Source organism: Xenopus tropicalis, chromosome 8 (genome assembly GCF_000004195.4).
Source record: "Xenopus tropicalis strain Nigerian chromosome 8, UCB_Xtro_10.0, whole genome shotgun sequence".
NCBI lineage: Eukaryota > Metazoa > Chordata > Amphibia > Anura > Pipidae > Xenopus > Xenopus tropicalis.
In genome coordinates this window covers 123,983,506-124,127,684 of record NC_030684.2, presented here as the reverse complement: position 1 = coordinate 124,127,684, position 144,179 = coordinate 123,983,506, and the positions used below count along the sequence as shown (strand labels likewise).

The 144,179-nt window shown below is 39.1% G+C and overlaps 4 protein-coding genes across 4 annotated transcripts; 1 reads left to right on the top strand and 3 right to left on the bottom strand.

Moving 5' to 3' along the window:
* Positions 1-27,156: 27,156 nt before the first annotated feature.
* On the bottom strand, positions 27,157-47,137 carry LOC100486419 (extracellular calcium-sensing receptor). The gene is made up of 6 exons (XM_031891772.1): positions 47,083-47,137; positions 45,921-46,060; positions 34,813-35,640; positions 30,654-30,881; positions 28,833-28,956; positions 27,157-28,094 (listed from the first exon to the last, which is right to left on the bottom strand). The coding sequence occupies exons 1-6, from the start codon at positions 47,135-47,137 to the stop codon at positions 27,178-27,180; spliced, it is 2,292 nt and encodes a 763-aa protein (XP_031747632.1). The 3' UTR covers positions 27,157-27,177.
* A 206-nt stretch (positions 47,138-47,343) lies between these two features.
* On the bottom strand, positions 47,344-68,388 carry LOC100486273 (vomeronasal type-2 receptor 26). Its single transcript, XM_031891771.1, has 9 exons — positions 68,150-68,388; positions 64,074-64,365; positions 61,094-61,918; positions 59,401-59,628; positions 58,393-58,516; positions 56,982-56,987; positions 53,750-54,656; positions 48,545-48,723; positions 47,344-47,546 (listed from the first exon to the last, which is right to left on the bottom strand). The coding sequence occupies exons 1-9, from the start codon at positions 68,386-68,388 to the stop codon at positions 47,344-47,346; spliced, it is 3,003 nt and encodes a 1,000-aa protein (XP_031747631.1).
* A 7,842-nt stretch (positions 68,389-76,230) lies between these two features.
* On the bottom strand, positions 76,231-83,363 carry LOC100486128 (extracellular calcium-sensing receptor). Its single transcript, XM_012968872.3, has 5 exons — positions 83,078-83,363; positions 80,544-81,368; positions 79,168-79,395; positions 77,545-77,668; positions 76,231-77,141 (listed from the first exon to the last, which is right to left on the bottom strand). Exons 1-5 carry the CDS (start codon positions 83,333-83,335, stop codon positions 76,231-76,233), a joined length of 2,346 nt encoding a protein of 781 aa, XP_012824326.1. The 5' UTR covers positions 83,336-83,363.
* Positions 83,364-84,777: 1,414 nt separating this feature from the next.
* On the top strand, positions 84,778-137,834 carry LOC100485985 (extracellular calcium-sensing receptor). The gene is made up of 5 exons (XM_031891770.1): positions 84,778-84,849; positions 112,600-113,448; positions 116,203-116,430; positions 117,457-117,580; positions 136,927-137,834. Exons 1-5 carry the CDS (start codon positions 84,778-84,780, stop codon positions 137,832-137,834), a joined length of 2,181 nt encoding a protein of 726 aa, XP_031747630.1.
* Positions 137,835-144,179: the final 6,345 nt, after the last annotated feature.

Sequence of the window (144,179 nt, the reverse complement as noted above, 5' to 3'; positions counted from 1 at the left end):
GTTCCTGAGTAAAAGGAATTTTAGTAAAAAAAAAAGTATATATTATTTGCATTGTTTATACCTGAGGGTATCCATACAGCTGTGTGATTTCTGCAATGCTGTAAGTTGTAGATGATAAAGCATGTCCAACAAATGCCACCAATTTCTGATCAGGTTGACAGATATAGTTGAGAGCTGGAGTTTCTTCCTCAGATAATAAGCTAAAAGTGCTCATTAATGCAATTTCTTCACTGTTACATGCATCATAGATACGGTATCCTAGAGTGATGTTGGGTAAAAGCTCTGTGCTGTTGTTGATCTCCTCTATAGCATACATAAAGGCCAGGAGGTGGGTCAGATACTGAAATGTAGGTCTGAATAAAATAGAATAGAATAGAAGATTCTAATTATACAGTGATAAAGTTTGCAAAGGAGTATAAGTTGCTATGTTAGGGGGTGGCTAGTGACCTCAAGACATACTGGGAAGGATCATATTAACTAGTTTATGGCTCAGACTTACTAAAAAGGAAGGGATAGGCAAGTGTACAATAGAAATGGGGGGGCTGCAAAGGGTTAACTGTAAGGCAGCAGGAATAGGAAGGAGGGGACAATGAGGTATAGGGAATGCAGTAAAGGAAGTTCCTACCTCTTCCAGTGGAGCAGAGGATAAGCAATCTCACCCGCCCTTGTTTTGTGATAGGTTTCCGGGGGAGGGGCATTGGAATTCACTACAGGTGCATTAATTGTCACAGCTGCAGAAGAATGATTGCCAGGGGTGGGGGTGTATGCCCCAGTTTTAGGCACAAGTGTGCCAAGGTGGATGTGGTTTCCTCGGACAAGGGTCCCAGGAAGGTGTTTTTTTCTGGTTGGCTTCTCCCACTTACCCACCTATTGCTCTAGTGACTGGCGGCCGGCATGGCAGGTAGCCAAGTTGTTGGTGGTCTTCCGCCAAGCATTCCGTGTGGGGGAAATAATGTTGGTTGTTATTGTAAAATGTTTAACAGTAATTTGTTAATAAAGCTGTGGCCTGTTTTATCCCAACCTGGTTGTCCCTATTATCTTTGGGGGGGGCTTGAAAAAGTAGTTTTGGGAGTTCTTCAGGTTGTAACTTCAGTCAGGTAGTTGTAAGTACAGGTATAGGATTCCTTATCTGGAAACCCTTTATCCAGAAAGTTCCAAATTACGGAAAGACCATCTCCCATAGATTCTATTATAAGCAAATAATTAAAAGAAAATTATTTCCTTTTCTCTGTAATAATAAAACAGAACATTGTACTTGATCCCAACTAAGATATAATTACCCCTTATTGGGGGCAGAACAGCCCTATTGGGTTTATTTCATGGTTAAATGATTCCCTTTTCTCTGTAATAATAAAACAGTACCTGTACTTGATCCCAACTAAGATATAATTACCCCTTATTGGGGCAGAACAGCCCTATTGGGTTTATTTAATGGTTAAATGATTCCCTTTTCTCTGTAATAATAAAACAGTACCTGTACTTGATCCCAACTAAGATATAATTACCCCTTATTGGGGGCAGAACAGCCCTATTGGGTTTATTTCATGGTTAAATGATTCCCTTTTCTCTGTTATAATAAAACAGTACCTGTACTTGATCCCAACTAAGATATAATTACCCCTTATTGGGGGCAGAACAGCCCTATTGGGTTTATTTAATGGTTAAATGATTCCCTTTTCTCTGTAATAATAAAACAGTACCTGTACTTGATCCCAACTAAGATATAATTACCCCTTATTGGGGGCAGAACAGCCCTATTGGGTTTATTTAATGGTTAAATGATTCCCTTTTCTCTGTAATAATAAAACAGTACCTGTACTTGATCCCAACTAAGATATAATTACCCCTTATTGGGGGCAGAACAGTCCTATTGGGTTTATTTCATGGTTAAATGATTCCCTTTTCTCTGTAATAATAAAACAGAACATTGTACTTGGTCCCAACTAAGGTATAATAATCGGTACTGGAGGAAAAAAGAGCCTATTGGGTTTATCCAGTATTTAAATTTTTAGCAGACTTAAGGTAGGAGATCCAAATTACAGAAAGATCCCTTATCTGGAAAACCCCAGGTCCCGAGCATTCTGGATAACAGGTCCCATACCTGTACTTGTTCTTTGCAAGGTAGATATTTATTTTACAAAACAAGAATGTTTGTACCAAAATACAGTATATTTTGTTTGTTTTTGCTGAGCAGGCCAATATAATCTATATCTGCATATAAAGAGTTTTGATTTCTTTTGGTTTACCTTAGGAAATGAGACAAATATTCTTGAACAAATACACTGTTTCTGTAAGGCTAGAATAGGCAATATCTTAAATGTTCTTAAAAGCATTTCAACCTGAGTTTTAACTCATAAAAACATAAAAAAAGCTTTTTTGATGAGTTTGTACCATTCTTTTAAAGAAGTTTTCGTTCGAACGAAAATTTAGAGTTTACATTCCAAAATCCCGAATTTTTCGAGTTGAAAGTATTGTTACAACTTTAAAAATTCAAGTTTACATTTCTATGAATCCTCTTTATTTTTCCCAAACAGGAATTGCTCCAGCAGCCATTTTAGGAGCATTGACACTCTTGGAAAACAATAATGTGTTTAAGTTTCACTTTAAAGGGGGTGAAACTGAAAACTTAAACACCTTTAACTTCCCCTTGAAAGGTGTGAAATAGAAAACATTGAGGGGGTTAAGTTCCCCTTGAATTGGGTGAAACTGAAAACAATGATTAAGTTCCCCTTGAAAATATATCAAGAACAGAACAGGCTGTCCCTGGCTATTTTATTCCTTTGCTATTCTAAGCCTCCATAGGACTCAATGGTACTGACTGACCTGTCAAATTTTCATTTTACAAAAAAAAGTTAATTAAACATTAATAAATCACAAATTATGGGAGTTATTTTCAAAAAACTTTTCGGGAATAATAACAAAAAAAATTTAGTTCTGGTAGAAACCAAAAAAAGGCAGGTTAAAAAATTTAGTTGGATTGGGGACCGCATCGGCTCGTTGATGCGGTCCCTGAACCTACTGCGCCTATTACCGGTGTTCTTATTCGATCATTTGGCCCCAGGGCCAAACAACCAAATTAGCCTAAATTCACCCGATATCGCCCACCCTGTAGGTGGGGATATCGGGAAAAGATCTGCTTGCTTGGTGACCTCACCAAGCAAGTAAATCTTAACGTGTATGGGCACCTTTAGAAAACTAATGAAAAGATTTGATTGGTTTCTATGGAGTAGTTTCAGGCTATGATTATGAAAAAAAATGTCTTATTCTCGATTAGGGGGCAAATAAAAAATGAATTGCAGTAGAAACCAGTAGCTTCTAGTTATGTCACTGTACAGAGGGCTAGATGCATTCGTTTATGTAGGATGAAGTCCTTCACAAAATAAAAAAATTAGCTTGAATATATATATATAATTGTGTATGAATGTATTGACACATCTTTGCACTGTCATCTTAAATGGCATCTCAAAAATCCCTGGTAACATTAGTAGCAGTAATAGAAACGTAGTAGTATGAAATTCTATAATTTATCAGTATTACTTTGGAGCATTGCTTTTCTGAGCTGTCTAACACACCATCCATGCATAGGTAATTTACAAATAATATGAAGAAGCTAATATGACTATGAAGATTTTCATTCATCCAGGTCATGGTATATCTAGTATAAATAAATCTAAAGCAACCTGTGAGTTTCAGATGTCACCTCTCTGAAGAGTTACAAAGTGCCATTGTGATTGGGTTAGTGGAAGAGTTTATATGCTGAGGGCTTCCCATACCAGTCAGTTGAACTGAAGAAGCTGCTCGGATGAGTAGTGAAAAGTCTTCAATGATTACTTAACAAGTCCAGTTGCTTTAGATTTATTTATACTAGATATGAAGAAGCTAAGTAAACGTTTTCTTCTCCCTAACTGAAAACTCAGATAGATATGGCTGCCTTCCCCAGAAACAAAGGATAGAACATCATAGAAATGTGTCCCCCACCAATATCTACAGTCTAAAGTGTAGGACTTGCCAGAAGGGATGACTTTGATGTAGTTGGCCAGCTTGAAGTATATTGCAATATATGGACAAACAATCTCTGTTTTGCTTATAGGGGAGGGCATTGCTTGGTAGCTTAATGTACAGAATGTCTTAATGTCCAATATATATTGATAGTGGGTGAGTGCAGAGGATCTCTTGTCGCAATCTCAATACTTGTGTTACTTACCCTACACAGTCAACACCACCAGGGACATCTTGAAAATCATTAATTCCTGCAGAGGCAAGCAAAAAGATTTGTAAAATGCCTCCTATTATAATGTCTCCATCAACAGCATACATCAGTGGTTTAGTAGAAGAACTAAGTGCACATGTTTTATCTGATCTGGATGTTTGATATTTATCGGTGAATTTACCAGGAAATATAAGCAAGATCAAAATTAAAATGAGCAGGTTCCAACAATGTATTGTCAACTTCAGCAAGTATGGTTTCATGTTGCAGATGCATTTGCTAGTCCAGCTTTTAGATACAAATATTCCTGAATACACTTCTTATTATTTCAAAGTCAGGCCCAAAGATTCATAAGCCCTCCACGTTCTATCAGTCAACATTATAAAGTATTTCTTATCCATTGTATTGGAAAGGGAAACTGGTTTTATCTCTTAAATTCTCTTTTTTTTCTGCAATAATTATAGCTTTGGTATTTTTGCTTAGGAAGCAGCAGACTGATGACATGGTTGGTGTCATATAATTATCTAATATAAGATTTTTTTCAAAAATGATTTTATGACAAGAATATCTATCAAAATGTTAACAACTGGACATTTTGCACAATATCACAAAGCACAAAGCAAATATGCAACCGCGCCCGTTTCTACATGATCGCACCTATTTTGATGTGACAATGTCACAATAACAATAAAAAAATTGACCTTTTTCGTATAATAAATCCTTTTCCTGGTTCTTGCACCAAGTGCAAAGTCTACAGTCCATTTTCACATCATTTTCACATCATTCTTTGTAATAATAAGTCCAACTGTATGCCCGCACTATAAACCAGTGCAATAAATGGGTGGAATCCTGCTAGGTACAAATGAAGCCACTTGGATTTGTAAGTTAAATGTGTCATGACTTGAGATAAACTGAAGAAACTGTGTTTTCTTAAGTCATGTAAACTCATTTAGCACATTTAACCTTTCAAAGAGCACCATTGCTTACATAAGGCAACTCCTTAATTAGATGGGACTCTGTGATGCAAAGTTCTATGTTAAATGGGATAAGTAAGTTAAATGAGTTTAGTTATTCTGTGTTAAGGCTCTGGCACATGGGGAGATGAATTAATTTATCTCCCCGAACTACCATCCCTCCGGCGAAAATGTAAGTCGCCGGTGGGATGGCACACGCTACGCAGGCGATTTCGGCAAATCGCCGAAGTTGCCTCGCGAGACATTTTCGCCTGCACAGCGTGTGCCATCCCACCGGCGACTTACATTTGTCGCGGGCGACTAATCTCCCCGTGTGCTAGAGCCCTAAAACACATGAACCAAAGTGACTTATGGAGATGTTAAAAGGTACAGAAGACACTCACATGGGTGCAAACCATTTTGGCCATTCTTTGCCAGTACTGGTTTAATATTTTTTTTTATTGTTAGTCTTCCAAACAATAATGATCTTTGGATTTTGCCTTGGGTTTATGCAACACACTGGAATAATCAGGAGTTTGCTGTTGGTCCATCCGTTACTAGAAGTTTCACAAAAATAAGATATATGAAGAATCACAAATTTGTCTCCCCATCCTTAATTTAAATCTTGTTTTTTTTATTTAATTATGGCTTTTCAAATCCCTGGATGATGATGAAAAACACAAATACAAGAGTATTGTAGAAATGATACCTATATTGGCTAACAATAAAAAATACATTGCAAGCTTTCGGAGGTCTAAGGCCCCTTCATCAGGCTAATACCTAATATTTTGTCTAGTATATTGCCTGATGAAGAGACCTTAGAGCTCCGAAAGCTTGCAATGTATTTTTTATTGTCAGCCAATATAGGTATCATTTCTACAATACTCTTGTATTTGTGTTTTTTTTTAATTATATTTGACACTGGCTAACACGGTACTACAGTTTGTGTTGTATGATGATGTAAATTCCACATTTGGGATGTAAATGCATGCTTGGGTTCAATCTTAAAAATCTTCACCTAATCACAGTTTCTTTCTGAATAACAGTTTTTTTTAGGATAACAAGCCCCATAAAATTTAATGAACATAAATGCACTTTGTTGGCTTAATTGTAAAAGTAAACTTCCCTTTAACATTGAGCTCTGGTTTCAGCAAAATAATGTAGCATTTTGGAGTAAATATACACATTAACAGTCCTGCTGCAGAGGCCTGGATGGCAAATATCTCCAATGCAACCATGTGTTTGCCTTTGGTGCTCAGGTATGTTGGGATGAAGGAGGCCCAGACACTGCAGAACACCAGCATGCTGAAGGTGATGTGCTGCGCCTCATTGAAACGGTCTGGTAACTTGCGAGCAATGAAAGCGACAGCAAAGCTAATAAGGGATAATACACCAATGTATGAAACTGCCAGATAGAAACTTATGGTTGAACCTTCATTGCATTGCAAAATGATTGTTCCTGGTATAATTTTGATATCAACCTCTACATAAGGTGGGGACAATGTTAGCCATATTATGCATATTAAAAATTCCCCAAAGGAGAAAAGAAAGACTACATTCATAGAAAAGTAAATTTTTCCCCATCTCCTAATGTTGCTTGAAGTTTTTGTGGATTTAAATGCAACCAGAACTGTCACTGTTTTTCCTAAAATGGAAGAAATAGCAATGGATAAAACAAACATAACCGTAGTCTGTCTCAGCATGCAGGTAACCCCAGTAGGTTGTCCAATGAACATGAATGTGCAAAGGAAGGACATCAGAAGAGCCATAAGTAGGATGTAGCTGATGTTCTGATTATTGGCACGAACTATAGGAGTCCTTCTGTGTTTTATGAAGATCAAAAACACCACAGCAGTAAAAACAATAAAGACTGAAGCACAGCTAGATAGTATATATCCTAGGAGATCTTCATAGGAGAGATAGTCTATTGTTTTTTGAATGCACTGATCCCTAGTTGGATTCGACCATTGATCCTCAGGACATTTCACACAGGTTTCCATATCTAAAATTGAAACATTAAAATTAACTTTTCATTGAACCATGATAATGCCATTGATTGTATTTTACAAAGCATGATTCCTATTTTTACACATATTCATTTAAAATATTATTACCGCACCTTTATTTTTGAACCGTTCTTGTTTAAACTCTTCAGTATTAACAACTGGTAATGGTAAAAAACAATACCTTCCTCAATGAATATCCAATGTCAATCATAATATAGTAATTCTAATAATAATAATAATCTAATAAGTGCAGATTAAACTCCATGTCTAGTGTAAGAAGAGAGCTAAAAGTGCCTGACTTAATATCCAATAAATTAATATATTAATTCATTAATGAATTAACCACTGGGGTGCTGTCATTTGCTCTCAATGTGTAGCTTGGGTGCTGACCACCAGTCTATGTGCAATTTATTTTCTATCACATTATGCACCATGTGTTTCCTAGCTACCACTCTATCAACCACATACATAAAATAGTAGCGACTGGTGATTTTACAGTTATGAAGATGCTTCTTTGCAGAATGACAGGTAACATCTCCTACCAACTAAGTACACATTTTCATGTAGTTGAAAGGGGCTATTCAAAGTGACTTTCAACCTTGGGGATTTACGGCACTATAGAGCCATTATATATAGAGTAGTGATGAGTGAATTTTTTGACGCAAAATCACGCACAATGAAATGGTTGCACAGCACCCCGTGTTTCACAAATTTTTCTGGAATTTTTGGGTAGTTTTTTGGCTAAGCAAAACAGGACAAACTCACTCATCACTATATAAGAGAGCATACAGACAGAGGACATATAGCCATTTCTCTCTGTATCAGTACATATTAGATATTAAAGCTTTTGCATACATGGTGCATCTGCTGGAGGTCACATCCACATTAACAAATTTTCATAAATTCACAAGATTCTAATTTATTTGTTTACCATATTTTGAGTAAAGGTGGCCATACAAGAGCCGATTGTAGCTGACGATATTGGTCCCTTAGACCGATTTGGCAGCTAATCGGCCGTGTAGGGGCGCAAACATAGATTGTAAGATCTTTTGGGCAGGGCCCTCTTCACCTCTTCTATCGGTTATTGATTGCTTTATATGTTACTCTGTATGTCCAATGTATGAAACCCACTTATTGTACAGCGCTGCGGAATATGTTGGCACTTTATAAATAAATGTTAAATGTTAATAAACGATGGCCTGTCCGACCGATATCTGGCCTGAAATTGGCCAGATATCAATCAGGCAGGTTAAAAAATTTAGTCAGATGAACCGACTGCGCCTATTCCGGCGTTCTAAAATTCACCCGATATCCCCCACCCGTAGGTGGGCGATATCAGGAGAAGATCTGCTCGCTTGGCGACCTCACCAAGCGAGCAGATCGTAACGTGTGTGGCCACCTTAACTCCTTGCACTAGTAGGTTTTCTTTTTTTAATCTTTAAGAATCTCTTGGAATACTTTTTTTGAACTACATAAAAACCCAGTTGCATTTTTTAAAGCTAATAATAATCTAATTGGATTTGCCAAGCCTTATCAAGATGCTTCAGTGGGAAAGTATAATGGATGGTGTAGGATTCAAAATAAATTACAAGTGCTCTATCCAAAAATGACGATCTTTGCTTGTTGTATGTGTGACAATAAAGTAAGATATTATGCCATTTTTTAATATAGTGTTACATTCAGTAAAACATTATCATTTTAGATTTAACACCCATCTAGTTACCTTTTTAGATATTCAGAAAAGTGCTGATGTTTTGATACATTGGGAAAAAATCTAACTTCTGGGAATTGTTCTGGATTTCCCTGTTCTATCTGAGATTATTTAGGCACATTAAAAACAAAATTCTGAGTGGTTCCATCGTAACCACACACTTTTGATTAAGCTGGAACTAAATGCAGATGTGCCTAGGGTGCCTTGGGTGCAATGGATGGTGCATCCCCTCCTCCACTCGGTTAATTGCTTTAAAGTCTCCCATGTGTGCTCCTTGAAAATTTATTATTGTGGGGGGTGGCACCCTGCCCCCCCCCCCCAATAAAAAAAAGTGTCATATGAATGTCTCCATTCCTGCTGCCCTGAATCCACCCTGGCTTACTTTAAGTTTCTACGCAAGTAGGAGTGGCCTACAGGTGACTGGTGTGGCAAGTGGGCTGAGAAGCCTATTTATCTAGTATAAGTTGGAGCTTAGATATTTCTAACATTCTTGTTCTACAGCAGGGGTTTCCAACCTTATTCAAGTTCAATTTTAGATTAATATACATATTACTACTGTCATTATTTTCCCATACTTGAACTGCATCGATACATTGTCTGATCCTTAGAATATACCTAGACATCTTGAGTAATCTTTCTCTTTTTACACACCTGAAGAATTAGAAATCTCGCCTTCAGAGCATGGAAGACAGTCAAAACAGCATGATGGCCTCACAGTCTGATGAGCTTTTCGGTGGCCAGAAGAACACATACCAGTGCACATTGATATAGGAGTCTTGAAAAAAAAAAGCAGTTCCATGTATTTCATTAAAGGACAAGGCAAGTGGAATTCGAAGAGGGTGCCAGTTTGTTTTGAACACCCTAAGCATATAATTTCTTATTTTTACCCCAAACTTGGCACATTTGGGGGGTTTTAGTATCAGGTTTTGAGCAATAAATTCAGACCAAAACGTAGGTACTTGTACAGCTTCTTATCAGATGACAGTAACCAGGAAAATGGGACTGCCAGTAAGGATCTATTCCAGACCTCAGTTATTTTCACCATAGTAAAAACAAATAAATAAGGTTGAGGAGACTGCCTCATACAGACAAAAGCAAACAAAAGGAATTCTGGGAATGAATTCCAAACTCTTAAACAAATCCCATTTACATGGGTTTATCCTATAGGCTACAGCTCACCCACTGGGTTTGAAGCTGAAGCCAGGTGAGCTGTAGCCTATAGGATAAACCCATGTAAATGGGATTTTTTTTAAGAGTTTGGAATTCATTCCCAGAATTCCTTTTGTTTGCTTTTGTCTGTATGAGGCAGTCTCCTCAACCTTATTTATTTGTTTGTAGAACCACATGGTGACTACCTAAGCTGATCAGAAAACCCTGCACTACACTGATGAGTCCCAGAAATGGCAAAACCAGTCTGTAGTTGGGAATCTGATCAGCTATTATCCTGGCTTCAGCTTCAAACCCAGTGGGTGAGCTGTAGCCTATAGGATAAACCCATGGGTTTTTTTTAAGAGTTTGGAATTCATTCCCAGAATTCCTTTTGTTGCTTTCACCATAGTAGAAACTATTATTTTTTTTGTAAATATCTACAGCCTCTGTGGATTATATTGTACATGTATGGGACCCATTATCCAGAATGCTTGGAAGAAATTCACTGCGAACCCATGCCTGCCGAAAAAATGTGCTCATGACTATTTATAATTCCTTTCAGTCAGGTAATTAAGAGACAGCTGAGAGAGAGGAGCTGCCTATAAAGGTAAAAGGGGTCACTCAGAGCTAACAGTCTATCATAGCAGGGCACAGAGCAGGAAGGGAGCTGTGACCAAGTATATGAGAGCCAGAATGTTTTAGCGCAGTGATCCCCAACCAGTGGCTCAGGGGCAACATGTTGCTCCCCAACCCCTTGGGTGTTGCTCTCAGTGCCCCCAAACCAGGGAGTTATTTTTGAATTACTGACTTGGGGGGCAAGTTTTGGTTGAATAGAAGCAAGATTTCCTACCAAATAAAGCCCCCTGTAAGCTGATAGTGTGCATAGAGGCTGCCTAATAGCCAATCACAGCCCTTACTTGGCACCTCAATGAACTTTTATGGTGCTTGTGTTGCTCCCCAAGTCTTTTTACATTTGACTGTGGCTCACGAGTAAGAAAGGTTGGGGACCCCTGTTTTAGAGGCTGGTGAGCTGGTATCCCAGGAGGGAAGAGACAGCAGGGTGAAACTGGTAATGGTGAGAACCCCAAAAAGGTTCCAGAGTGTGAAAGTTACTGTAGAAGATGAGAGTCCCAGAGAGGTGACAAGTTTTGAATAGGTTTGCTGCTGATAACCTGTGTTCCTGTGATGCTTATGTTGGCAAGAGTTTGCCCAAATAAACGTGGTGTCCCTGTCTCTATGCGACAGATCTTCTGCTTACTTGTCTACCGTAGCTAATTTCAATCTAATTCAATCTTTCATCTGAGTAACTTCATTTATAATTGATCCGGAGAAGGGTAAAACACCATTTGAAGCTGTCTTCAGTTTGCCTCACGGAGGAAAAATACTTTCAGAACACAAAAAGGCATTTTGATCAGTTCCTGGATAGAGTTTGTACTAAGAATTTTAATCAAAATACCTTTGTATACGTACTGTTCTTGCTAAAAGAGAATTTAACAATTTCTTAAAATTATCTATGTGCCAATACAACCATTTCAGGGTATATAATAAAGAAATGTTTTCAAGTGTGAATGTAAATGTATGTCCAGGTCTTTTCTTATGTACTGTATATTGTTGTGTTTCCTGGTTGTAACTTGAAACACTTCTGGTCAATATTTAGGTCCTGTACAGATTAAGAACTATTTTATATTTATGAAATTGTCTATGTGGCTTGCCATGAAAAGAATAATTCCTATTCAGGTTTCATAAAATACATTTCTAAATACCAGACCTCAATAAACCCACTTTAAAGGAGAAGGAAATGTAAAAACTCAGTAAGCTTTATCAGAAAAGTCTATGTAAATACAGCCATAAGCACTCACAGAAACGCTGCACTGACTTCTCTGTCAAAAGATTAGTTGTGTCTGTTTTCCTCTGCCAGAGACATGCAGCTCTCTCCTTTCTCCCCTCTCTTTCTTCCCCCTCCCTCAAGAACGCTAAGAACTCCCCCCCCTTAGGAATGTGGATCTGAGCCAATCAGCAGGAAGCTTCCTCATAGTCTTACTAACTGGTCTGGGTCTCGGTACAAGGCAAGGCATTATGGGAACTCTCTTTACACAGCTCAGCGTTTTTTCTTCCTGTTTGGCTGCTGATCATCTGAACAGGAGAAATATGGGGAGACTTAAGGGCACTATTGAGAGAACTGAAGGTATGCCTGCAGCTTGAGATTAACTCTTTATTAGCCTTTCCTTCTCCTTTAATGCAGTCATAAATGGAACTATCTGCTAATACAACTTAAGGATAATAGGTCTTTTTTTTGCAAATTATTTTTTTTCTTAAAAAAAAAGTGAATGATAATTCAGTATTGACCCGTGCCCCAAAACTCTAGCATACCATGCTATGATCCTGAGCTTCACAGATAAGCTTACACCTTTCATACCTTTTGAAAATGAGGGCCCCAGGCAATTGCATTCTTCTTAATAATGAGGTGATCCGTATCTGGAAAGAATCTCCCCACGTGGATCTTCTTAATTGTTCCAGTTTTATAAATGACCCAGTTCATAATGTCAAACTTTCCTGGAATATTTCCATCCTCGGTGAAGTAAATGTTCTCTCCAGATGCCATTTTAAACGGAGTATTTTTTAGGTAGTAGTTAAGCTGCAATACAGTTATCATTTTCAAAGGTTTGTCTAGTGGTATCTAGTGGAGTGACATTGGACACACTTAATAAGGTTGATAAATGGATCTCCAGAGAGAGGGTATTGTAAATGAGCCTATTTGCCATTCAGTCTCTACGATGAACTTAATACAGGTATAGGATCTATATCCAGAATGCTTGGGACCTGGGGTTTTCCAGGTAAGGGATCTTTCCATAATTTACACCACCATATCTTAAGTCTGCTAAAAATAATTTAAACTTTAATAAACCCAACAGGATTGAATGATTAGTATGGACTCACACAACTAAGGTACCATTTAGTACAAGGTACTGCTTAATTATTACAAAAAAATTAGAAAATAATTTTGAAAAATTTGAATTTTTTTGTTTATACAGGTATTGGACACCTTATCCAGAAACCCATTATTCAGAAAGTTCCAAATTAAGGAAAGGCCATCTCCCATAGACTCCATTTTAATCAAATAATTCATATGTTTAAAAATTATTCCCTTTTCTCTGTAATAATAAAACAGTACCTGTACTTGATCCCAACTAAGATATAATTACCCCTTATTGGGGGCAGAACAGCCCTATTGGGTTTATTTAATGGTTAAATGATTTCCTTTTTTTCTATGTAATAATAAAACAGTACCTGTACTTGATCCCAACTAAGATATAATTACCCCTTATTGGGGGCAGAACAGTCCTATTGGGTTTATTTCATGGTTAAATGATTCCCTTTTCTCTGTAATAATAAAACAGTACCTTGTACTTGATCCCAATTAAGATATAATTACCCCTTATTGGGGGCAGAAAAGTCCTATTGGGTTTATTTCATGGTTAAATGATTCCCTTTTCTCTGTAATAATAAAACAGTACCTGTACTTGATCCCAACTAAGATATAATTACCCCTTATTGGGGGCAGAACAGCCCTATTGGGTTTATTTCATGGTTAAATGATTCCCTTTTCTCTGTAATAATAAAACAGTACCTGTACTTGATCCCAACTAAGATATAATTACCCCTTATTGGGGGCAGAATAATCCTATTGGGTTTTTTTAATGGTTAATTAATCCTTATTGGACCCAAAGCAATCCTATTGGGTTTAACTACTGTTTAAATATTTTTTTTAGTAGACTTAAGATAGGAGATCTGAATTATGGAAAGAACCCTTGTTCAGAAAACCCTAGGACCCGAGCATTCTGGATAATGGGTTCCATAACTGTAATGTTTTTTTTTTTATCATGATTCATGTTTTTTAGGACTAAAACTCACACAATTAGAATTAACCTCATTAAGGCCACACAATATGCCAATAATTAATAAAACAAGGGCCTTCATAAACCAGGCTCTTTTTGAATCCAGTGTTTCATCATTAAGCCTACTAGGATATGTTCCTGAATTCCCAAACCTGTCCCTTTTCCCATTTCTTCATTTGCTACCCCATAAGTCCTTAAAATGTCCTTTTTTCATCTTTATGTTCAGTACTATGCACTCTATCTATCTAAGATAGATAGATAAATAGATAGATAGATAGATAGATAGATAATAGATAGATAGATAGATAGATAGATAAATAAATAGATAGATAGATAGATAGATAGATAGATAGATAAATAGATAGATAGATAGATAGATAGATAGATGATTGATGGGTGGATAGATAGATAGATAGATAGATAGATAGATAGGTAGATGATAGATAGATAGATAGATAGATAGATAGATAGATATGTACCTACCTTTGACCTAATTTTGCTAATATTTATTTTGGATGACATCTCAACAAACTCTCTTAGTAAATATATTGTGTCTAAGGCATGGGCTAGAGCATACACAGCCAAGTATATTGTGTATTTAATACGGTGGTTTATTGTCTCTTCTTGCAGTAAATATTCTTCTATTTTGTGTTCATCTGGACATGTGAAATTCTGGACAGTATAACGGAAAACATCTGAACATCCTATAATTAGTCCCCAAAAGTATTTTACAAAAGTATTCTTAAAAACATCATTCGAAAAAACGTGAGAAAGAAAGTTATTGAATCCAGGGATGTCTCCCTTTGGAAGGGAAATGAGTAAAGATCCATTAATTGAATAAAGAAATGTCTTGAACTCATAGGCAGCAACAATATCCAGGCCCACTGAGCTAATCCAAACCCTTTCTGATATCAGGTTGTACGTGTCAGAATTTAGCATTACTAACAAAGTGCTTGTGCTTAAGTACAAAATAATCACTTTGACATCAGAATGTTTAATGATCTCAATAGCTTTAGAAGCACTTTCTCCTACTTTTTTAGGTGATTTTGATATAAGTTTTAAAAAATCCACACAGATTCCATTTCTCCCCATTTCCTTTCTCAGCTCCTCACTGGCTTGGCGATTGCTCTCATCATCTGATGCAATAATTCCCACCCAAGTCCAGCCAAAGTGCTTCAGTAATTTGATGATAACTCTAAACTGGGAATACTCATTGGGAACTGTACGATAAACAGATGGAAAGTGAATACGGTCATTAAACACGGGATCCAGAGCTCCGTAACTTATCTGAAATAAAGAGATTAGTAAAATAGTCATACATAGAGGGTTTACATCACATCTAGGATCATATAGGTATGGAATCCAGAAACCCATTATCCAAAGAGCTAGATAGATTAGATAATAGAGTTATTGGATAAGTGAGCCCCATAACCAGACAGCATTTTAATCTTCAAGATGGAAGGTAGAAAGATTACAAATGATAAAAACAATACAATAAATAAAGTATTGTAAAAACTTTAAAAAAAAAAACTAAAGTAGGAGAGCACCGTCACTTTATTATTCAAATGGTTGCCCAGGGGAGTGCATAATCAATCAGTCAAAAGAAAAGAAGAAAAAGTGATCTGGGGAATAAACACCTTTGCACCACCTTCTGGTATGTCAATTCTAAAACTTTATAAGTGATAGATTGAACTTAACCTTTATTAAGTAAAGTAAAAAAGTATGTCCCACTTTTCGGGACTTTTCTGTGATTTTTTTCCGTTCATGCTTTTTCAGTTTGGACCTTTTGATAAATGAATGACATTCATGGAAATTTGTCTATTTGGGATTTCTTAAAAATAAAAATCAGAATAAATCATGTTTTATTAAATCTCCCCCTCCCATAGGGGCAGATTCATCAAAGTATGAGCTCGAATCCCGAATTGGGTAAAATTTGGATTAGATACGATAATTTCTGATGATCGAAAATGTCACGAAAATGCTTAAGAAAAAAATCGTAAAAAAACTTTCTGACTTTGATCCTTCAGTGCATGATTTTGGAAGCCTCCCATAGGGCTCAATGGCACTCTGCAGCTCCAACCCGGCCCAAGGAAAGCCTCCCATAGGGCTCAATGGCACTCTGCAGCTCCAACCCGGCCCAAGGAAAGTCTCCCATAGGGCTCAATGGCACTCTGCAGCTCCAACCCGGCCCAAGGAAAGTCTCCCATAGGGCTCAATGGCACTCTGCAGCTCCAACCTGGCCCAAGGAAAGTCTCCCATAGGGCTCAATGGCACTCTGCAGCTCCAACCCGGCCCAAGGAAAGTCTCCCATAGGGCTCAATGGCACTCTGCAGCTCCAACCCGGCCCAAGGAAAGTCTCCCATAGGGCTCAATGGCACTCTGCAGCTCCAACCCGACCCAAGGAAAGTCTCCCATAGGGCTCAATGGCACTCTGCAGCTCCAACCCGGCCCAAGGAAAGTCTCCCATAGGGCTCAATGGCACTCTGCAGCTCCAACCCGACCCAAGGAAAGTCTCCCATAGGGCTCAATGGCACTCTGCAGCTCCAACCTGGCCCAAGGAAAGTCTCCCATAGGGCTCAATGGCACTCTGCACCTCCAACCTGGCCCAAGGAAAGTCTCCCATAGGGCTCAATGGCACTCTGCAGCTCCAACCCGGCCCAAGGAAAGTCTCCCATAGGGCTCAATGGCACTCTGCAGCTCCAACCCGGCCCAAGGAAAGTCTCCCATAGGGCTCAATGGCACTCTGCAGCTCCAACCCGGCCCAAGGAAAGTCTCCCATAGGGCTCAATGGCACTCTGCAGCTCCAACCCGGCCCAAGGGAAGTCTCCCATAGGGCTCAATGGCACTCTGCAGCTCCAACCCGGCCCAAGGAAAGTCTCCCATAGGGCTCAGTGGCACTCTGCAGCTCCAACCCGGCCCAAGGAAAGTCTCCCATAGGACTCAGTGGCACTCTGCAGCTCCAACCCGGCCCAAGGAAAGTCTCCCATAGGGCTCAATGGCACTCTGCAGCTCCAACCCGGCCCAAGGAAAGTCTCCCATAGGGCTCAATGGCACTCTGCAGCTCCAACCTGACCCAAGGAAAGCCTCCCATAGGACTCAATGGCACTCTGCAGCTCCAACACGGCCCAAGGAAAGTCACGATACCGAAGCTTGAATGAATCCGAAACTTTCATACTCGTTGCAACAAATACGATTTTATCGGGTAAAATTTGTCACAAAGTATGAAAAAGTTGCGCAAATTAATGAAAATATCATCGAAAATATGTACAGTTCTATAAATTAGAAAAAATACAATTATTTTATATTCGGAATCAATCATACTTAGATAAATGTTGCCCCATAGTGTTGATTTTTTTTATTATAATGTATTTCAGTATCACTAATCCCTTTCAGGCCAATTGTAATCATGTGGGAGAGGGATTCCCCTTTTATTCTTATGAATTCTTATGAGCAATTTGAAAATTGAAGTAATGAAAAATTAAGTAATGTGGTTTGGCAATCACAGAGCCGAGCTATTCTAGTACCCGATTGGCTTTTTAATGCTTTATTGGCCTCTCTGTACCTAATAAAAGTTTCAGATTTCCAAGCTAACTTGAATGCCTTCAATACTACTAAGCTTACTTCTAACCTTTTTATCAAACCATAATCATTTCTAGACTAACATGTTTTTGTTTATATTCCCTTGGCAATAGTAAAATGCTTATAAAATGTAATTTCAATTATGTTTACCTGAGGGTATCCATACAGCTGAGTGATTTCTGCAATGGTATAAGTTGTAGACGATAACAAGTGGCCAACAAATGCCACCAACTTCTGATCTGGTTGACAGATATAGTTTAGAAAAGGATTTTTATCCTCAGATAATAAGCTGAGAGTGCTCATTAATGCCATTACTTCACTGGTACATGCATCATAGATGTGATATCCTAGAGTAATGTTGGGTAAAAGTTCTGTGCTGTTGTTGATCTCCTCTATAGCATAAATAAAGGCCAGGAGGTGGGCCAGATACTGAAATGATGGCCTGTTAGAGTACAAGAACAATTCAGAAATAAAACATTAAAATGAAAGGGTTGCCATGGTATATTAGGTATCCAGTTTAATTATGACTTACTTATATTTCTTTTTTAGCTCCTAGTTCCTAGTTACATAGTGCAAAAGGCTGTTAAAGGAGCATCTGTCTCAATGTAAGGAAGCAGATTATGGACCCAAGACATGACTGAAGAGATTAAATGAATTAATTAACTAACTAACTAAGGTTGAGGGTAGAATGCAGAGAAAGAAGCTGAAAGAGATATCCAGGTTAATCAGCAGAAGTGAGAGAATGATCAATGAGAGACAAATCAGAATTGAGAATAATTTATAACCCCAATTATCAACTGATGGGGACACAACTATAACCCTTCACAAATTAGGAATAGTAATTTTTGTTATATCGATCAAGTGAAAACTAGAGTACCTATTTAAATGAAATAAAAATACTTAAAATACTGTATAGCCATTAACTAATTGCAAAGTTACATAGTACAAAGTTACACAGCAAGTCCAACCTTGTAAAAGCCAGATCTGTCTAGTTGACCGAGAGGAAAGCAGAAAATCCTGAGGCCATCTACTGATTTCTTGGTTTCCTCACTTGCCAATATGCATCCAACCTTTTTAAACTTTGACATGTACCCGACAGAACAGCCACTTGAACAAAGAACATCACAACTTCAAAGTTCTTATGGTAAAAAAAAACATTCCCACGGAAGAACCCTGGGGCAGCAAAATAAAAAAAAAAGTTGACAGAATTCTAATAAAAAGCCAGGGACCAGAGTTAAAAAGCCAGGGGTTTGAGATAAGTACTACGTTCAGAAAACAATACGTACTAGCAAACTTACTACTTCTGCTGAATCTTATATTACCGCTTATGATGTCTCGTAGCATTTTTTTTGTTTCTTTGTTTTTAACTGTTTTTCTGAGGTCCTTGATTTTTTATTTTAGGCCACTGACTTTTTATGTTAGGCCCCCAAATTTGGAAGCCAGGATGTTGTCCCTTTCTTTTTTGCTGGCTACTGAGCTCTTCAGAACAATGGCACAAGGAAACATGTTGCTCACCAACCCCTTGGATGTTGCTCTCAGTGCCCCCAAACCAGGGAGTTATTTTTGAATTCCTGACTTGGGGGCAAGTTATGGTTGAATAAACACAAGAGTTACTACCAAATAAAGCCCCCTGTAAGCTGATAGTGTGCATAGAGGCCCCTAATAGCCAATCTTAACCCTTATTTGGCTCCTCCATGAACTTTTATAGTGCTTGTGCATTTTGTGGGGACCTCAACAACATTTTATAAACATTCATTATATACTACTTTATTGGGAGTTTTAATTGATTAGGTTCTTTTCTTTCCATATTCTTAAGCCTTGTGTCATTACTAGCAGTAATTTTAGTGGAAAAGTAGCAATTAGAAATTATGGTAAATGGTATAAATGCAGCATTCTTTTTTTTAAAGTTGTATAAAACATCAAATGCATTTATACAAACTTCAGAAGACATGGGTAAGACTTGCCAGGTGAGAGACAGGAAGGACTATTGTACAATCTTTGAGCCTAAACTAATACCAGACAAGTCTAATTCTTGGCCTGTGGATAAATTCAGGGCAAGAATCAGCCCTTACATTGGCATTAACCTTTTCCTATGCCTGCACCTGAAGTCATTGCATCAGCCCAGGTTGAGGCATACAGAGTGGTTTTTAGCTCCATTTGCCTGCACCCAGGGCACCACAATGGCACCAGTCAGTGTCGGACTGAGGTGGCAGGGGCCCACCAGAAAACCCTGGACCATGGGCCCACTCTCAAAACTTTAATTCCTCCTCAGTACCCTCAAACTGTTTATTATCCTAGTCTCTTTTCTCTACATACTATATTCTATTCTTCTATCTATCAAGCTTCCTTGTTTCCAAACAGAAATAGGGAATGACAATGAAATAGGCCAAATAATTAGAAGCAAGAAGGCCCACTGACCCCTGGGCCCACCGGGAGTTTTCCAGGTATCCTGGTGGGCCAGTCCGACACTGTCTCCAGGTGCAGGCACAGGGAAAAGCTGATGCCAGTGAAAGGCAGATCAGCCCCATCTGGCCTTAGTCTAACTTAAGACAGGCTTACCTGGATTTGCATGCCTTCTTCAAAACCAGCTAGAAGCTCATTAGGAGTTATAAGAAGCAAAGAGTCAAGCTTACTAGAAATGCATTTCAAATCAATCTCGGTAACTATATTATTATGTTACTTACCCAACACAACATACTTCATCAGGGACATCATGAAAATCACAATACCCACCAGAAGCAAACAAAAAGATTTGTAAAATGCCACCAATTATAATGTCGCCATCAACTGCGTGTACTAGAAGTTCAGTAGAAGAATTGAGGGCATGTGGTTGTTTTGCTCCTGCTGTGCAATATTTACCTGTGTTACCGGGAAACATAAGGAGAATTAAAATTAAAGTAAGCAACTTCCAACAATGTTTTGCCATCTTTAGAAAATGCAGTTTCATTTTGCAGAGTCATTTGCTAATCAAGCTGCCAAATAGAAATGTTAAGAAACACAGTTTAAATGATAATAAAGCACTGTAATGAAAGAGAACCTGGTTTTATATCTTAAATCCTTTCTTTTTTTTAAACAAGCAATTATAGTGTTGGTATTTTCATTCAGCTCACTGAAGACATGTCTGGTGTCGTCTAATTATCTCAAAAAAGATTTTGTCAACAACCAAAAAAAAAATTCTTAAAAAAAAAATATCCAAACATAAATTGCATAGAGTGATTTTTTTTTTAAAGTTTGGTCTTTATTTAAAAAACATTTAGGGGCAGATTCATCAAAGTACAAGTTCAAATCCCAAAATGGGTAAAATTCTGATTAGATTGATAATTTCTGATGATTGAAAATGTCATGAAAATGCTTACGGAAAAATCATAATAGTCAGGATAATAACGTATTGGCGATCTGAAAGTCACAAAATTTTCGCATCCGAACAATCATAAACGGCCGGAAAACCTTTCTGCCTTTGAAACCTTCAATGTATGATTTTGGAAGCCTCCCATAGGAAAGTCACAATACCGAAGCTTGAATGAATCAGAAACTTTTGTACTCGGCGCGACAAATACGATTTTGTCGCACAAATTGTAGTAGCAAAGTACGAAAAAGTTGCAAAAAATATGCACAGTACTAAAACTTTGAAAAAGTACGATTTTTGGCATGCGAAAACAATTGTACTTTGATAAATGTGCCCCTAATTGTTTTTAGTTCTAACTTGTTATTCAGAATCTTTTTTATGCTACTTTTTTTTTCATAACTTCATATAATACCATGGTAGTACTATAGGTATGAGACTATGTTATCCAAAATGCTAGAGAGTTAGGGTTTTTCAAATAAAAAGTTTTTTGTATAAATTGCATCTCCTTAATAGTGATGGGTGAAATAATTTGGCAGGCATGGTTTTGCGGCAAATTTCCGTGTTTCGCCATTGGTGGATTATTTTGAAAAAACGGGGGGAAAATTTGGCGCACGGCGAAACATTTTTGCTTGTGTCAAAAAATACTGTCGCCTGCATCAAAAAAATTATGCTTGCATCAAAAAACATGCGCACATTCCAATTTTGTTTGATGCACAACATTTTTGCCATTTCGCAAATTTTTCACTGTTTCTTTTTCAGTGAAGCGAATTGGGAGAGATTCGCTCATCACTACTCCTTAATATCCATACTTTAATTCTACTTAAAAATAGTGATGAGCGAATCTGTCCTGTTTCACTTCGCCATAAAAAGAAAATTTTCAGAAAAATCCACGAAACACATTTGTCGCGCAACTTTTTTGTCACCTGTGTCTTATTTATGTCTCCCGAGTCTTATTTTTTGCTGCCTGCGTCTTTTTTTGATGCGACCACGCCCAATTTGCGCAACCACGCCAATTTTTTACGCAACCAAGCCTAATTTGACTCGACCACAACTTTTTTGGACGCATGAAGAATTTTTCTGCAGCAAATTTTCACTAAAGTTTTGTGAAACAATTCGCCAATGCCAAAAAAGTGGAAATTTTTCCATGCCTGGTGAAAAAATTAGCTCATTACTACTTAAAAATCATTTAAACATTATTTAAACCCAGTAGGCAGTTTTATAATGTACTAGACCTCATTTCACTATGGGGGTGATGCATCAACATTCAAGTTTGATTTTTTTTTTTTTATTGAAGTTTTTTTGTGTTAAAAAACTCAAATTCAAATTATGGTTCAAAAGCTCAAATGCCTGGTATATATTAAGTGCAAAGAACCCAGAAACTTGAATGTACAATCTTAATTTGAACGAGTTTATCACATTAATAAATAAGCAGGTTGCTTGTGCTTTTATAAGTGATCCCGCCTCTCATCTTTTTGTGGCTCCGAACACCCCAATTTTTCTATTGACTTTGACACAGAAGATTCTCACAGTATTAACACTAGGGCACCCAAACTCTTCACGGTTGGTCACTGGTGGACTGCAGGTCAAGGTTAGTAACAGTGGACAGAGCCACCAACAGCCAATCAGATTTCATCCATGAATTTCGTTGTTTTACATTTAAAACACTATTTATGCCAGGATTCCCAAACTTGACAGTTGGTCACTAGGGGACTGCAGTTTTAGGTTTGAAAAAGTGGACAGAGCCATCAACAGCCAATCAGATTTCACCTATTGAATTTTATTAGTCCAAATTTAAAATGCTGCTATTCTCATACTATTTATGCCAGGGTCTCCAAACTTTGCAAAGTTAGTCATTGAGTATTTGTTTATATATATATATATATATGTATGTGTATATCTCTTGCTTTTTAAAATAAATATCTGTGCTTTTTAAAGTTGTGAATTTAGTTGAGGTTAAAAAACCTCTAAAATGACACAAATTTAAATTTGTACCGTGATATTAAACATTTTTTTTTTCAAAACTTGAAAATTTGATATTTATTAAATCCAAAACAACTGAAAAACTTGAATGTACAAGTCATGTAGAAGTCAATGGCAGTTGCCTTGGCAAAATGTAAGCAATTTGTTCCATTTCAATAGGAATCTGTGCATTCTCTGGTGCAAGAATTTCGGAGAAAACATTGTGTTATAGGTAAAAAATGGCAATTTGTCTGAAAATTTTGCACTGCATTAGTAAATATGCTTACTATGTTATACAAAGAAATCTATAGTCTGTGAATGTATAAGGCACCATAAATATCCATAGCCCAGCCGTTGGGCCTCCACTGACCAAACTGTATTAAGGTTTAAAAACCACCCGTCAACAGTACAGGTACTGTTTTATTATTACAGAGAAAAGGGAATCATTTAACCATTAAATAAACCCAATAGGACTGTTCTGCCCCCAATAAGGGGTAATTATATCTTAGTTGGGATCAAGTACAGGTACTGTTTTATTATTACAGAGAAAGGGAAATCATTTAACCATTAAATAAACCCAATAGGACTGTTCTGCCCCCAATAAGGGGTAATTATATCTTAGTTGGGATCAAGTACAGGTACTGTTTTATTATTACAGAGAAAGGGAAATCATTTAACCATTAAATAAACCCAATAGGACTGTTCTGCCCCCAATAAGGGGTAATTATATCTTAGTTGGGATCAAGTACAGGTACTGTTTTATTATTACAGAGAAAGGGAAATCATTTAACCATTAAATAAACCCAATAGGGCTGTTCTGCCCCCAATAAGGGTTAATTATATCTTAGTTGGGATCAAGTACAGGTACTGTTTTATTATTACAGAGAAAAGGGAATCATTTAACCATGAAATAAACCCAATAGGGCTGTTCTGCCCCCAATAAGGATTATTTATACCTTAGTTGGGATCAAGTACAGGTACTGTTTTATTATTACAGAGAAAAGGGAATCATTTAACCATGAAATAAACCCAATAGGGCTGTTCTGCCCCCAATAAGGGGTAATTATATCTTAGTTGGGATCAAGTACAGGTACTGTTTTATTATTACAGAGAAAAGGGAATCATTTAACCATTAAATAAACCCAATAGGACTGTTCTGTCCCCAATAAGGGGTAATTATATCTTAGTTGGGATCAAGTACAGGTACTGTTTTATTATTACAGAGAAAAGGGAATCATTTAACCATGAAATAAACCCAATAGGGCTGTTCTGCCCCCAATAAGGATTATTTATACCTTAGTTGGGATCAAGTACAGGTACTGTTTTATTATTACAGAGAAAAGGGAATCATTTAACCATTAAATAAACCCAATAGGGCTGTTCTGCCCCCAATAAGGGGTAATTATATCTTAGTTGGGATCAAGTACAGGTACTGTTTTATTATTACAGAGAAAAGGGAATCATTTAACCATCAAATAAACCCAATAGGGCTGTTCTGCCCCCGATAAGGGGTAATTATATCTTAGTTGGGATCAAGTACAAGGAACTGGTTTATTAATACAGAGAAAAAGAAAATACATTTTAAAAATTAGAATTATTTGCTTATAATGGTGTCTATGGGAGATAGCCTGTCCTCAATACGGAACATTCTGGATAACGGGTTTCCAGATAAGGGATCCCATACCTGTGCTAAAATGTTAAGCAGCACTTTATAGCGATGATACACCATTCCCTGCCCTAGTGGAGCTTACACTCTAATATCCCTGTCACATTTACACTCTCTATGGTCAGTGTTACCAAGAGCCAATTCAATTGACAATATGCTTTTAAAACTGAAGTACCCCCCCCCCAAAAAAAACCCCACATAAGGGAAAATATACAAACACTAATTCTAGTGCCATGGTTGGAATAGGACCTAAGACCCTCTTGAGAGGTCTGCTGGTCTTTCCCGAACACAGTTTACCTTGAGACTTCAGTAATGCTCACTCAGAAAAGAAACCAGCCCTGGGTAAAAAGCGATTAAAACCTCTGGGGGTGCCTAACATTTGGCACTCACCTGTGATTTTTGCCTTTCCTTCTCCTTTAAAAAAAAAAGCCTGAAAGTCGATTTTACATCTCTACACCAGAAAAAATTAATAGTAGTACCCAAAAATAAGGAAAACCCGCACCAGACTGATCCTCTTCCTTCTCTCTTGGACCTTTGGAATCCCAGGGCCTGCACATACGTAGTAGGGTGAAAAAAGTTGTCTCTTTCCTTAGAGTCCGGCTTTTTACTATACTGCGCACTATATTACTGAGCATGCACAAGCATGAGAAAGAGGACAGCTGGCTCACAGCTACCCCAGGCTGGTGCAGTTTTATTCTAACAGGAGCGATTACAATCACTAGGGGGGGAGCCTATCATTTGGCACCGCCCAGTGATTTTTTTACTTTTATTCTCCTTTAAGCTTGCTGACTTTAGCAGAAAATCTATATCCTTTGTAGTCTAACATTAAAGCACTTTAGGTCCTAGGGTAGTGATCCCCAGATCTTTATGATTGTGAAAGATGTAAAATGTTGGTGAGCCACACAAGCATAAAACAGTTATTTGGGGATGAAAAATATAGACTATGATTGGCTATTTGGTAGCCCCATATAGACTGCTAGGAGTAGAACTCCAAAAATTGCCTCCTCTGTGCACTGGGAGCAACATCAAAGGGGGTGGTGATCAACAAGTTGCTCACGATACACTGGTTGGGGATCACTGTCTAGATTTTGATAGATTTTAAAGACTTGTTTCCTTCTATCTGTAATCTAGATATTGTGCAAAAGAAACACCTTCTTCTACTCTCCTATGTTAAAAGTGTCTATGTGGAATGTTAAGGAGACAGCTGTAGGTAGACCTCTCCCATGAAGCAAGAGAACCCCTGTCAGCACTGGTCTTCACCGACGCCCTTTTGGGGCCCCGGAACTTTCTGCTGCAGTTCTGACAGGGAACCTACAGGCTTCAGAGGTCACCTGGATAGGAAAGATATAGCCAATGGTGAGATGAATATCGAAGTCAGCAGCTGTATTGTCACTGTGGAAATGGTGTTTCTGTCCAATAGATAAAATAGTTCATTGCACAATTCTGGAATCTGTAGCTGGGTTATATTTCCTTAACTTTAGCTTTGTGCTCAGCAGTAACACTGGCATTTGATGCATCTAATGAAATTTTAGGTGACATAATTATCAGGCTTAGACTTATAGGAAACATTCAAAGTTACTGCCTTCTGGTAGGCAAAAATAAAACTCAACAGGGCACCACCCAGAGGGGTTTGTTGGGCTATTCATGGTGTTAGACTGTGTGCACTGTCCAGACTGTCATTTCCTACCAGAAGCAATGGTATTAGAATTTGTACTCATTTATTCAGCTTGAGTTGAATAGAGTATATATTTACTCCTCAGGCATTTATCTTTTTGAGCAGTACTGGAAATCCATCCCAATCTCCCATCCAACCTCCCATTCTATTTTTGAGCAGTACTGGAAATCCATCCCAATCTCCCATCCAACCTCCCATTTTGAATAATTTGCCTTACACTTATTTGTTACTGCTCATCTCAAGCATTGCATTATGGGTCTGAGTGGAATAGTAACATTATATGGAGAACAGATGTTAGTAGTGTTCATCCATCTTTTCTTTTGGTCTAGAATTGTGCTCATAAATGAAATACAGTGGTGAAAATTATATTTTTTATCCCTTGCTTTTCTCGTGCATTTCTTTAATGGTCGCTGCAAGTATAATTAATTTGATGGGGAATCATCTTTTTTGTCAGACTGTTCAGACCTGCTGAGATCATTTCTCTTCATTCCTTGTGCCCTTGCCCTTAATCTTGCCATTATTACTGATCTGGGTGGAAATTTATCATCTTCTTTGTCTTGTACATTTTGTGTGTCTGGCTTTCTCTCTAGGGCTTTGGGGCGTACCCTAGGTCCTTTGCCCAGTCTCAGCCTGAAACGCTTGGGGTTCCATAAAGCTACATCACCAGGGTTGGGGTGCAACTTTCTCTTCCTTGTTTCAGGAATTGGGATCCTAAATAGAGGGGAATCTTCATATGGGCACTGTCTGAGATGTTCCAACCACCAATCACAATTTCATCTATTGTTTTAAATTTAAACCAATCAGATTTCATTCAGTTCACATGTTTTTCAAACCAACATGAAGTTTGTTCTCAAAATTCCCTTACCAGTCTCTTTTATTATTTATTTAATTCCTTTGTTATTGTTTATTCTTATATTCAAACACATGTAATGGAAGACAAAAACACAATTTTTAAAAATCTTTTTTATTTGAAACAAAAACATCTCAAGGAGCTTGATATTTGGGAAAGTTTAGAGGCCCACAGTAATAGTCATGTGCCTCTATACCTAACATTCCTTCCTGTGATGTACTGTTTGCTGTTCATTTCTGGGTGCAGTAATATTATATAACATTTTGGGAAAAAAATGCAAACAAGAAGCCCAGCACTTGAAGAGAGAATGGCAAAGATTTCTACTGCCACCGTCTGTTTCCCCTTGGTACTGAGATAAGCAGGTATAAATGTCACCCAAACACTGGCAAATACCAACATACTGAATGTAATGAACTTGGTCTCATTAAATGTGTCAGGGAGCTTCCTAGCCAGAAAGGCAACTAGTAGACTAATAGCTGCTAAGACACCCATGTACCCCAAGACACATGAAAATAACACCTTAGAGCCTTCGTTGCACTCAATCACTATTTTCCCTAATTCTGCTGCCATATTGAACTCTGCAAATGGAGCTGCACTGGTCAACCAAATAATGCATAGAATTATCTGAACCATGGTACACACTGGGACAATATAAATGGGTATTCTCAGGCCCACCAATTTTTTCAGCTTACTGTCTGGATTTGTAGCACTAAATATCATTACGACAGTGATAGTCTTTGCTAGTATGACAGAAATGCAAACGGAAAATATAACAGCAAACATGACCTGGCGTATCATGCATGTTATCAAGTTGGGTCTGCCAATGAATGCCAAGGAACACAGGAAACCAAACATGAGGGAGATGAGAAGTAGGTAACTGAGCTCTCTGTTATTTGCCTTCACTATGGGGGTCTTTCGTTTTACTACAAACAAGCAGAACACTGAAAATGTAAACAAACAAAACAAGACTGAAATACAGGCAAGAGAGGAACCCAATATCTCATCATACGAAAGAAACTGAATGGGTTTTGGAAGGCATTTTTCTTTTGTGCTATCAGGCCATTTGTCTTCTGGGCACTTTATACACTCACTGTCATCTAGAACAACAGGAACAGATAACATTTAAATATTAATTTCAAATGAGAAACTAAAGCATTCATAAGTATAAGTACTAATAAAAAATAGTATGTAGCACCCTTAATATATTGAAATTGTATTACACATCATGGAAATGATAATGTAAGGATGTAGTTTATTCATTTTGATCAAGTTACAGCAGTGAGTTTCATATTGCACCCAATCTATTCCTTTGGGCTTCCTTATAGGACCAACTTAATAGTTTCAGCATCACTAAAGGGAATGTCCACCTTTTGCAAAGTCCTACCAGACTGGTTGGACTTTGCAAAAAAAAAAAAACATTACCCAATATAAAGACTTTGTTTTACCACTTTTCACATCCAGCAGGCCTATGCCATATAACAAATTTTCCCCTTTACAGAGAAGAGTGACCTTCCAAATTCCTCTGATAGCACCTTCCACCTCCACATCTTAGACGTAGGGCTTGCAGACTGTGCTGCCTTGAGAGCAGGGTACTGTATACTATATTTGCACACCTTTACCATTCACTATGGAGTAGCTGAAAATGTCCTGCATCTCAAAAGCAAAATGGGGCAGATTTGGTGCTGTAACTTAAATGGCTAAGTCTGCCAGGAAACAGCATATAAATATATTGCTAAAGCTAAACTTTCTAAATGGCTTTGTTTGACTTTTATTAAATATACATGCATTACTGAATCTGAGGCTCTGAAGTATAACAAAATGTGAATATTACTAACCACGTGGGTTGAGAATCTCCCCTTCAGAGCACGGCAGGCAATCAAAGCAGCAGATCTTTTCTCCTTGAAGTGTGGCTCTTCTGTGGCCTCTTGGGCAAGGGTCACTGCACACTGACACAGGCATCTGAAAAAGAGTCAGTTGGATATACATATGAAGAACAAATAAAAGAACAGAGTAAGGAGTTAGTACTGTAAGTACTTTATATACTCGAGTATAAGCCTAGTTTTTTAGCACCCAAAATGTGCTGAAAAAAGTCACCCTCGGCTTATACTCGAGTCAGGTGCCATGGGTCCCTCTAGACTAGCACCCTCTCTCCTTTGTGTGCGAATTAGGCCCCCCCGCAACCAGGACCTCCAGTGCCCTGGCCTAGGCTCCCACTAGCAATACTTATTTCCCCTTACATCCCTCCGGGACTGGGTCTGCTGCCAGTTTGCCAATGTGCAATGAGCGTGGGGTAGTACTCATATTGTTTTTGTTGACCCTCTTCTCCACTTACAGAGCTAGTTTACTGTTTTTCTTTGAAATAAATATTGAAAAACATATACCCCACTGATGCCTCAATTAATGTGATTTTATTGGTATTTATTTTGATTATTAAAACTTAGCAGTAGCTGCTGCATTTCCCACCCTAGGCTTATACTTGAGTCAATAAGTTTTCCAGTTTTCTTAAAAAATTAGGTACCTCGGCTTATATTCGGATCGGCTTATACTCGAGTATATACGGTAATTTAAAGATCATTAACTGATTACATATGGGTAAACATGACTTTATCTGATTACATATATCTTAATAAAAGAAGTTATCGCTATATTTTGTGTGAATACATGAAACCTAAGCTTTAAAAGTCAGCTTCTAGCAACCTCCCTTTAGCAATTCAATTGAGTTTACTCTGGAGTGCCACAAGTAATCACAAGTAACTACACGTTCTATTTTTTTTACAAGCTGTAACTTGCATGGTTAATTGATATGCTGAAGAAAAACCACAATAAATGACAGGCCATACAGTGCATGCTGCCTAATGGCAGGTATTTAAGTAAGGAAGTGCATAACTGTGCATAATGCAGTACAGAATACCTATCATGTAGGCACCACCACCCTCCCTAGAGACTTACATCTATTTATCATACTGTAGATGCTGAAGATGCCAAGTCCAAGGTAGGCTCTTTGATACACTTTTTTGAGTGGATACACTTTTTTGAGCTGCTTAAAAATCAGACTTTTCTGGAGTGAGTTAAATTTCTTGCCTAAATTGCGGTGTCCAATAAATACACGCGCAAAGCTCAATTTGAAACCCTGTGTACCTGTCTCTTATCTGTGTGAAAGTATCTGCTGCTACTACCTTAAGATTGATTCCCCTACAATATATATGTTCACATGGGAATACATTTTAGTTTTTGTAGCCAGTGTCGGACTGGTACCCCAGGAGCCCACCAGAAAAACCTTAGACTATAGACCCACTCTCCAAACTATTTTTCCTCCTTTCCTGACCCAACCCCTTTATTCTCCTAGTTTCTTTTATTTACATGCTAGCATCTATTCTTCCATCTATTTCTCCTATTTGTTCTCATTCAGAAATAAGGACTATGAAACAGGCCAAATGGTCAGGAGCAGGAGGGCCCACTGACACCTGGGCCGACCGGGAGTTTTCTTGGTATCCTGGTGGGCCAGTCTGTCACTGTTTCCAGCCAAACTTTACCCAATGGGCATGGGTTCTACATTTGTTTTCTTGTGTTTATTTTAGGAAGGGGATGAAGATCTTTATCAGATCACATTCCATAATGTTCACCATGGTGTAAGTATAGTGTATAATGGGACTTACTTGGCTGTGTCCACTGTTCCATAAAATTTTGTTGTGTTGTATCTTGATTTCTTGGCCCCTTGGAGCTGCAGCATCAAAGCTGCCAATAGACACATACCCATTGCTTCCATTGGGGAACAGCTGCCAGTTTAAGATATCCACATTGAGAGGAACATCCCCATTCGCATCAAAAAATATTCGTTCCCCTGCGGTGTTGTTGAAGTCAACGTTTTTTATGTAATAAAGCAGCTAAAATAGAAAATAAAATGATTACAGAAAATAAAGCAGAAATAAATAAAAGGCCTCAATTATGTTTTCTAGTCTTACACACAATGAAGACCATAATATAGAATGTGGGTTTGTATCTGATAACCCAGGAAGCTAATTATTTACACTACCTTTTTTTTTAAACATTTTGTGTTTTTTTGAAATGTATTTTTGCAATTTATTATGCAACAAAACTGCAACAAATCTGAAAGCAAAAATACGCCATCTAAAACCTTTTGATATCATGTAGAAGTCAATAGCAGGTGTCCCTTTTACAACTAGGGATGTAGCGAACATCGCCAAAAATGTTCGCGGACCCGTTCGCGGACTTTCGGCAAAACTCGCGAATATTCGCGAACTTTGCAAACCCCATAGACTTCAATGGGAAGGCGAATTTTAAAACCTAGAAAAGCCATTTCTGGCCAGAAAACTGATTTTAAAGTTGTTTAAAGGGTGCCACGACCTGGACAGTGGCATGCAGGAGGGGGATCAAGCAAAAATTTCTCTGAAAAATACTTTGTAAAAAAAACGCCAAAAAAAAAAACCGCCAAAAAAAACCGCCAAAAAATAACGAAAGAAAAAAAAAAAAAAAAATAACGAAAGGAAAAAAAAAACGCCAAAAAATAACGCCAAAAAAAAACCGCGGCGAACCCAAAATGGCGAACATCGCCAAAAGTCCGCAAATTCGCTCGAACGCGAACACCCGATGTTCGCGCGAATTAGTTCGCCGGCAAACAGTTCGCTACATCTCTATTTACAACTGCAAGATCTTTCTTTGCTTAGGGGTTTTAGAGGTTTTCAGGGTTTTTTTGATGCTGTCGTTTGTGTGAAAATACAAAAAGTCATGTTTTTCATGTTTTTTTCAGTGTCTTTTTTCGTTCTTGCTTTTTCTATTTCCACATCCGTGGAAATGAGTTTAGTTGTCATTTCCAAAACCTCTAAAACCACAAAAATCCGAATGTTGATAAATGTACCTCCCCGTGTCTAAATTCTTATAATGATGATATACATATAATGATGTATAATGAGCATGTGAAACCATAGTCTAATGGGTTGAAAAGGTGCTCAAGATCAAACCACTGCCTGAGAGGAGAGTTTGCAGAATGTGGGCAAATGCCTGTGCGCAAACCTACGAATGTGGAACAGGTTTAAAGGGGAACTCCACCTTCAGAACCAAAATTTGTTAATCTGTTCCTTCAAAAAGTATGAATAAATATAATTTGTATATGCTGAAATCCAGCTGCAAAACAGTTCTTCTCTTTCTGCATCATATGAAATCCTGACAGGGGAGGAGGGACTAAAACAATGATGTTATAAATTTTTAACAATTTCCCCACAACTTACAGACAGCATACAGGAACTATATGACCCACAATGCATTGCACTGTGATGTTTCTTCCCTTATTGTTATCACCCCTTTGCTAAAACAGTGCAGTTTTTTCTCTCTACATCACTGATCGGCATTCAGCATGCCACAAGAAAAAAGGGGAGAGAAAAATCAAATAACCATACCTACAAGTTATCCCATATAAAAAGTTCACTATCCTGGGGGGCCCTTGACAAATGCCTCTTTTTTCCCACTTACCTCGAAACTACTCAATATAATATAATTTGTGCATCAGGCTTTCCTAACTGCACAGTATTATGCCTGCCTTCTGGTGACATCACATGTGCAGGGAATTGTGGGATTGGGAGGAGGCAGGCTGAAGGCAGGCTGAGGACAGTCGACTACTGTTACATTTATTTGAGTCTCAAAGCAGTCAGCCGGATCAGCAGGGGAACAGGGGGCGGGGCTTAGGGAACTGTTCCAAACAATATTATTACATTAAATATCATGAAACGGCTGCATATTGTTTTAATTAATGTATATTGCAAAGTTGCTTTCAAGTATGTTTACTTATATGCATGGGTTTTGAGAATGGTTTGATTGCAGTATTTGAGAGATGTCAAGTTAAATACCACTTTAAACACTAGGGGGGAGATTTATTAAGACCCGAACGGGTCCGAACGCGACGAGCGGATTCGCGCCCGATTTTTTCGAGCGGCCGCGGCGTTTTCGCGCGGGCGCACGAAAAAGTCGTGCGAAAAGTCGTGCGCCCGCGCGAAAAATTCGGAAAGACTGCCGCTGTTTGCAATGGTTTGGTACGAAAATTACGTGACTTTCGGATCGCCAATACGATTTTTTCGTGACTAATACGATTTTTTCGTGACTAATACGACTTTTTCGTGACTAATACGATTTTTTCGTAAGCATTTTCGGGATATTTGCGATCTTCAGAAATTTTCGTTTCCAATCCAAATTTTTCCCATTCGGGATTCCAACTCGGGTTTTGATAAATCTGCCCCTAGCTCTATAAAAAATTATTCACATTAAAAAATAAAAGGGAACTATGGCATATTATTAGCAAACGAGAAGTCCCTAGGAATAATTTCAAATTACCTTTATTATTATTATATCACCCACATATACTGTGGAAGACAACACTCTCTTGAAAATTTATGAGACAGACATAGATTGCCTATGATCAATAAACTGCAGGTTCTTTCAATAATAGCAAGTGTTTTTATTATTACTACTACAAGAAGTCACCATAAACAGGTCCGGATTTGTGGCAAGGGCACAAAGGCCCGGGCCTAGGGCGGCACAAATGTAGGGGCGGCATGCTGCCCAGCCGCACTTATATTTTGCTGACATACGGAGCACTGGCTGAGGACGGGACATGCAGAAAATTCAGCACGTCCTGTCCCAGTGCTCCATATATAAGCTACAAGGATCGTGCTACGTGCAATCTTTGGTGGGGGGCGGAGAATTGGGGCGGCCTATGGACACCCTCATCAGAAATCCGGCGCTGACCATCAGTAGACATGACTAGATAGAAACTATGACATGGGGTATATTCATCAAAGGATGTAGCATGTAACAGTTAAGCAAAGAAATATTTTACAGCTCTATTTACTCATTTAGAATGAAAATTATCAAAGGGTGAAAGCCCTGTTTTAATAAGGTAACAAAGGGTGTTGTGTCCTAAATGTAGTGCCTTGGGCAACCCAGGAATAATACAGTCACTGGATCTCCTGATCTGTAATTCTATAAGAAACAACTGAAAACAAGACATGGACTGGGTTTCTTTTTTTTAAGACAATCAATGGCTACACTACATTTAAAATGGTTTCCAAATACCTTTTAAAAATGTCTAACACATAGTACCAAGCATCAATAAATGATCACCAATTTGCTCATACGAACCACTATACCATCATTTTGTCTCTATGGATTTAATGGAAATGATGGTTAATATTGAATTATTTTCCCACTGAATGCATTATTTAAGATCAGAACAGTTAACTTTCCCATGTTGTCATACAGTCATTCTCTCATTAAAAAGAAATCAGAAGCAGCTGTAATGTACATATCTTAGAGGAATAATCCGACATCTTTCTGGGTAAAGTCAGTAGAATGGACCCACTAATAAAACTCCCAACATTTGAAAAATGCAAAGAGGGTCTAAAAGAAATGTCACACCCATTTTTGTGACCACACCTCCTAAATGCCACTCCCATTTTACAAAATTTGGCAGGTTATGTAAAGTTTGAACACATTTCTGGGGGTTTCGGGGTCTTGTTTTATTTCAGTTTTGCTAATGAAGGTGAAATCGCTCTTTAAGATGTAAGTTTCAGTTCCCCTGAGACCTGTTTAGCTTATTAGTTACAATTGTATCTAAGTGCAGAGGTTGAGTATTCTGGGCTCTCTGCCAAAAGCTACTTATCTAATTAAGTTTGAGAAACTTTGTATCTTTTTTGGTGTTCAGTGCAGGAGATCAAAGGGAAATCAGGGACTGTGGGCTTTCTTTTTTCTAAGGAATTAATAAAAATAAAGGTTTACATGTTTCTATAGTAGTGTGATATACAGTACCTGCCAAGGCCGGTGGTTATAAATATCAGCACAAGATCCATTCTTGAAAGGCCCTTTCCCTGGGACACAGTTCTTCATCTGGTGCAAAGCATGAGCTACTGCAAAGACTGCATTATGCACTTTGTATGTGAACCTAAAGTTATAGACATCATATATATTGGGATCAATACTGTCCAGACTCTCCTCTCCTGTGCACCAAACAATGTTGTCTTCAGGCAGTGCTGGAAATGTCTCATTTGCTGGCCAAACACAGTGAAAAGCATTCTCCCAAAATGTTTTTGTTAAAAGATCATCTGAAATTGAAGGACGAATACTATAAAGAAAATCCTTAAATCCAGGTATTTTCCCATTTTGAGCCGCTAATCCAAGGCTCCCATTTAAGGTAATTAAAATATCTTTCCTAGGGAAGTCAGAAGATATAGTCCAACTGGTACCACCCAGCCACACTTTGTCAGTGATATTGTGAAGAGATGCCTCTTCCATCAGTGAGATGAGATTTTCTATGGTGCAATACACAATGATCGCCGTTGCTCTGGATTTCTTGACAACATCTACAATACGAAAGACGGACGCCATGGAACTAACTATAGGAAGTGTTTCATGAAATGCAATGCATCCACCATTCTTCTCTATCTCTTGAGTTAGTAACTGATTACCTGACCTTCCCAGGTCACTATCTGAGGAAATGATACCAACCCAAGTCCAATTAAAGTGCTTTACCAGTTGAGCAAGTGCAAAAACTTCATAGTTAGCATTATAGACAGTCCTGAGGAAGGACGGGAACTGTAATTTATCACTAAGTAAAGGCTGAGCTGAAGCGTAGCTAACCTGTTAGAAAAGGCAAAATTATATGTTACCTGGTACTTAGGTTTGTTTTTGGATTAGAAAAAAGACAATGACTTTTATATACAGGTATGGGATCCCTTATCCGGAAACCCATTATCCAGAAAACTCCATCTCCCATAGACTCAAATAATTCAGAATTTTAAAGCTGTTTTCATTTTTCTCTGTAGTAATGAAACAGTACCTTGTAACTGATCCCAACTAAGATATAATTACCCCCATTGCATGATAATTGTAACTATGATATATGACTACCCCACCCCTCTTCCCTTCTGTATCCCTCGTTTACCTGTTTCAAAATAAAGAAAATAAAGAATATTTAAAAAAAAGATATAATTACCCCTTATTGGGGGCAGAACAGCCCTATTGGGTTTATTTAATGGTTAAATGATTCCCTTTTCTCTGTAATAATAAAACAGTACCTGTACTTGATCCCAACTAAGATATAATTACCCCTTATTGGGGCAGAACAGCCCTATTGGGTTTATTTAATGGTTAAATGATTCCCTTTTCTCTGTAATAATAAAACAGTACCTGTACTTGATCCCAACTAAGATATAATTACCCCTTATTGGGGGCAGAACAGCCCTATTGGGTTTATTTCATGGTTAAATGATTCCCTTTTCTCTGTAATAATAAAACAGTACCTGTACTTGATCCCAACTAAGATATAATTACCCCTTATTGGGGCAGAACAATCCTATTGGGTTTATTTCATGGTTAAATGATTCCCTTTTCTCTGTAATAATAAAACAGTACCTGTACTTGATCCCAACTAAGATATAATTACCCCTTATTGGAGCCAAAACAATCCTATTGGGTTTATCTAACTGTTTAAATAATTTTCTTAGCAGACTTAAAGTAGGAGATCCAAATTATGGAAAGACCCCTTATCTGGAAAATCCCAGATCTCAGTGAATTCTGGATAACGGGTCCCATACCTGTACTATTTTATTATTACAAAGAAAATGGAATCATTTAAAAAAAAAAAAAAAAAAAAAATAGACTTATTTGTTGAAATTAGTATTATTTGCTGAAATTGGAAATTTGGATATGGCCTTGTGGGTAATAGCCCTGTAATTCTGAGCATTCTAAGTAACATTTTTTAAGAAAAAGGGTCCCATACCTGTAGACCCATACCATATATTTGCCATATATAATCATATATAAAATGTACCTGTGGATATCTGTACAATCCCAAGATCCTGGCTAAAGGTACCGAGGCCTTAGAGGGCATGTCGCCAATAATAGCCAATGGCATGATATCTGTGTTGCAATCAAAATTAGGCACCATTATTTCCTTCCCTGATAAAATCCATTCAGCTCCCAACAATGATCGAACCTCATTGTAACAAGAATCATAGAGTTTGAAGCCCAGTGTTACATTTGGGAGAAGATCATCAGACGCATTGACTTCCATGATAGCATAAACCATTGCAAGTAAGAAGCGATAATATCTAATATGGAATCTAATTCAAAAGAAATGCAAAGAAAAATACACATTTCTGTATTACTGAAAGCGCATTTATATTAGCCCAAGAGAGAAGAGAAGTGGAAGGATAAAGGGGTGAATTAGGGGTAAGTCGTAAAGTAATTTTGAATAAGGTTTACACAGATAATATTTGACAAAGAAGCTCGGAACTCCAGTGGTACCTGAAGTTTTACTGAGAATTATGTCAATATTTGTATTGTGCCGCTATTGTTATAAGCTAAGCTACAGTAAATCCCTAACCCTAACTCCCAAGGTAACTCAGTCTCTTCTACTTGCATACTAACAGTGTTGTGTCTTAAAAAGAGACTTTATGGTTACATATATTAACCAATCATCAGTTACTATTCATCTTATTCATTGCCATAGGTTACTGCACCTGGCCTAGGTCTTTTTGTTGCATAAGTTCCTATACTCCCCACATTGTAAACTCAGACATAAGTACAGAACTGAATTCATTACTTGTATTGACTGAGGATCTACATAAGCTCCCTGTAATATTGTCTAAGCTATTATATAAGATAATAAAAGATATATAGTATAACAATTAATTGTAATTCCATACAGACAAAAGGAAATCTTACTTGCTACACCGAAGAGGCTGCGGATTTTCCCTAAAGTTAATCACAGGATGTTTTGCTTCGATGTGAACTGAGAAGAGTCCTCCTAATGTGATATCTCCGGCCATAGAATAACCAATGGCATCTTCAGCAGACAGTCTGCACCCTTCTAAAGCAGTCTCGCAAGCACCATCTTTGAACCTCATAAACATTAGCAATACGTTGATGTGCCAAAAGGCGACGAAAAAGATAAATATATTCATTATGTTTGTTGGGGACTTCTTTGGAAACTCGGGAATGCCAAGGAAAGCAATAATTCCATGTAGTATTTTGCTATGAAAGAATTTCAATAATAAAATGTAAAATGTTTCTGAGGCATGTAGTATGCTACATTTAAACAATAAGAGTAAGAGAACAAATACTACAAATTCCACAATGCAGCGTGGGGGCTGGGTAATAACAAGTATAACAGTGGGTGGGATTCACTGCCCCAATATCAATATATTATCAGGTGATATTATTGCACCACTATTGCATGAGGGCAACTACAAACAACAAGTTAAAAAATTGAAAAACACACATTTATCTATATACAGGTATGGGATCCATTATGCGGAAACCAATTATCCAGAGAGTTCCAAATTACGGAAAGGCCATCTCCCATAGACTCCATTATAAGAAAATAATTCTAATTTTTAAAAATGATTTCCTTTTTCTCAGTAATAAGAGAATAGTACCTGTACTTGATCCCAACTAAGATATAATGACCCCTTATTGGGGGCAGAACAGCCCTATTGGGTTTATTTCATGGTTAAATGATTCCCTTTTCTCTGTAATAATAAAACAGTACCTGTACTTGATCCCAACTAAGATATAATGACCACTTATTGGGGGCAGAACAGCCCTATTGGGTTTATTTCATGGTTAAATGATTCCCTTTTCTCTGTAATAATAAAACAGTACCTGTACTTGATCCCAACTAAGATATAATTACCCCTTATTGGGGGCAGAACAGTCCTATTGGGTTTATTTAATGGTTAAATGATTCCCTTTTCTCTGTAATAATAAAACAGTACCTGTACTTGATCCCAACTAAGATATAATTACCCCTTATTGGAGTCAGAACAGTCCTATTGGGTTTTTTTCATCTTATTTCATCTGAAGCCTCTCTAATTTGCCGCAGAGGGGAAAAATTCCTTCCTGACTCCAAGATGGCAATCAGACCAGTCCCTGGATCAACTTGTACTAAGAGCTATCTCCCATACCCCTGTATTCCCTCACTTGTACTGAGAGCTATCTCCCATACCCCTGTATTCCCTCACTTGTACTGAGAGCTATCTCCCATACCCCTGTATTCCCTCACTTGTACTGAGAGCTATCTCCCATACCCCTGTATTCCCTCACTTGTACTGAGAGCTATCTCCCATACCCCTGTATTCCCTCACTTGTACTGAGAGCTATCTCCCCTACCCCTGTATTCCCTCACTTGTACTGAGAGCTATCTCCCATACCCCTGTATTCCCTCACTTGTACTGAGAGCTATCTCCCATAACCCTGTATTCCCTCACTTGTACTGAGAGCTATCTCCCCTACCCCTGTATTCCCTCACTTGTACTGAGAGCTATCTCCCATACCCCTGTATTCCCTCACTTGTACTGAGAGCTATCCCCCCTACCCCTGTATTCCCTCACTTGTACTGAGAGCTATCTCCCCTACCCCTGTATTCCCTCACTTGTACTGAGAGCTATCTCCCATACCCCTGTATTCCCTCACTTGTACTGAGAGCTATCTCCCCTACCCCTGTATTCCCTCACTTGTACTGAGAGCTATCTCCCATACCCCTGTATTCCCTCACTTGTACTGAGAGCTATCTCCCATACCCCTGTATTCCCTCACTTGTACTGAGAGCTATCTCCCCTACCCCTGTATTCCCTCACTTGTACTGAGAGCTATCTCCCCTACCCCTGTATTCCCTCACTTGTACTGAGAGCTATCTCCCATACCCCTGTATTCCCTCACTTGTACTGAGAGCTATCCCCCCTACCCCTGTATTCCCTCACTTGCTAAAAAGCCACCCAACACCTTCTTAAAGCTATATAATGTATCAGCCAGCACAACTTCCAATTAAGGAAAATAATTATAATTAATGACAACTACTTACATTTTAGTGAAGAATAACTCTTCAGAATAGTTGATTTAGGATCAAAATATTCTAGAAAGTCTGAAAAAAGGACAATAGGTACTGAGAATCACTTTCAGACTAATAAGGCAAGATGTAACAAGTGAATGTCTCCTCTTGTCTCTGTCTTTCAAAAGCAGCAGAAATGCAGAGTGCGCTGTACCCAACCTTTTATACTTGCCCAACTCTCAGAGAAACTCATGTGGAAATGAGTAGCAAGTTATAATTATTTAAAATAAATAACAGTGTTATACAATGTTATTACTCAAATAATTATAGTTCAGGTTTTCTTAAAGTAGCAACCAGTGATTAAAATAGTTTCTTTGGGGAATAATGAAATTCCCCATTGTCAGTGATGGCAAGTTTTATGGCCAAACACAATCCATTTGGTTCAGTTATAGCTACAGAAAGGGTCGAACCGAATTGCCCATAGTGATAAAGGAGACTTGATGAGATGGTACTGGAAGCGACAAAAAAAAATCATGAAGGTGGGTAGAGCAAAATAAAAAAGTAAAAGTAGGGGTAATCTGCTCTGACCCTGGATTGAAAGAGCATGAACGAAAAAAGACATGGAAAAAAATGCAGCCCAAATACAAACATCAAAAAACCCTGAAACCCTCTACAAAGTAAAGAAAGAACTTTCCAGTTGTAAAAATTCACAAAATTACCGATAAATTTGGCAAAACATCAAAAAATTTGCGGAATGTGTTTGTCACTAGGGATGGGCGAAATGTTTCACCAGGCATGGATTTGCGGCAAATTTTCATGTTTCGCCATTGGCGGATTGTTTTGCAAAACGGATGAAAAAATTTGCTGAGGAAAAATCTGCCGCACGTCCAAAAATTGTTGCAATAGTCGCACGTCAAAAGAATAGCCACGCGTCCAAGAATTGTTGCAAGAATAGTCGCGAGCGTCAAAAGAATTGTCGTTTGTCAAAAGAATAGTCGCAGGCAGCAAAAGAATAGTTGTGGGTGTCAAAAGAATAGTCGCAGGCAGCAAAAGAAAAGTTGTGGGTGTCAAAAGAATAGTCGCAGGTAGCAAAAGAATAGTTGTGGGTGTCAAAAGAATAGTCGCAGGCAGCAAAAGAATAGTTGTGGGTGTCAAAAGAATAGTCGCAGGCAGCAAAAGAATAGTTGTGGGTGTCAAAAGAATAGTCGCAGGCAGCAAAAGAATAGTTGTGGGTGTCAAAAGAATAGTTGAGGGCGATAATTTTGTTTGCCAAGCGACATTTTTGCCGTTTTGCAAATTTTTCACCATTTTGTGAATCTTTCAAAAGATTTGCCAATTTTTCGGCGAAGCGAAACGGGACAGATTCACTCATCACTATTTATCACGCGACGTTGGCGCATGCAACTTTTTTTTACTCAACTGCCCCTATTTTGACAGGACCGTGCCTATTTTGACACAACCACGTCCATTTTGATATGCCCATGCCCAATTTGATGTGACCGTGACATTTTTGTGATACGCAAAAAACAATTCTCCAATGGGGAAATGCGGAAATTCGCTGCAAATCCATGCCTGGCAAAAAAATTCACTCACCAATATTTGTTGCAGTTTTGTCACATTATAAATCATGAAAAAATTGTTTTTTTCCCATGATAAAATCATATTGTGGTGTTAATGAACTCGTTAGTGTTGAATTTCCCCCCACCTAGTGTTTCTAATTAGAATGACGGAATGATGTGTACATTTGGGAATGGGTAGGGGGTGGGAGGGTTGATACCTACACGCCACGCCCTGCCTGCTTCTCATGGATACAATGCTTTTGAAAAAAGGCTGCACTGTATTCACGGGGAGGGGACATAGGTCTAGTTATATTTTCTAGAACTTAATGAGGAAAAAATGGAGATATCTCTGACTTTTTTCAAGCATTTTTTTAAGCATATTTTTCTGATTATGTTGTGTAATGGGATTATTTAAAGAAGAATGTATACATTAAAGTTTAGCCATGTATCACCTTGAATGTGTAAATGTAATTCTGGTTCATGTTTTGCTTTATCCATAGCAGTCACTGGCCTTTCTTTCTTTCAAAATCCTCCCAAAATCCTCCAAGGAGGCTCCTACTAGTATACGTAAGGTGTGATACTCCAGTTTAATAAAAGACTTCAAAGCACTTGGGGGTTATGCAATAAAAGGCATTAGGGTTGATTCACTAAAGGTCGATAAGTTTTATTGCACGTTTTTTTGCGTTAAAAGTGACGTGAAAAAAACGTGCGATTCGCTATAGTATTATAGCATGCGTTAAGTCGCATATAGTGTGCGTTAATTTACGCGTAACCGCATGCGTTAATTTTAACGCATTGCGTTAATTAGCGCACGCGTGTGCTAAATATCGCATTTGTCTGTGCGAAAATTAACCCCTACTTGGGGCAGGCGGTAATTATAGTAAATAACAGTTAATGAGCTTTTGGCAACACAATATGGACTTTGCAGTGGGATTTATTCAAGTCTGTGTTGGCCCTAGAGTGATGCAGCCGCCAGTTTGCAGGGAAATGATCATTTTCAAAAAAAGTAGTTTTATGAAAGTAATGGCGTGTATGGCTAATATGGCGTGCGTTTTTTTTGCAGGCCGCAACTATTTGTGTGTGATGCGTTCATTAGCATGCGTTCCGTGAAATACCGCACAAAATGTTGTCTTTGTGACTTAAATAACGCAAGCAGCATCGCGTGTAACTTAACTCAAGTATCCTTTTAGTGAATAGTGCGTTAAGTCGCGAAAAATTAGACGCGGTCAAATTTTTAGCGCATGGCTATTCGTGTTTTCCTATAGATGTTATACTATGTTACTATGTAACTATGGAGATCAGGATTTGTTAACTACAAAGAAGAATTGATTAGAAAGGAAGGAAAAAGCTTGATTTTGGATACCAAGACAATGGAGAATTTTCATTTGAATGGAATAGTGCTGAATTGATTGTACAGGTTCACTGCACTGCAATGTATGCCTGTTCCAGGTTCAGCTTTTTCCTTACTCCTAATTCAACCTTAAAATGGGCCTGGAACCCCTGGTTGTCTGTTGCAGTCTCTGTCAGCGGGGGCCTCCGGCACCCACGGGAGAGGTGAAGTCAGGATCAAGGAGGAAGGCCGCTTCCAGCGAGTCCGAGCGAAGTACAGATGCAGGATAATCCAATAGAGAGGTCAGGTTCAGGCAAAGGTCACTAAAGGCAGGCAGCAAGGTTCAAGGTCAGAAACAGGCAAATAAACAGCAACAGGAAGCAGATAAGAATATTAGAGACCCAGGAACACAATAGGTATGTTGAGCTATACTCGGGCATTGAACCTGGGTCACTGGCGTCTTTTTGAGTTTGAATTTGGCGCCATAGCGCGTGACGTCATCGCGCCGGCGTCCTTGCGCCCACGTGGAGTCCTGGGCGCCGCCATCTTGGATTCGCCGCGCTGAGAAGGAAGACGCCGCCGCACACCAGGAGCAGGTAGGGAGCGGGAGCGGCGACGGTTCCTGACAGTCTCTGGTTTCCTGACATGCAGTGATAGACAAAATAATTCACCAGGAATGGATTTGTTTCGAATTTCTGCGTTGTGCCGTTGGCTGATATTTTTGTGAAATGGACATCAAAATTTGCTGTGAAAAAATTTGGCAAAAGAGTACAGGAGGCTCTGTTTGGCAGTACACTTGGGGGCACATTTACTACTCCACGAATCCGAATCCAAATGGGGAAAATTCGGATTGGAAACGAACATTTTGCGACTTTTTCGTATTTTTTGCGTTTTGTAGCCGTTACGACTTTTTCGTAAATTGTCGCAACTTTTTCGTAGCCATTACGATTTGCGCAAATTGTCGCAACTTTTTCATAGCCGTTACGAATTGTCGCGACTTTTTTTGTATTGAGCGCTCGTAAACGGCGGGCAAACCTTTCAGACTTTGCATGATTTTGGAAGCCTCCCATAGGGCTCAATGGCACTCTGCAGCTCCAACCCGGCCCAAGGAAAGTCTCCCATAGTGCTCAATGGCACTCTGCAGCTCCAACCCGGCCCAAGGAAAGTCTCCCATAGGGCTCAATGGCACTCTGCAGCTCAAACCCGGCCCAAGGAAAGTCTCCCATAGGGCTAAATGGCACTCTGCAGCTCCAACCCGGCCAAAGGAAAGCCTCCCATAGGGCTCAATGGCACTCTGCAGCTCCAACCCGGCCAAAGGAAAGCCTCCCATAGGGCTCAATGGCACTCTGCAGCTCCAACCTGGCCCAAGGAAAGCCTCCCATAGGGCTCAAGGCACTCTGCAGCTCCAACCCGGCCCAAGGAAACCCAGATAGCAAAAATCATGTGGTCCAGATCTGGCCCAGACCCATCGTAAGTTCTGGGCCAGATTCGCGCAACTGACTTGGGCCGGTGTCTTTTGGCACAACGGGCCAATACTGGCACATATCCGATTGTACTTATCCGGACCAGCACTGAGCCGGCTCCGGGCCAGATGCGGATTCCTTTATGATGATCTGGCTCAAATGTGGACCAGATCTGGTCCAGCTCTGTTCTGGTTCTGGTCCCATACCAGCCCCAGATGTGGGCCAGAAGTGTGGAATAGATGTGGGCCAGATGTGGTTCACATTTGAGCCAAATCATCATAGCATCTGGCCTGGAGTTCGCTCAGCTGACTCAGATCTGGCCCAGACTGCGGAGACTTATTCCCTTCCTTCCACCTAATCCCCCCCAATGAGCCCAACTGACATAAGAAAAACACAATGACGCCGTTTTGGTGGGTGGAGTTCGGCCACAGCTTTATTAAAGAATCCAACAGTATATTTATACTAATTTATACTAATAAAAGAAACACAAACACTGATCTTTACAACACTGTTGACAAAAATAGGTATTGTGCAAAGTGTAAATAAAAAACAAATAAAACAGTACAAGAACAATGCAAATAAATTCATTTATTTATTTATTTACTATTTTTTTAACTGTGCAACTACAGGAGTTGGTCCCCTGAGTCCAAACAATGTGGTCAGAACAAAACAGAGAATACTAATAATAACATATTTATCCCAATGAACTAAAAACACAATCAGATAGTATCTAGTAGAATTAAGTCTAAAACAACTGGACTTTTCTGAGTCCAGTGTAGTGAAGAGTGCTCAGACTTATACATTGGGGAGACAAAACAACCTCTCTGTAAGAGAATGGCCCAACATTGGCGGGCAAACTCCTCAGGACAAGACTCGGCAGTCTATCTACACCTCAAGGAAAAAGGTCACTCTTTTGAGGACAGTAACGTGCATATTTTGGACCGAGAGGACAGATGGTTTGAAAGAGGTGTGAAAGAGGCCATTTATGCCAGCCTGGAAAAACCATCCCTGAACAGAGGAGGGGGCCTGCGACACCGCTTGTCACCAACATACAATGGCGCGTTGACATCCTTACCCCGGCAGTTTCACAACAGTTCACACTTCCAGTCATGTACTTTGAAGGATTAACACCTTCATCAATGAGAATCTTGGTACCATTGTGATTGGATCATACCTTCCTACACCTGTCAGTTTCAGCTAACACCTAACTGAACAAGTTCAATGGAACCATTGTGATTGGATGTCTGTGACTCTACTACCATCAAGAGTTTAAATACCGGGGAATTCCCTACCAGTCATTTGAACTGAAGAAGCCACTCGGATGAGTGGTGAAACATTTCAAGAAAAACTCAGAAAAGTCCAGTTGTTTTAGACTTAATTCTACTAGATACTGTATATCATGACCTGGATGAATGAGAATCTTCATAGACACAATCAGATAGAGCAGTCAAACAATTTAATTCCCATGGGCCATCTGAAAAAAAAAAAAAAAACACCAATAAGAAAGCTGTTATTTTTCCACTAAAGCAGATTAAGTTATCTCACAAATTCTAGTAATATTTTTATTTATTTATAAATTTTTTATCTATAAATCAATGGCTGTTTAATAATGTTTGAGTTTTTTGCCTTAAATAAAAGTTGAAATTTATTTTTATCATGAAGTCAACCTCTATTACTGACTTGTTGTCCTAATGAAAAAATGTAACTGCCACTATGCTTCTTGGATCTGAATTTACCTCAGTTAACGCCTCTTTGATTCTTGAACGCTCTTTCCGGCCACCGCCACGGTCAGGAGCAAGATTGAACCAATGGATGGCATAAGAATCTATCTCACTGTCTGCTGCATTGGTCGAAGACTGGTTCTTTCTTACAGCCCCTGTAAAAAAGAAAAATAAGAATCTTTAACTTCCACAGAATAATAAGCTCCATAATAATGGCATAGTAACTTTATTGCTTAGGTTTTAAAGATGTATCTAATACTCAACTTCTTGGTATTACTCAATACTTACTGATCAATAAACTTCTTGTGAGCATTTCCTTAAAGCACTTCGAGTCCCATTGACTCCTTTCCAGTTTATTTGTTTGGCTACTGCATCTGAGTAAAGCCTTGAAAGTATGTTCCATGTCACTCTTTTGGTGTTTTGACCTCCAACAGCACCCAGAGCAGATATCTGAAAAGACAAAAATATATTATATTCTCTGCTCTAATCAAAACGAACAAATTTTATATAATGTAGAGAACAGCATATTCCAGGACCCTCTCTGACTACAAAAGTAGAGAGAGACATTAGTAAAGTCAAGATGCTTTTATTGTCATTACAACCATATATAGCTGATGCAGTACAGCAAAGGGACTAAGTTTTACCTGCAACCTGCAGGTAAAACTTAGTCCCTTTGCTCAGAAGGGCCAGAAGGGATGACTTTGACGTAGTTGGCCAGCTTGAAGTATATTGCAATATATGGACAAACAATCCCTCTTTTTGGGGTGGGGGGGGGAAGGCATTTCTTAGTAGCTGAATGCACAGAAATGTCCTAATGTCCTATTTCTACATATTGATAATGGGTGAGTGCAGAGGATTTTTTGCGGTTGTTTATATTTCTTTCACCAAAAACTAAAAAGCGGCGGTTGAGTCGGAATTTAGGCGGATTTCTGTCTGTGAATCTGGAGAAAGTGTTTTCCACCGGTTTTTCCACAACTTTTACTCCAAAAAAGGGCTCTCTCCACTTTTGTGAATTCCCCCCCCCCCGTAGGAACAACAGCGCTGCTCAGGAAAATGTTAAAGATGCTAGCTGTCCTGCACATTCCCTGAACACTCTGCCAGGAATGTTGTCTAGTCCAGCAGATTTCCATGGGTTAACTCTGTATAGAGTTTGCGTAATGTTTCTTAATGGACATACAGAGCATCTGATCACTGGAGGGAGGGATGGTCTTCATCATGTTGTTCTGTACCATGAACCGAACGAGTACCAAACTTTATATTAATTGGTGCCCTAAATCTAACACTCTCACCTTAAATAATATGTAACCAAAACTAAGAATATTAATATTCGAGGCCAGTATCACTACAACAGGCACAGAACCACTTTAGATAATGTAGGTACAACAACCATAAAGTAGCTTTAGATAATGGGAAAAAAACATACCATGTTTTGTTTAGCTTATGAATTTCCTGAGTCTTTAAGCCATTCCTCAAACTCCTCAACTTCAGGCACAGTGGTCAGGGGGATACTGATGTCTTTAGGCATTTCAGCCACAGGAGCCTCTGTCCCCAGTCTTGCAGCAAGATTGTTCACAGCAGCAGCAATCGCCATTTGCTGTTCCTTCACATGTTCCAATAAAGTTAGGATGTGCAGCTGAGCAGCTACAATAAAGGAAAGATTGAAAGTTAGATACCATTTTGAAAAACTAGATGTTTGAAATAAAAAAAAAAAGATTTTACCAGAGCATGGAATTGGTCTAGTGCCTGTCTTCCCCAGTCTAAATGTGGGCCTAAAGAAATGCTCATCTGGCAGAGGCGTGGCAGAGATCTGGCCCATAGAGCTTGATGGTGTGTGAGAGACACGTGTTGCAACTTGAGGCACTGAGGATGGGGAGAGTCATTATTTTTAGCAAAGATGGCATGCAAACAATTATTAAAAAATATAATATATATATATATATATATATATATATATATATTAATTATTATAAAAAATACCTGACTGGAAGGCATGCAAGATGTACTTAAGGGGGCAGGTGGTGCTGCTGTGAAACATAGGTATGTCAATAACATATTTTTAAGTGAATAACAACAAATTATGATAAATGTACTATTATAATAATAAATCCTTTATGTTTATAGTTTCTATTGTCCTTATGTGCAAGTTGCTTTGTATAAAAGCATCTGCTAAATGACCAAACTAAATGTAAGCTTACAATGAACAATGTTCAGCCAAGATCTGTCAGATTCACTCAGCACATAAAAACATTAACTTTAGGGCTCTGGCACACGGGGGAGATTAGTCGCCCGCGACAAAACTCCCTGTTCGCGGGCGACTAATCTCCCCGAGTTGCCATGACCCGCCATCTTTTTCGGCGATTTGCGCCGGTGGGATGGCAGGGGTAGGCAAAATCGCGCCGGTGGGATGGCACGGGTAGGCAACTCGGGGAGATTAGTCGCCCACGAACAGGGAGTTTTGTCGCGGGTGACTAATCTCCCCCGTGTGCCAGAGCCCTAACAGTTACATTAACTGCATCAGATCCAGGCAAGTACCTTGACTTAAGATAAAATTTGCCACGGCTTGACTGTATATACATGTTCAGTTGTAACATTAACATAACAGTATTAAAAAACTATTTAACGAAAATAAAAGAATATACCAGTAAAATAAGATTCTGTCTGCCTCTGGTCTAGGAGAGGTCTAGCAGTAGTCTGGCAAGCTTCATTGTCAGGAGTAGGGGAAGGAATAGGTGGTACTGGACAAGGGAGGACATTGTGGCATCTCCTCTTTATAGCCGTCTCTGGCTCACTGTCAGAGTCTGTATCGCCAAAGATTTGCCTAACAAACAACACAAACACCACCTAATCATGTTTGGCAGAGTTAAAAACTTTAACAAATTGCTTTAAGATTAAAACCTAAAAACACTCAAAATACATAAAAAGACACACAAAATATTAAATTAACTTACACTATGGAATCTATAGTATGACTTGTATCAGTTGACCCTTTATAGTACTGCAAAATATTTACACTACCTAGCCTTTCAGCTCTATAGTTAAATATTTCTAAATGTATTTTAAATGGTACATAGTAGTAGTAGTGTAATAGTCTCTAATAATATGCTGTGATAATGGCTGAGTTTCCCCTGAGACCCCTCTCCCTGGGCTTGTATGGAGCTGGGCACAACCACCTTGGGCAATCTTTGCCAGATAGCAGAACTCACCAGACTCTTGGAATCCACAAAAGGTTGTTTATTTGTTGTGGGTTAACAAACGTTGGGGTGGATGGACAAATGCTGGAGGTCAAAAGAAATATTGCTTTCCCAACCCCTGGAGTAGCTCCTCACACATAGGAAGCAGGAACATGAATGGCATGATGGGAGGAACTGACGTCACACATAAGGAAGGGAATGGGAGGGTATACAGACTTTGAAGTAAACAAGTTGTAATGCGACCTTGGTCACTAGGTGGCAGCGTAACAATGAAAATACATATAAACCATTAACTTTAATGGTTATGTACTGTACAGTATTACCTGCTGGGGCAGCACAGTGACTTACCTTTATGAAATTTGTAGCTCTGAGGATGTACTGTACCGCCGATAACTACCACACCGAAGAATTTCACGGATTCGTTTTCACAGATGCGGCACAGATCCGTTTAGCGAATGTTCCCGCCCACTGACACCCGGCCCTGAGCTGTGAAACGGAGGTGACTGTAACACGGATTTGCCGGTTTGAAAACTGATCCGGCTCGGAGTCAGCTGCCATGTGGGAAACGGAGGTGACTGTAACGCGGATTTGCCGGTTTGAAAACGGATCCGGCTCGGAGTCAGCTGCCGTGTGGGAAACGGAGGTGACTGTAACACGGATTTGCCGGTTTGAAAACGGATCCGGCTCGGAGTCAGCTGCTGTGTGGGAAGCCTCCCATAGGGCTCAATGGCACTCTGCAGCTCCAACCCGGCCCAAGGAAAGCCTCCCATAGGGCTCAAGGCACTCTGCAGCTCAAACCCGGCCAAAGGAAAGTCTCCCATAGGGCTCAATGGCACTCTGCATCTCCAACCCGGCCCAAGGAAATTCTCCCATAGGGCTCAATGGCATTCTGCAGCTCCAACCTGGCCCAAGGAAAGTCTCCCATAGGGCTCAATGGCACTCTGCATCTCCAACCCGGCCCAAGGAAATTCTCCCATAGGGCTCAATGGCATTCTGCAGCTCCAACCCGGCCCAAGGAAAGCCTCCCATAGGGCTCAATGGCACTCTGCAGCTCCAACCCGGCCCAAGGAAAGCCTCCCATAGGGCTCAGTGGCACTCTGCAGCTCCAACCCCGCCCAAGGAAAGCCTCCCATAGGTTTCAATGGCACTCTGCAGCTCCAACCCGGCCCAAGGAAAGTCTCCCATAGGGCTCAATGGCACTCTGCAGCTCCAACCCGGCCCAAGGAAAGCCTCCCATAGGGCTCAGTGGCACTCTGCAGCTCCAACCCGGCCCAAGGAAAGCCTCCCATAGGGTTCAATGGCACTCTGCAGCTCCAACCCGGCCCAAGGAAAGCCTCCCATAGGGCTCAATGGCACTCTGCAGCTCCAACCTGGCCCAAGGAAAGCCTCCCATAGGGCTCAGTGGCACTCTGCAGCTCCAACCCGGCCCAAGGAAAGCCTCCCATAGGGTTCAATGGCACTCTGCAGCTCCAACCCGGCCCAAGGAAAGCCTCCCATAGGGCTCAATGGCACTCTGCAGCTCCAACCCGGCCCAAGGAATGTCTCCCATAGGGCTCAATGGCACTCTGCAGCTCCAACCCGGCCCAAGGAAAGTCTCCCATAGGGCTCAATGGCACTCTGCAGCTCCAACCCGGCCCAAGGAAAGTCTCCCATAGGGCTCAATGGCATTCTGCAGCTCCAACCCGGCCCAAGGAAAGTCTCCCATAGGGCTCAATGGCACTCTGCAGCTCCAACCCGGCCCAAGGAAAGTCTCCCATAGGGCTCAATGGCACTCTGCAGCTCCAACCCAGCCCAAGGAAAGTCTCCCATAGGGCTCAATGGCACTCTGCAGCTCGAACCCGGCCCAAGGAAAGCCTCCCATAGGGCTCAATGGCACTCTGCAGCTCCAACCCAGCCCAAGGAAAGTCTCCCATAGGGCTCAATGGCACTCTGCAGCTCCATCCCGGCCCAAGGAAAGTCTCCCATAGGGCTCAATGGCACTCTGCAGCTCCAACCCGGCCCAAGGAAAGTCTCCCATAGGGCTCAATGGCATTCTGCAGCTCCAACCTGGCCCAAGGAAACCCTCCCGTAGGGCTCAATGGCACTCTGCAGCTCCAACCCAGCCCAAGGAAAGTCTCCCGTAGGGCTCAATGGCATTCTGCAGCTCCAACCCGGCCCAAGGAAAGTCTCCCATAGGGCTCAATGGCACTCTGCAGCTCCAACCCGGCCCAAGGAAAGTCTCCCATAGGGCTCAATGGCACTCTGCAGCTCCAACCCAGCCCAAGGAAAGTCTCCCATAGGGCTCAATGGCACTCTGCAGCTCCAACCCGGCCCAAGGAAAGCCTCCCATAGGGCTCAATGGCACTCTGCAGCTCCAACCCAGCCCAAGGAAAGTCTCCCATAGGGCTCAATGGCACTCTGCAGCTCCATCCCGGCCCAAGGAAAGTCTCCCATAGGGCTCAATGGCACTCTGCAGCTCCAACCCGGCCCAAGGAAAGTCTCCCATAGGGCTCAATGGCATTCTGCAGCTCCAACCTGGCCCAAGGAAACCTTCCCGTAGGGCTCAATGGCACTCTGCAGCTCCAACCCAGCCCAAGGAAAGTCTCCCGTACGGCTCAATCGCACTCTGCAGCTCCAACCCGGCCCAAGGAAAGTCTCCCGTAGGACTCAATGGCGCTCTGCAGCTCCAACCCGGCCCAAGGAAAGCCTTCCATAGGGCTCAATGGCACTCTGCAGCTCCAACCCGGCCCAAGGAAAGTCTCCCGTAGGATTCAATGGCACTCTGCAGCTCCAACCTGGCCCAAGGAAAGTCTCCCATAGGGCTCAATGGCACTCTGCAGCTCCAACCCGGCCCAAGGAAAGTCTCCCGTAGGGCTCAATGGCACTCTGCAGCTCTAACCTGGCCCAAGGAAACCCTCCCGTAGGGCTCAATGGCACTCTGCAGCTCCAACCCAGCCCAAGGAAAGTCTCCCGTAGGGCTCAATGGCACTCTGCAGCTCCAACCCAGCCCAAGGAAAGTCTCCCATAGGGCTTAATGGCACTCTGCAGCTCCAACCTGGCCCAAGGAAAGTCTCCCGTAGGACTCAATGGCACTCTGCAGCTCTAACCTGGCCCAAGGAAACCCTCCCGTAGGGCTCAATGGCACTCTGCAGCTCCAACCCAGCCCAAGGAAAGTCTCCCGTAGGGCTCAATGGCACTCTGCAGCTCCAACCCAGCCCAAGGAAAGTCTCCCATAGGGCTCAATGGCACTCTGCAGCTCCAACCTGGCCCAAGGAAAGTCTCCCGTAGGACTCAATGGCGCTCTGCAGCTCCAACCCGGCCCAAGGAAAGTCTCCCATAGGGCTCAATGGCACTCTGCAGCTCCAACCCGGCCCAAGGAAATTCTCCCATAGGGCTCAATGGCACTCTGCAGCTCCAACCCGGCCCAAGGAAAGTCTCCCATAGGGCTCAATGGCACTCTGCAGCTCCAACCCGGCCCAAGGAAAGTCTCCCATAGGGCTCAATGGCACTCTGCAGCTCCAACCCGGCCCAAGGAAAGTCTCCCATAGGGTTCAATGGCACTCTGCAGCTCCAACCCGGTCCAAGGAAAGGCTCCCATAGGTTCAATGGCACTCTGCAGCTCCAACCCGGTCCAAGGAAAGGCTCCCATAGGTTCAACGGCACGCTGCTGCTTCAACCTGGCCAAAAGATAGTCACGATAACAAAGCTTGAATGAATTCCGAAATGGTCGTAGTCCTTGCAAAAAAGATGTAACGTAAACCACAAAAAAGTTGTGGAATTTTAACTAAATTATTGTGGACATAACAAAAAGTTCTATAAATTAGAAAGAATACAATTTTTTCTGAAAAAAAAAATTGTGGTATCGTGAATGGACCCCTTAGTGTCTTTTATTACATAACCCCATTAGAATACTGATAGGCAGTGTAGGACTCACGTACAACGAGGAACCTGGATGTGGCTTGTAAGCTTCCATATTCCAGACTATGTTCAGTACTAAGACCTCTTTTTTTTAAAATAATTATTTAAAAAGGCTGAAACTGTGCACTGGCAACCATGCTCCCTTTTAGTGAACACACATTATTATCTTCAACGGCACAAACGGAGCATTGTTCCCCAAACAGTGGCTCGTGAGCAACATATTGTTCCCCAACCCCTTGGATGTTGCTCCCAGTGGCCCAAGTTTTGTTTTAATAAAAACCAGGTGTACCACCAAACAGAGTTTCTTATAGGCTGGCAGTCCACATAGGGGCAGTCCAATAGCCAATTACAGCCCTTATTTGCTTCCCCATGAAGCTTTTTCATGTTTGTGTTGCTCCCCATCTCATTTTACATTTGAATGTGTTGCACGGGTAAAAAATGTTGGGGACCCCTGAAAAAGAGAGAAGGAGAAAAGTACTAAAGGACAGAAGCCAGTATAGATATCAGGCAGACAAGTCAATAGAACTGTTCTCTCCATTTTTACATCATGCTTTACTAGGCCAGTACTTTAAGTTCATTATGAATGTTCATTTCCTGGCTAGTAAAAAAATCTCAAAGTCTTTAGATATTTTAGACTTTCCCATTTTATTCTTGAGCATTCCAAAGTATTTATTTTTTTAATGTGTTACATTGAATTAAAATATGGAACATAATATAAAATTATACACAACATATGATATGTAAGTTGCAGTTCACCATTTTCTGTTGTTTTTCCCAGTTATGAATTGCTTGCTGTTCATTTCAGGATGCAATAAAATGATATAGCATTTTGGGAAAAATATGCACACCAGTAGCCCAGCACTTGATGATATGATGGCAAAGATCTCAACTGCTACCATGTTCTTACCCTTGGTGCTAAGGTAAGCTGGGATGAATGTCACCCACACACTGGCAAATACCAACATACTGAATGTAATAAATTTGGCTTCATTAAACGTGTCAGGGAGCTTCCTAGCCAGAAAGGCAACTAACAAGCTAATAGAAGCTAAGAGGCCCATGTAGCCCAAGACACAAGTAAAGAATGCATTAGATCCCTCATTGCATTGAATAACTATTGTTCCTATTTCTGCTTCCATATTAAACTCAGCGAATGGGGCAGCAATGGCGAGCCAAGCGATACATAGGGCTATCTGAACCATTGCACAAAAAGGAACAATATAGATAGGTATACGAAGGCCCACCAGCCTCCTAATCTTGCTGTCTGGATTTGTTGCACTGAAGACCAAAATGACAGTCATTGTCTTTGCCAGTATAACAGAAAGGCAAACTGAAAAAATGACACCAAACACCACCTGGCGTATCATGCAGGTTATCATGTTGGGTCGGCCAATAAACACTAGGGAGCAGAGGAAACATAACATGAGGGAGATAAGAAGAAGGTAGCTGAGCTCTCGGTTGTTGGCTTTCACTATGGGGGTCTTGTGCTTGGCGATAAACAGGCAGAACACTGAAAAGGTGAGAAGACAGAGCAAAACTGATATACAAGCAAGACTGGTGCCAAGCATCTCCTCATAAGAAAGGAACTGAATGACTTTTGGCAGACATATTTCTTTTTTGCTATTTGGCCATTTGTCTTCTGGGCATCTGATGCACTCACTGTCATCTAGAGGAAAGAGGAAAAAAGTTCTTAATAAATAGAACAGATGTGTTTAAATCTGCAGTATATGCAACAACAACCAAAGGTCTAACATTACCCCACCAACTGGATATTAGCAAAGGGTGAAATAACATTACACTGAAATAGCCATAAAAGACACTGAGGGGCACATTTACTAACCCACGAATCCGACTCCGAATTGGAAAAATTCCAATTGGAAAACGAACATTTTGCGATTTTTTTGTATTTTTTGCGATTTTTTCGTCGCCGTTACGATTTTTCGGAAATTGTCGCTACTTTTTCGTAACCATTACGACTTGCCTCCCATAGGGCTCAATGGCACTCTGCAGCTCCAACCTGGCCCAAGGAAAGTCTCCCATAGGGCTCAATGGCACCCTGCAGCTCCAACCCGGCCCAAGGAAAGTCTCCCATAGGGCTCAATGGCACTCTGCAGCTCCAACCCGGCCCAAGGAAAGTCTCCCATAGGGCTCAATGGCACTCTGCAGCTCCAACCCGGCCCAAGGAAAGTCTCCCATAGGGCTCAATGGCACTCTGCAGCTCCAACCTGGCCCAAGGAAAGTCTCCCATAGGGCTCAATGGCACTCTGCAGCTCCAACCCGGCCCAAGGAAAGCCTCCCATAGGGCTCAATGGCACTCTGCAGCTCCAACCCGGCCCAAGGAAAGTCTCCCATAGGGCTCAATGGCACTCTGCAGCTCCAACCCGGCCCAAGGAAAGTCTCCCATAGGGCTCAATGGCACTCTGCAGCTCCAACCTGGCCCAAGGAAAGTCTCCCATAGGGCTCAATGGCACTCTGCAGCTCCAACCCGGCCCAAGGAAAGCCTCCCATAGGGCTCAATGGCACTCTGCAGCTCCAACCCGGCCCAAGGAAAGCCTCCCATAGGGCTCAATGGCACTCTGCAGCTCCAACCCGGCCCAAGGAAAGTCTCCCATAGGGCTCAATGGCACTCTGCAGCTCCAACCTGGCCCAAGGAAAGTCTCCCATAGGGCTCAATGGCACTCTGCAGCTCCAACCCGGCCCAAGGAAAGTCTCCCATAGGGCTCAATGGCACTCTGCAGCTCCAACCCGGCCCAAGGAAAGTATCCCATAGGGCTCAATGGCACTCTGCAGCTCCAACCTGGCCCAAGAAAAGTCACCATACTGAAGCTTGAATGAATCCGAAACTTTCGTACTCGGCGCGAAAGCTGCGAAAAAGTTGCGACAATTCGCGCAAGTAGTAACGCTACAAAAAAGTCGCGGCATTTTGCGAAACATTCGGAATGTCTATGAAAAAGTCACGGAAAAAAAATCGCAAAATACCGATCATTACGAAAAAAACGCATTCGGACGCATTCGGCCCGTTCGTGGGTTAGTAAATGGGCCCCTTAGGGTCCCATTTACTAACCACTGGGTTTTTTTTTCTCCATTCAGATTTTTAGCACTAAAAGACACAGAAAAATGTCACAATATTTTCTAAATTTACTATGCATCCAAACAGCTAAAAATCCAAATCCAACAATTTGCCAGCTAAAATGTGCTGAAATCATGCAGAAGTCAATGGCAGGGGTCTCTTCCCTTTCCTTGAAGATCTGTCTTTTGTCTCAAAACTTTAGAGGTTTCAGAATTTTGACGCTGTTTTTTTGTGCAACAATTTGATAAAGTACAGGTTTTGGTGCGACTACTCAAAACATTAACAGTTTTTCTTGCATGGACTTTTCATATTAGATTTTTTAGTAAAAGTCAGACATTCGATGAAATGAGTTTAGTCAAATTTTAAAATTAAAAAAAATGAGAAATTATAGTTTTAGTAAATCTGCCACTTTTATTAAAGTGTGAATTTAGAGCTCCCCCCAGTAGAATTCCCTCACTTTGTATTCATTCCTATGGGAGTATTTATTAAATGGTGAGTTATAACTTTCACCCATTAATAAATATGCATCCAAAATCCTATAGGAAGGAATAAATAGTGAGAGAATTTTACTATTTTACTAGTTTTAGGGGCACATTTACTAAAATTCATTTTTTTCTGGGCTTGAAAGTCATATGAACTCGACATGGTATAAATTCTTTAATCATTCATACAAAAATTTCGAGTTTTAGAGTTGAAAGCATTGGTAAAACTCGAAAAATTTGAGTTTAAACGGATGTTCGTTCCATGAATCCTTTTAATTTTTCCCAAACAGGAATTGCTCCAGCAGCCATTTTAGGAACATTGGCGCTTATTCTTGTGTTTAAGTTGTGTTTAAGTTTCACTTGAAACTGGGTGAAATTAACAATGATGGGATTGACTTCCCCTTGAAAAATGTGAAACTGAAAAGAATGAGGGGATTACGTTTCCCTTTGGAGCTGGGTGAAACTGAAACCAAAGAGGGGATTAACTTGTCCTTGAAAGGTGTGAAACTAAAAACAACGAGGGGGTTTAACTTGTCCTTGAAGGACAGGCTGTCACTGACTATTCTGTTCCTCTACTATTCTAAGCCTCCATAGGACTCAATGGTACTGACAGATCAAACCTGTCGAATTTTTATTTTACAAAAGAAAGTTCACTAAACATTTATACATCACAAATTATAGTACAGGAATGGGACGCGTTATCCAGAATGCTCGGGACCAAGGATATTCCGGATAAAGGATCTTTCCGTAATTTGGATCTCCATACCTTAAGTCTACTAAAGAATCAATAAAACAGTAATTAAACCCAATAGGATTGTTTTGCCTCCAATAAGGGGTAATTATATCTTAGTTGGGATCAAGTACAGGTACTGTTTTATTATTACAGAGAAAAAGGGAATCATTTAACCATTAAATAAACCCAATAGGGCTGTTCTGCCCCAATAAGGGGTAATTATATCTTAGTTGGAATCAAGTACAGGTACTGTTTTATTATTACAGAGAAAAAGGGAATCATTTAACCATTAAATAAACCCAATAGGGCTGTTCTGCCCCCAATAAGGGGTAATTATATCTTAGTTGGGATCAAGTACAGGTACTGTTTTATTATTACAGAGAAAAGGGAATCATTTAACCATGAAATAAACCCAATAGGGCTGTTCTGCCCCCAATAAGGGGTAATTATATCTTAGTTGGGATCAAGTACAGGTACTGTTTTATTATTACAGAGAAAAGGGAATCATTTAACCATGAAATAAACCCAATAGGGCTGTTCTGCCCCCAATAAGGGGTAATTATATATTAGTTGGGATCAAGTACAGGTACTGTTTTATTATTACAGAGAAAAGGGAATCATTTAACCATTAAATAAACCCAATAGGGCTGTTCTGCCCCCAATAAGGGGTAATTATATCTTAGTTGGGATCAAGTACAGGTACTGTTTTATCATTACAGAGAAAAAGAAAATCACTTTTAAAATTCTAACTTATTTAATTAAAATGAAGTCTATGGGAGATGGGCTTTCCGTAATTCGGATTTTTCTGGAGAACGGGTTTCAGGATAAGGGATCCTATACCTGTAGTTACTTTTGAAAAACTCGAATTTTTCTGGGAATAATGACGAAAAAATTGAGTTCTGGTGAAAACCCACTTGTACATCTCGAAATTATCTAGAAGTAAGAAAAAATCCGACTTCATCTCATAATTGATTAGTAAATGTGCCCCCTAAATTCATACTTTGATAAATATCCCCCTACTATGATGTGAAAACTCTACTATATGTTTTTTTTTCTTGTATAGTTGAGTGACAATGTCATTTAATGAGAGGGGATTGACTTGAATAAGATATAATACCAAAAGGATTTAGAATCTCTCCTTCAGAGCAAGGCACACAATCAAAACAGCAGATCTGTTGCCCTTGGCGTGTGGCTCTTCTGTGGCCTCTGGGACATGTGTCACTGCACACAGAGGTGGGGACCTAGGAAAAAAGCAAAATACAATAGAAATTTACTGAAAAGAAGGAGTGGTACAAACCAAGGCCGAAACAGATCAGTTATAGGGCACATTTACAACTCACCAGATGCCATGTTTTTTTTATACACAGCACAGAATTTTTCTCCCAGAATTCCAGACAAAAGCAAATAGGGTGCATTAACACGTTGATGTGATTTACTGATATAGATTCGCTTCTGTTGCGCTTGTTTTTAAGTTTTTTAGTGTGCGTGTGAATTGCATGATTTCCCCATTAGGGATGCATAGGATGTTTGCATAGGATTCACTAGGCACAGCGCAGTTGCGTGTTTAAGCACAGCATGTAAAGGGAGCCTTGGAAGTAACATCTTCTCAAAGCAAATATGTGTTTAATGAACAAAAGGCACAGTGCTTGTATCTGGTCTAAAAACCCATAGCAACCAACCAACGTATTCAAACAAATAGGCTGGCAAATACCCCCTTGCTTTGGGTTACCAGATCAACCATTTCACCTTTAATAACATCACTTATATAATGACAGGGATAAGACAGTGATTGCTACAGCACATAAATGACTCTTGTCCATTAAAAAGGGCCTATATTCACAGATGTTTTTAACCCCAAACAGAATTCATTAAGTAGGACTTATTGTGTTGCTGTAAAGCGCTTGTACTGCTGTGGAATAAAATTGTCATTCACAGGAGATTCAGTTATCCTTATACATTAAAAGGTGCAATAGGCTATGGTGCCCTGATCAGAATTTACTCTTGAGTTTTCTCCATTCCACCACCATGCCAGTTACATTACATTCTGCTGTAGTTGGGCCAATATAACATCATTTTGCCATCCGGATCACTATCTTTCTGATTCTGAATCAATAAAGGTGCTTACTTGGGTTTGTCCTTGATTCCATAAAATATTTTTCTGCTCAATCTTAAGTTCATGTCCTTTTTCAGATCCAGCATCAAAACTACCAATAGAGACATACTGATTGCTTCCGTTAGGGAAAAGCTGCCAGTTCAGGATATCCACATGGATTGGAACATCCCCATTCTCATCAAAAAAGACAGGCTCCCCTGCGGTATTGTTGAATTTTCCATGTTTGATGTAATGAAGCAGCTGGATGAAAAGACATTCATACTTGTATTAGAATTTCAATTTCAAGTACATATTTGGTGCACAGTGGCTGAATATAAAATTAGGATATTATATATTATGTCTATTGTTATGTCAAGGTATGAGGCAAATGAACCATAAGCTAATTTTAACATTGTAAGAACAATGGCACATGGGACATTTTGCTACTTACATCCTTAATCATCCTATCAGAAGTTGTCGTGCCGCATTGCACCTCTGATGAAGTCCCCAGGAGGGGATGAAATGTTTTAGGTGTTAAGGGTATGCACTCTACATATAGGGATATAGGGATGCAAAGAAAATCCCCCATGACTACTATCTGATTACCATACAATGACACATGGGGCGTTCTACTAAATCATCCTATCAGCAGGTGGAATGCTGCATTGCTTAGATTATAGGCATTACATTCAATGCACAATGGTGCTAGGTCCTATTTGAAACTTGATTTTTATATTACTGCAGTATTTTAGTGAAATGGCAGATAACACTGGGATTTTTTTTTATCAACCTTCTGTGCTGGAAATCTCTCAAAAACTCAGAATGACATCCCCTCCCCATTCATAGTGACATAACTGAGGATGAAAAAAGACACGTAAATATGGTTCAACCTTTTTGTTTAAATGCCTAACCTGCCTAAAGTCATCTCTGGTTTGCCACAGTTAATTTCAGAAAGCTATCTAATATATCTGCCAGAATAGCCTCTTCAGGAAAAGAATTCCACAACTTCACAGACCTTTTTCTAATCTGACTGGGTGAACTCATGTCCACTGGAATAACCTACTGGTGAATAAAGCATCCAAGAGGTTGTTGTAGGTCTCTTTCCATATTTATACATCATATTTCCCTGAATTACCTCTTCTCCAGGGAAAACAATAAAAACTTAGCCAGCCATTTAACCAATACATCCCATACCCTTATCAGTTTAGTAACTCTTCTGTGGACTGTCTCTATTTCAAAAATATCCCATTTGAGCACTGAAGAACAAAACTTTACTGAACATTTTAGTTAAGGCCTTACCAGTGCCATGCAAATGGAAATAAATTGCCTTCTTATCCCATTCATGTATGCTACTACATAAGGATATTTTGCTGTCTCTTGCTGCTGTTGCATGACTTTGCTTGTCAATGATAATTTATTTCCCTACAAGTACCCCTAGGCCTATTAAGGGTATTCTTTTTTTTCCTACAATCTCCTGGACCCACAATGCTCCAGGAGATTACCATTGATGATACCATGATTGCAAGATTATTGACATCCATTCTCAGAGCGAAAAATGTATGTAAGTGTCCCTTGTGCCATTGCCCTTAATAGAAATTACATTTGTCATGGTAATATCCCTTTGGGTAGAGTTTCCTTAATTCAATATAATTTTACCTAAAATGAGTTTAATATGAATAAAACTAAATTAAAAAAAATTGTTTGAGATCAGCAACATCAATTATACCTGCCAAGGCTGATGGTTATGTATATCTGCACAAGATCCATTCTTAAAAGGCCCATGTCCTGGAACGCAGGTATTCATCTGGTGTAAAGCATGAGCTATTGCAAAGACGGCATTGTGAATTTTGTAAGTATATCTAAAGTTGTATACATCATACACCGATGTATCAATGGTGTCCAGTCTCTCTGTTCCAGTGCACCAAACTGAGCCTTCCTTTAATGGAGTTGATTTATTAGCTGGCCAAACACAACCAAAAGCAAGTTCCCAAAAAGTCTTTATGTATATATCATCTGGATATTTAGTAGGGTGAATGCTGTAGAGGAATTCCTTGAATCCTGGAATTTTCCCACTTTGAGGTGCAAGACCGAGGCTCCCATTTAAGGTTGTTAATATTTCTCTTCTAGGAAAGTCAGATGTAATGGACCAGCTACCACTGCCTACCCACACTTTGTCAGTGATGTTGTTAAATGAAGCGACTTCCATTAAAGAAATTAGATTTTCCATTGTGGAATACACAATGATCACAGTAGCTTTCGTTTTCTTCAAGACGTCTACAATGCGATACACAGACTCCATGGAATTGTAGAGGGGAAGAATTTCTTGGAAAGCGATGCACCCACCATTACTCTCAATCTCTTTGGTTAAAAGCTGAGTACCAGATCGTCCTAAATCATTATCTGAGGTTATGATACCCACCCAGGTCCAATTAAAATACTGCACTAATCGAGCAATTGCGAACACTTCATAGTTATCATTTGAGATTGTCCTTAGGAAGGATGGGAATTGTGTTTTGTCACTTAGGAGAGGATGAGCCGAGGCGTAGCTGACCTGGTAAAGAAGTAAAATATTGTTTAAAATGACATTGTTGTCTATTGTTATGTAAATCAAAATTATCTATAAATGTTGTTGACACATCACAGTGGTGGGATAATGCCACTTTGCAGAGAGATTTGACAAAACTGGAAAAATGGAAAGCAAGCTGGAAACTGAGGTTCAGTGTTGGTAAATGCAAAGTTGTGCACTTTGGTAGAAATTCCATAAATGTGAGTTATACGCTGGGAGGATCCTTAATGGAGAAGGATCTAGGGGTTTTCAGTAGATAACAAGTTGTCTAATTCCAGGCAGTGTCATTCTGTGGCTACTACAGCAAATAAAGTGCTGTCTTGTATAAAAAAGGGCATTGACTCAAGGGATGAGAACATATTTTTGCCCCTTTATAGGTCCCTGGTAAGGCCTCACCTTGAGTATGGGGGGCAGTTTTGGGCTCCAGTCCTTAAGAAGGATATTAATGAGCTGGAGAGAGTGCAGAGACTGCAACTAAACTGGTTAAGGGGATGGAAGGGTTAAACTATGAGGTTAGACTGTCAGGGTGGGGTTGTTTTCTCTCGAAAAGAGGCGCTTGCGAGGGGACATGATTACTCTGTACAAGTACATTAGAGGGGATTATAGGCAGATGGGGGGTCTTTTTTCCCATAAAAGCAATCAGCGCACCAGAGGCCCCCCCTTTAGATTAGAGGAACGGAGCTTCCATTTGAAGCAGCGTAGGGGGTTCCTCATGGTGAGGGCAGTGAGGTTGGGGAATGCCCTTCCTAGTGATGGGGTAATGGCAGATTCTGTTAATGCCTTTAAGAGGGGCCTGGATGAGTTCTTGAACAAGCATAGTATCCAAGGCTATTGTGGTACTAAAATCTAAAGTCTGTATAGATATGTATATATGTTTTATATATGTGGGGGTATAGATAATTAGTATGAGTGTGTAAATATATATGCACTGGAGCTCACTTAGATCGGTTGAACTTGAAGGACTTTAGTCTTTTTTCAACCCAACTTAACTATGTTTTTCTTTTTTTTAGTTTTGGGCACATTTCTACAAAATAATATTTTTTGTTTTTTATTCTATTTTTCCTGGTATTCATATATTGTTGACACATTTAAGTAGCACGTTACAGACATTATTCACCATTCACACCAGTCCTTTCCCCAGTGAAGCTTACAATCTAAGGTCTCTATTATTTTCACACACAGTAAGGTTCATTTTATCAAGGGCCAATTAAACTGCCTGTTTGTTTTTGGGATAGTGGGAAGAAACCAGAATACACTTTATTTACCCTTTATAATACCCTTTATTTTAATGCTTCAGGCAATTTGATGGGTATTTTTCTGCAGATTGTTACTTTTCTATTATCCACTTTATCAGTGGCAATAAAATAAATGAACACACTATTTTCCAAAGTATTGGTTTAAGTGTCTCATACATTTAATAATACTCATTAATATATCATGGGCCAACAAACTGCAAACTTACTCCAAACTGAGTTAAGATCTAAAAAAAAGAGTTTTGAAAAGATTGAGGCACTCACATGCATTATTAGATAATTTTTTTGAGTGCTATCAGTTGAAAAAAACTTGTTCACAATAATGATAAATGATTTAAAATAGAAAAAAAAATAAAAGCCCCATGAGTATCAGGCTTAATAGTTTTAAAGGAAAAGGTAAAAACTAAGTAAGCTTTATCAGAAAGGTCTATGTAAATACAGCCATAAGCACTCACAGAAACGCTGCACTCAGTCCTCTATCAAAAGAAACACAGGATTTCTTATCTACTTTTTTGTAAACATGTTCTTCGGTATCAGACTTCCTCTCTTAGAAAAATCCTTCGTTCCCGGGGCCAGAGTCTGCGCAGTTCTCTACTCTCTCCTGCTCTCCCTCCCCCAAGGATGCTAAGAACTCCTTCCCCCCTACCCTTAGGAATGTGTAATCTGAGCTACCATCCTCTAGAACTGCAGCAGGAAGACCAAGCTAAAATGGCAGCTGCTATCTTAAACAAACGGAGAGAACTTCTAGGGCTGTTTACTCAGGTATGGTAAAGCTTTCTGCAGAATAAATATAGCGTTCTAGGTGGCACTAATATGGCAAATCTATTGGCAGTAAAATTTCAAAATGACTTTCCTTCTCCTTCATTGCTAACCAAATATTTTCTTACCTGAGGATAACTGTAGAGTCCCAGAATTCTGGCAATTGGCATTGAGGCTTTGGACGGCATGTCCCCAACAATCGCACTTGGCATGATAGTTTGGTGACAGTCAAAATTTGGCACAAATTTCTCCTTTCCCGATAGGATCCATGATGTCCCCATCAGAGAACGTACTTCATTATAACACGAATCATAGAGCTGGAAGCCCAGCTTAATATTTGGCAAAATGTCAGAAGAGTTATTTATTTCCATAATTGAGTATACCATAGCCAGGAGGTAGCGGTAATACCTGATGTGAAAACTGAAACATGATATTCAAGATTTTGTTAAATAAATAATGAAAATATTAATCATCGTGTGACTGAGTATCATTTTTAAAATACAATAATTTTTTTTTTCTAAAGAAATATTTTTAGATCTAAGGGGCAGATTTATCAAAATGTGAGATTAGAGCTCGCCACAGAAAAATTCACCCATGTTCTATTCTCTCCTATGGGATTTTCAGAAGGGTATTTATCAAATGGTGAATTCTAACTAAATTTTTCTGTGGTGAGCTCTAATCTCACATTTTGATAAATCTGCTCCTAAGGAGTGATGAGCGAATCTGTTGAAAATGTCCCGCATCAAATAAAAAAATTGTCACACGTGTCATTTTTTTAACGCACACGTCAAAAAAGACGTGACAGGCAAACTTTTTTAACACGTGTTAATTTGTTTACACGTGCGTCAATTTTTTTTTACATGAGCCACCATTTTTTGTCATGGGGTGAATTTTCAAGATTGTTTAAAAAACAATCCGCCAAACGTGGAAACACAGAAATTATTTCGCTCATCACTACTCCTAAGTGTTTAGTAGTGATGGGCGAAATGTTTCGCCAGGCAGGGATTTGCGGCGAATTTCGGCGTTTCGCCATTGGCGGATTGTTTCGCGAAACGGATGAAAAAATTAGCCATGGAAAAATTTGCCGCACGTCCAAAAATTGTCGCCGGCGTTAAAAAAGAATAGTCGCGGACGTCAAAATAATAGCTGTGCAACAAAATAATAGCCGCGCGACTAAACAAAACCCGCAGGCGACGAAACAATAGCCGCGCGACAAAATAATAGCCGCGGCAGGGGAAACAATAGCCGTGCGACAAAATAATAGCCGCGGGCGACAATTTCTGCCGTTTCGCGAATTTTTCACCGAAACAGATTCGCTCATCACTAGTGTTTAGGATAAAATATACCAAGGTGAGGGGAGAGCAATAGGAGGGGCATTTACTAATACATTTCACAATTTGTTTTCTTGAGCTAAAACTCAATTTGTTTCCCATTTATTATGCGTCAAATCTGAAAGTAAAAATATGCCGTCAAAAAGCTGTCAAGGTCATGTAGAAGTCACTGGCAGCTGTCCTTTTTCAATTGGCTAATCTTTTTGGGGCCCATTTATCAAAGTCCGAATTTCTGACTTATAAAAGTATGATACAAAAATCTGATATTTTCTGATGTGCACTAAAAGCGCAAAAATTTCGCATCGTTCTCATACGAAAATATTGTGGTATGATCCGAAAGTTCCGAAGTTTTCGAAAAACTTTCTGACTTTGAACCTTCAGTGCATGATTTTGGAAGCCTCCCACAGGACTCAATGGCAGCTCCAAGAAATACGATTTTGTCGCACAAATTGTTGCAAAGTACAGATTTTTGTAAAAAAAATGAACGAAAAAATTGCAGAAAATACACACAGTTCTAATATGCACAGTTGTATTTTGTAAAAAATATGAGTTTTTAGTATTCGGACTCAATCGTACATTGATAAATGGGCCCCTTTGTGTCTCTTAGTTTTAGAAGTTTTGGGGTTTTTTGAGGGTCTCATTTATGTGTCAAAAAGCCTGTAAAACCATGAAAATGAGAATGTTGACAAATGGGCCTCCCCGTGTATTCTTGCTATACAGAAAAAATTCTGGATTTGGATAGCGGGCATAGCACCAGATACCAGGGGCCTCATTTATTAAAAGCTGGTAAAGTTTAAATTTTAGTTGTTCTGGGTTTTGCCCACAATTTGTCCCAGAATTCCAGTGCTCTATTAACAGCCCTCCATTTGCAAGGTACTTGATAATCATCATAGATAGATACAAAAATGAATTCCAGGTTGTATAATACTGACATAAACGTCTACTATGGCATTTTATGAATGCTTATACAGGTATAGGACCCATTACCCAGAATGCACAGGACCAAGGGTATTTCGGATAAGGGGTCTTTCCGTAATTTGGATCTCCATACCTTAGGTCTACTAAAAAATCAATAAAACATTAATTAAACCCATTAGGCTTGTTTTGCATCCAATAAGGATTATTTATATCTTAGTTGGGATCAAGTACAGGTACTGTTTTATTATTACAGAGAAAAGGGAATCATTTAACCATGAAATAAACCCAATAGGGCTGTTCTGCCCCCAATAAGGGGTAATTATATCTTAGTTGGGATCAAGTACAGGTACTGTTTTATTATTACAGAGAAAAGGGAATCATTTAACCATGAAATAAACCCAATAGGGCTGTTCTGCCCCCAATAAGGGGTAATTATATCTTAGTTGGGATCAAGTACAGGTACTGTTTTATTATTACAGAGAAAAGGGAATCATTTAACCATGAAATAAACCCAATAGGGCTGTTCTGCCCCCAATAAGGGGTAATTATATCTTAGTTGGGATCAAGTACAGGTACTGTTTTATTATTACAGAGAAAAGGGAATCATTTAACCATGAAATAAACCCAATAGGGCTGTTCTGCCCCCAATAAGGGGTAATTATATCTTAGTTGGGATCAAGTACAGGTACTGTTTTATTATTACAGAGAAAAGGGAATCATTTAACCATGAAATAAACCCAATAGGGCTGTTCTGCCCCCAATAAGGGGTAATTATATCTTAGTTGGGATCAAGTACAGGTACTGTTTTATTATTACAGAGAAAAGGGAATCATTTAACCATGAAATAAACCCAATAGGGCTGTTCTGCCCCCAATAAGGGGTAATTATATCTTAGTTGGGATCAAGTACAGGTACTGTTTTATTATTACAGAGAAAAGGGAATAATTTAACCATGAAATAAACCCAATAGGGCTGTTCTGCCCCCAATAAGGGGTAATTATATCTTAGTTGGGATCAAGTACAGGTACTGCTTTATTATTACAGAGAAAAGGGAATCATTTAACCATTAAATAAACCCAATAGGGCTGTTCTGCCCCCAATAAGGGGTAATTATATCTTAGTTGGGATCAAGTACAGGTACTGTTTAATTATTACAGAGAAAAGGGAATCATTTAACCATTAAATAAACCCAATAGGGCTGTTCTGCCCCCAATAAGGGGTAATTATATCTTAGTTGGGATCAAGTACAGGTACTGTTTAATTATTACAGAGAAAAGGGAATCATTTAACCATGAAATAAACCCAATAGGGCTGTTCTGCCCCCAATAAGGGGTAATTATATCTTAGTTGGGATCAAGTACAGGTACTGTTTAATTATTACAGAGAAAAGGGAATCATTTAACCATGAAATAAACCCAATAGGGCTGTTCTGCCCCCAATAAGGGGTAATTATACCTTAGTTGGGATCAAGTACAGGTTCTGTTTTATTATTACATAGAAAAAGGAAATCAGTTTTAAAATTCTAAATTATTTGATTAAAATGGAGTCTTTGGGAGACAGGCTTTCCATAATTCGGAGCTTTCTGGATAACGGGTTTATGGATAAGGGATCCTATACCTGTACTGTATACATCCATTTTTGCACCTAGAAATGCAAGTCTGATGTTAGTAAATGATGATATATATATATGTACAAGATTTAATATTCCAAGGCAGAAAGGTCCGGGGAGCTAAATCTGATTGGCTATTGGTTTCCCCTATGTTGACAGGCAGCTCTGTTTGGCAGTCTGTATAGTTTTTATGCAACTAAAGCTTGACTTCATGCCAGGAATTCAAAACTAAGCACCTGCTTTGAGGCAATGGGAAGCAACATGCAATAGGTCGGTGAGCCACTGGTCGGAAATCCCTGCTCTACTCTGTGGTAATGTAAAAGTAAATGGTAAAAGAGAAACTTACGTGCTACATTGGACTGATTTTGGTGGTTCCCTGAAATTGACTTCAGGATATTCTACATCCATATGCACAGCAAACAATCCCCCCAGCGTGATTTCTCCAGGCAAAGAGTAACCCAGAATATCCTCATTTGACAGTTTGCACCCTCTGTGGGATGTTCCAGAAATGTCATCAGTAAACCACGAGATGATGAGCAAACAGCATTGGAGGCAAGGAGACAGAAAACCGAGAGACTTCTTCATCCTATTCAGTAAAGAAAATGTACTTTATTTCAATGCAAATGGATTACACAAAAACACATTGCATGTATATTAGGATTTTCATTATGTACCATGTGAAACCGTATGCTCTTCATCTCTTTATTTGTTGCTGTATTTGCCATTTACAAAAATATCTTCATTCTATTCTATACTTAGGGGCTGATTTACTAATCCACGAATCCGAATGAGAAAAATTTGGATTGGAAATCGAACATTTTGCGACTTTTTTGTATTTTTTGCAATTTTTTCCGTCGCCGTTACGACTTTTCCGTAAATTGACGCGACTTTTTCGTAACCGTTACGACTTGCGCGAATTGTCGTGACTTTTTCATAGCCATTACAAATTTCGTGAATTGTCGCGACTTTTTCATTGCCATTACAACTTTCGTGAATTGTCACAACTTTCGTATTGAGAGCTTGAAAAAGTTGCGAAAAAGTCGCAAAGTACCGATCATTACGAAAAAAACGCATTCGGACGCTTTTCGGACGTTCATGGATTAGTAAATGTGCCCCTTATTGTTTAATACTTTGTACTTTTTTAAACTAAAAAAAAACTATACATTTCAGTTGAGTTTGAAAAACAATACAAGACCATTGATTTCAACTTTTTTTTCCAAATGAAAGTTACCTAAATGCTAGTTGATCTAGAGCAGGGATCCCCAACCTTTTGAACCCCTGAGCAACAATCAAACATAAAAAGAGTTGGGGAACAACACAAGAATGAAAAATGTACCCGGGGGTACCAAATAAGGGCTGTAATTGGTTATTTGTAGCCCCTATGTGGACTGGTAGCCTACAGTAGGCTCTGTTGGGCAGTACACGTGGTCTTTATGCCTCCAAAAACTTACCAATAAAACAAAAATTCAAAAATAAGCACCTTCTTTGAGGCCACTGAGAGCCCCATCCAAGAGGTTAGTGAGCAACATGTTGCTCCCGAGCCACTGGTTGGGGACCACTGATCTAGAGGAAGCCAAAAAGGAAAGAAAACCTGAAACTCCAAGTTGCCTCAGTGGGGGAGAAAATTGCTGCCTGACTTCAAGAGCTCAACTGAACCAGTCCCTGGTGCACCAAAAACTCATGTTACTTACTTTGCATTTTCTCACTTGCTAAAACAAGGATTCAGTCTTCCCTTGAAGCTATCTAATGTAATATCACTAATAATAAGTAATATATCTGCCTGTACAGCCACTTCAAGAAGAATTTTACAACTTCAAAGCCTTTACTGTAAAAAAAATCCAAACTTTTCCCACTCTAAGGGGTCCATTTACTAAACAATTTTGAGATAATTTTGTATTTTTTCTAACTTATAGAACATTTCGGAAAGTATGCGAGTTTTTCGTGGTTTCGTTAAATTTCCACAAAAAAACGTATTTTGCGCAAAGAATAGGAACATTTCGGAATTCTTTAACGCTTTGGTTACACTTTCCTCGGGACTATCTTGTCGCCAGGTTTGATCTGTCGAGTGCCATTGAGTCCTATGGAAGGCTTACAAAGCCAGACATTGAAGGCTTCCAAAGCCAGAAGTGTTTTCGTGGCGTTTACGAACTTTAGGGCCCGAAAATTTTTGGAGACCAAAAGTGTACTTCATATTCTAGATGGGGCCTTACCATTGCTTCATAAAGAGGAAGAAAGAATCCGATGGATCTGCATCAAGGATTTTCCAAGATTTTTCGTATTTGTCGCGACTTTTTCGCCGCCGTCGCAACTTTATCACATTTCGCACAACTTTTTCGTCGCCGCTGTGATTTTTCCGTATTGAGCGATAGTAAACGGCGGAAAAACCAATCCGATTTTTTCGCGACGGCGACGAAAATGTCGCAGCAAATATACGAAAAAGTCGCGACGGTGACGAAAAAATTGCGGGACGCACGAAAAAGTTGCGACAGCGACGAAAAAGTCTCAAAAATACCGATCATTACGAAAAACGCATTTGGACGCCTTCGGACCGTTCGTGGATTAGTAAATCTTCTACCTCCTCTCTCTGTAGTTTTAAATAATTTCCTCTGCATTGCAATTAATGTCCTTACCTAATTTCCCAAGCTATGCATTGGAGTCCTGAAATGTCAACCATATGTATGTTTGTTCTTGTAATAATCTTTTAATTCAAATATTTTTTTACATCTTATAGTACCCATGGGTCAAAATTTGTTATACCTTTTGCTGCACAATATCAAATTTCATCAGGATAACTTTCATTACAATGCATACCAGGCTCCAATAGCTTTTCAGCTGAGAATCATGAATAACACAATATAATAGGATATTTTGTGGTGAGTTATATTATCCTTCTGAGAATTTCACACAGCAAGGGCAGTTTCGGTTACCATGTGCAATCTGCTTTTGTATTCTGACATCTTCCTGCTGCTCATACAGCGCGTCTCTTACACAAAACCATATACTGATACACGATGGAAGGAGAAGGCAACACACAGGCAATAGGACAAGGAGAAAAAGAATAGTTAATATACAGAGATAGATTAGAGAGAGAGATGGATAGATGATAGAAAGATGATAGATATAGATAGATAGATAGATAATAGATAGATAGATAGATAGATAGATTTATGCATGGATGGATGGATGGATGGATAGATAGATGATAGATAGATAGATAGATAGATAGATAGATAGATAGATAGATAGATGATAGATAGATAGATAGATAGATAGATAGATAGATTTATGCATGGATGGATGGATAGATAAATAGATAGATAGATAGATAGATAGATAATAGATAGATAGATAGATAGATAGATAGATAGATAGATGATAGATAGATAGATAGATAGATTGATTGATTGATTGATAGACAGACAGACAGACAGACAGACAGAAAGACAGACAGACAGACAGACAGACAGACAGACAGATAGATAGATAGATAGATAGATAGATAGATAGATAGATAGACAGATGGGCAGACAGACAGATAGATAAAAAGATATATAAACAAACTGACAGATAGATGAAAGATAGACAGACAGACAGAGAGACAGATAAATAGATAGATAGATAGATAGATAGATAGATAGATAGATAGATAGATAGGTAGACAGACAGACAGATAGACATATTTATGCATGGATGGATGGAAAGATAGATAGATAGATAGATAGATAGATAGATAGATAGATAGATAGACAGACAGACAGACAGACAGACAGACAGACAGACAGATAGATAGATATAGATTTATGCATGGATAGATAGATAGATAGATAGATAGATAGATAGATAGATAGATAGACAGATGATTGATGATAGATAGATAGATAGACAGACAGACAGACATATAGATAGATAGATAGATAGATAGATAGATAGATAGACAGACAGACAGACAGACCGATAAATAGATAGATAGATAGACAGACAGACAGAGAGTGATAGAGAGAGATCCGTTTATGTGTCCATCCCCATACACACACATACGGAGCACTACACCATCAGTTACATTACAGGCAGGGCAGCACAGTGGGAAAAAATAAAGCCCAATTTTTCAAGAGGAAATAAAAATAGATTGAACCTGGCAAGATAAAATTTTGGAAGCCATTATTTTTCTATAAGTTTATATATTGTGCATATTAGATAAACTATCCACATCCTGTTAACATTATCTTTATCATATTTTCAGGCTATCACAAATTATATACTGAGTAAACAAATGTACAGTATATACTTACCTCGCAAAACAGAATTTTCACAGTCTCAGGATTTTTTCTCCATCATTAAGAATACTGTTAAAAAAAATAACGTGATAGTAATTGTTATTCAAGTTGTTTATTAGTTGTGGGCGTCTAAAATGTCTATTGTGTGTGTGTGCAGCCCCCAAACTGCAGCGCATTGTTTACTGTCCTTTATATATATGAGACCACCGAACCTGTGAGATGCCTATAGAGGGCGGAAGGAACTTTAATTATATAAACACAAACCAACAAGGGGAAGTCTGCTATTATGTAAAAAAAATAATTATAATTTTATTTTTTTCTTCCAACAACAACTACTTATTAAAGCAATCTCTTTGGGCCGGGAGGAGGGACAGTTGTCGCTAAAAGTAGTAGTTTTAATTGGCTGACTGAGCAGTTTTTGTCCACTAGAAATAAATAGAGATAGTTATGATGTAGAAATAAACACGTACGCTGTCATTTTCTGCTTCATATACTACTTGTATAGAAAAACAGGCATACTGGATGTAAAAAAAGCCTGTAAACTTAATACAATATAGAGGTATGGGACCCGTAATCTAGAATGCTTGGGACCTGTGGTTTTCCGGATAAGTGGTCTTTCCGTAATTCGGATCTCCTACCTAAAGTCTGCTAATAAAATTAATTAAACAGTGATTAACCCCAATAGGATTGTACTGACCCCAATAAGGGGTAATTATATCTTAGTTGGGATCAAGTACAGGTACTGTTTTATTATTACAGAGAAAAGGGAATCATTTAACCATGAAATAAACCCAATAGGGCTGTTCTGCCCCCAATAAGGGGTAATTATATCTTAGTTGGGATCAAGTACAGGTTCTGTTTTATTATTACAGAGAAAAGGGAATCATTTAACCATGAAATAAACCCAATAGGGCTGTTCTGCCCCCAATAAGGGGTAATTATATCTTAGTTGGGATCAAGTACAGGTACTGTTTTATTATTACAGAGAAAAGGGAATCATTTAACCATTAAATAAACCCAATAGGGCTGTTCTGCCCCAATAAGGGGTAATTATATCTTAGTTGGGACCAAGTACAAGGTGTTATTTTATTATTAGAGATAAAAAGGAAATAATTTTTAAAAATGTGAATTATTTGATTAAAATGGAGTCTATGGGAGATGGCCTTTCCGTAATTCAGAACTTTCTGGATAATGGGTTTCCGGATAAGGGGTCCGATACCTGTACCGAATTGACATAAATTAACTGACAATAATTAAAAAACTTTATTGAACAAGCGTAAAATTTCAAACTTCAACTTTGGAAAGTTTAGCTTTGTTAATAAGGAGAAGGAAAGGTAAAATGTTAGGCTCCTCCCAGTGACTTTAATCACTTACCTTTTACCCCGGGCTGGTGCCCTTGTTAGGAGAAAACTGCACCATCCCGGGGTAAAAGGTAAGCAATTAAATTCACTGGGGGTAACTTTTTGTCATAGTTTTCTTCTCCTCTAATTAATTGCTAGATCCTTTTATATGTTGTTATGCAGCACTTATAACTTGAAAATGATGATTCTTCAGCATTTGGAAACAGGTATTTAATTTAGTGGGGATGTAGGAGAGTAAAGGTTTTGCCAACCTTAAGGTTCTTTGGTCCCTTGGGCATAACGTAAGGTGACAATACACACAGTAGGTTTCATACGGTATTTGGCTGGCCGGGACAAAAGGTTTTGCTCAGGTGCCTTCAACTCTGCACGTCAGTGGAGGGAACCAATGATTTTTTCTGTGACCAATTGTAAGGTGTATTGCCACCTTTAGTGATGAACGCCCAATTTAATGCGACCGCAATGTTTTTTAACGCGTGACAAATTTTTCCGTGGCAAATTTTCACGGAAGTTTCACGAAACTATTCGCCAATGGCGAAATGCGGAAATTCGCTGCGAATCCATGCCTGGCGAAAACATTTGCTCATTACTAGCCACCTTAAGTCAGCTAGATTAGGTCCTCTGTTATAGGAGGGAGGCTGTTTCCTTTTCCTGTGTGAAAGTATTTTCCTGGTAGTTCAGTAACTTTCTGAGAACTGGAAGTTCCTAGGAAGGGGTACTGCAGCCCAGTCTGTCCTGACCCTGGTTGGAGGCCTCTTGTAGCACCAAAACTTAGTGGAAATCAGTGAAGGATTTCCTTTCAGTAGCAGAATAGGACTTAGGGTTTCCACCTGTCCAGTTTTCAGCATTCAGAAAACCAGGCAGAAACCCTCTGAAAAACTGAGCTATTCTAAATAGGAGAACTGGCCCATGCCTGCATAAATGGCCTTAAGAAGTGTTTAACATGTTTAACAAATTGGATCTTAATGCTTTTAAAGTTCTGTATGTCCTCAAATTGGCAAGGTTGGTGTATAACCAAGTGCATGGCATTGTGTGCCTTAAAGATGATCTTGGCACCCCATAGTAGATAAAGGCAGTCCTGAGTACCTAGGGGGAGGAGTGTTTTTATCAAAATGGGAGCTAGAAGTGTCATGATTCAACATAAATCATATCTATTTTTAATGGGAACAAGAGGAGTGATATAAAAAAAATAGAGAAAAGGGGTGAGCATGTAAGGAGGTCAATTATATTTTATGTCAAAGTGTGACATATTTAGTTTGTCCAGCAGCAACCTTTAAGGTAGGCCTTAGGGGAACCCTGCTTCAGGAGCCTATATAAGAAAATGCAAGAGCTAGGCACTTCCTCCTTGGCGTACGATCACCAATAGTGGACACAGCCAATACCGAGCCAGACCAGTTGATTGTGTTTCTTTTTTTGGGCTAGATAGAGAGCTAGGAAACTGGTATTAGCTCACTCTAGTCAGGGTAGCCAGCAAGGACATCTTGTGTCCCAACAAGGAGCAATTGTTTGGTGGTATGCCAGTTAGCAGTGTTGGACTGGGACCCCAGGGGCCCACCAGAAAACCTTAGACCATAGACCAGTAACGGCTACAAACATTACAAGCCAAAGATGGGACAGAGATAGAATAGAAAAGGTTGTAGAGAACTGGAGATTATAGAACACAAGAAAGTGGAGGAGAGGGGAGCAGGGTGAGGTAAGCTGGGTAATCACAGAAGATGAGAGGGGGTAAATATGGAAGTACAAGAGCAGAAATAATGGAAGAAGTGAAAAATGCTAATTGATAGTGAGGAAAATACAAGACTGTATTGAAGCATGGGCAATTGTGTCTGCTGTAAAAAAAAAAAGTTGGATCCTGCAACAATCGCATCACAAGCCCAACTTGGCAGCCTCCTTGGGTCATTGCAGATTGGGTTTGGGGCTCATCTGACTCTCTGCACCTGGAGCAAAAGCCACCAGCGCAAAGAAAAAGCTTCTTCCATGTTTTAACTACCTGATGCAGGAAGCAGGCTTATAAAGCCCCTTCATTGCAAATTGAAACATTATTGACTTAACAAGGGGGGAGGAGATGAATGTGGACATGGACATAGGACAGCAAATAGTATTACCTACTGTATTAACATTGCAATGCTGCACCCAAAAAGCCTTCAGTGGCTCAATGAGGTAATGCACTGCCGTATTTTATTTATTCCAGAGTACGATTACGGGCAGATCCTGATGATGGGGCCTAAGATTTTCCACATTAGGTCTTCTAAAAATCATTTTGAATAAACATTGAATAAACCCAATAGGATTGTTTTGGATTAATATATGGATTTGTGTAGCTTAGTTTTCTGGGAGAATGATACATAAAGTGTCTATGGCTTTTATTCTACCAATGTATGCAACCTAAACCTAATGTTCCTTATGTGCAAATCTTCCAACTCCATTATTACATCAACAAATCATGAATAGATTTTTTAATTCATGTATATTGCAAAGTTGCTTGAAATTATGTTCAATTTTTAAAAAAGCTTAACTTGTGTTTGGGTGGAGTTCCCCTTTACGAGGTATGATGTGAGAAGTGTTTTGTACTAATCTCACAGCATCCATATTCACTGATGGACAGAAAAACAAAAGTACTTAAGAACAAAGGTTGAGTTCTCCCCAATATAGACGTTATACAAACAAGTCAATAAACTCCATACCCACTTTTACTATACTTTTTTTTATTATACATTTTAGCCTTCTATACAGTTTGTTACATAGTGTTCAAATATGGAACATATTTATGCGACAAGAAATGTACAAGTTGTAAATCACCATCTTTTATTATTTGCCCCTTTAATAAATTGCTTGCTGTTCATTTCAGGATGCAATAAAATGATATAGCATTTTGGGAAAAATATGCACACCAGTAGCCCAGCACTTGACGATATGATGGCAAAGATCTCAACTGCTACCATGTGTTTCCCTTTGGTACTAAGGTAAGCAGGTATAAATGTCACCCAAACACTGGCAAATACCAACATACTGAATGTAATGAACTTGGCTTCATTAAACGTGTCAGGCAGTTTTCTGGCTAGAAAGGCAAATAACAAGCTAATAGAAGCTAAGAGGCCCATGTAACCCAAGACACAAGCAAACAACACATTGGATCCCTCGTTGCATTCAATTACTATTGTTCCTATTTCTGCTTCCATATTAAATTCTGAAAAAGGAGGATCGATGGCCAGCCAAACAATGCATAGGACTATTTGAATGACTGTACAGGAAGGAACAATATAGATAGGTATACGAAGGCCCACCAGCCTCCTAATCTTGCTGTCTGGATTTGTTGCACTGAAGACCAAAATAACAGTCATTGTCTTTGCCAGTATAACAGAAAGGCAAACTGAAAAAATGACACCAAACACCACCTGGCGTATCATGCAGGTTATCATGTTGGGTCGGCCAATTAATACTAGGGAGCAGAGGAAACATAACATGAGGGAGATAAGAAGAAGGTAGCTGAGCTCTCGGTTGTTGGCTTTCACTATGGGGGTCTTGTGCTTGGCGATAAACAGGCAGAACACTGAAAAGGTGAGAAGACAGAGCAAAACTGATATACAAGCAAGACTGGTGCCAAGCATCTCATCGAAGGAAAGGAACTGAATAGGTTTTGGCAGACATGTTTCTTTTTTGCTATTTGGCCATTTGTCTTCTGGGCATCTGATGCACTCACTGTTATCTAGAAGAAAGAGGAATAATATTCTAAAAATACTACATGGAACAGCATCAATAGAACATTAAACAAAGCTAATGAAACATCTGTGTAACTGCCACCCCCACATTGCATATAAGCAGTGGCCCAACACGTGATGAAGCTTTTCAAATAATTACCAATAAATAAATAAGCAAGATCTCTATTGAGAGATAAAGATCACTATTGTGCTTTCTTATATTGATATAAATGTACTGATTAGTAATAAATCTGCAGATATGCAGATGAAGAAAACCTTAAGGCTCTTACTGATCTTAATGTTCTTCCATGCAACTCATTCAACTTTTTGTAACTTCTACTGTATTTTCATTTTGTATTGAGTAGAGTTCATAGTACACTATGTGAAAAATTGACTGTAAAGATAAAATACCATAAGGGTTTAGAATCTGTCCCTCAGAGCAAGGCACACAATCATAACAGCAGATCTGTTCCCCTTGGCGTGTGGCTCTTCTGTGACCACTTGGACATGTGTCACTGCACACTGAGATGGGAACCTAAAATAATGCAAAATAAGATGGAAATCAGTCAAACAGAAAGCGTCACCAAAGACTAAAAGAAGGTTATGTTATGGGGCTCATTTGAAAATACAGGAATAGAACACTAAGTGCAAAACATGCAAAACATATTCAGGGCTCTGCACTGAGCTTCAGATGAAAAATATGGCACTTGGAGCAGAGAGCAGAGTCCCTGTTCCATAAGCCTGCCTTAGGCTGATGTTCCATGGAGCATGTTAGTTGCCTCTGATAAATCTTTGCTATTGTGGGAGACTAACCGCTCTGAAATGCCCTTACACCAGCACAAATAGTCATCGCTGGTGGAAAGGCCTTCTCATCACTTCAGTTTTCCGAAGTCACGCAAAGTTTCCTGTTGCAGGCAACTTCAGGCGACTTTCCACCAGGGACTCCTATTGTTGCCAGTAGAAAGGCTTTTTGGAGTGGTTAGTCACCCACGATAGCAGAGATGGGACATTAGCCTTACCTTAGGCAGTGAAGACAGCGCCTTTTGGTCAAGGGTAGGCAGGAGGTAGGTGATGCCTATGTGCCTACAACCGACCAGCCCCTCACCAATAAACCATTGACTAATACTGTCAGAGCTGTATTACTGAGGTCTCTGTGTTTTAAAAATGGAGTGCAGTGGCCTCTGGCAAGTTACACAATTCAGGATGCCTGCAAAGAGCAAAGAAATTGCCAGTTGTTCCAATGTTTGTGTTCAAACCAGTAAACAAGTAAATGCCACTTACTTGCTGTAATTGCCATAATTAACAAGACCAGGTGTAAACTATTTGTACCATATACATATAGAGATCTACCATTAACAAGGGTCAGAGTTCCTAGATGTCCTTAACTCCAATAGAATGTGGAGTAAGTAGGTTTAATTGCATTATTATATGTTACAGCAGTGATCCCCAACCAGTGGCTCTTGAGCAATATGTTGCTCCCCAACCCCTTGGGTGTTGCTCTCAGTGCCCCAAACCAGGGAGTTAATTTTGAATTCCTGACTTGGGGGCAAGTTTTGGTTGAATAAAAACAAGATTTCCTACCAAATAAAGCCCCTGTAAGCTGATAGTGTGCATAGAGGCCCCTAATAGCCAATCACAGCCCTTATTTGGCTCCTCCATGAACTTTTATGCTGCTTGTGTTGCTCCCCAAGTCTTTTTACATTTTATTGTAGCTCTCAAGTAAGAAAGGTTGGGGATCCCTGCATTACAGTGACTTTACTGCTGGGTGGAGAAGATTTTAAAGAAAAATGATCATTCCCACAACATTCGGCTATATTTACAATGAGATATGCAATTGGTTTGAAGCACTGGACCCGTAAAAATGCAAATGTGTCCCATAAACACAATACAGAGGTGCCCTGGTCAGAATTTAACTCAGGACCCCTGAGTCTGTTCCACTATACCACCATGACATTTACATTACTTCTGTAGTGAGGCCAATGTATTTGTTTTGGCCTCCAGATCATTATCTCTCTAATGCTAAATGGTTCTTACTTGCAATTGTCCTTGATTCCATAAAATATTTTGCAGTTCAATCTTAAGTTCTTTGCCCTTAGGGGAGCTGGCATCATAGCTGCCAACGTGCACATATTGGTTGCTTCCATTCGGGAAAAGCTGCCAGTTCAGAATATCCATATAGATTGGAACATCCCCATTCTCATCAAAGAAGATTGGTTCCCCTGCAGTGTTGTTGAACTTAACATGTTTGATGTAATACAGCAGCTGATTAAAACAAGATACATATGTGTTTTAGAACAAAAGTCACAAATATATATATATATATATATATAGCTCCATGTGTCCTAAAAGCCACAGTTTGAATTGGTTACTATAGACCAGTGATCCCCAACCAGTGGCTCAGGGGCAACATGTTGCTCCCCAACCCCTTGGATGTTGTTCTCAGTGCCCCCAAACCAGGGAGTTATTTTTGAATTCCTGACTTGGGGGCAGGTTTTGGTTGAATAAAAACAAGATTTCCTACAAAATAAAGCCCCTGTAAGCTGATAGGGTGCATAGAGGCCCCTAATAGCCAATCTTAGCCCTTATTTGGCTCCTCCATGAACTTTTATGGTGCTTGTGTTGCTCTCCAAGTCTTTTTACATTTGCTCAGGAGTAAGAAAGGCTGGGGACCCCTGCTGTAGATGATATCAACTATAGCAAGTATGGTGTTTTTTATTACATTTCCCCTATAGTGACTATGGTATAGGTATTGTTTTTTAAAGCATATATGGATTATTTAATATACCAAGATATGAGGCAGCAATGACCGATTCTGTCCGGATAAAATTGCCAAATGCGGCTACCGCATAACTTTTTTTTTGTGCATTTTTCATATGACAGTGCCTTTTGTTGGCATGTCCGCACCTTTTTCATGCGCCTGCAAATTTTTTGTGGCGGAATTTTGCGGCAATTTCGCATAACAAATTGGCAAATGGCAAAATGCGGAATTTCACAGTGAATCCATGCCAGGCGAAAGTCTTCGCTCATCACTAAGATAAGGTAAGCTCAGTGTTGACTGTATGAAATCTGTAATCAACAATATCAATTTTCAAGCCCTGTAGTGTATTCTGCATGACGCTAGTCATGGAAACTATAGTGACCACTGCATCTGGGGTACTACTGTGGTCTGCAAAATGCAGTTGGTGGGCACAAGGCAGCCCTGTACTTACAGCAAGCCATAAGCCTGTGAGGATAGTGCTCCTTTGCACCCTAAACCCACTGGTGTTGTCTAAGTTAGAGAAGGGGTAGGGAGTGGTAGGGCAAAGGCCTACTGGAAATTATAAAGATTAATTTTCCTTCCTATAGATATCTAAAAATAAAACCATATCCAAATAAAGACAATAAGAACATTTTTGAGGGCCTTTTTTTACCTGCCAAGGCTGATAGTTATGTATATCTGCACAAGATCCATTTGTAAATGGTCCATGTCCTGGAACACAGATATTCATCTGGTGCAAAGCATGGGCTATTGCAAACACTGCATTGTGAATTTTGTATGTGTATATAAATTTGTTGACATCATACACGGATGTATCAATGGTGTCCAGTCTCTCTGTTCCAGTGCACCAAACTGAGCCTTCCTTTAATGGAGTTGATTTATTAGCTGGCCAAACACAACCAAAAGCAAGTTCCCAAAAAGTCTTTATGTATATATCATCTGGATATTTAGTAGGGTGAATGCTGTAAAGAAATTGCTTAAATCCTGGAATTTTTCCAATTTGAAATGAAAGACCGAGGCTCCCATTTAAGGTTGTTAATATTTCTCTCCTGGGGAAGTCAGACGTAATAGACCAGCTTCCGGTGCCTACCCACACTTTGTCAGTGATGTTGTTAAATGAAGCGACTTCCATTAGAGAAATGAGATTTTCCATTGTAGTGTAAACAATGATCACAGTAGCTTTTGTCTTCTTCAGAACGTCTACAATGCGATACACAGACTCCATAGATGTGTAGAGGGGAAGAACTTCTTGGAAAGCGATGCACCCACCATTACTCTCAATCTCTTTGGTTAAAAGCTGAGTACCAGATCGTCCTAAATCACTATCTGAGTTTATGATACCCACCCAGGTCCAATTAAAATACTGCACTAATCGAGCAATTGCGAACATTTCATAGTTAGCATTAGACATTGTTCTTAGGAAGGATGGGAATTGTGTTTTATCACTCAGAAGAGGATGAGCCGAGGCATAGCTGATCTGTTAAGGAAGGAAAATATTGTTTAATATCATGTTTTGTGCATTTAAGACTTTTTGATTGAATTTCTAACATAAAACTATGAGGCCAAACACGGTCAGAAAATTGGGCAGATGTTGATTGAACAATTTGATTTTCCCGTTATATTAAGGACTCGTATTCCTTGTATTCCTGGCCTAGTCCCGCCCTAGGGCTAAACAATCGGATTAACCTGATCACCTTTTAGTTGGCATATGGGGGAACAATCCACACTAAAGACATTTAAATCAAATGCACGCTAACTTACATTATAAATGTTGAAGACGTCACATGGGATAAACCTTTTTTGTTTTCAAAATGTTTAAACAGATTATATTGTCCATGTTTCTAAGACTTCTTGAGAATTTCTAACACAGAACAATGAGGCGTTTTCTCTCTCTAAAGGTGCATACATGGGCAGAAAATCAGCCAGATGTTGATTAGGCAAGTTTGATATTCCCGTTGGATTGAGGTACAGGTACGGGATACGTTATACGGAAATCCATTATCCAGAAAGTTCCGATTTATGGACAGGCCATCTCCCATAGACACCATTATGAGAAAATAGTTCTAATTTTTAAAAATGATTTCCCTTTTCCCTGTAATAATAAAACAGTACCTGTACTTGATCCCAACTAAGATATAATTACCCCTTATTGGGGGCAGAACAGCCCTTTTGGGTTTATTTAATGGTTAAATGATTCCCTTTTCTCTGTAATAATAAAACAGTACCTGTACTTGATCCCAACTAAGATATAATTACCCCTTATTGGGGGCAGAACAGTCCTATTGGGTTTATTTCATGGTTAAATGATTCCCTTTTCTCTGTAATAATAAAACAGTACCTGTACTTGATCCCAACTAAGATATAATTACCCCTTATTGGGGGCAGAACAGCCCTATTGGGTTTATTTCATGGTTAAATGATTCCCTTTTCCCTGTAATAATAAAACAGCAACATGTACGTGATCCCAACTATGATATAATTGTTCCTTGTTGGAGGGAAAAATTATGTTTAAATGATTTTTTAGCAGACTTAAGGTATTGAACTCCAAGTTATGGAAAGATCCCTTATCCAGAAAGCCCCGGGTCCTGAGCATTCTGGATAATGGGTCCTATACCTGCACTTGCACCGATGCCTCATATACCAGCCATAGTCATAGTCATACCAGTACTACCCATTAGTAATGAGTGAATCTGTCCCATTTCACCGCGCCAAAAATTTTGCGAATCTTTCAAAAGATTTGCAAGACAAAATTTTTTGACACACACTTTTTTTTTCACGCACGTCATTTTTTTTACACGCTCGACAATTTGTTTTGATGTGCCGAATTTTGTGAAACAATCCGCCAATAGTGAAATGCAGAAATTCACCGCGAGTCCATGCCTGGCGAATAATTTTGCCCATCACTAGTGCCCATTTATCCGCAACAAAAACGTCCTATTGTAAAATATTTAAGTATTAATGTAATCTGCACAATCAGAAGAAGTTTCTGATCAGTTTGTATGCAATTAGTATGGATTTCTGCCATCCATAGACACAAGGCATAAGCCGCTAACCAGCTCATTTGTTTTTAAAAATCTAAGGATTTTTATAATGGTCACTGTAAAAAGCATATCTCAGTTTCCCTATTTCCAAAAGCTTGATGTTAATGGTTTGAGTTAGAAGAGTTCTTTGCTATTGTTTTCTTACCTGAGGATATCTGTAGAGTCCCAGAATTCTGGCAATTGGCATTGAGGCTTTGGACGGCATGTCCCCAACAATCGCACTTGGCATGATATTTCGATGACAGTTAAAGTTTGGCACAAAATTCTCCTTTCCTGATAGGATCCATGATGTCCCCATCAGAGAACGTACTTCATTATAACACGAATCATAGAGCTGGAAGCCCAGCGTAATATTTGGCAAAATGTCAGAAGAGTTATTTACTTCCAAGATGGCGTACACCATGGCCAGGAGGTAGCGGTAATATCTGATGTGAAATCTTTAAACAAGGTAGGTAAGATTAAATAAAGAACAAACCAATTATTGAGCATAAGACTACGCAACATTTTGAAAATATTGTTTTATTTTATACAGCATACAACAGATTAGTAGCCTTCATAGAAATATTCTTTTTAAGGCCTTTTTGGCTAGGAATTTGAGCTTCATTAAATATATTTCCTTGGAGTATTGTAAATTCACCAATTATACAATACCTCAGGCATCTTGCAAATGTCTTCCATTAAAATCTCTTTATATGTATTAATGCCAGGCCTACCTTCCATATTTTTGAGAACTATCTACTACAGGTATGGGATCCCTTATCCGGAAACCCATTATCCAGAAAGTTCTGAATTACGGAAAGGCCATCTCCCATAGACTCTATTATAAGCAAATAATTCTGATTTTAAAAAATGATACCTTTTTCTCTGTAATAATAACACAGTACCTGTATTTGATCCCAACTAAGATATAATTACCCCTTATTGGGGCAGAACAGAACTATTGGGTTTATTTCATGGTTAAATGATTCCCTTTTCTCTGTAATAATAAAACAGTACCTGTACTTGATCCCAACTAAGATATAATTACCCCTTATTGGGGGCAGAACAGTTCTTTTGGGTTTATTTCATGGTTAAATGATTCCCTTTTCTCTGTAATAATAAAACAGTACCTGTACTTGATCCCAACTAAGATATAATTACCCCTTATTGGGGGCAGAACAATCCAATTGGGTTTATTTCATGGTTAAATGATTCCCTTTTCTCTGTAATAATAAAACAGTACCTGTACTTGATCTCAACTAAGATATAATTACCCCTTATTGGGGGCAGAACAGCCCTATTGGGTTTATTTCATGGTTAAATGATTCCCTTTTCTCTGTAATAATAAAACAGTACCTGTACTTGATCCCAACTAAGATATAATTACCCCTTATTGGGGGCAGAACAGCCCTATTGGGTTTATTTCATGGTTAAATGATTCCCTTTTCTCTGTAATAATAAAACAGTACCTGTACTTGATCCCAACTAAGATATAATTACCCCTTATTGGGGGCAGACCAGCCCTATGGGGTTTATTTAATGGTTAAATGATTCCCTTTTCTCTGTAATAATAAAACAGTACCTGTACTTGATCCCAACTAAGATATACAGTAATTACCCCTTATTGGGGGCAGAACAGCCCTATTGGGTTTATTTCATGGTTAAATGATTCCCTTTTCTCTGTAATACTGATGCAGTTGTTTTCTGATTAGAACCTATTTTCATACCTTATGTTGTTATTAAGATGTAAGAAAATTAGACTTCAGAGCTCATTTGAGAACCAAAGTGGTGCTCTTTTTTACCCCTTAGTGCTGCGATGTCCATATAGAGTTGAGCAAAAGTGAAAGGCATCCAAGGTAAACCCCAATGGGTTCCCCAACCCCTTTTGTCACTCGCCTGCTCTTCAATCCAGGACCAGAATTAAAGAAGTCAGCAGAGGTATGTGCCTCTTTTGCCTTCTTCAAGTTCTGGCCCTCTGTATATAAGGTATATGGGATCATTTAGTAAGTGCAGGGTAGAGCGGACAGTTAAAAAATGGGTGCCATCAACCATATTATCTGCACTATGCTACCTGCCCTGCACTTTAAAAATGTACCAGAGGTCTCTGTGTTCTTCAAGTGAATACAGCACTGCTGGCATTTGGCAGCACTGTATTCACGAGGAGCGGAGGAATTCACACACCCTAACTTTTGCCTCAGGACTACCTTGCTAGCATTGATGCTGCTCTCTGCACTTCACACCAGATTTTAATTTGCCACAAGGTGCAATGAGAAGCGCTGCCCCTGCTGTAAGTCTTAGGCTGATGCCACACAAGGCGTTTTTATGCTGTGTTTTTTCTCAGCTTAAAACGCCGCACAAGCCACACATCCCCTGACTATGGCGTTTTTCAGCCTAGTACTGGTGACGTAGCAAATCCCGTTTCCATGGTGCTAATAGTGCAAAATAGTAAAAAACACCGCTTATTTCCGCTAGGTCTGGAAGCAGCCTTTGTGTATACATAGGAATAGCTTGCTTTGCAAATACTGGCGTATTTCAGCCAACGCTTGAAAAATCCGTGCTAAGGCGTTTTCTAATGTATTTACGCTTTGTGTGGTTTGCTTCAAGTCTTTTCAAGTTATTTCTATGGATGATGATATAGGGCGTCTTTCAGCCGCCGAAAGAATTAGAAAATATGCAGCGTAAAAACGCCACGTGTGGCATCAGCCTTAATAAGCTATAAGGGACATGTTTTTGTGCCCCTAGTGCTCCTGCAGTTGCAGCAGGGGCAGAAGCAAATGACCCCATGTAAGTTCTACACAGTGGAACGGAAGAAGATGTTAAGGGATAAACTTACGTGCTACATTGGATCGACTTTGGTGGTTCCCTGAAATTGACTTCAGGATATTGTACATCCATATGCACAGCAAACAATCCCCCCAGCGTGATTTCTCCAGGCAAAGAATAACCCAGAATTTCTTCATTTGACAGACGGCACCCTCCCTGTGATGTTCCACCAACGCCGCGACTAAGCAATAAGATCAGGATAAAGCAGCATTGGAGGCAAATGGAAAGGGAACCTGGAGACATCTTTATCCTATTCAGTAAAACAAATGGTACAGGTGTAAAGACTAGAATAATACTTGACACAAACACTCATTGAATGTGATAAGGCTATTTCAACATACACCAAATCATTAGGAATAGTATGTTCTTCATCTGTAATGTGCTTGCTATTAAAGAAATATCATTATATCATTGCCCCCTTACTTTTATCCTTTATGTCTTGAAATCAAATGAGTGAAAATGTGAGATTTATTCATTCTAACTGAAGCAGGATCTTTCCATAGCCAAGTTATTGACATTCTAGCTAGAAATAAAACTCTTTGGAAATGAAGCTCTTCAGTTGCAGACAGTTCTAAGGAAGTGTATTCCAAGCAGATACAAATTGGCATCTCTCTATATGGGCTACCCCTAGAGGAACTTTATACAGGTATAGGACCCATTATCCAGAATGCTTGGGACCAAGGGTATTCCGGATAAAGGGTCTTTCCGTAATTTGGAACTCCATACCTTAAGTCTACAAAAAAATCAATAAAACATTAATTAAACCCAATAGGATTGTTCTGCCCCCAATAAGGAATACTTATATCTTAGCTGGAGTCAAGTACCCAAGGTACTGTTTTATTATTACAGAGAAAAGGGAATCATTTAACCATTAAATAAACCCAATAGGGCTGTTCTGCCCCCAATAAGGGGTAATTATATCTTAGTTGGGATCAAGTACAGGTACTGTTTTATTATTACAGAGAAAAGGGAATCATTTAACCATTAAATAAACCCAATAGGGCTGTTCTGCCCCCAATAAGGGGTAATTATATCTTAGTTGGGATCAAGTACAGGTATTGTTTTATTATTACAGAGAAAAGGGAATCATTTAACCATTAAATAAACCCAATAGGGCTGTTCTGCCCCCAATAAGGGGTAATTATATCTTAGTTGGGATCAAGTACAGGTACTGTTTTATTATTACAGAGAAAAGGGAATCATTTAACCATTAAATAAACCCAATAGGGCTGTTCTGCCCCCAATAAGGGGTAATTATATCTTAGTTGGGATCAAGTACAGGTATTGTTTTATTATTACAGAGAAAAGGGAATCATTTAACCATTAAATAAACCCAATAGGGCTGTTCTGCCCCAATAAGGGGTAATTATATCTTAGTTAGGATCAAGTACAGGTACTGTTTTATTATTACAGAGAAAAGGGAATAATTTAACCATGAAATAAACCCAGTAGGGCTGTTCTGCCCCCAATAAGGGGTAATTATATCTTAGTTGGGATCAAGTACAGGTACTGTTTTATTATTACAGAGAAAAGGGAATCATTTAACCATTAAATAAACCCAATAGGACTGTTCTGCCCCCAATAAGGGGTAATTATATCTTAGTTGGGATCAAGTACAAGGTACTGTTTTATTACTACAGGAAAAAAGGAAACCATTTTTAAAATTCTGAATTATTTCATTAAAATGGAGTCAATAGGAGACGGGGCTTTCCATAATTCGGAGCTTTCTGGCTAACGGGTTTCCGGATAACGGTACCAGTATACATGTACATAGCCCTACACAATGCCACACTTATCACAAATGATCTATTTTACTATGATATCTAGTATGATTATTGTGCAGATGTATTTTAAAAAGTATTTGCTTCTATTTTTTGTGCAGCTTTTTTACTCTTTTTCTTGAAATAATCCACAACCACCTTAAATGCAGAAACTGAAAATGAACCTTTCAGATTAAGGGATAATTGAACTTGCTGTGTTCTGTGGGACACTGACTGATCATGAGCAAGCACAACTACAGGTACAGGTATCGGATCCCTTATCCGGAAACCCATTATCCAGAAAGTTCTGAATTACAGAAAGACCATCTCTCATAGACATCATTTTAATCAAATAATTCACATTTGTAAAAATGATTTCCTTTTTCCTCTGTAATAATAAAACAGTACTTGTACTTGATCCCAACTAAGATATAATTACCCCTTATTGGGGGCAGAACAGCCCTATTGGGTTTATTTAATGGTTAAATGATTCCCTTTTCTCTGTAATAATAAAACAGTACCTGTACTTGATCCCAACTAAGATATAATTACCCCTTATTGGGGGCAGAACAGCCCTATTGGGTTTATTTAATGGTTAAATGATTCCCTTTTCTCTGTAATAATAAAACAGTACCTGTACTTGATCCCAACTAAGATATAATTACCCCTTATTGGGGGCAGAACAGCCCTATTGGGTTTATTTAATGGTTAAATGATTTCCTTTTCTCTGTAATAATAAAACAGTACCTGTACTTGATCCCAACTAAGATATAATTAATCCTTATTGGAGCCAAAACAATCCTAGTTGGTTAAATTACTGTTAATAATTTTTTTACCAAACTTAAGGTAGAAGATCCGAATTAAGGAAAGACCCCTTATCTGGAAAACCCCAGGTCCCAAGCATTCTGGATAATGGGTCCCATACCTGTATAGCCTTTTTAAAGTAAAACATCCCCTTCCATCATTGTTGTGATACAAAACAAAATTATTTTCATATACTGTTTCCTATGGATAGCCTCTTTTAAAATGTGTTAATGAGAAACAGAAATATTTTTCCCAAATTACACAGATCTTATTATATAGATGAGTGCAAAGTTATAGTACTTTTTGCTGGACTATATTCACATTTCATCAGGACAACCTGCATTATTAAAAATAAGAATTATTTTTTTTAAAATGAAGCCTATGGGAGATGGCGTTCTCGTAATTCGGAGCTTTCTGGATAATGGGTTTCTGGATAACAGGTCCTATACCTGTACAGTATACCAATAAGCCATTCCGTCAGTTACATTCTATGCCTTTTCATTACATTGCATTCCGATGACTGTAACCCTACATCCCTGAAACATGTATATCTGCGATTTATGTGCACATTAAGAAAGCTAAAGGCTAGACAATAACCAGAACAATTGATAGAGAGACAGATATGCAGATAAACACTAGGCAAACAGATGTACACAGATATACATTGTAGATAATAAATGATAGATAGATGATAGATAGATAGATAGATAGATAGATAGATAGATAGATAGTGGATAGGTAGATAGATATAGATAGATGATAGATAGATAGATAGATAGATGATAGATAGATAGATAGATGATAGATAGATAAATAGATAGATAGATAGATAGATTAGATAGATAGAGGTAGATGATAGATAGATAGATAGATAGATAGATAGATAGATAGATAGATAGATAGATGATAGATAGATAGATAGATAGATAGATAGATGATAGATAGATAGATAGATAGATAGATAGTGGATAGGTAGATAGATATAGATAGATGATAGATAGATAGATAGATGATAGATAGATAGATAGATAGATAGATAGATAGATAGTGGATAGGTAGATAGATATAGATAGATGATAGATAGATAGATAGATAGATGATAGATAGATAGATGATAGATAGATAAATAGATAGATAGATAGATAGATTAGATAGATAGAGGTAGATGATAGATAGATAGATAGATAGATAGATAGATAGATAGATAGATAGATAGATAGATAGATGATAGATAGATAGATAGATAGATAGATGATAGATAGATAGATAGATAGATAGATAGATAGATAGATAGATAGTGGATAGGTAGATAGATAGAGATAGATGATAGATAGATAGATGATAGATAGATAGATAGATAGATAGATAGATAGATAGATAGATAGATAGATAGATGATAGATAGATAGATAGTGGATGGGTAGATAAATAGATAGATAGTGGATGGGTAGATAGATAGATAGATAGATAGAGATAGATATAGATGGTGATAGATAGATAGATAGATAAATAGATAGATTGGTAGATAGATAGATAGATAGATAGATGATAAATAGATAGATGATACATAGATAGATAGACGATAGATAGATGATAGATAGATAGATAGATAGATAGATAGATAGATTCAATAGACAGCGAGAGAGACCCTTAACCTGAAACATGACATAAGCTGAATGTACATCCCTACAGACACTTATGCAGCACAGTACTGTGCAGTGTTCCATTATGTAATGAAATAGATTATCACAGCTACTGTATATCCAGCAATGGAATCCTGATGGGCTGCAGGAACTATAACACAGGAGTCCATACAGGACTTATAGTACTTACCTCCCAAAAGAAAATCTTCAAAGTCTCAGCATTGTCTCCTCATAATCATGGATAAGCAGCACAGGATAAGTCTGTAAGGATCCCCTATAATATACTGTACATAGACTGAAAGCCTCCTATTCTGATTTAATCTATAGTAATTCAACTTCTTTATTATTTGTGTCTGTCTTAAATATGTATTGTGTGTGTGTGCAGCCCCCAAACTGCAGCGCATTGTTTACTGTCCTTTATATATATGAGACCACCGAACCTGTGAGATGCCTATAGAGGGAGGAAGGAACTTTAATTATATAAACACATTCCAATAAGCGGAAAAATCATTATAATTATATTTTTTTTCTTCCAACAGCAACTACTTATTAAAGGAATCTCCTTGGACGGTGGAAGAGGGACAGTTGTTACTCAAAGTAGTAGTAGTAGTAATTGGCTGACTGAGCAGATTCTGTCTGGGAAAAAAATAAATACTGGTTATTGTACAGATCTAAACTTATGGAAACTTATGGTCATATTATGCCCCATTATCTATTTAAGTATAATACAGACATACTAGATGAGACCACTACAAAGATTCTTTTCCCCAGAATATACAATATAGAAATAGATGAACAATCATCTGAAAAAACATTAATTGGATCAGTGAAAACCTACTCATTTGTAGTTATTGGCATACACACCATACCCATAGTTATGGGCAGGATAGGGATACAGTCTGTGCTATATTCAAAGGAAATGGGAATAGGATTATAAATCAAAGGAGAACAACATTCATAGTTAATCACTACACAGAGACAGGTGTGGGACCTATTATCCAGAATGCTCGGGACCTGGGGTTTTCTGGATAAAGGATCTTTCCGTAATTTGGATCTCCATACCTTAAGTCTGCTATAAAATTATTTAAATATTGAATAAACCCAATAGGACTGTTCTGCCTCCAATAAGGGGTAATTATATCTTAGTTGGGATCAAGTACAGGTACTGTTTTATTATTACAGAGAAAAGGGAATCATTTAACCATTAAATAAACCCCATAGGGCTGTTCTGCCTCCAATAAGGGGTAATTATATCTTAGTTGGGATCAAGTACAGGTACTGTTTTATTATTACAGAGAAAAGGGAATCATTTAACCATTAAATAAACCCAATAGGGCTGTTCTGCCTCCAATAAGGGGTAATTATATCTTAGTTGGGATCAAGTACAGGTACTGTTTTATTATTACAGAGAAAAGGGAATCATTTAACCATGAAATAAACCCAATAGGGCTGTTCTGCCCCCAATAAGGGGTAATTATATCTTAGTTGGGATCAAGTACAGGTACTGTTTTATTATTACAGAGAAAAGGGAATCATTTAACCATTAAATAAACCCAATAGGGCTGTTCTGCCCCCAATAAGGGGTAATTATATCTTAGTTGGGATCAAGTACAGGTTCTGTTTTATTATTACAGAGAAAAAGAAAATAATTTTTAAAAATTAGAATTATTTGCTTATAATGGAGTCTATGGCAGATGGCCTTTCTATAATTCAGGACTTTCTGGATAACAGGTTTCCGGATATGGGATCCAATACCTGTACTATAAGGGGCACACTGAGTCGATCAACCACGAGCATTTTGATCAAAGAAGGAGGAAAGTGGATCCGCTGTCACCTGACCTTTCTTGTATCCCTATTGACAGGCATGGCGTTGGCCTGTGTGGCGCTACACTGAGCAGGTTTTGGCTTAAAAATGGAAACTTTTGTGCTTCCATTTGGAGATGTGTAGCTCCATACAGGCCAGTGCCATGTCTGTTAGTGAGGCTGCATGAAAGATCAAGTGGCAGCTGATTTATTTCCTCTTCCTCCATACAAAATGAAGGTTGAGGAAAGTGGATGATCTGCTTACTGTGCCCTTTCCCCAATCAGTCACCTATTACCCAAGTTTACCAGCCCAGGGTACTTTCCAGCTGCCATGTTTTACCTTGTTCTAATTCAAGCTGGGGGTTCTGCCCTGAGCATGGGCACACCCAGGGGGTGCAAGGGTACCTAGGAGAGGGGAAACTTGTTGGCACGGTGCTCTGAAAGAAAATACCCCTGAATGGTTATTTTGTTAAAGAAGCCTCAAGCCAACTGGGAGTAAAACCTAAGAGATTCACTATGAGATGCCAGCCAAATTAGCAACCCTCTATTGTTCTAACTTTTATGAGAACAAATGAAAAATTCCTGTGTTTTCCCACCCCCACACCTGTTACCCTTTCTTTATAAGCCATATTGTCTTAGCCAGCTCTGTGTTCTTTTTTTCTTGAGTACTGAGAGCTCAGTATGATAATGGTGATAATGGTGCATTGTGACTAGCAGTGATCAGGTTTCTCAACACGTATCATGATATGCGTGCAAAATGTATTTCAGCCACATCCCTTTTATTCTTGTATGTATGTATGTATGTATGTATGTATGTATGTATAACTTTATTTATAAAGCGCCACAAGGGTACGCAGCTCTGTACAATCTTACAATATACACAATTACACACAGGGAGGGCAAGTGTTATAATAAATACAATAAATATATATATATATATATATATATATATATATATATATATATAAGTGCCATGGGGTATGAGAAACAGTAGGAAGGAGGTCCCTTCCCCCGTAGAGCTTACAATCTGAGTGGTTGGGTAACATACAGGCACAAACTGGAAGGTAAGAGTGCATCAGGTATGGGCATTTGCCCTTAAGTGCAGGACTGGGCAAAATAATGTTTTTGTGCTCCAGAAGGTAACAGTTGAGTTTTATCTTAAAGAGAGTGGGTGAGTGTTCCCTACGGAGGGATTCAGGGATAGAGTTCCAGAGGTAAGGAGCAGCGAGATAGAAAGGTTTAAGCCGAGAGAGCGCAGTGGGTGTGGATGGTGTAAAAAGACGGAGGCTCTGAGAGGAGCGGAGGAGACGACCAGCAACATGCAGGGAGACCAGTGAGGAAATGTAGTGAGGAGCATACCCTGGGATCCAAAAGTGTTTAGTTGTATTGGCACTGTTAAACTATCCGGTTTGGGCCTACATTAAGCCACAGGTAGGCCCCAGCAGCCCAAACAAACTGGTCTTTCCATAATTTGGATCTCCATGCCTTAATTCTACTAAAAAATAAATAAAACGTTATTTAAACCCAATAGGGTTATTTTGCATCCAATAAGGATTTATATCTTAGTTGGGATCAAATATAAGTTACTGTTTTATTATTACAGAGAAAAGGGAATCATTTAACCATGAAATAAACCCAATAGGGCTGTTCTGCCCCCAATAAGGGGTAATTATATCTTAGTTGGGATCAAGTACAGGTACTGTTTTATTATTACAGAGAAAAGGGAATCATTTAACCATTAAATAAACCCAATAGGGCTGTTCTGCCCCCAATAAGGGGTAATTATATCTTAGTTGGGATCAAGTACAGGTACTGTTTTATTATTACAGAGAAAAGGGAATCATTTAACCATTAAATAAACCCAATAGGGCTGTTCTGCCCCCAATAAGGATTAATTATATCTTAGTTGGGATCAAGTACAGGTACTGTTTTATTATTACAGAGAAAAGGGAATCATTTAACCATTAAATAAACCCAATAGGGCTGTTCTGCCCCCAATAAGGGGTAATTATATCTTAGTTGGGATCAAGTACAGGTACTGTTTTATTATTACAGAGAAAAGGGAATCATTTAACCATTAAATAAACCCAATAGGGCTGTTCTGCCCCCAATAAGGGGTAATTATATCTTAGTTGGGATCAAGTACAGGTACTGTTTTATTATTACAGAGAAAAGGGAATCATTTAACCATTAAATAAACCCAATAGGGCTGTTCTGCCCCCAATAAGGGGTAATTATATCTTAGTTGGGATCAAGTACAGGTACTGTTTTATTATTACAGAGAAAACAAAAATGAGTTTTAAAATTCTGTACTGTTTGATCAAACTGGAGTCTATGGGAGACAGGCTTTCCGTAATTCGCAACTTTCTGGATAATGGGTTTCCGTATAAGGGATCCCATACCTGTACTGCCCTAGCACAAAGCCATTCACACAAATTTCTCTATATTAGGGCTGTGAGCTGTGTTTTTGTGTAAATTATAGGTGTTAGTCTGGCTTAAAGGGGAACTCCAGCTTATGAACCAAAGTTTGTCTAAGAGACCCACACAACACAGAAACCCCTAACATACCAATTACTGTATGTATAAATAAATACCATTTTATATGGTGAAATCCAGCTGCAAAACAGTTCTTCTTTCTGCCTCATTTGAAATCCTGGCAGGGGAGGAGGGACTTAAACATTGATGTTACAAATTGTAAAAACTTCTCCACAGCTTACAGACAGCATGCAGGAACGACATAACCCACAATGCATTGCACTGTGATGTTCCTTTCCTTATTGACATCACGTGTGCAGGGAATTGTGGGATTTGCAGGCTGAAGGCAGGCTGAAGGCAGGCTGAGGACAGGCAACTAATTTTACATTGTATTTGAGTCTCAAAGTAGCCAGCCAGATCACCAGGAGAACAGGGGGCGGGGCTTAGGGAACTGTATTAAAGGGAACTGCATTAAAGTATGTAAGTAATGTATATTGAAACATTGCTTAAAAATTATGTTTACTTTTCAAAAAGCTTAATTGTGTTTGGGTGGAGTTCCCCTTTAAGATCCAAGACTGGATCACTTTAGAAATATAGAAATATGCCATTTACTGTATCTACACCGATGTTTAGAAAAAATGTTAAACACGTCAGCTGCTTTGTTAGCAAAAGTGGCAAAATAGCTGGAACAGAGGAAGAACTATTAAACAAAATGTTAGATGGGGAGGTCATTCATAGACAGGGCCGGTCTTGTAAACTGTGGGCCCAATTGGGACCATTTTGGCGGGGCCCCCTACACAAGGTGTTGCCAGCTGGCACAGGGTTCCAGGGCTGGGTGGGCAAATAGTCCCTGCCTCTCAGTGACTGATGGTGAAACCCTGCCTTTCACCTCTCTTGTTCCATTGGCCCCCAACATTTCATGGCACAATGTGAATACCCCAGGGCAGTGATCCCCAATCAGTGGCTCAGGAGCAACATGTTGCTCACCAAACCCTTGGATGTTGCTCCCAGTGGCCTCAAAGCAGGTGCTAATTTTTTAATTTCTGGCTTGGAGGCAAGTTTTGGTTGCATAAAACCCAGTGTAAAGCCAAACAGAGCCTTCTATAGGCTGCCAGTCCATATAGGGGCTACCAAAGAGTGAATTATAGCTCCCCATTTTTTTTGCACCCCAGGAACTTTTTCCATGCTTGTGTTGCTACCCAACACTTTTTCCATTTGAATGTGGCTCACGGGTATAAAAGGTTGGGGATAACTGCCCCAGGGTAGAAGCAGTATGAATCCAGTGCCCACTTTGTGTTTAATGTCCCAGAAGACATAGAAGCATTATCTGGCAGTCATTGTTGGGGGCGGGCTGGACAGCTTTAAGTGCTTATTCCCGCTGGTGCAGGGGCCTATTGGGCCCAGTAGGTCCAATTAGCCTATGGCCAGCCCTGTACTCGCTTTTGCCCCTTCAGTGACATCAGGGCAGGTATATAAGAATGAGGGTATGCTGGGCTGGGTTGGGAGTGGGTGAGTTATGGTTGCGTCACAAAGTGGCTGATTCATCAAAGTACGAGTTCAAATCCCAAAATGGGTAAAATTTGGATTAATTTGTGATGATCAGAACTGTCATGAAAATGCTTCCAAAAAAAATCACAATAATATCGTATTGGTGATCTGAAAGTCACAAAATTTTTGTATCCGAAGAATCGTAAATGGCGGGAAAACCTTTCTGACTTTGATCCTTCTGTGCATGATTTTGGAAGCCTCCCATAGGGCTCAATGGCACTCTGCAGCTCCAACCTGGCCCAAGGAAAGTCTCCCATAGGGCTCAATGGCACTCTGCAGCTCCAACCCGGCCCAAGGAAAGTCTCCCATAGGGCTCAATGGCACTCTGCAGCTCCAACCTGGCCCAAGGAAAGTCTCCCATAGGGCTCAATGGCACTCTGCAGCTCCAACCCGGCCCAAGGAAAGTCTCCCATAGGGCTCAATGGCACTCTGCAGCTCCAACCCGGCCCAAGGAAAGTCTCCCATAGGGCTCAATAGCACTCTGCAGCTCCAACCCGGCCCAAGGAAAGTCTCCCATAGGGCTCAATGGCACTCTGCAGCTCCAACCCGGCCCAAGGAAAGTCTCCCATAGGGCTCAATGGCACTCTGCAGCTCCAACCCGGCCCAAGCAAAGTCTCCCATAGGGCTCAATGGCACTCTGCAGCTCCAACCTGGCCCAAGCAAAGTCTCCCACAGGGCTCAATGGCACTCTGCAGCTCCAACCCGGCCCAAGGAAAGTCTCCCATAGGGCTCAATGGCACTCTGCAGCTCCAACCCGGCCCAAGGAAAGTCTCCCATAGGGCTCAATGGCACTCTGCAGCTCCAACTTGGCCCAAGGAAAGTCTCCCATAGGGCTCAATGGCACTCTGCAGCTCCAACCCGGCCCAAGGAAAGTCTCCCATAGGGCTCAATGGCACTCTGCAGCTCCAACCCGGCCCAAGGAAAGTCTCCCACAGGGCTCAATGGCACTCTGCAGCTCCAACCCGGCCCAAGGAAAGTCTCCCACAGGGCTCAATGGCACTCTGCAGCTCCAACTTTCGTACTCATTGCAACAAATGCGATTTGTCGAGTCGAATGTCGAGTAAATTTTGACGCACAGTACGAAAAAGTCGCACAATGCTATTAGGTTTACTTGATGGTTAAATGATTCCTTTTTCTCTGTAATAATAAAACATTACCTGTACTTGATCCCAACTAAGATATAATTACCCCTTATTGGGGGCAGAACAGCCCTATTGGGTTTATTTAATGGTTAAATGATTCCCTTTTCTCTGTAATAATAAAACAGTACCTGTACTTGATCCCAACTAAGATATAATTACCCCTTATTGGGGGCAGAACAGCCCTATTGGGTTTATTTAATGGTTAAATTATTCCCTTTTCTCTGTAATAATAAAACAGTACCTACAGGTTCAGTTCCCTTAGTTGCTGGGCAGAAGGGAATGCATCTAAGTGAGTTCATGAACATATGTGTGTTATTGGTTAGAAGGTATGGTGACCACTTCCTGCCTCATTTTGGTATAGTGCTGGGAAAGGAGTGGCACTTCCTTTTTGTTTGCTTCCACCTTAGGGACAGGGTGGGTGTGTGCTGAGAGCCCAGGCCATGGGCCCCAGGCCCAGTGAAGTCGGGGAACAGGGCCCCGTGAATGAGGCATTAGATAGGGGCAGGTGTAGCTCCCTTTATAGTACCACTATAGGGGTGTAAGGCAGTTAGATCTGAGCTAGAATGAGCAGCACTGAGCTCCTGCATAGGATTTGCAGTTTTTCTGGAGGTATCTCTCCCAGGCCATATTGCCTGTAGTGTAGGGATCCCAGTGAATAGGGAATCAGGATAGAGAATTCCCTGAGGGATCCACTACGGGGTGTGGCAGAGGGAAAGTGAGATTCCTGCCAAGTCTGCCCGCAGGGGAGTGTCAGTCTGTATTACACTCTGTATGTGGTGTTGCCTGTACCACTGGCCCCTGAGAAGCTGTATTGTGAGTAACCCTGTGGATGTTCAATAAACACTTATTAATAAACCTCTGGCGCCCTCTGTTTTCATTTTTCTGCATAGCAGCAAGAGAGGTGTAGTTGCACAACACCCTCACCTTCCTCTTCCACTTAGCGAAGGCCCATTCTGGCTGAGAAACTACAGTGTAACCCATGTTCTACTGGTACTAGTCCGGGAAGGCAGCTATTGAGCTGAAATAGAGGTTACACATACTATATACAGTGTGAAATAGTGATTACTGGCCCCTCAAGCTCACTATACACAGTTTGAATGCAGTACCCACTTTGTGTTTAATGTCCCAGAACACATAGCAGCATTATTGGGCAATCATTGTTGGAGATGGGCTGGGCAGCTTTATGTGCTTTATTCCCCTTGGTGTGCCCAATAGGTCCAATTAGCCTAAGGCCGGCCCTGGTCATAGAGACCTAGAGGTTGTTATTTTGGCAGTGAATGAAAAGTTATAGACATGTACTATGTCATAGCACTACATATCATCCTCAAGGTAATAGTGTTTGTGAGAGCTTCAGTGATATGTTTTAGTTGATGAGTCCTGGGGATGTGTAAGGGAAATGCCTAAAACCCTCGGGGTAAGGCTGAATTACAAATTATCTACTCCCAAAAGTATACAAATATATGTGGTGGGATAATAACGTACCGAATGTTTAAAGAGGCCCGGGTGTAAAAACCCCGAGCCTGTCTCAAAATGTATTCAAACCCACTTAGTCATAAAGGGTCCACAAAATCCATTTGTACAAAGCCCTGGGGATGTATATAATAAAAGGTGGCAAGAGTATGTACCTCATGTGGTCTGGGCCTATAATGATACAGTACACGTGACTACTGGCCTGGTTACTCCAGGGCCTATTGCTGCTGCTGATTTCCCTGCCATACCTGCTCTGGAACAGTGAATTAAACTGCCGAAGAAATTAAGGAATGAAAAAAATATGTTTTTGTTGGAGCAAACACATACAGTACTCATGGTGGATCCTGTACCCCAGAGGTCGTAGAAGTTCCAAAAAGATACTGCAATCCAGAACCATATGTGCCAGCCTCTCTAAAATAGAGTGGGATCGTGCCAAGTGCCTCCATAGATAACAACTTACAATGATTTTTACTTCGCAGTTACGGGTGGGGATGTTGACAGGAAGGGCTCACAGGTTCCGGCCCGCACGTATTCCCCACATATTAAAGGGGAAATTTACAATATTTACACACTGCAGGAGGATCAGTAGGGTAAAATAAAGTACAGGTATGGGACCTGTTATCCAGAATGCTCGGGACCTGGGGTTTTCCGGATAAGGGATCTTTATGTAATTTGGATCTCCATAACTTAAGTCTACTAAAAATCATTTATATATTGAATAAACCAATAGGATTGTGTTGCCCCCAATAAGGGATAATTATATCTCAGTTGGGATCAAGTACAGGTACTGTTTTATTATTACAGAGAAAAGGGAATCATTTAACCATTAAATAAACCCAATAGGGCTGTTCTGCCCCCAATAAGGGGTAATTATATCTTAGTTGGGATCAAGTACAGGTACTGTTTTATTATTACAGAGAAAAGGGAATCATTTAACCATGAAATAAACCCAATAGGGCTGTTCTGCCCCCAATAAGGGGTAATTATATCTTAGTTGGGATCAAGTACAGGTACTGTTTTATTATTACAGAGAAAAAAGAATAATTTAACTATTAAATAAACCCAATAGGACTGTTCTGCCCCCAATAAGGGGTAATTATATCTTAGTTGGGATCAAGTACAGTTACATAGTTACATAGTTACATAGTTACATAGGGTTGAAAAAAGACCATTGTCCATCAAGTTCAACCCATCCGAGTAAACCCAGCACACAACCTATACTAACCAATCTATACACTCACATACATAAACTATATATACAACCAGTAATACTAACTGTAGATATTAGTATCACAATAGCCTTGGATATTCTGCTTGTTCAAAAACTCATCCAGGCCCCTCTTATAGGCATTAACAGAATCTGCCATTACCACATCACTAGGAAGGGCATTCCCCAACCTCACTGCCCTCACTGTGAGGAACCCCCTACGCTGCTTCAAATGGAAGCTCCGTTCCTCTAATCTAAAGGGGGGGCCTCTGGTGCGCTGATTGTTTTTATGGGAAAAAAGAACATCCCCCATCTGCCTATAATCCCCTCTAATGTACTTGTACAGAGTAATCATGTCCCCTCGCAAGCGCCTCTTTTCCAGAGAAAACAACCCCAACCTCGACAGTCTAACCTCATAGTTTAAATCTTCCATCCCCTTTACCAGTTTAGTTGCAGTCTCTGCACTCTCTCCAGCTCATTAATATCCTTCTTAAGGACTGGAGCCCAAAACTGCACCCCATACTCAAGGTGAGGCCTTACCAGGGACCTATAAAGAGGCAAAAATATGTTTTCATCCCTTGAGTCAATGCCCTTTTTTATACAAGACAGCACTTTATTTGCTTTAGTAGCCACAGAATGACACTGCCTGGAATTAGACAACTTGTTATCTACAAAAACCCCTAGATCCTTCTCCATTAAGGAAACCCCCAACACACTACCATTCAGTAGATAGTTCGCATTTATATTATTTCTACCAAAGTGCATAACTTTGCACTTATCGACATTGAACCTCATTTTCCAGTTTGCTGCCCAGTTTTCCAATTTTGTCAAATCGCTCTGCAAAGCAGCAGCATCCTGCATGGAACTTATAGTTTTGCACAATTTAGTGTCATCAGCAAAAATAGAAACAGTACTGTCTATGCCCACCTCCAGGTCATTAATAAACAAGTTAAAAAGCAAAGGACCAAGGACTGACCCCTGCGGTACCCACTAACCACACTGGTCCAATTAGAAAATGTTCCATTTACCACCACTCTTTGTACTCTATCCTTCAGTCAGTTCTCTATCCAATTACAAATATTATGTTCTAGGCCAATATTCCTCAATTTGATCATTAACCTTCTGTGAGGTACTGTATCAAACGCTTTAGCAAAGTCCAAGTAGATGACATCAACTGCCATTCCAGCATCGAGGTTCCTACTCACCTCCTCATAAAAGGCAACTAAATTAGTCTGGCAAGATCTGTTACGCATAAAACCATGCGGGCACAAACTAATAGTATTGTGAACTGCAATGTATTCAACTATCCTATCCCTTATTACCCCTTCCAGAAGCTTTCCTACTACTGATGTCAGACTAACAGGCCTATAGTTTTCAGGCTGAGAACGAGATCCCTTTTTAAATAACGGCACCACATTAGCAATTCGCCAGTCTCTCGGCACCATGCCAGACCTCAACAAATCCTGAAAAATTATGTGAAGAGGCTTGGCAATCACAGCGCTCAGCTCATTTAATACCCTGGGATGAATCCCATCCGCCCCTGGACCAGGTACTGTTTTATTATTACAGAGAAAAGGGAATCATCTAAACATGAAATAAACCCAATAGGGCTGTTCTACCCCCAATAAGGGGTAATTATATCTTAGTTGGGATCAAGTACAGGTACTGTTTAATTATTACAGAGAAAAGGGAATCATTTAACCATTAAATAAACCCAATAGGCCTGTTCTGCCCCCAATTAGGGGTAATTATATCTTAGTTGGGATCAAGTACAGGTACTGTTTTATTATTACAGAGAAAAGGGAATCATTTAACCATTAAATAAACCCAATAGGACTGTTCTGCCCCCAATAAGGGGTAATTATATCTTAGTTGGGATCAAGTACAGGTACTGTTTTATTATTACAGAGAAATGGGAATCATTTAACCATTAAATAAACCCAATAGGTCTGTTCTGCCCCCAATAAGGGGTAATTATATCTTAGTTGGGATCAAGTACAGGTACTGTTTTATTATTACAGAGAAAAGGGAATCATTTAACCATTAAATAAACCATTTTTAAAAATAGTAATTATTTTTTTACAATATAGTCTATGGCCTTTCCGTAATTTGGAACAGGTTTCCGGATAAGGGATCCCATACCTGTATAAACAAGGGACTCCAGTGCATCATTTTCTTAAGTGTCCAATTTTATCTTAGTTTTGCTTGACTTTATCAGGCAGGCATTTGAACAAAGAATAGAGGACATGGCAGTACAGTTTTTTTTTACCGACCCAAAACATAAACCATTTTTGTTTCTAGAATCCCAAATTGGGAACTGTAGTGGTTCTATTCAGCATTAAATTAATAGAGAGAAAACATTGGCCATAGTTCCTAGCACCAGCTAAAAATTAAATGCCTTGTCTTATTTTAATTGGATATTTTATTAATCAATCCATTTAATTTATAAATGTAAATATAATGTACAATTATACGTTCAAATTATTTATATTTTTGGTAACAAAATGCAACCTCATTAAATTCTATTTTGTTCTCTCATATGATTATGATTTGTTCTTACTAATGGTTAATATTATTTACCTGACGTGCAGAACATGTGAACCTTTATGACCTATATTTGCTGTATATAGAACATTTTCTAGATTTGCTGAGCCTTTCAGTTTCCTCTCCTGAGTCTATTTACGTGAGCAGTAACAAACTATAATTATACCTTCGCCCCAGGCAATGGGAATGGCACCAGGTGTTACGGCCTGACTTGTTATTCAAGTGATTATAATATACAAGGGGGCGTGCTGCCCATCCCATCAAATCATGTGGGAACAGCCAGCTCTCCATCATATGTGTGTTACCCAATTAATTTGTTAGTTTATCATGGCTAACCCCATAAACAAGGGAGCAAAAAGGTGCTTGTCCATTTTTTAAATTTTGACCTTCATTGTCAAACAGGAATGCAAAAATTGTCACAATTTCTCATTTTTTAATAAAGTGTTTTCTCCTTTATCCAAGTGTCCTCTGGTACATTGCAAAATCCTTTCGCAAGATTTGCAGTTTATTGGTACTGTGACACTTGAACCTACAGGAGGATCTGGTTCAGTGTCTTAGGGCCGCTTCCCACAGTCTTTTAGGGTAAACATAGCAGTCACAGAGGTTGCTCTCTTAAAGGCAAGTGCCCGCAGTTTATTTTGTTACAAAACTTCAGTAACAAACACAAAATAAGAAACAAGAAAATAAACCCTTGCACCAGAGCGCTGGCTAAACACAGTGGGCAGCCTAACTACAGTTGGGTGGCTTTTCCAACTCCAACTTAATAGAAGCAAACAAAATCAGAAATTTTGGAATTTCAGCAGTTATCTGGTAGCTAGGGTCCAATTTACCTTAGTAAACAGGGAGTGGTTTGAGAGAGTGACTGATATATGAATAGCAAAGTGGCCCAAATAGAAAGATAAATAGAACAATAAAATTGTAGCCTAAGGGCTCTGGCACACGGGGAGATTAGTCGCCCGCGACAAATCTCCCTGTTCGCGGGCGACTAATCTCCCCGAGTTGCCATCAGTTGCCAACCCACCGGCGAAAATGTAAGTTGCCGGTGGGATAGCACATGCGGCGGTGCGATTTCGGCAAATCGCCGAAAATGCCTCGCCGGTGGGATGGCAATTCGGGGAGATAAGTCGCCTGCGAACAGGGAGATTTGTCACGGGCGACTAATCTCCCCGTGTGCCAGAGCCCTAATAGAGCTATAGTTTTGCAGCTGGGGTCGGTGACCCCATTAGAAAGTTGGAAAAAGGCAGATAATTGAAAAACTATACAAGATAAAAACTAAAGACCAATTAAAAAGTTGCTTAGAATTGGTCATTCTATAACATATTAACACAAACGTAAAGTTGAACCACCCCTGATGTATAAAAAATACACAATTGTGCTTCTACATCAGCAATCCCCAACCTTTTAAACTCATTAGCCACACTCAGGTGTAAAAAGTGTTGGTGAGCCACACAAGCATCAAAAAGTTCTTTGGGGATGCCAAATAAGGGCTGTGATTGGCTATTTGGTAGTCCCATGTGGCCTGTAGGCCTGCAGGAGGTTCTTCTTGGAGTAAAACTGTGTCTCTGGGCTTCCATAACTTGCCCCCAAGCCAGAAATGTAAAAATGAGTGTTGAATTTTTTGCCAGGCATGGATTCGCAGCTAATTTCCACATTTCGGCAATGGTGGATTTTTTCGTGAAATGGGCAACAAAATATAGAAAAATTTGGCACAAAAAATTGTTGCACAAGTCAAAAATTGTGTCAGATGTGTCAAAAAAAGATGCATGACAATTTTTTTGTGACGTGTAACATTTTCTCCATTTTGCAAATCTTCCGGTAAAGCAAAACGGGACAGATTCACTCATCACTAAAAATATGCACCTACTTTGATGCCAATGGGAGCAACATCAATGGAGGGGGTTGAGCAACATGTTACTCACAAGCCACTGGTTGGGGATCACTGTTCTACATGATTTGCAGCAGCTAGGCTGACCTGATAGGGAACTGAAGCTTGTCTTTGCTTGTGTAAGTGCAGGGCTGTGATTGGCTATCCCTCTCCCAATGTGCTTCTGGCAGGGACCATTAGTACATTTCCAACCCTCATTTGAAACACAGACAGGGACCATAGCAAATCTATAGGGAGCTCCAATAAAGGGGCTATTTTTAAAGTTAATGATCATTTTTAGCCCAGAGTGAAACCAGCTCCATATATTATTCATTATTGCCTACAAAATTGGAGTGGTTTTTAGTTACTATATATCTCCTATAAAGGTACTTGTGCCAATATATACCTCCAAAAACTAGCTCCAAAGCACAGGCCTAGGCTGCACAAATGATTGACATTCAAATGCGCACATTAATGCAAGGAGCTGGCAGTTTTTCCAGTGTTCCCTTGGCAAGTTGTATCTCATCTGACATGGCAGAATAGGCCATAGTCGAGAATTCACCCTTCTTGGATGATTCCTGTATTTTCTTATCATAGGTCATAATTATCACTTCACTTTATGGCCAATTCCTGTATCTGCCCAGCCTCCAGTATCTGCTCCAGCTGCCCAGCCTAAAGTAGCTGCTCCAGGGCTGGCTATTCAGCCTCCACCTCCAGTACCTTTTTTAGGGCCTGCTGCCCAGCCTCCAGAGACATGTTCCTTTGCCAGCATTTCCATGGCGTGGCCTTCTGCCGATCTTCCCCAAAGTAGCTGCCTCTGCCTGTTTCCATGCCAGCTTCCTGACAACTGCCTCTGCCTGTTTCTGTGCTAGCTCCCCAACAGCTGAGATGTTTGGTAGCGGTCTGCCAGCCTGCTGTTCCTGTAGGGGCCTACTGGCCTTCTTTTCTGTGAAGGTGCCTGAGCCTGCTGCCTTGCCCCCAGCCTCTGTGCCGCAGGCCTGCTACCAGCCTTAAGGTGCCCATACACAGGCTGATTCTAGCTGCGGATATTGGTTCCTTAAGGTGGCCATACACCTTCATATCCACTCTGCCAAGTGAGCGGATCTTCTCCCGATATCCCCCACCTACGGGTCCCTGGGGCCAAACGATCGGATTAGAACAACGGGAGTAGGCAAAGTCGGATCGGGGACTGCATCAACAAGCCGATGCAGTCCCCGATCCGACTGAATTTTTTAACCTGCCCGATCGACATCTGGACGATTTCAGGCCAGATAACGGTGGGGCAGGCCAATTGTTAGTGCCCAGACACAGGCCAATTAGCTGCTGAATCAGTATAAGGGAGCAATATCGGCAGCTAGAATCGGCCTGTGTATGGCCACCTTTAGACCGATTCAGCAGCTTATCAGCCAGTGTATGGGCACTAACGACAGGCCTCCCCTACCGACATCTAGCCTGAAATCAGGCAGATCTTAATCGGGCAGGTTTGATTTTTAGTTGGATCAATGACCGCATCGCCCACCCGATATCGCCCACCCGTAGGTGGGGATATTGGGGGAAGGCCCGCTCGCTTGCCGACCTCGCTAAGCGAGCAATTCTTAGCGTGTATGGCCACCTTTAGTACTGTTTGCCCTGCACTACTGTTTGCTTCTTAAAAACCATACAATCAGCCTTTTTGACAATAGGAGGTACATGATTAGTCAACAGACTCATTTGTTGTTTATGGAAAAGCATATCTAATCAAAGAGCACAAGTCAATCTAAACTAAAGGTGGCCACTAGTTACCCCAATCATTTCCAAATTAGAATACATGTTCCAGTCGAAACATTATAGGATACCTAATAGGATCAAGAGATGGTCAGTCAAAACTGTTCCTGCACAGAGCTATATGGCCAGGTAGTTCCACTGACATTGCTTAACCAGCTAGTGAATTTATGGGCAAGACTAGTTAATAGAGATGTAGCGAACCTCACAAAAAAAGTTTGCGAACCCGTTCGCGAACTTCCACCAAAAAGTGCGAACTTTTGCGAACTTTGCGAACCCCATAGACTTCAATGGGAAGGCGAACTTTAAAACCTAAAAAAGCCATTTCTGGCCAGAAAACTGATTTTAAAGTTGTTTAAAGGGTGCGACGCCCTGGACAGTGGCATGCCGGAGGGGGATCAAGGGCAAAAACTTTTCTGAAAAATACGTTGTTGACACAGCGTTGCGTTTTGTGCTGTAAAGGGCAGAAATCACACTACATTTCTAAACTTGTGTAATAAACTGCTTTAAAACGTCCGGCGTCTACATGCCAATCAAGTCGTGTAAAGGTTACAGCCGGTTCACACGCAAAGACAAAACGCTGCAGTAGTGGATACGGAATATATTATTGCTGGTGGAAAAACATCGCTCAGGTGATTTTATTGCAATGCAATGTCACTACTATGTGTAACGTGTTTGGTGCACTACTATCAATAACAGCAAACAGCACTGGACACATTAAAGAACAGTAACTTAAATTAAAAAAAAAAAAATATTAATAATAAAAAAAAAGTGATCTCTGGTTGGTGATGGGGGTGAACTACTAGGAGCAGCACTCCAGTCCCCAACACAGCTAGACTAATAGCACTGGGCTCTATAAATTACAGTAGCAAAGTAAAAAAACACAAATAAAAAAAAATGATGTGAATGTGTGGTTGGTGCTTAGTGCACTACTATGAGCAGCACCCCTGTCTCCAACACACACAGACGGAGCTGCAGTACACAATGAAAAGAAGAGTAACCGTAATCAGAAAATAAAAGCAGTCCTTACAAGGACTATTGGGTTACAGCAGATGAGATCAGCAGGACAGCTGCCCACAGCAGCTACATACAGAGCAGTAGAAAGTAGATTACTAGTCAGCAAAGCTACCTAAACTGTCCCTCAAACCCCTGCACAGCTCTCTCCCTATGCTAACTCATCAAGCACACACAGGCAGAATGTAAAATGGCTGCTGGGCTTCGGTTTATATATGGAAGGGGGTGGTCCAGGAGGGAGAGCTGCCTGATTGGCTGACATATATCTGCTGGCTCTGGGGTGAGAGGTCAAAATTTGGCTCCAGCTAAGGCGAACCCAAAATTGCGAACTTCGCTAAAAGTTCGCGAACTTGCGAACACCCGATTTTCGTGCGAATTAGTTCTCCGGTGAACAGTTCGCTACATCTCTACTAGTTAAACCTCTTTCATGTCCAACTGCTGCTTTGGATGACTTTTCAATACATATTGCACATCCATCCCCATAGGAGACTGCCAAGAACTATGACTTGTAGATTTAAATGTTCCCCAAAGAAGTATTTTAATCATCAACTACTTTTGTGAGATGATATAATCATTGTGTTTTGTTATAATAATAGCAATTCCATGTTCCTTTAATTTAAATAATTATAACAATGCTTTACCCTCTACATGTTTCATTAAGGTCAGTGGCCTAATATAAAGCCTTATGTCAACATATCTCTGCATTTCAGCTTGTGGACCCAATGAAAAGATGATGATAAGAAGAGACTGTCAATAAAAACTTTACAAATTGTGCAGTAAATGTGGTTAATCGAGTTCTATTCCTTACAGAAACCGAAGGCCACATAGTATGAGCATTTCTATAAAAATAACGGAACTCCTTTTCCAAGGAACTGTTCTTTGATAAGGTAAGTTGTCTCCAGATTAAACAATGCTTACATTTAGCATCAACTATCACATTTGAGAATCATCATATACTGTTATTTTGGCTACACTTTTAAATTCATGGGTGAAAACTGCGCGACAAGGTTTCCATAAAAATGGATAGGAACAAATCAAAATGTGACTTCCCAGGAATGCTGTAATAATAAAATAGTACCTGTACTTGATCCCAACTAAGGTAATTATATCTTAGTTGGGATCAAGTACAGGTACTGTTTTATTATTACAGAGAAAAGGGAATCATTTAACCATGAAATAAACCCAATAGGGCTGTTCTGCCCCCAATAAGGGGTAATTATATCTTAGTTGGGATCAAGTACAGGTACTGTTTTATTATTACAGAGAAAAGGGAATCATTTAACCATGAAATAAACCCAATAGGGCTGTTCTGCCCCCAATAAGGGGTAATTATATCTTAGTTGGGATCAAGTACAGGTACTGTTTTATTATTACAGAGAAAAGGGAATCATTTAACCATGAAATAAACCCAATAGGGCTGTTCTGCCCCCAATAAGGGGTAATTATATCTTAGTTGGGATCAAGTACAGGTACTGTTTTATTATTACAGAGAAAAGGGAATCATTTAACCATTAAATAAACCCAATAGGGCTGTTCTGCCCCAATAAGGGGTAATTATATCTTAGTTGGGATCAAGTACAGGTACTGTTTTATTATTACAGAGAAAAGGGAATCATTTAACCATGAAATAAACCCAATAGGGCTGTTCTGCCCCCAATAAGGGGTAATTATATCTTAGTTGGGATCAAGTACAGGTACTGTTTTATTATTACAGAGAAAAGGGAATCATTTAACCATTAAATAAACCCAATAGGGCTGTTCTGCCCCAATAAGGGGTAATTATATCTTAGTTGGGATCAAGTACAGGTACTGTTTTATTATTACAGAGAAAAGGGAAATCAATGTTAAAAATCCAAAGTATTTGATTAAAATGGAGTCTTTGGGAGACGGGCTTTCCATAATTTGGAGGTTTCTGGATAATAGGTTTCTGGATAACAGATCCCATACTTAAAATGAGCCAAATTAGGATTTAGAATGAAAGGTAAGCCTTATTGCATCACCTAAAAGGAGCTTGCACCTTAGCTTGCTCTGTCTCCTGCAAAACTCACAACTGGGGCTTATTTTGTTTGTCTGGAATTGCAGGTCCCACAGATTTCAGGTCAACCTGCTTATCACTATTGTATATGCCAGCTGCCTTTGCTACTTGACCAATGTATATTTTCTAGCTAGCTCTTCAGCAGAACTCATTAGACTACATGGGTCCATATTGTTGTTTCTAATTTTCTGTTGCACCAAAAATGTGCTACATTACTCCAAAATGTATAACTGCATTTTATAGCACATATATAAACTTGCAGGTCTGATAATAACTCCATTAAAATATTTTTACAGCATCACGTTCTCACTATTAATTTTCTCAGATCAGACGCCAACAAACAACATTAAGATGCATACTATATAACTGCATATTAAACCACAGTAAAGAACAATCTGAAACACCTGAAAACTGTGCCACTAACATGTATTTACAGCACAGCATCAAGTTCCTACTACAAATGTTGCATCAAATCTAAACTCCTTGTTACTCCTTAACTATAAATATTCTCAGATTTTCTTGTCTTTGTCTTCAAAATAAATGACAAACAAAATGAACATTTTTTTAACTACCATCTGCTTTTGCCACCTGTACCTGTTCCTAATTTTATTATGGTACAAAGATGCTGGATGTGAAAGCTCATTAGAAGGGTGCAGACTTTCTACCGAAGATGTTTTTGGTTATTCATTGGCTGGAGATATCACACTGGGAGGTCTATTTCCTGTTCATATAGAAGCAAGTCGCCCTATAATAACCTATAAGGAATGTCCACAGCCTCTTCTGTGCAGTAGGTATGTTCTCCTAATGTCATTTAGCATTTGTTTAACATGTAATTACCTTATAGAAATGTGCACATAGTAAGGACAGGGTGGCTGATATATTAAGAGGGTGTAGAGCAACATAAGCACGAAACAAGTTTCTGGGGTACCAAATAATAGATATGATTGCCTATTTGGTAGCCCCTATGTAGACTGGCAGCCTACAGAAGGCCCTGTTTGGCATGACACTGGGTCATCTTTGCTCCTCTCTGTTTCTGAGAGTGAGAGACTAAGCTCCTTCTGTATTTGTGAGAAGGTGAAAGAAAGAGCAGTTGATGCTTCCTTCTGTCTGAGGGGAGGAAAAAGAGCCTTTATTTCAGGTTGCAAGCTCAAAGTGAGTTCGGCATGAAGAGAACACAATGTTGAGTTGTCTCAAAATGGTGAGAGTTTCTAGTGATGGAGGCACTCACTTATGACACCTAAATGTCCCAATTTTTTCCCTATAAAAGCATGCCAAGTCAAGAACTAAGTGGCTTGTTCTATAACAAGGTTCTGATTTCTAGTACAAACACTAGAATGCTTAGAAAATTCTGGTAAGAAAGACCTTATACAAACTTTGGTAAAGTCAGATGAGATGTTGAGTTATGTGTGTGGTTTTTATACATGTAAAAGCACCTGGACTATTTAATACAGATAAAACTTTGATATGGAAATATAAACTGGAAGTGCAGGCTGGCGCTCCAGATCACCAAAATATATAGCGTTTCAAAGCAGCTCAAATTATGGCAAAAGCATATTTAGTTTATTAAATCCATACACAATACAAAAAAGCCTTATGTGTTTTGTACCACAAAAGGTACTTAATCATAGGCTGAATTACAATTCCAAAGATACACATTATTTAAACCAAAGGTAGCCAATCTAGAAAAATTGACCAATCACAGTAAACAGGTCACTAATTAAGTTACAACAGTGAATTGATAAAAACAATTGTGCAGGACTACAAAGAAATATATCTATAAGAAATGGTATGCATATAGTTCTTTGTAGTCCTGCACAATTGTTTTTATCAATTCAATTCAATTGATCTTTTATCAATTAATGACCTGTTTACTGTGATTGGTCAATTTTTCTAGATTGGCTATCTTTGGTTTAAATAATGTGTGTCTTCGGAATTGTAATTCAGCCTATGATTAAGTACCTTTTGTGGTACAAAACGCGTAAAGGTCCCCATACACTATAAGATCCGCTCGCTTGGCGATGTCGCCAAGCGAGCGGATCTTTACCCGATATCCCCACCTACGGGTGGGCGATATCGGGTAGCAAGTTGCTTTAAAAAAAAATAATCCGATCGTTTGGCCCTGGGGCCAAACAATCGGATTACAGTTGCGGCCATGGGGCAGTCGGTTCGGGGACCGCATCAACGAGCCGATGCGGTCCCCGATCCGACTGGATTTTCTAACCTGGCCGATCGATATCTGGCCAATTTCAGGCCAGACCGCTCGTTTCTGCCCATACACGGGCCGATTAGCTGCCGAATCTGTCCAAGGGACCGATATTGGCAGCTTCTATCGGCCCGTGTATGGGGGCCTTTAGGCTTTTTTGTATTGTGTATGGATTTAATAACTAAATATGCCGTTACCATAATTTGAGCTGCTTGGAAACGCTATATATTTTGGTGATCCGGAGTGCCAGCCTGCATTTCCAGTGTATATTTTGAATTGGTTCCCTAAGCTGAAGGTCTGGGGCTTGAGTACCCGGACCCACCATAATTAAGGGTAAGCTTTCTACCTCATATCACTAAGTAGCTGTTTCCTTGTTTTTTAAAAATTTTATATGGCAAGTAAGGATGCCCTGCCACACCTACCAATTCACAGATTTCACTTTTTTTTTTACAGCAAAACACATGTTTTTTCACATTTTTGGGAGGGGCCCTACCACACACACATGTGATCATTCAGTTCACTTAGGAAGAATTCACTTTGTTTGCCCATGTAGGAAGCAATGTTTTATTATGGATCGCATACCGCAATCCAAAATCTTTTCTCTGATGAATAACTGTAAGCCACCTCTTTGGAAAAACACACACAATATCGTTTTAGAACAGTATTTTGAATCACTTTTTTGTTTTGCATTTTAGGTTTCATATCAGATATTATCGTTTTCTTCTTGCAATGGTATTTGCAATACTAGAAATTAATGCATCAAATGAACTTCTGCCCAATATAACATTGGGATTCAAACTTTTTGACTCATGTTACAGTGAGGTACGATCATTAAGGGGGGCAAAATGGATTTTATCAGGGGAAACAAATGGAGTGCCAAACTTTCACTGCAACAAGGATCTTATGCCACTGGCTATTGTTGGCGAAATGCTCTCTAAGGCCTCAGAGCCCCTAGCAAGGATCCTGGGATTGTACAGATATCCGCAGGTATATAAACCCTTAGCAGTAAAAAAACTATATATATATATATATATAAAAACACATGATCAGAAAAGTATTTTCAAAGATTTACAATAAGAAAATAAATTCTCAGGTAAGGCAACTAGAAGGATTATTTGTGTCTGTAAGTTACCCTCCCATCTAGATTGTAAGCTCTACGGGGCAGGGACCTCCATCCTCTTGTGTCTTTGACTCTTAACTTATTGCAACTGTATCTTGTATTTATTTGTATTTATTGTTATACTTTGTATTTATCTATTATTATCTTAATAACCCCCTGTTTGTATTAATGTATTCTACTGTACAGCGCTGCGTACATAAGTAGCGCTTTATAAATAAAGATATACATACATACAATGAGGGTAGTGAAGTTGCCTGATTATGGCAGTTGTTTTTCATGCAGTCAGGAGTTGCATGGATCTCCCCAACCCCAAGAATTATTTTCTTGCTTTAGTGTTATTGTTGTTTCTATTTCTGGGCTGAAGGGTTGAACAGAATAGACTTTTTTTCAGACCAAATTAGGAATGGTAAAATGTTATTTGGCATAACTATAAACCATTCTGCTCAGTATCTATTTTTGTTATTTTCCAACAGATTAGCTATGCTTCTGGGCTGCCTTTACTGAGTGATAAAGTACAGTTCCCATCCTTCTTCAGGACTACATATAATGTCAACTATGAATGCATTGCAATAGTTCAGTTAGTTAAGTACTTCAACTGGACCTGGGTGGGTGTATTATGCTCAGATAATGACTTAGGTAGATCAGGTGCTCAGCTCATAACTAGAGAAATAGAGAAGAATGGTGGATGCATTGCATTTCAAGAGGCCCTTCCTATAATCAGCGCCATGGAGTCTGTCTACCGTATAACTGGTGTCATCAAGAATTCCAGAGCAAAAGTGATCATTTTATGCTGCACCATGGAAAACCTTATCTCTTTAATGGAACAGATTTCTGTTAGCAATATCACAGACAAAGTGTGGGTGGGAACATCAGGCTGGTCCATTACTTCAGATTTCCCTAGAGAAATCCGAGAAAATTTAACAACCTTAAATGGGAGCCTTGGAATAGCACCTCAAACTGGGAAAATTCCAGGGTTAAAGGAGTTTCTTTATAGCATCCATCCTTCCAGATTTCCAGATGATCCTTACATGAAGACATTTTGGGAGACTGCTTTTCACTGTATTTGGCCAGGAAATGATGCAGTCAATAATACATCTCCAGCACTGCTTAAAGAAGACATTGTTTGGTGCACAGGAGAGGAGAGACCGGACAGTATTGATCCCAATATATATGATGTCTACAACTTTAAATATACATACAAAGTGCATAAAGCAGTTTTTGCAGTAGCTCATGCTTTGCACCAGATGAAGAACTGTGTCCCAGGGAAAGGGCCTTTCAAGAATGGATCTTGTGCTGATATTTATAACCACCGGCCTTGGCAGGTACTGTATTATTTTTCACCTACACAAGGGTGTATGAAGCTAGTGAAGTCTAAAACAGTCAGTTGTAATAAAATCTTTGTGTATGGTATTGAGCGATTATTTTTGCCAGGCATGGATTGGCTGTGAAATTATGCATTTTGGCATTGGTAATTTATTTATTGCAAAACTGCCACAAAAATTTACCATAGCAAAGTGAGGAAAAAGATGTGGTTGTATGTATGTATGTATGTATAACTTTATTTATAAAGCCACAAGGGTACGCAGCGCTGTACAGTCTTACAATATACACAATTACACACAGGGAGGACAAGTGTTATAATAAATACAATAAATAAGTATAAATACACAGGGAGTAAGTGCCATGTGGTATGAGACACAGTGGGAAGGAGGTCCCTGCCCCGTAGAGCTTACAATCTGAGTGGTTGGGTAACATACAGGCACAAATTGGAAGGTAAGAGTGCATCAGGTATGGGCATTTGCCCTTAAGCGCAGGACTAGGCAAAATAATGTTTTAGTGCTCCAGAAGGTAACAGCTGAGCTTTATCTTAAAGAGAGTGGGTGAGTGTTCCCTACGGAGGGATTCAGGGATAGAGTTCCAGAGGGAAGGAGCAGCGAGATAGAAAGGTTTAAGACGAGAGAGCGCAGTGGGTGTGGATGGGGTAATAAGACGGAGGCTCTGAGAGGAACGGAGGAGACGACCAGGAACGTGCAGGGAGACCAGTGAAGAAATGTAGTGAGGAGCAGAGGAGGGAAGGGCTTTGAATGTTATCAGAAGGATTTTGTAAGCTATCCTTTGCTTGACAGGCAGCCATGCTAGTGAGCTTAAGTGAGGCTGAACAGGTTCCCTCTTAGGAGAGAGCAGGAGGATCCTGGCAGCAGAGTTTAAAACTGATTGCAGGGAAGAGAGGTGGAAGTCTGGGAGGCCAAAAAAGTCACATGGAAGGTAAATTTTTCACCATTTTGCCAATTCTTTAGCAAAGTGAAACATGACAGATTCGCTTATCACTATTTGTGCAATGAATGCAACATTAAAACAACTGGCAAATAGAAATGGTATATATTATTAAAGGGAATTATGACTGTATTATAGTTCTTTACTAGTTACCACTGAAGTACCTTCTAGCAAGTTATTGAGACACAATCAGTCTTTTTTTGTTTTTACTTTGGCCTCTTCATGGGGCATTGTGCGAATAATCGCAGGACTCCAAGCCCTATTTTAGAGGGCCAAGACCGGCAGACTTCTTTCTTATTTAAGTGTGACCTGTGTTAGATTCGAAATGGGCCTCAAGACCCTTCTTCCAGTCTTCTTCTGTGAAGGTGCAGCTGAGGTGACGGGTCACACGTAGCATTTAAGCTAAATAAAGGTACCCCTTGGTGTAACCTTTGGTTTATATTATGTAAAGTAAACTATTAAAGAATCTCACCAAACTGGAATATATATATATCAGTAAATATTGCCCTTTTACATGCTTTCCCTTGATCCACCATTTAGTGATCGGCTGTGTGCTCCCTCAGAGATCAGCTGACAGGAAATAATGCAGCTCTAACTGTAACAGGAAGTAGTGTGGGAGTAAAATGCAGAACTCTGTCCATTAATTGGCTGATGGGGCCTAGCATGTATGCGTGCCTTGGCTTGTTTGTGTGCACTGTGAATCCTATGATCCCAGCCCTTAATTCTTAAAATGGCAGTATTCTATTTAGGATTACCCAATAGCACATACTACTAAAAAAGTATATTTTTATGACAATGATTTCATTAGATGGATCAGGGTTTTACATATGAACTTGTTTATGCCATATATTTTTATAGAGCCCAACATTGTTTGCGGTATAGTTCCCCTTTAAGATGATAACAGAAGTGAAACTGCTTCAATTTGCCACACTGACAAATTTATAAAACCACAGAAAATTTAGCAAAAACACATTGGAGTCAATGGATGTTGTTGTTTTTTTTTCCAGCAAAACAATATGCATGTTGGAATCCTATCAGATTCATGAAAATATTCAACACTCATGAATTTGCAAAACTTTATCAGGCAAAAACATTTACTTGTACCTAGCTATGTATAATGTACTTATTGATTATAATACGGTAAATCATCCACTGTAAAATCTTATTGATAAATAGAACTAGACACATACAGTATATGCATTATAATAGATGATCACTATTAGCCACCCGACTATGCCCTACAGCAGGCATGGATTTGCAGTGAATTTCCGCATTTCGGCATTGTCGAATTGTTTAAAAAATTGCGGTTGCGGCAAATGGGTGCGGTTGCAGCAAAAATAGGTACAGTCATGTCAAAATGGGCGTGGTTGCATTAAAAAAACAGGCACGGTTGCTGCAAAAAAAGGTATGGTCACGGCAAAAAAAGACGTGAACGGCAAAAAAAAAAAGTTTTGTGAATTTTCCTAGCGTTTCGCAAATTTTTCGGCAAAGCAAAATGGGTCACATTTGCTCATCACTATTGCTAAATAAAAGCCCAATCTTTCTTTGAAAAGCAACAGCTGTTAAAGAGCCACAGACTCCACCTCAACTACTACAAAATACTCAGGTATGATAAAGTTGTCTGACTGATGTGGCATTAAAAAAGAAATACATACATGTCAGGCATTTCCTCAGTGATTTTTAAGGCTATGTATAATGGTTTCTCTTGCACCTATTTGTTAACTGCTCTGTTATATGTATGTGAGCGAGTATTGTGAGCTTTTAAAAAGACAATTTGCAAAATGTTATATCTTTCCTTCTAGCTGCTTCATTACATCAAGAGAGTTGACTTTTATAACACAGCGGGGCAACAAATATATTTTGATGAGAATGGGGATATTCCTATCTATGTGGATATCTTAAACTGGCAGATGTTTCCTAATGGAACTAATCAGTATGTCCACATTGGCAGTTTTGATGCACGCTCCCCCAAAGGCCAAGAACTTAATATCTGGCAGCACAAGATATTATGGAAAGGAGGGAACACCCATGTGAGTATATTTTTGTATGTTTCAGTGTTATAAAAACACTCTTTATGGCCTGAAACTTCCTGGTATATGATTTAGGTTAATGTGACCACCCACCACTTAAATTCGTCTCTATTGTGTAGGAAGCCAACTCTGCTACTGAAAAACTGATCAAAGAATGCTTTACACTGTTGATTGGCCCCAAAATGGAATCTGATGGCCATGGAAGCATGGTTATCAGCTTTAGATTGTAACCTAATACAGATTAGATAGATAGCTGATACAGAATTGTAGTGAAATTTAACCATGTGCTTTGTTTTGCCGAAACAAAATTGTGATTTTTTTTTCTCATAGGAGAAAAAACACAATAAGAAACACCCAATTACTCAATTATCCAATTACTCCAATGCAAGAAAAAACATGGGGGAAAAAATGCCACTAACTAAAATGTATTTAGTGTAATAAAAAATGCCCATTGACTCAAATATATTTGGCACAAGAAAAAAAAAATGTGAGAAAATACATAAACAATTACAATACAATAAACAATAGCTTCAGTGGATTTGGAGCAAGAGAAAACACAAAGGAAAATGCCCATTGACTCTGGAGCAGTTGGTGCAAGAAAACCATGGCTATAAAAAAAAACACCCATTGACTCCAATGCATTTGAGGACCTTTTTATCTCTTCATTTTGCTATTTTTTCTGCGGTTTTGCTTACACTACAGTCAACATTAATTCTGTGTTTTTCAAGCCAAGAATAACATCTAAATCTGAATTTGTAAAGTCTACTCAAAGGGTTGAAAAACAAAACTGATGTGAAACCACCCTTTTGTCTATTAATATAACAGTGCAAAGCTCAAAAGCATTAACACATTAGGAAGAATAGCTAAATTAGCCTTTTAGCACTCATTTTGGATGTTCCATGATGTCAGAAGCACTAGCCAATAGCACCTAAAGACAAGGCACTTATGAAATTACAAGTGCCACTAATTTAGTCAAAGATATAATGCTTGCGTTCATGGAGAATTTACAAATGAGTTTCTTCATAGGTCCCTATCTCAGTTTGCAGTGATCCATGCCCCAAAGGCTACAGAAGAGCTGCAATTCAGGGGCAGAAGATCTGCTGCTTTGATTGCCTGCCATGTTCTGAAGGAGAGATTCTCAACCCAAATGGTGTGTTACAAAAACATTATGGGGGTGATTTATCAGTGTTTGAGTTTGATTTTCTTTTCATGATTCAAGTTTTTATTGATAAAATATGCACAATTCGAGATATGGTACAAAACCTCGAATTTCTGGTATTTATTAAGTGCAAATAACCCAAAGGGAGATGCCCTAGGCAAAGGCAAGCCATATTTTCAAACTCATGTTTTTTTTACATTTTTTGAGCTTGTAAACTTGGAAAGTTCTAGGTATTCAGCTTTTTTATTCAAACAAGTTTTACTTATTAATGAATAAGTGACCATTCAATATATGTGTTTATGTGATTTAAAAAAACAAACTCAAATTCACACACTTGAAAGTTGATAAATAAGCCCATTAATTATAAACATAGATAGCATGGGTTAGAAATCAACCTTCTCTTACACAGTATAACAGCGCTGAACCAAAAAAACGAATACAAACATTCCTTCTGCCACTGTTGTGTAAAGTAAAATATTTTTTTTTCAATGTGATTGAAATACAAACAATAACCTGATACTAGCGATTAGTGATTTTTTTCTGCAGACATAGATTTGCAGAGAAATTCCGCATTTTGCCATCTGCAAATTGTTTCGCAAAACTTCAGCAACATTTTGCCACAAAAATTTGCTGTCATGTCAAAAAAACGCGCGACCATGTAAAAAAAAACCCGTTGTCATGTCAAAAAAGTGGCGCAGTACCTGCATTTTGTGAATTTTTCACAATTTTCCAAATTTTACTCAATTTTGTGAATTTTACAGCAAAGACAACCAGGACAAAGTCGCTCATCACTTACCTGATACCTATGAATATGTGTCAGGCTTTTTTTTGTATTTTAATTGTATGGAATAACATTTTGTTTTTCTGTACACAACATTGGTGGATGGAGTGCTTGCCTTTTATTTTCATTTGCCTGGAATCACATCTAGCTGCAGGTTTGGAGTGATTTACCTGGGTCACTTGCATAAATTGATGAGTGTACACATCATTTTCTTTTCTTACATGGGTTTCTGCTGTTGTTCACCCATGTTCACAAATGGGAAAATGCCACATTTGCCCATTTATCTAAATTACACTGTATACAGTGTATTAAACTCACTCAAACTGAGAAACATTACATATAATACAGTTTCAATTAATATAACTTTGTTTCTTTGCAACCTTTTGTTCTAGATGACAGTGAATGCCTGAAGTGCCCAGGAGACGAATGGCCTGATAGCAAAAAAGAAAAATGCCTTCCAAAATCCATTCAGTACCTTTCTTATGAAGAGACACTGGGCTCCGTTTTAGCTTGTATTTCAGTCTTGTTTTGTCTCCTTACATTTTCAGTGTTCTGCCTGTTTATAATCAAAAGAAAGACCCCCATAGTGAAGGCAAATAACAGAGATCTCAGTTACCTACTTCTCATCTCCCTCATGTTTGGCTTCATGTGTTCCTTGGCATTCATTGGCAGACCCAACCGGATAATGTGCATGATACGCCAGGTCATGTTTGCTGTCATTTTTTCACTTTGTGTATCTACCATACTAGCAAAGACTATCACTGTCGTAATGATATTTAGTGCTACAAATCCAGACAGTAAATTGAAAAAACTGGTGGGGATGAGACTACCTGACTATATTGTCCCAGTGTGTACCATGGTTCAGATAATTCTATGCATAGTTTGGCTGACCACAGACGCTCCATTTGCAGAGTTCAATATGGCAGCAGAAATAGGAATAATAGTGATTGAGTGCAATGAAGGGTCCAGGGTGTTATTTGCTTCTGTCTTGGGGTACATGGGTCTCTTAGCTTCTATTAGCTTGTTAGTTGCCTTTCTGGCTAGGAAGCTCCCTGACACATTTAATGAGACCAAGTTCATTACATTCAGTATGTTGGTATTTGCCAGTGTTTGGGTGACATTTATACCTGCTTATCTCAGTACCAAGGGGAAACAGACAGTGGCAGTAGAAATCTTTGCCATTCTCTCTTCAAGTGCTGGGTGTCTTTTTTGCATATTTTTCCCAAAATGTTATATAATATTACTGCACCCAGAAATGAACAGCAAACAGTACATTACAGGGAGGAATGCTAGAAACCAAGGGAAATGATTCAGACTATAGACATCTTACCTCACCCTATTTTTAAATACATTTTTATGTCAAATAAGTAGAAATATTAAATGGAAATCAGTTTATTTTAACATAAAAGGGGAGCCCTCAATTATTTTTTACTTATAGTATACTGCATATTAAATGCACCATGAAAGCAAAGTTAACCCTTTAAGTGCCAGCAGAATTTGACATTTCGGTTCCCCTCAGTGCCAGACGTTTTGTTAACATTCTGTGCTCTCTCAATTTAGGGGCTTTTACTGGGGGAAGGGTTAAGTTTAGGTAGGCAAACTATATATTGTTTTTTTCAGGAGAACCTGAGCTTTCCAAATCTGCCTGAGTTTTTGTGTATTTCCACTTCTGGAACAAGATTTAGAGCTTGAAATACAAAAAAAAAAGAAAAATGTTATTTTTCATGATATAGGGATTTATACCAGAAACATATTTTATTTTATGGACAAAACTTTAACTGATTTGGAAAGCCTCATATCTCCCGAACGTGCCAATACCTGATATGTATAGTTTTATTGAGATTTCTGACTTCTATAGATCAAAAACTCCCAGCAGTAAATTACTAAATTTTTAAAGCATTACAGCAGAATACGGCATACTTTATATTCCAAAGCCAAAAATCCTTGAACATTAGGTTTACCCCAGGAAACCATACATTTTTGAAAAGTACACATTCTGACGAATCAGAAATGGGTAACTATGTCTTCCAACTCCTAAGTACCAAACGGTAATGCTTTACTGAATTTAGCATTTTCTATAAAAAAATATGAAAATTCTAAAAAATCGCCTCAAATCTTCCACTTTCAAGCACCTTATCTCCCACATAATATTAGGTACCAAGAAAACACATCCTAAATATGAAAGCCAAGGGTCCGCTGAGCAGTTTGATGCCCATTGTGCATAGGATCACCAATGTATCTGGCATTTAGAGACCCCATAAGGAAGTCAGTGCATAGAAATTGCCCCAGAGGTCTCTTAAGCTACTGAAAATTCAACACGTTTACTGCATTTTCTGTGGGATAAAAACACAAAAAAATACATTGACCCCCCAAAACCATATATTTTTGAAAAGTACACATTCTGACGAATCAGAAATGGGTAACTATGTCTTCCAACTCCTAAGTACCAAACGGTAATGCTTTACTGAATTTAGCATTTTCTATAAAAAAATATGAAAATTCTAAAAAATCACATCAAATCTTCCACTTTCAAGCACCTTATCTCCCACATAACATTAGGTACCAAAAGAACACACCCTAAATATGAAAGCCAAGGGTCCACTGAACAGTTTGATGCCCATTGTGCATAGGATCACTAATGTATCTGGCATTTAGAGACCCCAAAAGGAAGTTAGTGCATACAAAGTGTATACGCTGCAATATAAGCTACCGGCATGTGCATTATGTGGTATAAGACCCCCTAACAGTAAGGAGACCCTAGAAAACTATACATTTTCCGAAAGTACACATTCTGACAAAACAAAAATGGGTAAATACAACTTTCTACTGCAAACTACCAAACTACAAAGCTATGCTGAACAGAACGGTTTTTATGGAATTTCTGAAAACTGCCACAAAGCTTGCATTTTACCTCATTATGTACCCCACATTTTGTAACGTATCAACATAAAACTTTCTAAATATGAACGCCAAGAGCCTACTGAACAGTTTGATGCCCTATATGCATATATTGGCCAAACTACGTGCCGTACAGGGGCAGCCAAATAAAAATAGTGCATATGAATTTTCACATAAGACACTCCGGCTCATGCAATTTTTGCACCCGGTACGTGTATTATGCAGCATAAGACCCCCTAACAGTACCGATACCCTAGAAAACCATACATTTTCCGAAAGCACACATTCTGACAAAACAAAAATGGGTAAATACAACTTTCTACTGCAAACTACCAAACTACAAAGCTATGCTAAACAGAACGGTTTTTATGGCATTTCTGAAAATCGGCACAAAGCTTGCATTTTACCTCATGATGTACCCCCACATTTTGTAATGTATCAACATAAAACTTTCTAAATATGAACGCCAGGGGCCTACTGAACAGTTTGATGCCCTATATGCATATATTGGCTAAACTACATGCCGTACAGGGGCAGCCAAATAAAAATAGTGCATATGAATTTTCACATAAGATGCTTCGGCTCATGCAATTTTTGCACCCGGTATGTGTATTATGTAGCATAAGACCCCCTAACAGTACGAAGACCCTAGAAAACCATATATTTTGTAAAAGTACACATTCTGACAAAACAAAAATGGGTAAATAAAAACTTTCTACTGCAAACTACCAAACTACAAAGCTATGCTAAACTGAATGGTTTATGTGACATTTCTGAAAATCGGCACAAAGCTTGCATGTTGCCCAATTATGTACCCCACATTTAGTAACGTACCAACATAAAACACTCTAAGGGGCTGATTTACTAACCCACGAATCCGACCCGAATTGGAAAAGTTCCGACTTGAAAACGAACATTTTGCGATTTTTTCGTATGTTTTGCGATTTTTTCGGATTCTTTACGAATTTTTCGTTACCAATACGATTTTTGCGTAAAAACGCGAGTTTTTCGTATCCATTACGAAAGTTGCGTAAAAAGTTGCGCTTTTTTCGTAGCGTTAAAACTTACGCGAAAAGTTGCGCATTTTTCGTAGCGTTAAAACTTAAAAGGTGCAAAGTTTCGCGTAAGTTTTAACGCTACGAAAAATGCGCAACTTTTCGCGTAAGTTTTAACGCTACGAAAAAAGCGCAACTTTTTACGCAACTTTCGTAATGGATACGAAAAACTCGCGTTTTTACGCAAAAATCGTATTGGTAACGAAAAATTCGTAAAGAATCCGAAAAAATCGCAAAACATACGAAAAAATCGCAAAACATACGAAAAAAATCGCAAAATACCGATCATTACGAAAAAAAACGCAATCGGACTCATTTCGACCCGTTCGTGGGTAAGTAAATCAGCCCCTAAGTATGAACGCCAGGGGTTTACTGAACAGTTTGATGCCCAATATGCATAGATTTACCAAACTATGTGGGGTACACAGGATGCCAAATTGAAACAGCAGACAAAATATCCATGTGCAAAGACAAGTAATAAAAAACAATGTAAAATGCAATAAAATTGATAAAAATAAAAAAAATATATTTTTTTTTTGCATAATAATATCTGCGGTCAGAATAACAGTTTGAGTATTTTGGCTTGGGCAAATAAGTTTTACAGACAAAGTCAAGCAAACAACAACTATGCATAACTGAAAATGCAATAAAATGGCTAAAAATGCAATAAAATACCTAAAAATGCACCAAAATCACAGAAAATGCAAAAGAAACACCAAAATAATACACAAAAGGTATTGCGCAGTGCGGTTAGCGAATAAACTATCCGCAATGGCAATAAAACATTTTTTTTTTAGGCAAGAATAAAAACGATGCGATAAAAAAAAATTGTGTGTAAGTGAGTGTGTACACATGGTAAATGTGTTTTGTGTGCATGTGTGTGAGTGTGCAAGTACAAGTGTGTGTAAGTGTAAGTGCTCTGAATGTTTGAAATCCCCCAACTCCCCTAAAATGTATGTGTTTGTATGTAAGTGTGAGTATAAGTATGTATTAGTGTATTATTAGTGTATTATGTGTGTGTATGTGTGTTTGTGTGTGTATTTGCCACTTACTTGTTCAGTAGATTGTGGATCTGCAGGGAGACACAAAGGCAGCAGTCCGGCAGTGAGTAGGAGTGGCAGGAAGCAGGGGGGCGAGCAGAGGGGGGAGCAGAGAAAGGCAGAAGGAGATCGTGAAAGCCAGGCACGGATTGCACGTGCCCGGCTTTTCTTATGGGGCCCCTGAGCGATCGCACCCCAGGGGCCACTCGTTCCCCCCCTCTGACTATTGTCTGGAGGCTGGGGAACGAGCGGGGAGTGAAGAAGCGGCTTCAAAAGCCGCTTCTTCGCTCCCAAATCTGGAAGTGCAGCAGGACGTAGAATCTACATCCTGTGGCACTTAGGTACTTTGGTACCCAGGACGTAGATTCTACGTCCTGTGGCACTAAAAGGGTTAATGTGCTGCTTGTGTTATGAGTTGTGGTGCAGAATCGAAGGTAAATACAATAACAAAATATAACTGCAGACTCTAACTAAAAGTTTGAAGTCTTTGGGGTATATTTATCATGCTGTGTAAAAAGTGGAGTAAAACATTACAATAGTGGAGTAAAACATTACAATGCAATATGATTTCCATTGATATAAAACATTATTTTATAGAATTTTATTGTATCTTTTCTATACTTCGCTTATAAAAAATCAAGCAAGGTATGAAAATTTTTGTTATGTGTAATTAGAAATCTAATTATCTGTAAAAAGAAAATGTTCATTGCTCTTGTGAATGATGTATAATCTATGTCAATGCACTGCGGAAGTGTGTTGGTGCTATATAAATAATATTATTTTTATTATTATATAAATAATAATGAAATAAAATAACAAATGATACAACCTTAAACCACCATGCAAACTGGGAACACAAAACTCTTAATTACCATGCTTTTTTATGACTTTTAAATTGACTTAAATATATAAAACTGTATAGGAAAACACTAGACGATACAGAGAATTTTTCATCCACATTTTGATTAAAAAATCCCCCATGTGTCATAACCACTGGGATTCTCTTTTCTAGGAACTATGGAGAATAAAGTGGCATTCATTAATGATACCGCAACCACATATAGACACTAGCCTGGAAAGTGGATCATTTCTAGACATTATCTCTGATTATATTTCACCTCTCCAAGTAGAATCTTATTTTTTATTTTTTTTTTAGAACACTGTAGAGGGCATTAATTGTTTGGATTTGGTTTTGACAGAACCTACATTAGCTAGTCCATTCCAGCTAATGGACTAGCTAATGTAGGTATAGGGTTGGACTAGCTTACCAAAGCACTAGAGATCTCCAGTACTGCCTAGGCCTAATAGGTGAGACACTAGGAACATATCTATCAGTACTTGCTTATAATATTACAATTACCACGGCTCATTTACAACAAAGAAAGAAGGGTGCAAAGTACAAAAATGGGCATTATTATTCTAGCCATTTTGCTGCAGGTTTTTGAGCTTGATTTAAAAAGGCAGAAACCAAAACCACCCCCATGAATAGAGTCTTGCCTGTGTTCTGCAGTGCTGTAGTCATGTTGGAATTCCCTCCCACCCCTTCCCTAATTTGTATGCTATTCAGACACACATTAGGCAGTGGCAGCATACACAGGTTGAAATGGAGCCTCATACTTACCCCCTGCCATAAGGCCTGTGCTCAATGTTGCTATACTCTGCACCATATGCTGTGTTTTGTTATCCAGTGTGAGGTGCAGAGTGCAGTTAAACTCCAGGAAGAAATACTTTCTATATGAACACCAACAGGTGTGCATTTATGACCCTTTTCTATCAAGGTGGCCCTCGATATCATTTCCCAAAGAGACCCTTTCATTTTACAATATTTAATATATTTCAGTTAAGTCAAAATGAATAACTAAATAGATTGCAAAGCACCTAAAGAAAATGCATGTTAAACTACAGACTTGTTCCTTTCTAGCTCATCAGTGACATACAATATATAATATATAATTAATACTTATACTAAATTGGCCACTACTGGCCTGAGTCAATTCAAAGGCAGATGGAGCTTAAGCACAACAAATTTGATGTCAGAGCACTTAAAGTGGACCTGTCACCCAGACATGAAAATCTGTATAATAAAAGTCCTGTTCATGTTAAGCATGAAACCCAAATTCATTTTTATATTAACACATCCAAACCCATTATAAAGGCATTTAAGAATCACAGCTGTCAATCATATATTGCTTGCCCCGCCTCTATGCCTTAGGCATAGAGGCGGGGCAGACAATAACTTTAGCTTTCCATTCAGCACTTCCTAGATGTCACTGCACATCTCACTTTCCCCCTCCCTCCTCCTCATCTAACTGTGTAGCCAGTGCATGGGCCTGGGCATCTGGTCCCCCATACTGGCACATAAACAAGATTTTGGCATGATACAAAGTTTGCCTTAATAACAGTGTCCACAAAATGGTGCCTGCCTGCTTGCTTTGACTGAGTAATTCCAAGACGGAAGGAAACAAGATTTATATTATTTATATAGTGTAAGTAAAGTTTAATTTGCTCAACTAACAATATAGAAAATAATTTGGACTTATTTCTTAGGGTGACAGGTCCGCTTTAACAGAGTAAAAACAACAGTAACAGACAGTTGTTCAAAACGGTTTCCACGCAAGAGATGGTCAATGGCCGTCTAAGATTGATGCCAAGTTGCTAGAGCAGAATGAGTTCAGTTCAGATTTTTTTATAGTCATCACAACTGCATAAGATACTAACACAGTGGGACAAAATTGATAAGTTTCAGACCCCAAATGAAAAGAGACAATACACAACACGTATTTTAACAAAGAGTGCATACAGTGTACATAAACAGCAATACAATTTTGATTTCCAATGTGTCATCACAATACATAATAACATATACCCTTTCTTCTCTCCTGGGCCCGAGTTACAGGCCCATAAAAGAACAGACAATACACAACACATATTACAGCAAAAAAAGTGAATAAGGCAGCAATTCAGTGTGCAATGCAATTTCCAATGTGTCACCATAGTACATAGCCAACAACCATATTATTCTAATTTCCAATTTTATGCAATAACAACCCTGTGTGTTATTATAATATGAAACATTATGTGCAATGTATTTGTACAAAATATAACCAAATTTAGTTGAACCTTTTCCATGTCCAACTGCTATTATGAATTATTTTTTTCAGTACATATTGCATATTACTATATGGCAAATATATTTCACATTCATCCCCAGAGTAGACTGGCAAAAATGTCATGTGTAGGCTAAAGCTTTCCCAAGAAACCATTTTAATCATGAGTCCCTATTGATTGATTATCTAATTATTGTCATATTCATAATAACAGTGGCTATCCTGGTAATTTACTTTGAATGATTATAATTGTTCTTCACCTACCCCATGAGTCTTCTAGATCAGTGTTCCAATATAAAACTTTCTGTAAATCTCTCTTTCTGCATTTCAACTTGGGCTTTAACCAAAAAAAACAAGATAAGAGGAGACCTTCATGTTCCATAGTTAATTTGCCTGTATTCTTTACAGTTACAGAAGTCCACTTCATCTATCCATTTCTTTGGAACTCCTAAGGAACTGTTCTTTTTAAGGTAAAGACCAAGCTTCCACAATCAATTGTTGATTTGGTGCTTTTAAATTGTTGTGTTTTAGGTCTGTGGTGCAAGGTTTTCCATGAAAACTACTCTAAGATAATATATATTTAAGTGCTAAACTGTAACTTCCATAAAAGTAAAAGTAGATATAGATATATAAGCAAAAACGTTGCAGTAATAATAAAGAAGTTTGATACAACAAACAGGTATGAGTAATAGTATTTTGCGACAATTCCAGAAAGCATATACTTGCATTGCTATAGAAGGGTCGGATTTATTAATTAGCCACACAATTCTAAAATCTGATCCTATACAAATGAATGCAGTGAATCAGGAGCTTTTTAAGAACGAACAATATTTCTGTATTATGGTCATGGACAATGGCTATGGGAGTGAATAATTGTGAGAATATAGCTTAAAAAAAATTGAACAGCTACAAATGAACAAACTATTGACTAATTGAAAGCAACAATGCTTCAAAGGGTAAATAAATAAAGAATTCCTCTGTGAAAAGAAAGATAACCCAGGGCTGTTTCGTAAGTTAAACAAGTATCAGTTCAGTTCAAAACCAGCATGCAGAAAGAGAAACCAACTTACCGTATATCAGTGGCCCGGGTACATTGCTCCGAGCCTGTAGCTTGGGGCGAGATAAAAATTCAAAATCATTAAGAATAAAGCACATTTATAGGCAACATGGCTGAAGATATAAGTTTTTTTTTAACAATATTAAAACCATGCTTTTCGTAGTTTTATTATATGAAATAAATGTCGTTTTTATCTTTAACTGTGTTGCCTATAGGAGCGTTCACTTCTTCAACATCTTGAGCAGTGATTCAAGTCCATCATTTTAGGAATCTGTTAATCTGTAAAAATAAAAAAAAATAAAAAAAACAAAAAAAACAATTTAATCTGTGCACAAACATCTGTCACTATCAATTGTATAGACGTTTAACATTATATAGTATTGAGAGTCTACATTTGGTTTGAAACGAAAGCCAAATTCTGAATTTTGTACATATCTGCTACTTTATTGTGGAACTTTTCAAAATGACTTTAATTAGGTTTACAAATGGAAAACAGAAATACAATTTTGACACTACAAATTATGCCTTATGTTAGTTTTTTTTCAGCTAAATGAAACCAATCCCACTCCACATGAGATAAATGTATAACCTTCCCAGTTTTTGCCTTTATCTTTGCACCACCATATATATTCAGACTATTCTGTCTAGGCAGCGCCTAATCCTGACACTCACCTGTGATTTCATTATGCCTTATGCATAATGAACTGTATAGTATTGCAAATAACGTAGAATGAGAATGTTTGTTGAAATCTTATAATAGGTCTTTTTGGTGACAGAATACCAAAAACAATCAAGGTTTAAAAATTTAAAAAATAAATATTATTACTTCTCTTCATTATCATATTTTTGGTCTTGCTTATCATGCAGCTGAACCCTCCATGTAACCTACATTGTATGCCACAGCAACTGACCTCACTAATAGATCTAGCTGGCTACAATAGTGGCCTACACCCTGGTTCATTTCACAACGTAAATTTCTTTACGTAAAGTCAGATTTAAAGCCATGTAATAAAGACATTACCAATGAAAACGTCGAATCTCTTTGGGTAGAAATTTCAGTAGGGCTGAAAGTCACAAAGAAAATGGTCATTGGTGTATGCTATAAACCACCCCGTATAGATGAGGGGGATGAGGCCCAGCTATTGTTGCAAATGGAGGAGGCTTCAAAACTGGGTCAAGTTGTTATTATGGGGGACTTTAATTATCCGGACATTGACTGGAGTAATGGGGTGGCTAAGTCAGAAAAAGCTAGTAGGTTTGTAAATATGCTAAATGACAACTTTTTATTTCAGGCGGTTCAAGAACCTACTAGGAATGACTCTATTTTGGACCTGGTGATTTCTAATAATAATGAACTCATCTCTAACATTTGTGTGGGTGAGCATCTGGGGAACAGTGATCACAACATGGTCTCCTTTGAGATAAAGCTGCAGAGACAGCTCTATAAGGGAGTAACTAAAACGCTCAATTTTAGACGTGCAGACTTTGCCAGTATAAGGGCATCTCTGCAATGTGTCAACTGGGAAAGGCTTTTCATGGGGTTAGACACAGAAGGAAAATGGAACAGGCAAGCTAAAATAGAAATGGAAAGGGATATTGCAGCTAGGAGTAAAAAGAATCCAAAATTATTTTTTAATTATGTGAATAGTAAAAAAATGAAGCAAGAAGGGGTGGGAACCTTATTATCACGGGGGGATAAGTTGGTTGATGAGAACGGGGAAAAAGCTGAAATTTTGAACTCTTATTTTTCATCTGTCTATACATCTGAGGAGCCAGATAATGAAGGCTTCCCTTTTAATATGCCCAGTTCTAGTAATTTAGCTACTGACGCATGGGTCACTCAGGAGGAAATTCAAAAGAGACTTGAACATGTAAAGGTAAACAAAGGTCCAGGGCCGGATGGGATTCATCCCAGGGTATTAAATGAGCTGAGCGCTGTGATTGCCAAACCTCTTCACTTAATTTTTCAGGATTCATTGAGGTCTGGCATGGTGCCGAGAGACTGGCGGATTGCTAATGTGGTGCCGTTATTTAAAAAGGGATCCTGTTCTCAGCCTGAAAACTATAGGCCTGTTAGTCTGACATCAGTAGTAGGAAAAATTTTGGAAGGGGTAATAAGGGATAGGATAGTTGAATACATTGCAGTTCACAATACTATACGTTTGTGCCAGCATGGTTTTATGCGTAACAGATCTTGCCAGACTAATTTAGTCGCCTTTTATGAGGAGGTGAGTAGGAACCTCGATGCTGGAATGGCAGTTAATGTCATCTACTTGGACTTTGCTAAAGCGTTTGATACAGTACCTCACAGAAGGTTAATGATCAAATTAAGGAATATTGGCCTAGAACATAATATTTGTAATTGGATAGAGAACTGACTGAAGGATAGATTACAAAGAGTGGTGGTAAATGGAACATTTTCTAATTGGACCAGTGTTGTTAGTGGAGTACCGCAGGGGTCAGTCCTTGGTCCTTTGCTTTTTAACTTGTTTATTAATGACCTGGAGGTGGGCATAGACAGTACTGTTTCTATTTTTGCTGTTCCATGCAGGGTTCCATGCAGGGTGCTGCCGCTTTGCAGAGCGATTTGACAAAATTAGATAACTGGGCAGCAAACTGGAAAATGAGGTTCAGTGTTGATAAGTGCAAAGTTATGCATTTTGGTAGAAATAATATAAACGCAAACTATCTACTGAATGGTAGTGTGTTGGGGGTATCCTTAATGGAGAAGGATCTAGGGGTTTTTGTAGATAACAAGTTGTCTAATTCCAGGCAGTGTCATTCTGTGGCTACTAAAGCAAATAAAGTGCTGTCTTGTATAAAAAAGGGCACTGACTCAAGGGATGAGAACATAATTTTGCCCCTTTATAGGTCCCTGGTAAGGCCTCACCTTGAGTATGCAGTGCAGTTTTGGGCTCCAGTCCTTAAGAAGGATATTAATGAGCTGGAGAGAGTGAAGAGACTGCAACTAAACTGGTTAAGGGGATGGAAGATTTAAACTATGAGGTTAGACTGTGAGGGTTGAGGTTGCTTTCTCTGGAAAAGAGGTGCTTGCGAGGGGACATGATTACTCTGTACAAGTACATTAGAGGGGATTATAGGCAGATGGGGGTGTTCTTTTTTCCCATAAAAACAATTAACGCACCAGAGGCCACCCCTTTAGATTAAAGGAACGTAGCTTCCATTTGAAGCAGCGTAGGTGGTTTTTCACGGTGAGGGCAGTGAGGTTGGGGAATGCCCTTCCTAGTGATGGGGTAATGGCAGATTCTGTTAATGCCTTTAAGAGGGGCCTGGATGAGTTCTTGATCAATCAGAATATCCAAGGCTATTGTGATACTAATATCTACAGTTAGTACTAGTGGTTGTATTTATAGTTTATGTATGTGAGTGTATAGATTGGTAGGTGTGGGTTAGGTGTGCTGGATTTACTTGGAAGGGTTGAACTTGATGGACACTGGTCTTTTTTCAACCCTATGTAACTATGTAACCAGTTGTTTTTAAATACTATTCAAACTGTTGTATGTGACCACTAGTGATGAGCGAATCTGTCCCGTTTCGCTTTGCCAAAAAATTCTCAAATCTTTCAAAAGATTCTCGAAATGATGAAAAATTTGCAAAGCGGTGAAAATGTTGAGCGGCAACAAAAATTGTCACATGACAATTCTTTTTGTTGCAAGAGACAATTCTTTTGATGAAAGACAATTCTTTTTTATGCGCGAGACAATTCTTTTAATGAGAGACAATTCTTTTGATGAGAGACAATTCTTTTTAATGCAAGAGACTATTCTTTTGATGCGCGAGACAATTCTTTTGATGAGAGACAATTTTTTTTTTGATGCACAACAATTATTTTTATGAGCGAGACAATTATTTTTGAGGTGCGACAATTCTTTTGACGCAGGCGACAATTTTTGGATACGCATTGATTTTTTTCTGCAGCAAATATTGTCGCCTGTTTCGTGAAATAATCCTCCAATGGCGAAACGTGGACATTCACAGCGAATCCATGCCTGCTGAATTTCACTATTGACCACATAAAACCATTAGGAAATGCATTGTATAACCACAGTGTGTATACTCTATGACTGTATTTGTTACTGCATTTTATAGCATGATGTCTAAAAACCATTCCATTAACATGTATTTACCATACAGTATCACATTTCCACTACAATTGTTCCATGAATCTCAACTCCTTTTCATTCCTTCACTATATATATTTATAAGTCTCAGATTTTCTTGTCTTTGACTTCCAAACAAAACACCAACAAACAAAATGAGCATTTATCTAACTTCCATCTATCGTTGCCATCTATACCTGCTCCTAATGCCGTTATGGTATAAAGTGGGTGTTTGTGAAACTCCATTAGAGAGGTGCAGACTGTCCACTGAAGGTGTTACTGGCTATTCAATGACTGGAGATATCATACTTGGTGGTCTGTTTTCTGTCCACATGGAAGCAACACATCCTGTAATAACCTATAGGGAATGCCCACAGCCTCTTCAGTGCAGCAGGTATGTTGTTCTAATGTCAGTTAGAGCATTGGGTATAATATATTATAACCTTTTTGAAAAATCTGCATGAAATAGAAAGGCTAGTTGATATATTAAGGGGGTATATAGTGCAAAACTGACACTGCTGTACTTTGTTGCTTAACTTACTTCCATCATGGACTCAGGTTTAATTAATAGAGTGTTAAATCATTATATGTAAACCATGTGTGGGGTTATGTAGCCTTTTCTATGCTATTGCAATGATTACTGGTCAATCAGAACTGATAGTTGAAAGAGCAAATTTGTCCAATAAGATGGAACCACTATCTGTCTGTTTATCTATCTGTCTGTCTGTCTGTCTCTCTATCAATCTATCTGTCTGTCTGTCTATCTATCTATCCACATATGTGCATGGTGGGGGGTTAAAAATAAATGCTATATGTTTTGGTTAGGAGTGGAGTTACCATTTCTGTTTATTTATCATTCATGTCTTATGCACACATTTCTAAAGATACATGGCCTGGTTCTAACTGATAAATAAAAATGGAAAAAGAAAGCTATTGCACTAAAAGGGACTGTGCAGTATGACTGTATAATATCAGTGTTTTTTTCAGGTTTCATATGAGATATTATCGCTTCCTTCTTGCAATGGTATTTGCAATACTGAAAATCAATGAATCAAATAACCTTCTGCCCAATATAACGCTGGGCTTCAAACTCTATGATTCATGTTACAATGAGGTACGGTCATTAATGGGAGCAACATGGATTTTGTCAGGGGCAAAAAATGGAGTGCCAAACTTTCACTGCAACCAGGATATTATGCCACTGGCTATTATTGGTGACATGCCCTCTAAGGCCTCAGTGCCCCTAGCAAGGATCTTGGGATTGTACAGATATCCGCAGGTACATTACCCCTTTGCAGCTATGTTAATGCACTCAAATGACTACAAGTAAAAAACACAGGATCAGATATCTTTAAAATGCTAAAATGCTATTATAAAATGTTGAGGTAAGTGAGATGAAAATGAAAATTAATGTTGAGATAAGTGAGATGATCCATGAATAGTGTTTATCTTTCAGGGGTTATTCAGCTCAAATCTTTATTCTCATGGTTGTTGTTAACAAAAGGTTTATAGCCCTGCTTCTGGATCATCAATGTTGGCTGAATGGTTTTACAGAATAGACAAATGTTTTTTTAGGCCATATTAAGTATGTTAAAAATGTATCTGCATAAATAACAGCCTTGCTCAGGGAGAAGACAGTTGTTCTATATATTTATTTTTGTTATTTTTGAACAGGTTAGCTATGCTTCAGGCCAAGCTTTACTAAGTGATAAAATGCAGTTCCCATCATTCCTCAGGACAATGTATAATGGTGACTATGAATGGTTTGCCATTGCTCAATTGGTTAAATATTTTAACTGGACCTGGGTGGGTATTGTATGCTCAGATAATGACTTGGGGAGATCAGGGGCTCAGTTGTTAACTAGAGAAATAGAGAAGAATGGTGGATGCATTGCATTTCAAGAGACACTTCCTATAATCAGCTCCATGGAGTCTGTCTACCGTATCATTGGTCTTGTCAAGAGATCCAGAGCAACAGTGATCATTTTATGCTGTACCATAGAAAACCTTGTCTTTTTAATGGAACAGGCTTCTTTTCACAATATCACTGACAAAGTGTGGGTGGGAACATCAGGCTGGTCCATTACCTCTGACTTCCCTAGGACTGACATCTTAACAACCTTAAATGGGAGCTTTGCAATAGCAGCTCAAAATGGGAAAATACCAAGGTTAAAGGAGTTTCTTTATAGCATCCATCCTTCCAGATTTCCAGATGATCCTTACATGAAGACATTTTGGGAGACTGCTTTTCACTGTATTTGGCCAGGAAATGATACAGTCAATAATACATCTCCAGCACTGCTTAAAGAAGACATTGTTTGGTGCACAGGAGAGGAGAGACTGGACAGTATTGATCCCAATATATATGATGTCTATAACTTTAAATACACATATAGAACACATAATGCAGTCTTTGCAGTAGCTCATGCTTTGCACCAGATGAAGAACTGTGTCCCAGGGAAAGGGCCTTTCAAGAATGGATCTTGTGCTGATATTTATAACCACCGGCCTTGGCAGGTACTGTATTTATTGAAAAAAAAAATAAAAAAAATTATAGTCAAATGAAATGTGACAGACCCACCCAATACTAGAGATTTATCAATTCATTAGTGGTTTCTATTATACATTTTCTGGGGCTGATTTCTGTGAAGCAGAACTGTGTGTCTGATATTATAAAATGAGTGAATCAATTAAACTCAATGTCATTTTAAAATAGAATAATAGTAAACTGATATTGGATACATTTTAATTGCGAGTAATTAGTAATATAAATTAGAGGTTGAAAAAAGTTTTTTTCACAGTGGTGGGTAATGTCAGCACAATATTGTTTAAAGGGATTAATTCACGGGAACACTTAAAACTTTAAAAAACAACATCAGTTAATAGCACTAGTTCAGCAGAATTCTGCACTGAAATTCATTTTTTAAAAGAGTGGACTGATTTTTTATTTTTAATTTTGAAATCTGACATATTGTTAGTTTCCCAGTTGCCCTCAGCCATGTGACTTGTGCTCTGATAAACTTCAATCTCTTTTTACTCCTGCCTTGCAAGTTGGAGTGATATCCCCCCCACCCCCCAGCAGCCAATCAGCAGAACAATGGGAAGGGAGCAAGATAGCAGCTCCCAGTAGGTATCAGAATAGCACTCAATAGTATCAAATCCAAGTCCGGCTTGGGACTCCTCCAGTTATACTGAGTAGAAGAAACAATATCTAAAAGTAATTCTTCTGTGTATCACTGGCTTCTTCCATCTTCAGGCACAATGTACTAAGATGGCACCTACACACCAATATTACAACTAAAAAAAATACATAAGTTGGTTCAATAATAACATTTTTAAATGGTAGTGTCAGTTATTTGCTATGTAAACAGTGTAATTGAGAAATACAACAGAATCCCTATAAGAAATTAATATATAACAGTCAAGACATAGTTAGTTAGAATGAGATGACTATAGACTTTCACAACCTAAAATGTGTGTGGACCTTTTAGATTGTTACATGATTTATAGTCAAACATATTATCCTATAACCTTCATTTGGAGAACATCAATTGACAACAGAAGCTATTTTACTTTAAATTCAAAATGTTTTGTGACCCTTTCAAAGACAAATGGTAAATGGTCACATTTTCCTTATAGTTGCTTCATTACATCAAGAAAGTTGTCTTCAATAACACCGCAGGGAAACAAATATATTTTGATGGGGATGGAGATGTTCCTGTCTATGTGGATATCCTAAATTGGCAATTGTTTCCTAATGGAACTAATATGTATGTCCATATTGGCAGTTTTGATGCCGGCTCTCCCAAAGGCCAAGAACTTAATATCTGGTTAAATAAGATTTTATGGAACGGAGGGCACATCCATGTACGTATTTTATTTTTATGTTTAAAACTGTTGCATGAGTATGTACTATATGCACATGCTTTATGCTGATGTAAGTATCAACCACTGTAATTATCCACCCCCATCAGGCAAAATGATTTGCACCAACAGGCAAATTATTGTGCTCTATACAGAATGCCTACTTCAACTAAATGAAATAAAGATGCCAGGACAGTCTAGTGCTCTTCATTTGGTGCATTTAATGCCAAAATTAGTAATTAAGCAAAAAAAAAATAATAATAATAATAATAATAAATCACCTCTTAAATGGCAAAAAATGAAACAAATTGAATGCGTGATGAATAGGAAGCAGTTTCAGCATGGTAATCCCCATTGTCTCACAAAGGAAGCTATAAAATGCTTGGGCGACCAAACACCTAAATGTACCATTGCCCCTATAATACTCCTTTACAATTTTTGCTCAAGTTCTCACAGATTTGAGGGAGCATCTAATAACATTCAATTTTTTTAAAGATTCCAATTTGTGGTAAAATACAATTTCATCTTGGAAAAAAAAACAAAAAGCAATCTTTTCCCCACAAAACTGCGCCAAGTCTGAACAAAAAAATACTCCTTTTTACAAAAAAAAATAATCCTTTTTACAACTGGAAGATCTTTGCTTCATGGTTTTAGAAACAATGCAAGGCCCTTAATTTCAAGGCCAGCAAAGGAGAGAACACCTCTATCATCCTAAACTGTAGGATGTTTCTTTACTTCAAAGGCCTTATTTTTTTTTTTTAATTTAATTAATTTCTGTAACAAATTGTATAGGTCCCGAGTTCAGTTTGCAGTGATCCATGTCCCAAAGGCTACAGAAGAGCTGCAATTCAGGGGCAGAAGATCTGCTGCTTTGATTGTCTGCCATGTTCTGAAGGAGAGATTCTCAACCCATATGGTTTGTAACAATAATATTTAATAATTGTAGACATAGACAGATACCATGGGTAAAACCTTGAGCAGATTCAACCTAATTGTATACAGTAAATTAGTTTGACCAGATTTACAGACATTGGGGGTATTTAATTCCTAGTAAAACATTGGGGGAATTTACTACTCAATTTTTTTTTTGTGGGACAAAATGAATTTTTGCATGATGTATTATGCAACAAAGTTGGAACTGGAGATTATTAAACTTATTCTGATTATTCACCAAAAACAACCCCACAAATGACTATGAAGATTTTTATTCATCCAGGTCAGGGTATATCTAGTATAAATAAATCTAAAACAACTGGACTTGTTAACAAAAATGTTATGAGCCATTGTCTCAGTACCTTTTCACTTCTTTTGCACACACACTGGGAAGGTCCCCAGCATGACAATCCTATATGATAACTGCTTCCCTCCACTCCCCTTGCTTTATCTGTAACATACAGTATTTCTTCTGTTTTAGATGACAGTGAATGTCTCAAGTGCCCAGAAGACAAATGGCCTGATAGCAGAAAAGAAGAGTGCCTACCAAAGCTCATTCAGTTCCTTTCTTATGAAGAGACACTGGGCTCCGCTTTAGCTTGTATTTCAGTCTTGTTTTGTCTCCTTACATTTTCAGTGTTCTGCCTGTTTATAATCAAAAGAAATACCCCCATAGTGAAGGCAAATAACAGAGATCTTAGCTACCTACTTCTCATCTCCCTCATGTTTGGCTTCATGTGTTCCTTGGCATTCATTGGCAGACCCAACCGGATAATGTGCATGATACGCCAGGTCATGTTTGCTGTCATTTTTTCACTTTGCGTTTCTACCATACTAGCAAAGACTATCACTGTCGTAATGATATTTAGTGCTACAAATCCAGACAGTAAACTAAAGAAACTAGTGGTACTACGAATACCCATTTATATTGTCCCAGTGTGTACCATGGTTCAGATAATTCTATGCATAGTTTGGCTGACCACAGACGCTCCATTTCCAGAGTTCAATATGGCAGCAGAAATAGGAATAATAGTGATTGAGTGCAATGAAGGGTCCAGGGTGTTATTTGCTTGTGTCTTGGGGTACATGGGTCTCTTAGCTTCAATTAGTTTATTTGTTGCCTTTATGGCTAGGAAGCTTCCTGACACATTTAATGAGACCAAGTTCATTACATTCAGTATGTTGGTATTTGCCAGTGTTTGGGTGACATTTATACCTGCTTATCTCAGTACCAAGGGGAAACAGACAGTGGCAGTAGAAATCTTTGCCATTCTCTCTTCAAGTGCTGGGTGTCTTTTTTGCATCTTTTCCCCAAAATGTTATATAATATTACTGCACCCAGAAATGAACAACAGGCAGTACATCACAGGGAGAAATGCGAGAAACTGAGGGAAACAGTTTAGACTATGGGCATCTTAACTCATCTGCAATTTACTATAATTATACATATAAATTGTTTCTGTATTTATGGATGTTATAGATTTTGTAACATTCATATTTACACTTTTCATTATATATGAGCATAGGTGCAAAAATAAAATAAAATCATCTTTGATGTCTGTTTAGAACTCTTTTTTGCTTTAGGGGCATATTTATTATAGTGTGTAAGCCAACATCACTGGAAATGATGCCCATAGCAACTAATAAGCAATAAGATTTGAAACAAAAGCAAAGATCTGATTGTTATGGGCAGCATCACCAGCCAGTGATGTTGGCTTACACACTATAACAAATATGCACAAGTGTTCTCCTGCTTTATCTCTGGAATGTACCATATATCTGACACATAAGCATAGTGAAGTTTAAGGAGTAATCTTACAGAATATTATATATTGTCTATGGGGTCTTTTACATTAAACAGAATGCACTGGGGTAAAGTAATACAATTTTCAAACCAATCACTGCATTGTTCTTTTATTTTACTCTGCAGTCTACTATAAAATTAACACATTTATACAGGTATGGGACCTGTAATCCAAAATGCTCAGGACCTGGGGTTTTCTTGATAAGTGATCTTTCCATTATTTGGATTTCTTACTTTAAGTCTACTTCAAAAATAATTAAACACTAAGGGGCAGATTAATCAAAATGTTAATTCATAGCTTAATACATAAAAACTCACCCATGTTCTATTCATTCCTATAGTGAATTATTTCACTCACTGCTAAATACGCTTCTAAAAATCCCATAGGAATGTATAGAACGTGGGATTTTATGGATTTAGCTCACATTTCTATAAATCTGCCCCTAAATAAACTCCATAAAGTTGTATTGTCTCCAGTAGGGATGCATTCTATCTCAGTTGGGATCATGTACAAGCTACTGTTCTATCATTACTGAGAAAAGGGAATCATTTAACCATTAAAAAAACCCAATAGGATTGTTCTGCCCCCAATAAGGGGTAATTATAGTTACATAGTTTCATAGTTACATAGTTACATAGGGTTGAAAAAAGACCAGTGTCCATCAAGTTCAACCCATCCAAGTAAACCCATCACACCTAACCCACACCTACCATTATATATATATATATATAATATATATATATATCTTAGTTGGGATCAAGTACAGGTACTGTTTTATTATTACAGAGAAAAGGGAATCATTTAACCATTAAATAAACCCAATAGGGCTGTTCTGCCCCCAATAAGGGGTAATTATATCTTAGTTGGGATCAAGTACAGGTACTGTTTTATTATTACAGAGAAAAGGGAATCATTTAACCATTAAATAAACCCAATAGGGCTGTTCTGCCCCAATAAGGTGTAATTATATCTTAGTTGGGATCAAGTACAGGTACTGTTTTATTATTACAGAGAAAAGGGAATCATTTAACCATTAAATAAACCCAATAGGGCTGTTCTGCCCCCAATAAAGGGTCATTATATCTTAGTTGGGATCAAGTACAGGTACTGTTTTATTATTACAGAGAAAAAAAGGAAATAATTCGTAAAAATATGAATTATTTGTTTATAAAGGAGTCTAAGAAAGATGGCCTTTCTGATTTTTTAGGTATGGAGATCCAAATTACAAAAAGATCCCTTACCCAGAAAACCCCAGGTCCCGAGCATTCTGGATAACAAGTCCCATACCTGTACTTGATCCCAACTAAGATATAATAAATCCTTGTTGGGAGAAAAACAATCCTATTCAGTTAATTTGATGTTTAAATTATTTTTTTAGTAGACTTAAGGTATGGTGATCCAAATTATAGAAAGAGCCCTTATCTGGAAAACCCAAGGTCCCAAGCATTCTGGTTAACAAATCCCATACCTGTACATATACTCATTAGCGTGTTATGAAAACAAAAGGAAACATTATGGCAAGGTAAGGAAAGTTGCAAAACTTTATACCAGGTCTAGTAACCCACTGATAACTTTCAGATGTTTGATTTCAGACATGTGACCAGGATATGCTAGTTGCTGATTGGTTGCTATAGGTCACTAGCCCAGAAAAAATCTTTGTGAGTTAATTATATTAACCTTATGTAGGGACCCATAGGGTTAAATGGCCCCTATTGCTTTAAATCCCTACAGGTTCAGTTCCCTTAGTTGCTGGGTGGAAGGGAATGTATCTAAGTGAGTTCATTAATTGTGTGCTATTGGCTAGCAGGTATGGTGACCACTTCCTGCCTCACTTTGGTATAGTGCTGGGAAAGAAGTGGCACTTCCTCTTTGCTTCCACCTGAGGAACAGGGTACCACTCTAGGGGTGTAAGGCAGTTGGGGCTGAGCTAGAAAGAGCAGTTCTGAGCTCCTACATAGGACTGGCAGTTTTGGAGGTATCTCTCCCAGGCCATATTGCCTGTAGTGTAGGGATCCCAGTGACTAGGGAATCAGGATAGAGAATTCCCTGAGGGATCCACTACGGGGTGTGGCAGAGGGGAAGTGAGATTCCTGCCAAGTCTGCCCGCAGGGGAGTGTCAGTCTGTATTACACTCTGTATGTGGTGTTGCCTGTACCACTGGTCCCTGAGAAGCTGTATTGTGAGTAACCCTGTGGGGGTTCAATAAACCACGTTGGTGTGATCACAAAAGCTGCAAGGCAGCGGCTCTTCTTTCTGCGGTGCCTGAGGAGGTTCGGCATGGACTCCAGAATACTCACAAACTTCTATTGATGCACCATTGAGAGTATTCTGTCCGGCTGTATCACCACCTGGTATGGCAGCTGTAATGCTTTGGACCGCAAAGCTCTGCAGAGGGTGGTGAGATCAGCAGAGCGCATCACCAGGACTGAACTGCCGGCCATGCAGGACCTGTACAGACAGGGCTGTAGGAGGAAGATGCAGCGGATCCTCTCTGACCCCAGCCACAGACTTTTCACGCTCCTACCATCAGGCAGGCGGTATAGGAGCATCCAGACCCGCACCAGCAGATACAGAGACAGTTTATACCCACAAGCCATCAGGCTTCTGAACTGCTGACATTCTACCCAAACCAACACACACTCCCCATAACTACTGGACTCTTCACAGTGTCACTTTAAGCAAAGCCACTTTAAATCCACACTGCACAATTTCAAATATTTCATTGCATTTTTTTTATTGTAAATACTTGTACCTTTATTGCACACTTTTATTATATTTAATATTTTTTTTTGTTGGGAGGAACACGGGTCAAAAAAATGTCATTACAGTATGGATGCTTCATTGTTATTTGTATATGACAATAAACTTGAAACTTGAAACTAAACACTTGTTATTTTGTTGCTTGCAAGAACCTCTGTTTTTCATTTTTCTGTATAGCAGCAATAGAGGTGTAGTTGCACAACACCCTCACCTTCCTCTTCCACTTAGCGAAGGCCCATTCTGGATGAGAGAGTGCAGTGTAACCCATGTTCTACTGGTACTAGTCCGGGGAGGCAGCTATTGAGCTGAAATAGAGGTTACACTTACATACTACATGTTTAGTAAAAGGTACTATTAAAGGGGACCTGTCACCCTAAGAAATAATTCCAAATGTATTTCTATCATGTTAGCTGAGCAAAATAATCTTCACTTACACTATATAAATAATATAAATCTTATCTCCTTCAGTCCTGGAATTACACAATCAAAGCAAGCAGGCAGGCACCATTTTGTGAACACTGTTATTAAGGAAACTTTGTATCACCCCAAAATCTTGTTTATGTGACAATACAAGATGCCTATACTCTGGTTACACAATTGTTACACAATTAGATGGTGAGGAGAGAGGGGAAAAGTGAGAACTGCAGTGACATCTCTATGCCTAAAGGTGGCCATACACGGGCCGACTATAGCTGCCGATATCGGTCCGTTGGACCGATTCGGCAGCTAATCGGCCCGTGTATGGGGAGAGCAGAGCGGCCTGGCTGACCGAGATCTTGCCTGAAATTGGCCAGATCTCGATCGGCCAGGTTAGAAAATCTGGTCGGATCGGGGACCGCATCGGCTCGTTGATGCGGTCCCCGATCCGACTGCCCCATTGCCGCCCACATAATCCGATCGTTTGGCTCCAGGGCCAAACGATCGGATTATTTTTTTTTTAACCTAAATGTTCCCCGATATCGCCCACCCATAGGTGGGGATATCGGGGGAAGATCCGCTCGCTTGGCGACATCGCCAAGCGAGCGGATCTGCTCGTGTATGGCCACCTTAAGGCAAACACGCAGACTTTAGCCCCTACCCAGACTGAGGACCCTCCAAGCAGCGGTAGGCAGTCCCTGAGGTCCCGGGCATCTACATGTTTAAGCCCTATGCCTGGAGGGTCCACCAAGAGGGGCAGAAAAGATTACTGGTGTGAAAAATCCCATAGCTAGCTGGAACGTATCACAGGAGCACAAAAGAAAATCTTCTTGCCCCTTTCTCACAGCACAGGAAAAAGTAAACGAGGACAAGTAAATAGAGAGGAGCACTTCTCTTTAGTGTGCTCTGCCATCTAGTGGTGAAAATAGAGCTGCACAACAAACCTTTCATAGCATTTCTCCTTAACAGCATGAAGAAGGGCAATCTGCCCCTAACTCTGCTCACAACTCTTTGCCAATCCCAGGCCTTCATTTCACTCTTCGCCAATGAGAGTACGATTTGGGAAGGGCATGGGGCATACAGGAAAATATTGCATCAAATAACAATTCTGAAGAATTATTATGCAGTGTTGTCAGTGGAAGCGCATAAAATAAAACGAGAAACAAATATAGTGCAAATCAAATGGGTATTGTGTAGACCACACACCACTGGTGCTTAGCGTATATAGGGAAGAAGAGTAGGCAAAATATAGTGTAAAACCGTTTTAATATAAGGATAAAACCCTGATTAATGCAGGCTACTTACAGTGTGTACAACGATAAAATCAATGAATAGTAAAAGCCCAATGCGTTTCACATGCTCTCTGCGCACTTCTTTCATTCTTTGGCTCCTGAGGAAGCGTGCAGAGAGCACGAGAAACGCGTTGGGCTTATACTCTGAGGATTGTGTCCCCACTTCAATCAATGCCCGGTCGGGTTTGTTCTACATGCTCCAATTCAATGGCTTCTGGTGAGCATTTATACTAGACGCTTTTGGATTTGGGTCTACACTTTTCCAATTAGCTTAAGCTAAGCACCAGTGGTGTGTGGTCTACACAATACCCATTTGATTTGCACTATATTTGTTTCTCGTTTTATTTTATGCGCTTCCACCGACAACACTGCACATACATTTGAGGCTCATCTAAAGGGGAGCTGATAACGAGAGGGAGCTTCACTGAATCATTATTTCAACACGGAAGATTCCTTTTCAAAGGTTTTATCACCAAGAAGCGCTGGGTTTTGGGTGTTCTCACTCCAAAAATATTTGTTCTGAAGAATTATTAGGTGTTATAAAAAAGATTTTAGACAGGCTTCCTCCTGCACCAAACTCTACTCCCAAGAATACTGAAAATGCTATTGGTTCAACACAAGTATTGCCCTACCACTACCCTGTGTATGAATGTAGCAGTCATTGTGGTTATACTATACATCATGGTGGATCTATTGCCAAAATGAAAATGTATACATCAAGTGGATCTACTGGAAAGCTTCATCTCACTGAAATAAAATTCTAAATATAATCAATTAAATATTCTGTACTGTTGAAATAATCAAGTAATTCTTCAGTATCACACTCTCAGCAACCAATCAGTCTCTATGCTCCTTCATGCTGAGGGTCTGGGTCAGATTTTGATTAGGTAGGTCAAATATGTCTTTTAGGGGGACTCCCTTTCCTAGCAGATGTTATAGAGTTAACTTAACCAACTTAAGCACAAACAAAAGCCAACAAAATAACTGACTCTATCACACACCTTGCATGCAGAGAAACAGGTGTAGGGACCCATAGGGTTAATATGCCCCTATGGCTTTAAACCCTTCCATCTCCTTGTTACTGGGAAAAGACCCAAGAATCTAGTTTGATATTAGCATCTTGTGCATTTTTGGCTAATAGGCAGACCACTCCCTTTACACTCTAATATAGTGCTTAGCAAAGGAGTGGGTCTTCCTCTTCATCTGTTGACTCAGTTCCACTGAGGCTGGGATCAATAGAGCCCCAGTAAAGCCTTCTGCCATAGAGAAACCACCTAAACTCTTGCAAAGTCGGTTAACAGGGACCCCATGAATGAGGATTAGTAAGAGCAGGATAACGTTTATCATAGCACTTTATAGAAAAGTGAGATAGTCGGTTTTGGAGCAGTTTCTGGCCCCAACCAGTAGAGATTAGCTGGCAGTATTCTCCTATACAGGCACTGTTGCCTTAATGTAGGGCC

Coding starts and splice junctions, on each gene's coding strand:
- LOC100486419 (XM_031891772.1), bottom strand. CDS start 47,137: ATGGTACAGAACAACATGATGAAGACCATCCCTCCCTCCAGTGATCAG. Junction 35,641..45,920: donor TCAAAGAGGCGTTAACTGAG/GTAAATTCAGAT, acceptor CTTTTCTAACAG/GTTAGCTACGCTTCAGCTCA. Junction 28,957..30,653: donor GGAACAGTGGACACAGCCAA/GTAAGTCCCATT, acceptor ACTCTTTTTCAG/ATGCCTGTGTCAGTGTGCAG.
- LOC100486273 (XM_031891771.1), bottom strand. CDS start 68,388: ATGAAGAAGTCTCTCGGTTTTCTGTCTCCTTGCCTCCAATGCTGTTTG. Junction 58,517..59,400: donor GGAATCAAGGACAAACCCAA/GTAAGCACCTTT, acceptor CTTTTTTCCTAG/GTCCCCACCTCTGTGTGCAG. Junction 48,724..53,749: donor GGGAAAAACAACAGAAAATG/GTGAACTGCAAC, acceptor GTTGTTTGTTAG/GCAAATCTTTGGCGATACAG.
- LOC100486128 (XM_012968872.3), bottom strand. CDS start 83,335: ATGGTGTACGCCATCTTGGAAGTAAATAACTCTTCTGACATTTTGCCA. Junction 81,369..83,077: donor GACTCTACAGATATCCTCAG/GTAAGAAAACAA, acceptor CTTCCTTAACAG/ATCAGCTATGCCTCGGCTCA. Junction 79,396..80,543: donor ATAACTATCAGCCTTGGCAG/GTAAAAAAAGGC, acceptor TGTTTTAATCAG/CTGCTGTATTACATCAAACA.
- LOC100485985 (XM_031891770.1), top strand. CDS start 84,778: ATGGGTTCCCCAACCCCTTTTGTCACTCGCCTGCTCTTCAATCCAGGA. Junction 84,850..112,599: donor AATTAAAGAAGTCAGCAGAG/GTATGTGCCTCT, acceptor ATTTTCCAACAG/ATTAGCTATGCTTCTGGGCT. Junction 116,431..117,456: donor GGAAAGGAGGGAACACCCAT/GTGAGTATATTT, acceptor GTTTCTTCATAG/GTCCCTATCTCAGTTTGCAG.